The sequence below is a fragment of the Delphinapterus leucas genome, unplaced genomic scaffold (genome assembly GCF_059928025.1).
Source record: "Delphinapterus leucas isolate spDelLeu-1000000601 "Yukka" unplaced genomic scaffold, BTC_Dleu_Yukka2 spDelLeu_asBTCV2_sq61, whole genome shotgun sequence".
NCBI lineage: Eukaryota > Metazoa > Chordata > Mammalia > Artiodactyla > Monodontidae > Delphinapterus > Delphinapterus leucas.
Genome location: NW_028322270.1, coordinates 398,739 through 542,917, shown reverse-complemented (window position 1 = coordinate 542,917; position 144,179 = coordinate 398,739). Strand labels below are relative to the sequence as shown.

The window sequence follows — 144,179 nt, the reverse complement described above, 5'->3', positions numbered from 1 at the left end:
CTATGCTAATAATGGGAACTCTTCAACCAGGCCTACCCTCTCCAACAGCCATACCACACAATTATCATCTTTTAGTTATAGATTTAAAAGATTGTTTTTTCACTATTCCTTTGTTTCCTGAAGATAGAAAACATTTTGCTTTTAGCTTGCCTTCCTTAAATTTTAAGGAAGCCACGAGGAGATTTCAATGGAAAGTATTGCCTCAGGGCATGGCAAATAGTCCTACATTATGCCAAAAGTATGTGGCTCAGGCCTTGACTCCTGTGAGAAAAAGGTTTCCATCGTTATATCTCATACATTATATGGATGATATACTTTTAGCCACTGATAATATTTCTTTATTAGAGACTGCTTTTCAATTTTTACAACAGTCCTTACAATCATTTGGCTTGGTCGTTGCCTCAAAAAAAATTCAAAGACAATCTCCATTTTTATATTTGGGAAAATACATTGATAACACTACTATTAGGCCTCAAAGACTGCAAATTCGAGTTGATAATTTAAAAACATTAAATGGTTTTCAAAAATTAGTTGGAGATATTAATTGGCTAAGGCCTTCCTTAAAACTTACTACTGCTCAATTACAGCCTTTGTTTGATATTCTTAAAGGTGACTCAGATCCTTCTTCTTCACGCTCTATGACTCCAGAAGGATTTCAAGCTTTACAAATAGTCAATCAGTTCTACACAATTAACTAGAATTCATACTCACCTTCCAATTTTCTTAATAATTTGTCCCACTCCTCATGTGCCTACTGCCGTCTTATGGCAAACTGTTGGAATTATTGAATAGATTCATATGAAAACTACACCCTCTAAAGTTATTAACCCTTATTATGAACTTATTAGTAATTTAATAATGCAAGGTAGAACTAGATGCTTACAACCTATAAGTATAGAACCTTCTCAAATTATTATCCCTTATTCAGTTAGTCAACAAAATTGGCTTTTTCAACATAGTAATGAATGGGGTCTTGCTCTTGCAGGATTTTCAGGTACCTTGGAACGCCATTACCCTGCTGATAAATTGATCCAATTCAGCAAACTTAACTCATATCTTTCCTTCTATAATTAGGCAACAGCCTGTTCCTCATGTACCTTTGGTTTTTACGGACGGTTCTTCTTCAGGAGTGGCTACTGTAATCATTGACGACGGAACAAACCTCATTAAAGAAACTTCCTTGACTTCAGCTCAACGTGTTGAACTGTATGCTGTCATTATGGCTTTTAAACATTTGCCTTCTATATCTTTTAATTTGTTTTCTGGTAGTAAATATCTTATTAGCTTATGCTTTCTTCTGGAGACTGCGACCATAGGACATACTAATAACCCTGAATTATCATCCTCTTTTCGTTTGCTTCAACAGCTTATTCGTTCCCACGATGGTCCTGTTGCAGGTCTGTATATCCGTGCTCATTCTAACTTGCCTGGTCCATTGACTAAACTTAATGCGACTGCAGATGTTTTAACTCGATCTAAACGTGATCTTTATCCTGTACATTTTCCTCCCAAGAATAGAGTTGAAGTTACTCCTCCTCCTCAATCTCTTTTCCCTAAAGCAGGACATGTCCCAATTTACTGTACTCCTCCTTTCCGTTCGTCATGCTGTCAAGAATGGCTAATGTACTGCATTCATTATCTTCATACTGTTGATACTCATGGTCCATGTCCTGGACACCCTCATATTACGGTAAGTTATGATCAAACTGCTTCACAAGCAGCACAGCCGTTGCACGCTCTACACCGTCAGTCGACGGCTACATTACACACACAATTCTCCCTTACTCGTGAAGCCGCCCGACAAATTGTTAAGCAATGCCCACAATGCTTACCTCACCTTCCTGTTCCACATTATGTTGTTAATCCTCGTGGATTATTACCTAGACATTTATGGCAAATGGATGTTACTCATATCCCGTCTTTTGGGAAATTACAGTTTGTTCATGTCACTATCAATACTTATTCTGATTTCCTCTGTGCTACAGCACAGACCGGAGGAGCTACTAAACATGTTATCACTCATTTATTACACTGTTTTGCTTTCATGAACCTTCCCAAAATTATTAAAACAGATAATGGGCCCGCTGCTTTTGCAACATTTTGTAATTCATTACAAAATTACCCATATTACAGGCATTCCATATAACCCTCAAGGACAAGGTATTATAGAACGTGCAAATAGATCTTTAGAGCTAACTATTGAAAAAATAAAAAGGGGGGAATTGTCTAGAACAACACCACATAACCTTATAAATCATGCTCTGTTTATTTTAAATGTTCTCACTGTTGACAAATTTGGCTGCTCTGCAGGGGGAAGGTTTGTGGCTGAGCCAAGATTGGCCTCTTAATCTCCGGAGGTCCTCTGGAAAGATCCGTTAACCAGCACTTGGCGTGGTCCTGATCCTGTGTTGATTTGGGGACGTGGTCACGTGTGTGTCTTATCCCAGATCAGCGCCTGGACCTTGCTGGCTTCCTGAGCGCTTAGTCAAGCAAATAGATGGCTCGCCGCAGCTCACCTAGTTCAGAAGATGAAGAAGCTCTGCACCTCTCCGGAAAATTTGACAGTCTTGATTCAGAAGAAGAAGAGGAGACCACTTGCCAGGACGACTCAAAGGAGTGATGTTCCAACTTGGGGACAAATTAAACAACTGGTTTCACGAGCTCAAGAGTCAGTGAAACAACAGAATAATCCTGTTACACCTGTAACTTTATTTTTGGTTATGTTGGCAACCATTTCATGTGTTCCCTCTGTTAATGCAGCAACTTACTAGGCCTATGTACCTGATCCTCCACTATTACAACCCATATCTTGGTCTGAAGCACAGTTTCCTGTATTTTACAATGATAACTGTTTATGGGCCTCTTATTGGGAATATAAAACAAATCAATATGTAAATTATACTAACTGGTTTAGTACCTATCCTGTCTGTCTTAGCCCATTGCATCTGGAAACTGGATGTGTAAAGGCTATTAGTTATGAGCATACAGATGTTTATGAGGGAACGGATCAATCAATGAGTGTGTCAGGCTCTCCAGGCATCCTTCGTTTTACAGGAACCAACATTACTCTTACATGCCCGGCTACCAGCCGACGAGAGGATCTTAAGGATACCATCATTTGGTATAAAATGGGCAAGCTATTAATATTAGAGGTCAAATCTCATACGCCTCACCACTTAGGGATTCCGCTATTACTATAGCCAAGGTTACAGGTGAAGATTCAGGAAATTATTTCTGTATGAAGCGTTTACTTGGAGGACAAGGGATACTTATAGCTGGACATAAGGTTACTATGCTTAACAGAAAATCAAAAAATCAATTGCCTCCTTTTATGACTGTTAACTTTCCTGGATCCAGTTTTGAACGTTGCAATGCATCTTGGAATAATAACCAAATATGGTGTACTATAGATTATACCAAGGTGTCAATTCTTATCTCTTCTTTTCCCATCATAGATAGGTTTATCACATTTCAAAAGAACAGGGATATATGGAAACTAGCTCTAACTTATTCCAGTACACCTGTTATAACTTGTGTTGCTCCTCCATATACACGTTTGTGTGGTTCTATTAACATTGGTAATTCTTCCAAAGGAGAATATAATATTAGCTGTGTTAATTGTATTTTTAGCAGTTGTATGTTCCCTTCTGCAGGAACGCAATCTGTGCTTATACTAAAGCAACCCATGTATGTTATGGTGCCTGTACATCTGAGAGAACCTTGGTGTGAAGATACTGGAGTACAGGCATGGGTGGAACTCTCTAAAGCCTTGCAGAGAAGGAGACGCTTTCTTGGGTGGCTAATAGTAAGTTTACTTGCCTCGGCTGCTCTGTCTGCTACCGTGGCTACTGCCGGTCTTGCTCTTTCACAGAGTATTCATCATGCTCACTTTGCTAATCAGTTATCTCAACATACCAGTCTTGCTTTATCTTTACAAAGTCACATAGATTTACAGATTAATAACGAGTTAGATGAATTTAAAAACGCAATTTTGGGGATTGGAGATCAGATGGCAGCATTAAAATTGAGGATGCGTTTAGCTTGTCATGCAAAGTATACATGGATGTGTGTTACTCCTTAAAAGTTCAGTGACTGTATTTGGGAATGGGAAAAAGTAAAAATGCATCTGCTGAGTGTTTGGTCAGATAATAATATTAGTCTTGATCTTAAGAAATTAAATGCTGAAATTCAGGATATACAAAGTACACATCTTGATGATGTTTCGCCAGAAGATGTAATTCAAACTTTACTGGATCATTTAAAGTGGTTAAACCCTCAGTCTTGGATTACTGGAAGGTTGTCAGGATTTATTACCCTGGCCATAATCTGCCTATTATTGATAGTAATCTTCTCATGTCTGTTTCGTATCCTCATGCAACAGTATACTACTCTCGGCACTAAACTTCATGGCATTATTTTGCAGCAAAAGTTAAAAAATAAAAAAGGGGGACCTGTGGGAAGCAGTCAGCCTTGAGAGCAGGTAAGGACATGCCAGGCATGCCGCCGCTGCTCGAAGGGACTGTCCCACTTGTTCCCCTCCTTCTTCCATTCCATGGGAGATAAATCACCAGGGCCCAGAGATCAGAAAGAATGTAAAATGAGACAAGCAAAGCTGTCTCCCCCCTGCACATGCAGGTTATTTTTGATGCTTCTGGGTTTATGGATTTTCTCCCAGGGAAGTTAACCTTGAGCCGAGACAGTCTGTAGATAATGTAAACCACCATCTGGCAGCCTTCCTTTTTCTAGTCTAGATAATCTGCAACTGTAGCATAATAAAATTTGCCTTGCAACCATCAGTTGTCTCGGTCCTTCTGACCCCATTCGTCGGTGCTACTTCAGTTCCTTATGCCTTCCCTTCTGAACCTGGGCGGTGAAATCCTCTCTCTCTGGCTGGTCCGCGGCACACATGAATATATGTTTTTGTCTTGCTGTACTGCACCTGTGCTGTCTAGTAACAGATATTTTGTCTGCTAGTAGCGTTCTGGATTATGTCTCTCCACAGCGCTGAGGCAGTGCACCTATTCTGTAGTTGCAGCTGATGCCCAATGTATCCTAGCTGACAAATTATTGATTAATAAGAACTTGAATTTCTGAAAGATTGGTACTGTTAACCAAAATCTGAGCAAGGAGTCTCAAATGTAATTCTTAGCCAGAATTACATGTTGATGAACCATTTAACAGTGTAAATCAAGGAACATCAGTGTAAGGATTTCTTTTAATTGATTTCTTACCTGCTTGAAATATCAGTTAAAGTTTGCCAGCTTGGTTGCAGATGAACGGACGTTTGAAGTTCACCAAACTACTTAATGTGGGATAGGATAATAGACTTCCAGCGCCCTCAAGGCTGTGACCTTGCAGCCATTTTACATAGCACATCCTCCTCCTATAGGGATGAACCTTTCCCTGGCCCGAAAAGTAGCAGCTCTGTTGAAGCTTTGCTTATTGTAACAGGCTTTTGTTTCCAGGTTACATGTCTGTGGAAGACTTAATTCTGAATAGAGATATAGATATTACTGGAAACTAAATGTATTTTCTATTATACTCTGCTTTATCAAAAAAGTAAAATATTTAAATTGTGCTACAGAAATTCAGAAGTTGTCTTGCAATCTTTAAACAATAAATGAATGAGTTGCCCTTAAAAAAAAAAAAGAATTAAGCAGTTAGGCTTTGTGGACCATATACAGTTTCTGTAACTTCTCCTACCCTTTTTTCTTCGACAACCTTTCTAAACGTGAGACATTATTAGCTCACAGTCCCACAGATCCAGGCTGAGAGCCTGATTTGATTTGTGGCCATTATTTGCCGATTCCTGCTCTGCGTCCTTACTGAGGAGGGGGACCATGTTTGAGGAATCACTTCTTTGAATCAACTATTGGTCTTCTGGGGCTTGTCCTTACTCTCCTACAGTCTCTAATCAACATGGCGTCCAGAGAAATCTTGTTAAAACATAAGTGAGATCATGTCACTTAAGTCTCTTCAATGGCTCCTTCACAGGAAAAGCAAAGTCCTCAAAGTGCGTCCACAGCCCTAGAAATGTGGGCCCCTGTTTCCTGTCTGACTGTTTCCTCCTCCTCTCCACTTTGCTCCCTCTGTTTTCCACACACTGACATCCTTTCTGCTCCTTGGATACTCCAAGCCCACTCTTGCCTCATTGCCTTTCCATCTGACTGTTCCCTCTGCTTGTACTATTCACTTCCCAGATATGCACCTTGCTCCCTCTCACAACCTTAAGTTCCCTCTTATATTTTATCTTCCCCAGAAAGCCCTCATCGATCACTTAGTTTCAGATCGCAGCCTCCTCCTACCAGCTAACAATCTCCATCTCCCTTCCCTGCTTGCTGTTTTTCTCCAACACTTACCTGATATACTATTCTATCCATTTATTTAGTTTTTATTTACATATTTATACTTTTTTTTTTTGCGGTATGCAGGCCTCTCACGGTTGTGACCTCTCCCATTGTGGAGCACACCCGGACGCAGAGGCTCAGCGGCCATGGCTCACGGGGCTAGCCGCTCCGCGGCATGTGGGATCTACCCGGACCGGGGCACGAACCCGTGTCCCCTGCATTGGCAGGGGGACTTTCAACCACTGCACTACCAGGGAAGCCCTATACTTATGATTTTATATTTGCTTATTTACTTTTGTCTCCCCCCTCAGCTCAAGAGAGACTATATTCATCTGTGTTAATCACTGCTGTGTTTCCTGAACATGTCTATAAATCATACTGAAGAATGGTGCCTGAACTTTGGTAAGGGATCAATCAATTTCCTTGGCTGGATGAAGAAATGTGTTCATAAATTAATGAACAGATCTTCGGGGCTTCTGACTTGAGGACTAATGGGAAGAGGATGGCAAATGGTTGGGACAGGGTACAGCAAGAAGTAGTATTTGGAGTACTCTGATAGCTATCCTAACAGATAAGATTGTGTTCATTTAAGTAGTTTTAATGAGAGAGCTGGGAACTAGGGACGCACAGCATTAAGGTTTTTATAATGCATTCTGTAGAGTTCTTTTTAAGTCTGTACAAATATCATTGAAAATATATGCATACATATACACCGCTGTTACTTTATTTAGTGCTTTACAAGAGTCCCTCAAGGAAGGGGTAGTAGCAACTCTCAGTATCCTTCCTTTATGATGAGCTTAATTTATTCAAAGTTACATCATAATTTATTTGTAACTGTGAAACTAGACTTAGTTATTGAATAGACGCTCCCTAGAAACGTATGACATTAATAAAACCAACAAAACTTTGTTCAGTTTCCAATGATAGACACACTACAGACTCAATTATGGGCCATCCAGTTTAATGAAGAGAAGAAGTGATTGAACAAATACAGAGCAAACAGAATATGAAGTTTTATCCTCCATTAATATTAGTAACGGATACTGTGGGCTCCAGTGCCTTCAAGATAGCTTGAGACCATCATCTCTGTGTCATGGGCAGGGGGATGTTCAGCCAGGATGTCTTTCACTGTCACTGAGAAAAATTTCCATAATATATAATGATACCTACTGAAACTGATATGGGGTATTTGGGTAATAAGGAATCAATTAGCATATTTTTCCGGAAGCCCTGACTACAAAATGAAGACAGTAGATTTGGACACTTTCAGCCATGAAGAAGTTGTTTGGATATTCATCTTTATGCCTAATGAAATAAGCTTATTTCATCTCTGCAGCTTCCCATATACCATTTTCCCACCTCTGTTTTATGTTTGGAAAGACTTTTAGAAATTGAAAGTCAAGTTAAAAAGTGAGTGACAACTTAAATGATATATGGAATATTTTGCTGACTTACAAGAGCATGCAGAATTAAATATGACCCAGTTCAAATGTTTATTTTAATGTGTATGTTGAGGTGGAGTTTTCAAGGTGCCAGAAAACGAGAATTCACCTTCCAGTGTGTGCTACCAGTTCTGTTCATTGCACAGAACCATCTTCATAAAACATACTGTTTTCTATGTACCTGGTATATATCTCAATTAGTTTGAAGAATTTCTCAGATACCTCTTAATATGTAGTGCTCCAATTCCAATCTCGCCATGTCCTGTACCAGTGACACAGCACACAGGAGTTTTATTTCTCTTTATTTCTCTGGGTTGTTCAGAACCCAATGAAAGAACGATGGAATGGGATCAAAGAGATCAGGGTTCTTGTCCCAGATTTACCATAAAATAATTGTGTCCTCTTGGGAAAATTATAGTCATTCTAGGTCCCTTTTCTTTACTTTGACAGAGCTGCACTAGATGACCCCAAATAATATAGCACTCTTTCAGTAGTAGCTTAGATGTCATTGGTATTCTGAAACAAATGAAGACAATGACACATGGAGCTGTGCAACATCTCTGTAACTCTGTTGTCTTAGAGTTGCCTCCATTCTACAGATGATAAGATGACTGTGCATAGAAGTAGATGTTTGGAACCAGCGGTTCCAAAGTAAGTGGAGGTCAACCACAAATTTCCTTCCTTCCTGAAGCTCACTTAGCCAAAACATAGGCTTCTGAATAGTAAGCTGTAAAGCATATTATCAGTACATTTAAAAAGAAGCTATTCTTCTAGGATTTCCAGTTAATAGCAGGAGGTTTTGAAATTCTTAAAAGATCATCTAATTTTGTGAGATTTACAGCTCTATTTTCCTGTCAAGCAAGTTGTATTAGTGCCAGACAGTCATCTGAGCTTCTGGATGCTTCTCTGAACCTCTTGACGTTTTCTTCTTGCTATCTGAAATTCATGCCAGATAAGCCTTTTTCTGGAGCGTATGTACAGACTTGTGTATTTTTATATAGGAAAGCGATGCAGTGAGTCAAGTCGGGGGTTAAGCCCTCATTCTCAGAGTGGTACTGAGCTCCTGGTGAAATATAATTATCATTTCCTCAGAATCGAAAAGCAGTTATCTCAGGTGTATAATCCCATTAACGATTTATACATTTACGTATGATACATGTATTCATTGTACCTACGAGGTGTGTTCTCTTTGGGAAGTACAAAGCTCTTAGAGACATAGGTTGTTCATTTTTTTGTTTTCCCACAAATACTGTGACCCTTTGAGCAGGAAGGTCTATATTTTACTAACATCTAGAACCAGCAGTTAACACAGTGTCTAAGATGTAGTCAATAAATATGAATTAGATAAATGAACACATTTTTATGTAAGGGCCAGGACATGGACAAATAGAAATTTTTCATCTTCAGTCACAAAGCAACAACAGACATAATAATGATACAGACAACAAGTGCTACGGTCATTCAAAGAAGGCATAGAATAGATAGAAGGATCTCCTCTGTGGCACAGGGAACTATACTCAATATTTTGTAATAACATCTGTATGGGGCACCTGCTCCACACCAGGCCCTATGACAGGTGCTTACATACTTTCCCTCTCCCCCATCCTATGGGGAAAGTACCTCTGCTATAGATTTAATATTTGCCTCCCCCATTAATAACTTTTTTAAACCTTATTCACATTGCATCAAAGGGATGCTTTGATGCAATGCTGAGGTCTTCTCAGCAAAGCTCATGGGAATTTGGTATATGAGGATCCATAATAGCGATCCATTTCATCGGTGTCAATCTTTCTGGATAGTTTGGGTGGAAAGGACAATTCCTGAAGGTGCGATACCTTCACCGCATGTACTAGCATTGGGTCTTGCTTGTGTGTGTGTCACCGACTTCAGTCTTGCTGTAGCAATAATAGCTAAGATACTGTACAGCTGAGAGGCTATTTAAGTATTTATAGATATATACATAAGATAAAAGCACCTAACTTTTTTCTACCTATTGCTTACTTTCCACAGCAGTGTACACACCACACTTTAGGAAACAGTGATGTTGTCCAATTTGTCTTCTCATTTGAAGATGAGAAATGAAGGTCTGGAGACCTTTCATTGCTCAAGGTCATTCGAGTGTTTAAGGGCGGGGTGCTGGGGTTCCTGACTTCCAGGGAACCTAACTTTTCTCTGAAATTATACTGCCCCTTAATCTCTTAGCAGTACATAAAACAAATATTGGTGACCTCGTGACATGCCAGCCCTTGGGTGAAATGGATATCTGTGACTGGTTCTCAAACTTTGAAGAAATGGGAGTCTAGAAAAATAAACCCAAAACAGTCATGCAAAGACTCATTGGGCTGGAAGGGGAGCCCGTGGTCGTCTAGCTCAGTGCTGGGCTGAACCCTGGATCGTCCAAGGAGGGTCTTGGAGGCCTCTCTGCAGGCCAAGTAGTCAAGGCATAAGGGGGAATCAGGCAGGTTTGCTTCTGTTTCTTCATGTTATTTTCATGTAAGATAGCACTGAAAACTTCAGAAGTAACACTGGAAATGTGCTGTGCTTGTCCATTTTCATCTTATAGGTAATGACATGAAGGCTCAAAGGGGGATCATGTTTTTCTAGCTGATAACAGACAACATTCCTCATCCAGCATTCCTATAGCTTAAAAAAGCAATAGAGGCAAGTGGGTCCATGAACGTGGGTTTTGTGGTCACGCAGATTTGAACTTGCACCCCAGCAGGGCTTGAATGGAGTTTTTCTCTCCAAATTAGGCAAATTGCTTCTCCAAGGCTCATGGGGTGGTCAGTGTTGTTATAGGGGAGTGAGGTAAAAGCATTTTCTTCACCATATCCTGCCCCAGACATGTTATCTGAAAGGAAGGAAGGAAAAATGGGAGGGATATATGGAGAAAGAGGGAGGAAACTAAGGTGGCAGAGAACATTCCTAAAAGTCCTCCATGTTACTTCTGCTGTGCTTCCACATGCTCCTTGGGACCTCGCTTGCCAACAGAAATGTTGATTAAGCACTCTGGTTCTTATGTACTTTCTGCATTGGGAACACTTATAGTTAGGTTTCAGGGCTCTGAACTCCCCAAACTGGGGAACTTGTCATTAAAAGGTCCTTTTAAATAGCACAAGTGCCCCAAAGTTTAATGGCATTAGATTTTGGCAATGATTTCTTGAATATGACACTGAAGGCACAGGCAACAAAAGGAAAATAGAGAAATTGGACTTCATGAAAATTTTTAAAACTCTGCGCATCAAGACCCTATCAACAGAGGAAAAGGGCAATCACAGAATGAGAGGAGATGTTTGGAAATCATATATCTGATAAGGGATTAATATCTAGAGTGTACAGAGAACTCCTAAAACTCAGCCACAAAGCAAACAACCTGGCTAAAAAATGGGCAAAGGACTTGATTAGACATTTCTGCTAAGAAGATACATAAATGGCCCATAAACACCTCAAAAGATGCTCAGCATCACTGATCATTAGGAAAATGCAAGTCAAGACTACAGTGAGACACCACCTTACACACTTTAGGGTGGCTACTATGAAAACAAAAAATAAGGGTTGATGAGGATGTAGGAAATTGGAACCCTGTGCACTACTGGTGAGAATGTAAAATGGTACAGCCATTGTGCAAAATATCATGGTGGTTCCTCAAAATTAAAAGTAGGATTACCATATGGTCCAATTCCACTTCTGGGTGTATACCCAACATAACTGAAAGCAGGTTTTGCAAGATACTTTGTATACCTCTGTTCATAGCAGCATTGTTCACAATAACTAAACTATGGAAGCAACCCAACTGCCCACTGACAGATGAATAGATAAGCAAAACGGGGTGTATACACAACAGAATATTATTCAGCCTTAAAGAGGAAGTTCTGACACAGGCTACAACATGGATGAATCTTGAGGACATGATGCTAACCTACCAGTCACAGAAAGACAAATGCTCTCGATTCCACTTGTATGAGGCACCTAGAGTGGTCAAATTCATACAGACAGAAAGTCGAATGGTGGGTGCCAGGGGCTGGGGGTAGCGGTTGCTGGAGGGCAGAGAGTTCCAGTTTTTCCAGAAGAAAAGAGTTCTGGAGTTTGGCTGCCGCACAACGTGAATCTCCTGAACGTGTCTAAACTCTACACTCATAAGTGATACGATGATACAATTTTATGTGCATTTCACTACAATTGAAAACCAAACATGGACTTTCCTGGTGGCGCAATGGTTAAGAATCCACCTGCCAATGCAGGAGACACGGGTTCGAGCTCTGGTCCGGGAAGATCCCACATGCCGCGGAACAACTAAGCCCGTGCACCACAACTACTGAGCCTGCACTCTAGAGCCTGCGAGCCACAGCTACTGAAGCCCATGTGCCACAACTACTGAACTGCATGCACCTAGAGCCCGTGCTCCGCAACAAGAGAAGCCACCACTGTGAGAAGCCCACACACCGCAACAAGGAGTAGCCCCCGCTCGTCGCAACTAGAGAAAGCCCGCGCACAGCAACGAAGACCCAACGCAGCCAAAAATAAATAATTAATTTTAAAATTAATTTTAAAAACTATTAAAAAAAATAAAACACCAAACACAAGTGGCCCTCGGTGACACAGTAGATATTTTTGTCATTCACAGTTTAGAGCTGCCTCATTGTGAGGGTGTTAGTCTTCAGTCAACTAGCTGAGAACTGGTATGGAGGGGATGGGAACTTCCATGAAAGAGCTTCTGAAGCTAAGTAGCCTGGTCCATTTCCTAACTTCTTCAACGAATATCTGAGTGCTTGCTGGAGCCAGTCACTGTACTTGGCCCTCGAGATAGACAGCTGTGAAAACATTATACAGAGAGCCTTGCAATCTGGGAGTGAGAGGTGGGGTAGGGAAGGATCCGCAAATGAAAGCATGGAAGTTTTTAGCATGTTACCAGATGATGCAGGTTACGGGAACAATAAAGCATCAAAGGGAAAGAGGGCTACCCTAATTAGAAGGGGACATGTGGACAGACCAGAGAGAGCAGCCCCTGTAGATACGGAGAGAAAGAACCTTCTAGGCAGAGAGAATAGTAAGTGCAGGAGGCTATGGGGAGGGAGCTGCTAGGAACAGCCAGGGACAGCATGCCAGTGTGTCTGGAAGGGCTTGAGGGAAGGGGAGGGACGGTGTGTGTGTGTGTGCGCGCGTGCGTGCATGTGTGTGTGTGTGTGTGTAGAGAGACAGAGACAGAGAGCGGGGATGGGGAGGGGGAGAGAGGGAGAAGACTGCTTTTATTCGAATCCAGATGGGAGCCTCTGAAGGGTTTTGAGCTCCGAGCAACACGATCTGACTTGGGACTTACCAGGATCACCGTGACCACTGTACCTAGAACGGATTGAATGGGAGGGGGCAAAGCAGAAAAACGCATTTGAAAGGGGTGCACAGAAGGGGGGAGCAGGGCTGGTGGGACCTGAGGGGAGAGGTTTTCTGTCTCTTGCAGGGTGCCGGCTAGGGTTTAGTCTGGGAGTGGTCGCCCCGCTCCCCATCTGCAGCACTCTGCCCTCCTCACCTCCTGTAAACGGAGGCCAAGTGCATCCTTGAGGCTCTCCCAGAGAGTTGATGGCCTGCCTGGGACAGTCCTGAGTCACAGCCCCTTGGCTGTCACCAGCTCCGGGGATGCTCCTGTCCTGAGCATTAACCTCCCTCAGGGGGAGTCCTCATTCTCCAGGGAGGAAATGGATATCTCACTGCTGCGGGCTCTTAACTCCTGTAAAGCTGCAGGACAAATGACTTCGCTGAACATGCTTCATGCAGGGAAGAATGGGTAATCTCAGAGAAGGGAATAAAACTTCTCAAAACTCCGAACCAGGGGATTGCAGAGAAGCTCGCTGTCTTCCCTCTTGGGTGCGTGTGTGTGAATCCGGGAAGGAGAGGGCGGGCACCGACTTGGGTCTCTGTTCGCCCCCGCGGACCATTCTTCCAGGGCAAGTTTTTCTTAGCGTCACTCGATTTCCTGAAGTGGGAGAATGAATACCCAGTGTAGAAAAGGGGGAAGAAAAGCGTGTTAGTTAGCATGAAATATGGTCATCTGATGACTTGTCCATTATGTATTTGAGGAAGTGGAGATTCTGAAGACCTTCACCTACTCAAGGAGAGGAAATTGCCTCTGTCTACACCAGGACCTCTTACTTTTGCCACTGGTGACATTTTGTGTCCGATAATTCTTTGCTGTGGGCTGTCCTGGGCATTGTGGGATGCTCCTACAGTATCCCTGGCCTCTGCCCAGCGGACGCCAGCAGTCCTTCCCCAGCTGTGACAGCAGAAATGCCTCCTGAACTTGTCAATTGTCCGGGGGACGGGGAGCTGGGGGCAGGGGGGCAAGTTGCTCTGGGTTGAGAGCCCCTGACCCAGGCTCAGCAAGCACATGGGTGAAGTCAGGACTGTGTATGTCATGTCCTCTCTGGCTAACAATAATCGATGGAGTTAAAACTAATAGTGGCTTCTGCTTGGTCACTGGGACAGCAGAGCATTCACTGTTCTGCCTTGAGAGAACAATTTTCCTGTGTTTTAACTAATAAGGCCCTTGTGATGGCTGGATTCTGGGCACTCCAACTAATAAGCGTGCCTATAAGGCAAAGAAACCAAAACCAACGTCCTCCCTGATTGCCAGGGAGGGGGCATGTTGTCTTTCCCCTCCCTCTCCTGGATCCATGCAGTAATTAGCCAAAGTAAAATGAATATTAGCTCATGCTTACTTGCCGTTACAGTGTACTCGCCAGCACTGATGCAGTAGTGCTAAAGCAATGTATTTTAATAAATTTTTTAAAATTTATTTTTATTTTTGGCTACCTTAGGTCTTTGTTGCTGTGCGTGGGCTTTCTCTAGTTGTGGTGAGCAGGGGTTACTCTTCGTTGCGGTTCACGGGCTTCTCACTGGGTGACTTCTCTTGTTGCAGAGCACGGGCTTTAGGCGCGTGGGCTTCAGTAGTTGTGGCACGCAGGCTCCGTAGTTGTGGCACACGGGCTTAGTTGCTCCACGGCATGTGGGATCTTCCCGGACCAGGGCTCGAACCCGTGTTCCCTGCACTGGCAGGCAGATTCTTAACCACTGCACCACCAGGGGAGTCCCTAAAGCAATTATTTTTTTAACTTTATGGCTTTAAATAATCCTTGGCTCTGAAATTCCCTGTACCCCTCAGCTACGTAACCACAAGCCCCTCTGCCCTAAATCCTTTTCTTACACTTTGTAGCTTTTTAAGCAACGCCCCTCTTTAGGACGACATAATTCCTTCTCTGTAGAAAACATGAAAGACCTGAACAAATCAAGATTTCTCCATGGAGAATTCAGCTAGTCCTGTGCTTAGCTCCGAACAAGGAAATCCATCTCTACACCAAGCACGCCATTACCCGGACTAATGCCTGACTTGAATAACAAGCAAATTATTGTGCTTTTAATTGTACCCTGCTCGGTCACAAAGCACGTGTGAGAGAGGAATGTGCCCAGCTTCTTCAGGAGAAACAGGTCAGGCCTCTAATCCTCCTTTTCTGTCACCTTCCCCTTCCCCTTTCCAATCCTTTCTCTTCTCAGCAGAGCAGAGGCAAAAAAAAGAGACAGCTAAATTATGTTTAAAATGGAAGAGTCTAAAAGAAGAAAAACGGTGGTCAGTACTGACTTGGGAGAGGATGCATTATCTATCCACAGCCTCTGCAGTGTGGGCCATTTGAGGACAATCAGTGTTCTAACCGGCTTGCTGGAGGGCGATATCTGCGAGCCTAAACCAGGCTTTCTCAGCCTCAGCATGACTGCTGGGTGGGGTTGGATGCTTCTTTGCTGTGGGCCTGTCCTGTGATGGAAGGACTTTTAGCCTCCCCTAAGCTGTGACCATCCAAAGTGTCCCAAGACACTTTCAAATGTCTCCTGGGTGCAAAATTGCCCCTGGTTGAGAACCACGGCCCCAAGCCCTTCCATATTGGGATGTACTTGCTCTCTCTCCCATTCTCTCCCCCCCATACACAAAACCCAAGAAAATCATGGTTCCTGTGTTAAAACTGGGGAGATCAACGTGCTCTTCATGTAGGTAGAATGAGCGGAAAGGAAAAAAACACTGACTTGTGTGTAGTCAGGGGACAGAGTGGGAACCCCCTCAACGCCAAGACTGAAAAGAGTCTTAGGATGTGGGTGTGTTTCTGGCTCCCTCTGGGAAGTGGCAATGCCCCTGGTTGAACAAGCCAACTTTCGAACACCTCTACCCTGTGCACTTTGGAATCGGGCTTGCTGTGGGCGAGATGAGGAGTGATGGCGAGGCTGCAGAGATGAAGGCGCCTCTGAAGGTGCTGACTGTCTCCTCCCACACTACTTGGGACAGGGGAGAACTATCCAGCTTCACAGAGATACCCATTGCTCAGACAATGACGATCCTGTCTTGGACCTAAACATCGGGATGAAAGAGGGCTACTGACAAGACAGACGTTGTGCAAGCATGGGGTTGCACTTTCATTCCAGACATTGAGGCAAACATTTCACTCCTGGTGATATAAGACCTCCCCTATTTTTAGGAACTTACAAGAAGCGTTATTGCTTGTTCTTACCGGCCAGAAGGAAAGGCGGGAGAACGAGCACACTGCAGTGAGCCCCCATCTCCACTAGATGGCGGTGTACACCTTACTCAGAAGCCAGGCGGGCGGCGCTCCGGGCAGCTCGTTGGCCTAAGCAAGACAAGGGCCGCTCTTCTTTTGGGAGACAGGCGTCTCCTGTCATTGTCGGCACAAACAGCCCCAAACAATTGCACTGACCACACAGCTCTAAGCCACGTTCCAGGGCACTGCCGTCTGTTCAGGAGTGAATGCTGGGAAAATGAACCACGCTGCTAATTTGCTTGATTGGGGGGAAAATAAGATCTCAAGTGACGGTGGGTGTAATTTATTTTTCCAACAAGAATAGGGGCAAAGCCATTTCATCCCCCCCCCCCCCCCCGCCAAGTGCTACCATAAATGAAAGCAATCACCTAGTTAGTCCTGAATTACTAACTGGCAGGGTAAAGATCTGCTGGAAGTCAAGCTGAAGTGGGGTGTCTGGAGAAAGGGATGTGATTTCTGCAGGGGAGGAGGGGAGGGGTAGGGCGGGGTGGGAGGGGCGGGAGGAGAGGGGAAGGCCTGAAGCCCATTGTGAGGTCCTGCGCCCCTGTGGTCTGGGAGCCGTGCTGGCCCTGACCCTGGGAGAAAAAGAGGCTCAGTGATGTCTTCAGGCCGTTTATTTTGTGCAGGAGAATGACTTTATAAAGTGAAGGAAAAAGAACCTGTTGGAGAAAACCTATCCGAGAGTTTCTCTGAAAATGCTACAGATGGAGATGAACTGGCTTGGGAAGGAGAGCACAGCCCTGTGGCGCCTGGCCACCCCGCTGCTGGTGGACCCCCCAGGAAGGTTCTGTCACGGAAACGACAGGCAGATCTGAAACCAAGTTGGGCTTTACGTCATTAAGAAATCCCCCAAAGGAATGGAATAAAGGCCTCCTTTCACACTTTGGGTTTTGCATGTGTCCTGAGGAAGCGCCTCTTCCCCAGCTGAGACAGCGCGCTGTCCCCGCGACCCAGTGAGCGGCCCTCGTCCTGCGGGGAAAGCAAAACAGCAGCGGGGTGGGTGCGCGCCCAGAGCTGCCCCTCTCCCAATTGATTTGTTCAGGGATGACTTCTTGCGTTCTAGTTAGATGTGACTTTAATCGAAGTGCTTTCCTAAGGAGATTTATCACAACTGTGAACCGTCAGTTTGCACAGCTGCTGCTCTTTTAGGGAAACGCACAGGCTCGGGAGACGGAGGGGCCGGCGCGGGCTCCCCTCTTTCCCACGGACCGGCCCGCGTGCCCCTCGCCCACCAGAAATATGTGCGCCGCGTCCTCAGAGGCCGCCGCTTCTGTGCTCGGGCTCCTCTGCTGTTTCTGGCTGCTGAACAGCCATCTCCTCTCTCCTGGGAGGGACAGCTGGTTTCCTTTTGGGGCGCTCTCCTTCTCCCCGTCTCAGCTCCTGCAGCGGAGACGAGGCTGCCTCTCTCTCCCTGCACGCTGTGGGCTGGGTGTGCAACCCGGCTCGGGCCACAGTCCCCCACCGTCCCCGCCGACCCCGCTCGGCACCCACCACAGCCGGCAAAGCCCACACGGGGCGCCCAGTTAAAGGTGAACCGCAGATGAAAACCACGACTTCTTAGGGTGTCTTCAACATTGCATGCAACATACTTCTACTAAAAAAATTACTGTTTATCTGAAGTTCAGCTTTAACGAGGCGGGCATCCTGTATTTTGTCTGACAGCCTTCTTGGTTCTAAAGAAAATGTTTGTCCAGAGCAGGTCAAATTGCAATCAGCCTAGGACTTTTAACTGGAGCTTTGGGGAAAAAATACTTAAAAGGTATCTGTTGGGACTGCTAGGCTGGTAGGATTCATGCTTGCAACTGCTGGGAGCCAGCTTTGCTATCATGTGGGGAGAGCTGCTTGAACTAGAAGCCAACACCACAGAGAGCAGACCTGTTTCATTTGAACAGGTGGATCCAGCTGTTCTTGAAGCTGGCCCGGTGGGTGGTAGAGGTCAGGGTGCTGATGGCCAGGAGGGATAATAATTTCCTACCCCTCAAATCTGGGAAGTGAAAACAGCAGGGCTGAATGTGCCCACGGGGCATGGCTTCTGTTCAACTGGAAGAGTGGTGAATGGCTATTGGGTGACAAAAACAGTCGGTCTACTATATTCTTACTTTGTTTGCTAATTGTTTTGCTGCATGTAAACTCTTTGTTGCATTAGCTCTTGTTCATGACATCACGTCTGGAGACAGGGTCTGATAGACTTACATGTGGAATTGGAGACTTAAATTTCAAATCTGCCTCTGCCTGGTTGAGTGGTTTTAGGGTCCTCGTAACCTCTACAAAGTTGAGTTTCTGGGTCTGAAACCTAAGGACAGAGGTTATCGTAATCCATTTGGGCTGCTATAACAAAATACCAGAGCCTGGGTAGCTTATGAACAACAGAAATTTATTTCTCATAGTTCTGGAGGTTGGAAGTCTAAGGTCAGGGTGCGAGCAAATTCACAGTCCGGTGAGTATGCTCTACCTGGGTCACAGCTGGCGTGTTTTCTCTGTAACCTCCCATGGCAGAAAAGTCGAGGGACCTCTGTGGGGTCTCTTTTATGAGGGCACTAATTTTGTTCATGAGGGCTCTACCCTCATGACCTTATCACCTCCCAAATGCCACACCTCCTGATACCATCACTTTGGGGGTTAGGATTTCAACATATGAATTTTGGGGAAGGCAAATGTTAAATCTATAGCAGAGTACTTTCCCCATAGGATGGGGGAGAGGGAAAGTATGTAAGCACCTGTCATAGGGCCTGGTGTGGAGCAGGTGCCCCATACAGATGTTATTACAAAATATTGAGTATAGTTCCCTGTGCCACAGAGGAGATCCTTCTATCTATTCTATGCCTTCTTTGAATGACCGTAGCACTTGTTGTCTGTATCATTATTATGTCTGTTGTTGCTTTGTGACTGAAAATGAAAAATTTCTATTTGTCCATGTCCTGGCCCTTACATAAAAATGTGTTCATTTATCTAATTCATATTTATTGACTACATCTTAGACACCGTGTTAACTGCTGGTTCTAGATGTTAGTAAAATATAGACCTTCCTGCTCAAAGGGTCACAGTATTTGTGGGAAAACAAAAAAATGAACAACCTATGTCTCTAAGAGCTTTGTACTTCCCAAAGAGAACACACCTCGTAGGTACAATGAATACATGTATCATACGTAAATGTATAAATAGTTAATGGGATTATACACCTGAGATAACTGCTTTTCGATTCTGAGGAAATGATAATTATATTTCACCAGGAGCTCAGTACCACTCTGAGAATGAGGGCTTAACCCCCGACTTGACTCACTGCATCGCTTTCCTATATAAAAATACACAAGTCTGTACATACGCTCCAGAAAAAGGCTTATCTGGCATGAATTTCAGATAGCAAGAATAGCAAGAAGAAAACGTCAAGAGGTTCAGAGAAGCATCCAGAAGCTCAGATGACTGTCTGGCACTAATACAACTTGCTTGACAGGAAAATAGAGCTGTAAATCTCACAAAATTAGATGATCTTTTAAGAATTTCAAAACCTCCTGCTATTAATTGGAAATCCTAGAAGAATAGCTTCTTTTTAAATGTACTGATAATATGCTTTACAGCTTACTATTCAGAAGCCTATGTTTTGGCTAAGTGAGCTTCAGGAAGGAAGGAAATTTGTGGTTGACCTCCACTTACTTTGGAACCGCTGGTTCCAAACATCTACTTCTATGCACAGTCATCTTATCATCTGTAAAATGGAGGCAACTCTAAGACAACAGAGTTACAGAGATGTTGCACAGCTCCATGTGTCATTGTCTTCATTTGTTTCAGAATACCAATGACATCTAAGCTACTACTGAAAGAGTGCTATATTATTTGGGGTCATCTAGTGCAGCTCTGTCAAAGTAAAGAAAAGGGACCTAGAATGACTATAATTTTCCCAAGAGGACACAATTATTTTATGGTAAATCTGGGACAAGAACCCTGATCTCTTTGATCCCATTCCATCGTTCTTTCATTGGGTTCTGAACAACCCAGAGAAATAAAGAGAAATAAAACTCCTGTGTGCTGTGTCACTGGTACAGGACATGGCGAGATTGGAATTGGAGCACTACATATTAAGAGGTATCTGAGAAATTCTTCAAACTAATTGAGATATATACCAGGTACATAGCAAACCGTATGTTTTATGAAGATGATTCTGTGCAATGAACAGAACTGGTAACACACACTGGAAGGTGAATTCTCATTTTCTGGCACCTTGAAAACTCCACCTCAACAGACACGTTAAAATAAACATTTGAACTGGGTCATATTTAATTCTGCATGCTCTTGTAAGTCAGCAAAATATTCCATATATCATTTAAGTTGTCACTCACTTTTTAACTTGACTTTCAATTTCTAAAAGTCTTTCCAAACATAAAACAGAGGTAGGAAAATGGTATATGGGAAGCTGCAGAGATGAAATAAGCTTATTTCATTAGGCATAAAGATGAATATCCAAACAACTTCTTCATGGCTGAAAGTGTCCAAATCTACTATCTTCGTTTTGTAGTCAAGGCTTCCGGAAAAATATGCTAATGGATTCCTAATTACCCAAATGCCCCATATCAGTTTCAGTAGGTATCATTATATATTATGGAAATTTTTCTCAGTGACAGTGAAAGACATCCTGGCTGAACATCCCCCTGCCCATGACACAGAGATGATGGTCTCAAGCTATCTTGAAGGCGTTGCAGCCCACACTATCCGTTACTAATATTAATGGAGGATAAAACTTCATATTCTGTTTGCTCTGTATTTGTTCAATCACTTCTTCCCTTCATTAAACTGGATGGCCCATAATTGAGTCTGTAGTGTGTCTATCATTGGAAACTGAACAAAGTTTTGTTGGTTTTATTAATGTCATATGTTTCTAGGGAGGGTCTATTCAATAACTAAGTCTAGTTTCACAGTTACAAATAAATTATGATGTAACTTTGAATAAATTAAGCTCATCATAAAGGAAGGATACTGAGAGTTGCTACTATCCCTTCCTTGAGGGGCTCTTGTAAAGCACTAAGTAAAGTAACAGAGGTGTATATGTATGCATATATTTTCAATGATATTTGTACAGACTTAAAAAGAACTCTACAGAATGCATTATAAAAACCTTAATGCTGTGTGTCCCTAGTTCCCAGCTCTCTCATTAAAACTACTTAAATGAACACAATCTTATCTGTTAGGATAGCTATCAGAGTACTCCACATACTACTTCTTGCAGTACCCTGTCCCAACCACTTGCCATCCTCTTCCCATTAGTCCTCAAGTCAGAAGCCCCGAAGATCTGTTCATTAATTTATGAACACATTTCTTCATCCAGCCAAGAAAATTGATGGATCCCTTACCAAATTTCAGGCACCATTCTTCAGTATGATTTATAGGCATGTTCAGGAAACACAGCAGTGATTAACACAGATGAATATAGTCTCTCTTGAGCTGAGGGGGGAGACAAAAGTAAATAAGCAAATATAAAATCATAAGTATAGTGCTTCCGTGGTGGCGCAGTGGTTGAAAGTCCCCCTGCCAATGCAGGGGACACGGGTTTGTGCCCCAGTCCGGGAAGATGCCACATGCCGCGGAGCGGCTGGGCCCGTGAGCCATGGCCGCTGAGCCTGCGCGTCCGGAGCCTGTGCTCCGCGTCGGGAGAGGCCACAACAGTGAGAGGCCCGCGTACCGCCAAGAAAAAGAAAGCTATGAAAACAAAACCTATGGATGGAGACCTACATGAAAGATGGAAGCGTATAATAATGGCCAGAGTACATTACTGTGGCAGAAGCAGCAGCCCTTAAGGAGGACAACTTTATAAATTACAAATTGGATTTAAATAGACAGGGAATTGAAAGTGGAGACATTATTTTCTGCAGAAGATGATGGACGGGGAGAACAAAGAAAATAAAACTGAGATTGTTAACAAAATACAATACTAAGCATATAAGTTAGGACTGAGTCCTTAACTTTCAGTTTTATTAATGAGTGGCTGAGTACAGATTACTGACTACACAGAACCAAGCCTGGGAACACATTTTATATTTATGATCTTTGTGCCTAAAACTAGATTCTCCTGCAATTTAATATGACACTAGGACAATGACTGGCCAAGTTTTAGATTAATCACTCTTACACAAAGATTTTTCATTCATATAATCTCAAACAAATACTGCGTCACCGATTAAGTTCCAGATCCTATGCACTCTGGCTGAAGATATAAATATCTTGCAAGCCCAGCGTCACTTTCCTCTTTCTCTGGTAATAAATCACACTTTCTATTATGACAATGGCCCCAGTTATCGGCCCAGGAATAAACACTTGACTCAGGAAGAGCCAATTAAAGCCTTCCTTTAGAGTTGATCGAGAGCTTTAAGGTTAGAGTATTTCAATCTTATGAAATTTTTGTAAAACAAAATTATTTCAAAATCTACTAATTATTCTTTAAGTTCTAGAAACTGCATTCTGTGACTAAGAGGACAATTTATTTGCCGTCGTTTCTGCTCTGCCCACTTTATGTTTCTGTTATTGTGAGATAAAGGCAGTGGGGAATGGCAAACCATTTCTGATTCATTCAACACATGAGTGCTTCTTAGGTACAAAACACCATTCTGAACATTGTCCGAGGTAAAAAGATAAATAATACCTAGCCGCTTACCCTCAAGGATCTTCCAGCTTAGCAAGGGAAATAAAATAGGCACACAGATGACTGCAACAAAAAGAAGATAACGATTGCTGCCAGATGTTTGGGGAGAATGAGTAGAGCAAAGAGAGAACACAGAATAAGGCAACATTCAACAGTCAGCCAAGAACTATTTGTTGAGCAATTGCAAGCTGTGACCTGGAAATGGAAGAGGAGAACATAGATCTTCACGTGGGCAGGTGAAAAATCAAGTGTTATTACTTGTAACACAGCTCTTCAAATATATTTTTTGGCACCAAGTGCCTACTAAACAGCCTTAAATTAAAAACTAAATAAGGATACAGTCTCTATCAAATATAGCCTGAGGTACTGATGCCTAAATACTAGGATCACAGTATTTGTGTTCCCAAGGATGCCTTTCTATTGCTTTGCTTCTTTCCCCCTTTCCAAATTAGCTAATGCTGCCTTAACAGGATATCTATTTCACTTGTTCCAGCCTTTTTGATCCAATGTATTGAATAGCAGAATAGGTGAGTTACAAGAGGATATTTTGACTTCAAACAACAGAAATAAAATACTATATAATTGAAAAAAAAGAGGCAATCTTTCAGGCACATGTGGATCCAGGAGTTCACATGTTTTAACCAGGTCCCTTTCTCTCTTCCCCACCCCTTCTTCTCTCTGCCTTTTCTCCTCTCTGGTATCTCTCATTATGGGATTCAAATATTTCCCTGTTTATGTGGGAGCTTCTGGCACAGCTGCGGGCTTATACGCTCGCAGCTCCAGGGCTGGCTGGAAGGGGCGGGCGCATCACAGCATAAGGTTGCACGAGGTGTGCACTTATATAGCAGGGCATCACATCTATGAGTGATGGATGATCACATTGTATACAGGGGTAGCTTCGCATAGCTTTTACATCACTTTTCTTGAAGATGGCAGTAAAATGGTATGTGTTTACAAAATCAAATAGTGTAACATTGTCCAAAGATATACATAAAGCATTTAGAGGAAGGAGGCTCCTTTTTCTTTTAACTCCGGCACGGATTGTCTATTGGACAGTGGTAAGCCTATGTCATCAACCTCGTTACTCCAGCAGAAGTCCAGGGATTAGCCCTGCCTAGCTCTTGTTAGCCTCTATTCCCTTCCTTGAACACTGTAGCCAGAAGGTTTTTTTCCTCCTCAAACCTTAAGTATTGAAACCTGGAGGAGGGGCATGTCTGAAAAGAAAATGATGGACTGGACTCTCCCTAGAAGGAAGATAAATGGGTGGTCAACAAGAAAAAAAAAAAAATCCTCTGTACCAGGAAATGTTTGAAGTGTTGTTTGGGTATCAAAAAACGGGTGCCCTACACATAAAGCAACAAAGGATATTGGTCTAAAAAGAACACCATGGCCAAAGGTGCATGGCCTATTTCAACAGAGGATTTGAAAGTTAAAAGTTAACCTGTAAAACATTCAATTCAATTTCATCATTTTACAGATGGGCAAAGTAAAACTCAGGCACAGGAACAGAAGTGCCAAGGTCATACAGGTGGTTGGTGGAAGAGACAACCAACTTTCCAACTTCTGACGTTTTAGGTGTGTGTGTGTGTTGTTTTGTTTATGTGCAAGGACATTTTTCTTTAGTACACTAACATTACAACAGAAAGTATAGTCTTGTTTTGGTTTTCTCTGCGCCCTCAATTCTGTATAAGACAGTTTCGCTGCACTCCAACAGAAAGGCTCAGCAAGAGTAGAGACCACCATAAGCAGTACACGTGGGCACCAAGGGCAGATACATTGCCCTTCCTTGTGTAGGAACTAGGGCCACTTGTTGCTTTAATGGGCCAAGTTTGGGCTGGACCTGCAGGAGGGGACACCTTTGAAAAACAGCTTCCTAACTGCACTACAACCTGCTCTGGCATCCTGATTCCACTCCCCAGCCCCCCCCAAATCTTCAGCCAGAAAAAAAAAAAAAGAATGGATCACTGGATCGATGGGGAGATTTCTGTCTGCTCCTCCTACTGTCACCTCTTTCTTGCTATTTCCTGCCCGAAGAAACCTGACATCAGCCCAAAAGCACCTCTGGAAATGGGTAGGAGGGAGCCTTACACCTGTCAGCGCCAGAGAAGAAAGTGCGCTCTGCAGAGTTCTCAGTTGTTCCATCTCTTGCGATGAAAGGAAGAAAAGGAGCGAATCCGCCACAGATTTACTGGAGACCAGGGTTACTTCATACGGCTCCGGCCACAGTAACCCCTGAAGACCAAAGATGCATTTCCATTCCCAGCATTTCTTGTTGGCGTCTTTCCCTACAGGCTAGCCCTGTGCCTGGCCCCGGAGAAGTCTCTGCGTAAAGGTTCTTTAGGTCATAGATCAGGCTCCTGTGTGTATGTGTGTTTTTCTTAGGAAAAACTGGCACAGACGAATTAGCAGTAGAGACTGGGGTCTCCCTACTACCCTTCATGCTTGGCGGCATCACCTTCGACTACCTCGCATTCTCCCGGCGCTGACAGCCCCGGCTCCGGACCTCAGGGTTGGAAGCAGTCAGCCCCAGCTAGAACCGCCCTGTCCGGGGCTGATGCCACCCTGTGCCTAGAATGTCCGTGTGGGTGCAGGCGGGCGAGCGAGCGGCTTCTACAGTGAGACCGAAGCAGGAGCTCAGCCTTCGACTGCGACCTGCAATCCCCAGATTCCCTGGGGACCTCGAAACTCCCAATCGGAGTTACTACCCCCCCCCACAGCCGCCCACCCTTTCCCTCCCCCTTTCCCTCAGCACGCAGCCCCTCCCTGCGTGATGATGCAAAACCGTGGGAAGGGTGGGCGCTGGGAAGGGTGGGGAGAGCCTGAGAGCGAGCGAGGGTGGGAGGGAGTGGGCCGAGGAGGAGAGGGAGCCGAACGCGCGTTTAAAGCGATAGCCATCCTCGCTCTCTCCCCAGTGCTGGGCTGTTGGAGAGCTCGAGCTGCAAGCCACCGAGCGCGAGCTTGAGCGCGGCGCGCTGGCCGGGGAACCCAAGAGCGCACGGCGCCCCAAGCTGGCAGGCGCCGCGGGGCCCCCCACCCTCGCCGGCTGCCCTTCCCCGGGTGCCCCTACCCTCCTCGCCCGCAGGAGACCCTGGGCTTCCCCGGAGGAGCTCACCCCAAGGGGCCAGGACTCCGGCGAGCCCGCCACCGTCCCCTCGAGTGCCGCCGCCACCACCGCAGCCGCGGGAGCAGCATGGTCCAGCTGGGGAAGCTGCTCCGCGCCCTGACTTTGATGAACTTTCCCTCCTGCGCGCTGGAGGTGCTTCTGTGCGCGCTGGCGGCGGCGGCGCGCGGCCAGGAGATGTACGCCCCGCACTCCATTCGGATCGAGGGGGACGTCACCCTCGGGGGGCTGTTCACGGTGCACGCGAAGGGTCCCAGCGGAGTGCCCTGTGGCGACATCAAGAGGGAGAACGGGATCCACAGGCTGGAAGCGATGCTCTACGCCCTGGACCAGATCAACAGGGATCCCAACCTGCTGCCCAACGTGACGCTGGGAGCGCGGATCCTGGACACTTGTTCCAGGGACACTTATGCGCTCGAACAGTCGCTCACTTTCGTCCAGGCGCTCATCCAGAAGGACACCTCCGAAGTGCGCTGCACCAACGGCGAGCCTCCGGTTTTCGTCAAGTCCGAGAAAGTAGTTGGAGTGATTGGGGCTTCGGGGAGTTCGGTCTCCATCATGGTAGCCAACATCCTGAGGCTTTTCCAGGTAGGGGGGCGCTCCCTCCGGGGCAGAGCGCGCCGTAGCTCCCCGCGCTCTTTTTCCTGAAGGCTGGCTTGGACTCCAGGGGTGCGGGGTCTGGTCAGCCTTCGCTCATTTCCACCCTGGAGATCCTGCCGAATCCCTCCCACCTCACCCGAGGAGGTACTTTCCCTGTTTGATTCATTTCCCTTCCACCTCTCCCCTGTCCGCGCTCCACTCCATCCGGCTTGACTTTCTGGATTTATGGCCCCATTGACAAGAAACAGTCTCCGAAAAACAAGGGGATGATTTAAATGGGTTTGCATTAGAGTGAAATATGGTTCCAAAACAGGCTTGTAAAAGTGCCGGACTCCTATGAGAGCCACTTAGGCGCAAGGAATATGAAAGATGAGAAGACGCCTAGAAACTAGGCATTTCTCAACTCCCCAGCTTCCCTGCCCCAAGCCGCCCGACAAGCTGCAGCTCCCTTGGAAAATTTCGAGAAGAGCTTAGGGAGGCAGTTCTTAAACCGAAGGCTAGTTCTTCACCTACATTTGGACGTGAATTGCCCATTTCGCTCGGGTTGGATTTCCCGACCTGTAACCTGTCTCTGCGAGGGCATGGGGCGGAAGGCGTGGGGACTGTCCTCAAGCGGGGAGAAGCCACCCGCAGACGTGCCCCCAGGTGATTTGCTCTGGGCAGTTGTTTGCACCGTCTAAACTGCCTTTGCGATCCGGCCACTGGCAGGAGCCGGGCGATCAGCTTTCTACTCCTGCCAGCTCAGAGCCCGGAGGTGAGCTCATGCTAACTGCGAAACACAGTCGCTTTTTCTGCACCCACCCTGTGCCCATCCTTTCCCACGACCTCCCTAACGCAGCCCCCAACCCCAGTCCTGGGTTTTGAGGGCGATTCTCAGAGCCAGACAAGAAGGCGCCTGGAAGGAGGCAGTAGGGTGCGCTGAGCAAGGCCGGGCGGTCCTCTAGCTCCGGGTGCAGGCGGGCAACGGCGGAAGATGCGAGGTCGGCGGATCGAGCCAGCTGAGCCGTGGGCGGTGCTGCAGTGCTCTCTCACCGCCTGCTCCCGCAGCCTCGGCCCCACGGCTCCTGTGCCGCCCTGGGTATAGATGGATGGCTTCTGTATGAAGAAATTGAGTTTCAGGGTATGCGTGACTATGGGTTCTCTTGTTTCTCTGTCTTTCTTCCTGTGTGTCTCTCTCCTTGTGTCTCTTTCTCCCTGCTTTTTTTTTTTTTTTTTTGGTCTCTCTGTTTTTATGTTCTCCCTTTCAATTTCTGCCTCTCTTTTCCTTCTCTACCCCTATCTCCAAGTTTTTTGTTCATCTCTGTCTTGAAGTGATCCTTTCCTAATGCACAGCTCTCTCCCTGCCTGGTAGGACCCAAGCTCAGTTAGTCCCTTCTCCAGGTGTTCTGGCTGACCCTTATGCTCCCCGTAGCTAAAAAGTTGGCTCCCTCTCAAGTGCCTTTCCTGAAGCATGTTGGGTTTCTGGAGGGGACTCCTTGTGAGATTCAAGCTGTCACTACATCAGCACCCAGGGGTATGAAGTTTGTGTTTGTGCCAGAAGGAGGGGTGTCTGTCTAAAGCTGCAGCCTGGTATGGCCCCTCTGAGCCTCTGAGCATCCCTAGCACCTGTTGAGTATGTCACCTCTAGATGTTTGCAAGGCCAAAAGTGCTTCTGGGCAGCCTTCACTTTGAGGTACTGCTTTCAGGAAGAGCCTGGGCTGTTGTAAGCAAAACCCAGAAGCACTTCCTTTACCTCTGAGCTTAACCTAGAGAACCTGAGGAGGCAGCGCTGCAGGGAGGATGAGGCCAGAAGTCACCTGAGAACCACAGGCGCAACTCACCGTGTTTTTACTGGAGCTCTGGGGGTTGAAGGCACATTTGCTGTTTGACATTTTAAAAATTATTTTGGTGCCTTCACTTGGAGCTTGGGAGCTTGCAGATGGGCCTGCCTGTCGAAAAAAGAGTGAAATCTTAAAGTCAAGAGAGAGCTTGCAGACTAGGCTGAAGGATTGTGTTTGCTGAAAAAGATTCCAGGGGGAGCTGATTCCTTCTCTGGTGTGTGGATCTGAGGCACTTGCAAGAAAAGAGAACGCTTGCCTTATGCTTAGTTCCCCCGTTCCCTGGGCTGGGAAGGAAAGGAACTGAATGCCAGCATTAGCAGTGTGGGTTGGGACCAAAACCATTCAGAGAAAACTCTGTCATTTTCCTCTAATTTGCAAATTGCAGCTATTCATGTTGGATTGAACAGCTGAGGGAAAAGAGCCCCCAGTTTTCACCTGCATTTATTGAGAAGAGGCTGGTAGTAGGAGGGATGCACCAACTTGTAGCTTGTGCTGCAAGCTGGATATAAGCTTTGGTGTGAGCATCCTGGTTAACCACTGCCCATGTTCAAATATACAGAGATAGATTCCAACAATCTCTTCCCGCAGCCTTATTTTTGCGTGTGATCTTAGAAGCTCCTGGCATGTAAGTCCAGTCCCCAGTTTCCCAGCCTCTGTAAACCTGCAAAATGAATAGAGAGAATAGTGGAACACAGACCCATTGTTCAAAGACACAGTCACTTTAGGGAAAGAGGAAAAGAACGGGTAGGTGAATCTTCTCTGGGATTGCAGGGTTCAGCTCAATGAAGACTGTCCTGTATAAAAGAAACTTCTCTAAATGGTTGAATTCTTAGCTCTCCAGAGATCTGAGTTTTCTTTTCCCCAGTCCCTGTGGGTTGCTGTGGGGAATGTGCCAAACCTATCATTTGAGATAAAAAGTTATGGTGAGGTAAGCTTCTAGGCTGGGGGAAGGAAGACTTAGTGACTGAAATGGGGGATGCTAAGCACTGGGGGGCAGGAAGGAAGAAGGGGCTAGTAATGGATGTAACAAATGCTGCAGCTGCCGGCAAAGCCTGGATTGAAGTTCCTTCCTGAAAATGAGGACCCGGGCAAGAACGACCACTCAGATGTAAACAGTGTCTCTGACTGGGAATTCTCATCTGCCTGCCGGTGGGCCAGAGCTGAGCAAGTCCTTTCTCTCCTCTGTATGCACACTGAATTGGTTAGTAAGTGACGTGTCAGAGGACAGGAATCATATTCAGTGGATCTTTCAAATCCAGGAGTTTGAGGCTAATGAAATTAGTGTGTGGCCAGGGCTCTGCCAACTAGAATTAAGTCACTGCAGCCACACTGCAATGCATTTTCAGCCTGAAGGGAGCATCAGGGAGGAATTTCGGGAGATTTGTTTCTGAGCCTGTACAAAATAATACTCATAATGCTAAGAAAGATTAAATGTAAATTAATATTGACTACGAGTAACATATTTAAAAAATAATCGCCGAGTGGGGGATGGCTTAAAGTGGAGAGATTATATAATATGGTGTCCAAAGAATAAATCTCCCCTGACCACTGTTTCATGGGCTATAAGTAAGATATATTACAATGGAAAGTAATGGGAACGTTTTTAGTCAAGGCTTCGCTGCTATTGACTTGAGAGCAAATACTCTGAGAGTATAAATTACTCTTGCTATGTGCTGACTCTGAATGAACAATATTTCATGTGCAGTGACATGGTCTAAGCTATAGACTTGGAATTGAATGGCATCTGTTTCAATTGTTTTGTTCTCTCAAGAGCAACTAGATAGAAAAAAGTGGTCAATTTGACCCTTGTGGGAGCGTGTTGCAAATCTAAACCTGTGTCCCTCATACCATAAATGAAATACATTTGTAAATTTGTAAGTGTTTTCTTTCTGTTCATTGATGCTTGAGTATAATCTCAAACTTTGGGAGCAACATTTTATACATAAGTAGTTGGTTTTCTTCCTTTCTTCTTTCTCTTTCTCCTCTCTCTCTCTCTCTCTCTCTCTGTTTCTATCTCTCTCTCTTTCTCCATCTTATGTAATTGGATAGAACTGGGCACCTAGGATGATGTGGTGTTACTATAGTGGGATTTTTTTTTTTAAAAAAAAAACAACTCTAACTTACCCTTTTAAAAATTTCATAAATACAGGTGTCAGTGCCATTTGGAATAGTCTCTATAACAATTTCTGTCTCCACATTTACTGTGTTTCAGCAAATTTACCTAATAGATGGTGAGTGAGCAATTTTTAAAGGGGCATTTTTTAGAAGAGCGGAGAGGGAAGGAATAGAGACAGGCACATACTGTATTTGAAGTTACCTCCACGTGTATTTTATGTATGTATACCCATACAATTAAGAAGTCTTTGGATGTTTTATCTTCAAGAATAATTCAGATAATGGATTACTTGAATATCATAAACATTTAGGGTTTAACAGATTTGTTACATATAGACGTTGTATCACGGATTTAAAAGACCATAGCCAGCGGGCAGCGGCGGGCGGAGCGACCGAGGGGCGGCGCGGGCTGGGCGGCGGGTGCGGGGGTCCGTGCTTCCTCGCGGTGGAGGGCTGGGGTTCGCCGAAGACGCCGGGTTGCGCCGCGTTGCCAGGTTACCGAGCGCGTGCCCCGCGCCCGCTCTTCCGCCCGGGCCGCCCTCGGCGCCGCCTTAGCCGCGGTGCGGGCTGCGCGGGGCGCCGGTTCCGCGGAAGCCTGGGTCGGGCGCTGCGTGCGGGACTCTCGTCGCTCGTGGACGGGGCGCGAGCGCGCGGGGGACGTAGGGCGCCGACCTGGGCCTCCCCGGCGCTCCGGCTCCGCTCAGGGCGCCCGCTCAGGGGCCTCCGGCGCGAGGCCCCCTTTGTGGTCAAGATGGCGGCGCCCAGGCGGGCGGCGCCGAGGTGAGCTGGAGTCGGGCCCGGAGAGGGGCGAGTCTGCCACGCCCAGGACTTGGACCCGGGGCAGGTCTCCCGTCTCCCGCGGAGCGGCAGGTGAGTGGGCGCGGCCGCGCGTAGGTCCCTCTCGTGGGGTGGTCAGCTCTCCGTGCGTCCGCAGACTTCTGTCGTCTGATAGTCAGATCTGGGGTGGCCCAGGTTGGAGGCGAGGGTGCTTGATTGGGGAAACCTGAGGGGTTTAAGGACTCTATTGGGATCGTTTCAGACCCCAGCAAGAAGCTGAGCAAGTTTCCTCTTGACTCTCTTCCCGGCTAAGTTTTCTCCCTTCTCTGAAGGCGCCAGCTTTTCTGAATCACCTTGTTACCCGGGGGGATACAGTTGGTGGTTCTGACCGTGGAACGTAGGACCTGGCGCGGGGAAGCCTGAGCTGGTTCTAGTTACTTTGTTTGCAAAGCACTTGTCTTGTCTTTGGAATCTTTGTGTATGTAACCAACGTTGGGAAGAGCCAGCGTTTTCTCCTCCAAAACACTGTGAGGGGTAACTTTTTATACGTAAGAAACAAGATGGCGTTCACATCCGTCTCTTTTCCAACCACTGAGTTTTGGTTGTGTTTCCTTTCTTTAAGTTTGTCTCGTTCTGAAGTGATAACAAACAAACAAACAAAAAGACCATAGCCAATTACACAAAGTATACTCTAGTCTCAGTCCTGCCATTAATTAGCTTAAGTCATTTAATTTTTCTAGGCCTCATTTTTCTCGTGTGATGTTTTTTCTTTGAAAAAGTATAGTTTCTAGAAGTCTCTAATCTCTGTGTCATAGTTCAGCTTGGAGAAAACCTGTTCTTATCCAAACTCCATGACATTGTATTTCCAGCTCCAACTTTGGACTTTGAGTGAGTTGGGGGCAACTTTTTCAGGATATTTTCACACAGCTTTTTTAGTTAATACCAGTCTAGCTGACTTGTCATACTCAGACTTTCTTCCATATTCTTTTACCAGTGTGTTCCTTAGTCATATATATAAAGACTGTTGTGGGCAAAATGACCTCCTGGGTCAGCTTACTGCATGGTCATCGACACAGGGCAGGGAGTAAGATTCTGTGGATTTTACAGAAGCAGATACAGGTTTCATTATCCATGTCCTCTCCCCTTTCATCTTACAAAAACAGCAGGCTTTTCTTGGAGAACTGCCAGATAATGCCATCCTGCCTCCTCACGGGCCCCGGGGATGACCCACTACTCCAGTAAAGCAGGTGATTGGCTCATGGGTAGGCATCTGACCTCGGCTGAGTCTATCAGACTCCTCCCCAGGACTTTTCTCTCAGAGAAAAATGGAAGAATTGTCTTTTCTCTCTGGAATTTCTAAGCTGGGGAGATATGACTCTGGGACTCCCAGTGACCATCCAGCACAAGAAGAGACTTTCTGTAAAATAAAGTCTTGCAGAGGTAAGCAGGGCTGAGCGATGGAGAGAGAGCTGGAACCCTGCTGATACTCTGGAACTTGCAGATCCAACTGTATCTGAATATGGCTGCATCCCTGAATTTCTAGTACTTGTTTGTTGAGGTGGTTGTTGTTGTTTGGTTTTTGTTTTTAAATTTCCTTTGACTATTTTGAATTTGTTTTCAGTAATGTGCATTTGAAAGCATCATAGCTAAAAGAGCTAATTTCCTACATTAATGTCAGGTTTGCTGAGTGGCATTCCTTAAGTGAAAAATAATATCCGCTATTTTCTTTAAATAAAATCCTTCTAGCTCAGGTTTGAGATATTCAAAACTCTGCCTCCTACCCCCCTCTTTTCCAACATTTACTATATCACCTTGAAGCATTTGTGACCACATCTTTCCCATCTAGACGCAGTTGAGAGAGAGAGCAAAGACTTCTGATATAAACTGCAACCTATACGCCTCCTACCTGGAAGCTTTAGAACATACTTGATTCTTGTCATTAAAGCAAATCTTTTGTTGTTGTCTCCAGGGCACAGAAGCATTTTCATGGCATAATGGAGTACAAAGTACATTAAGCCTAACTCTACTTCTCACCCTCTTTTACTTTAAATAGGCAGAAAAGAACAATCTCAAACACATTTTCCCAACAAATAAAATACATATACGATTATGTTTAGAAGACGTTTATGCAACACATAGTTAGACTGATTAATTAATGGACCTTTCGCCAACTGGCACAGTAAATATATATGTTCAATGTGCTTAATTAAAAAGAAGACAATAACATATTTTTACAGGTTAATTATCTGAGAAGAGTATTGTGCCAGCACACTTGATGCTACAGTATTTCATGTTTGACAGGTAATCTTCTTTCAATTATATTTACTGCTAAATGTTTCTTGGATCAAGCTATTAAATTATAAGGTCAAAAGTAAAATGATACGAAATTACAATGATAAAGGGACACATATCCCACTTTATGAGAATAGAAGTTCTAATTTCTTTTCAATACTACTAGTAGTGACCACAGTACTAATTTGAGCCCTTACTATGAGCCACTGTGCCCATATGCATTTAGTTCTTACAGTAGTTCTGCAAAGGGCATATAATAATCCACACTGCAAAGCTGAAGAATGTGATTCTCATAGCTGAAAGTCACATAGCTGGTGAGTGGCAAAGTCTAGATTCAAACTTAGAGTCGTCTGACAATGCCCAGGTTGTTGACCACTATGTACACTGCTCAATTGTTGCACCAATAAAGAAGTGCTTGAAATAATTATAGATTTGCCTACCCTGAAACTGCAGTGATTTAAAGACATCAAAGTTGCCAGTTGCTTAACCACATCTACTTACAGTAAGAAATTACATTTTATTTCATTTCTAAAACAAGATTAATTCTGCAGGCCCATAGAAACTTGAGCACACAAATCCTACCTCCAAATGAAAGATGCTTGTTTTCCACTATTCAACAGATGGCCCTGTACAGAGGCAATAAATATATAGTAGAATTTTCATTCAAATAAATGAGAAGAGAGGTTTCTTCTTGTCCTGATTCAGTGCCCATCATTATGGATTATGATGGCTCTTCCCAAACTTTACTTCATTCACTCCACTCTTTCTACAAAACTCCAGTAATGGAATCCATCATTCAGATATATGTGCAAAGCGAAAGGACTGTATTAATACAGTTGCTGAAAGTCAAGTTGATAGAGCACAGGAAATACATCCTAATAAATGCAACATTAATGTTTGTGTGGGCCTTGGAGTTAGCGGTAGAAAAATTTTCAGTTTAATGGAATATTTTGCCTCTTGCTATGGAAGTGTGGCTTAATAGTCTTGTAATTGGTCATTTACAGAATCCTCCATCTCTGGGTTTCATGCTTTCTTTACTCTGCAGCTGTTGATTCCTTCTCTTGTTCTGGATGGAAGATAGCAGCGAAGCCACTTCAGAGGGCTCAGCCTGCCTTTTTGTGTTATTGTTTAGATGAAGATATTTCCATTTATTAAAGCACACTATTTAAACATTTTTATCATGTTTCAAAGTTGACTGTGTTCTGAAGGTATGAGCGCAGGCAGACATAATGGGGGATGTTTTCCAGGAGAGAACATACCCTTATCAAAGGAATTATCAGAATTTTCATGTATGGATTGAGAATCAAATTCTGGAGTTAGACCTGAATTTAAATTCATACTCACAACTTATTACCAGTCTCATCTTGATCAAACGGTTACCACACTTCTCATCAATTTCCTTATCTTTGAAAGCGGAATAAGAGAAGTATGCCTGGTGGAGTTACACATAAAGCTCATCTGATAGAATATTCATAAGGATTTTGCACAAAATATACATGGATATATTTTAGCACCGAGTTTAGCATGCGATTCGTCTTCAATACATTTAAGAGCTATTATTTTATTATTATTATGCTATCGTTAAATATCACTATTACTTAAATGTCATTATTGCTAAAATTGCTGTAAAACTACCGCAATAACCCATGATGAATTCCCCTCTTCTGTTTCCTTTGTTTAAATGGAAAATATATATATAAATCTAGACAGAGAACACTTTAGTGATCCTATTCAGTGGAGTGAGAATTTCCATGGCACTGATTAAAACAAATCCTGAATTGCATGGACTTAAGATAGCAGAGAGGGGCTTCCCTGGTGGCGCAGTGGTTGAGAGTTTGTGACCCGATCCGGGAAGATCCCACATGCTGCGGAGCGGCTGGGCCTGTGAGCCATGGCTGCTGAGCCTGCGCGTCCGGAGCCTGTGCTCCGCAACGGGAGAGGCTGCAACAGTGAGAGGCCCGCGTACCGCAAAGAAGAAAAAAAAAAAGATAGCAGAGAGGCTAAGAGATTTGAAGTTAGACATCCCCAGGTGTGAATTCTACTGTGACCCTCTTCTAGCTCTAGAACCTTGAGGAAGTTACTTAAACTTTCTGAGCTTCACTACTAGTTTCCTCATCTGTATCTTTTTCAGGACTATTTATCAAGCATCTTCCTGTTCTCTATGCTTGGACGTATCAATGAATAAATCAGACAAGAGCCTTTGCCTGCGTGCTCCTTCTTGCATGCTTTCTCCCTCCTTACACTCTCGTGTGGAAACGGATGTTATAAATAAATTCTGTGCTTTGTCACAAGTTGACGGGCGCTACGGGGTAAGGAAAAGGATGTGAAGCTCACTGAAGAGGCTTGGGTTGGGAGTGCTGGAGGAGTGTACAGGTAGGTTCCGGTTTTAAATAGGGTAGTCAGGGTGGATTTTATAAGTTGACATTTGAGCAAAGACTTGAAGTGAGGGAGTTGTCAGAATGTATGATGGGGAGACCACTCCCTGGGAGCAAGAATAACCAGTCCCCAAACTCTAAGGCAGAAATATGCCGGGCAGCTTGGAGGAATATCAAGGAGGCCACCCTGGCTGACTTAGTCAGTGGGGAGGAAGAGACAGCAGGAGGGCTGGAGGTCGGATATGTGATGGGTTGGATTGGGTAAGTCCTGGGAGGCCATCACATGCATTGTGTCTTTTACTCTAAATGTAGGCAGCCAGGGGCAGGATTTTAGCCGAGGTGTGGCATGAACTGTCTCTTGTTTGAAAAGCATAACTCTATCTGTGGCCTTGAGGATGTGGGGAGAGAGTGGAGTCAGGGAGAATCTCGGGAGGCAACTACAGGATCCTCGAGGTCTATGCTGGTGGCCTGCACCAGGCTGCTAGCGGCTGGTAATTCTCAGAAGTGGCACATTGGGAAGGTTGTGACAGCATTTCGTGGTAGATTGAATGCAAGAATGGAAAGGAAGAGGGAGTCAAGGGTGAATTCGAGATTTAGGGCCTGGGAAACTGGAAAGGTGTGGTTACTGTCACCCAAGATGGAAAAAGTTTGGGGTAGAGCATGTTTGGGGGATTAAAGACCAGTTTTGGAGGTATAAGATTTGAGATGTTTTCGTGACGTCCAAGTAGAGATGCTGAGTACACAGTTGGATACACAAGTCTGCAGTTCTGAAGAAAGGTCTGAACTAGAGATACACTTTAATACAATGGAGATATTAAGAATAATGACATGGAAGCGCTATTTTAAAGATAAAATGAAGTCATGCAATTAGCACTCTGTCTTCTCAAAACATTGAATAACTGTTAGCTAAAATAATTACCTGAAATGAAAAAATACCTATAGTTTGTTTTGTTGTTTGCAGTAAAAGTGAATAAAATGTCACAATTATTTTAATAGTATTTGTGACACAGTAGTTTTAGTTAAGACACCATGACTACAAACATTTACAATAAACCTTTCCGTCTCCTACTTTTCACTCTGATAGGGTACTTGGAACCATATTTTGTAAGGTTTAAGTTAGTTGCCATAGGGTACCTCTTTAATTAGAAGTAATTCTGAACTGTCTAGTTCCATGCAGTTTTATATACATATATGTATAATTATTATTTTATGATTTATCAAACTCAGTTGAAAATTTGCATCACTGATATACATTAGAATTTAAGCATTTACCCAGGTATTCAAGGGAAAAAATGTACTTGTCTTGTAATTTCCATAGGGGAAATTACACATCTTCCCTTCACTTTGCAATTGAATTTGCAATTGAATGCAGGGGAAATACTATCTTACTGGTCTTTGAGTTCCCCTTAGCTATCTGCAAGTCCTTAAACAGCCTTTGTGGCTTAACCAAAATTCTCTTCCATCTTCATTCCGCTAACAGATATTGGTCTAAGCATGTACTTATACTAAAAAATGCATGACCACGTTGTCTCTACACATCTATAATTTTATGTTAACACTATCATTATGTAAGCTATACTTGAATTGTAATTATAACAGATTTTATGTCAACACACATCCATTTCTAGTGTTCATCTGGTGTTCAAGGGGAGAGCAGCATGTCGTAAATTTTATCAAAATATAACATCTGAAGAATAGAACAGAGGGTAATTGTGTAATTCTGTATTCACTCTAATTAAGTTCAGTGGAGTTGGCATAATAGAATTAAGATGAAAAAAAAAAAAGACATTGAGGTACCATGGCTCCCTCTCCTAACACACCCTTTTTATATCCGAGAGCAGAGACTCAGCACCTTTCTGTACAGAAATGGAGACAGGAAGAGGCCAGAGGATGAATGACAGGCACGAATGAGGTGGAACTTTGAAGAGCAACATGGAAATGAAATAATTCTTTTGTATTTGGTAGGTGGGGAAAATGTACCAGCGTGTATGCCTACTGGGACCACGTTTTCCAGAACAGTTAAGCCCAGTGTCAACTATGCTGTCCCACCTTCCTCGTAAGTAGGAACATACTGTTACTTGAATCTTTGCTTCCTGTTTCTTGATACCTGGTTGAGAAGATTATCACAAGAACTGCATCTTGTTAGCAAATACACTGTTTTGAAATGATTGACACTCACTGAAGAGTGGCAGCTCCAAGCTTGCTCTCTCTTGATCTTGGAGTATTTAAGTCTGGAGTGCAGGAGTGGGTTATGGGGAAAGACCATTGGAATTCTTATGTCTTCAGCATAATGGTTATAGCATAATGGTTAGGAGTGTAGGTGCTGGTTCCAATCTCTGCTTTCCACTTGCTAACCATATGAGCTTGGGCAATTTACCTGATTACCTGAACCTCAATACTCCTGCCTATAAAATGATGTTAATAATATTTCATCCCCATAGACTTGTTTTCAATGTTAAAATGAAGTCACTTACACCAAGCACTTAATACAATGCCTAGAGCATAGTAAAGTCTATTATTATTACTATTACTACTACTACTATTATTATTATTACTATCACGATGCCAGGTGCTATTTTTCCTATGCCTTATTCCATTATCTTCTGCCCTGTTCCCCCATTTCTGTCTTGTTGCTGTACAAGGGTAGGTTTGTCACAGAGCATTTTCTTTCCCTAGTGTCTGACTCTTAGTCATCAAGGTGACTGGTCCATGACCCCGGCATTCATTGCTGCTCGTTGAAGCAACCCATTTTGAGAAGGGGAGTTGGATATTGATGCCAAGTTGGGTCAAGGAGAGAGAATTTTCTCTCTTCTGCACTCAGAGAGCTAAGTGAAATATTCAGGCCTCAGAAGGAGAATCAGGCAAAGGGCAACATGCTTAATTTCATACCTTAGTGATTAAGAACAAGTCAGACAGGCTGGATTTGAACTCATTTCCGTCATGTACTGACAACGGGATCTTAGGTGCTTTTGTAACCCGTCTGAGGCTCAGTCAACATCTGAAAGAGACGAATAACATTATCAGAACCTAGTGTATAGCCTCGTTGTAATAAGTGAGTAAATCCTTTTAAAACGTTCAGCACGTTGTTTGGCATATAAACACTTAATAAAATTTAGCTTCTTTGACTACTACCGCTGCTAATATTATTAAGTAGCTGAGCAGATCCGAGGCCCATTTTTTTCTTAGATTGCACATAATCATTTGGACAACCAGCTCACATTGATCAACCGTTGCTTATATATAAACCCCCATGAACCCAAAGGTGCTTTAACTCTCTCCCAGTCAGAGCCTGTTCTGGGGGCAGAAGCAACACCGGCACTACCCCCGTCATCTTTGCCTTTATTGTCACTACACTCGCCTGCCGTACTGAGCACTTTCTGTTTGCCAGGCACCAAATTTAGCCCTGCGTATGCACTATATCATGTAGTTCTCACACTCCACTCAGGTGGGAGACATTATCATCATCCCCAGTTTTCAGGTAAAGACGCTGAGGTGTTGGAAAGGCAAGAAACTTGACCCACAGCAAGAGATGGAGCCGGAGTATTCAAACCCTTCTCTCTGACCTCAAGAACCCTTAAATATTAGCATACTACTACATCCTGGTAAGAAAATCTGCTTCCAGCCACTCTGGTGAGAGTAGAAATGATTCTCAGTCCCCACATTCCTCTATTGCCCATGCCACCCTAGCCTCAGGACTAGGGGGGAAAGGAAGTGATCTCTTCAAAGAGCAGCCAAAGGGAACCTACTCCCTTCTGCCTTTTCGTAATCAACTAACCAATATTTTATTTCCTTCTTAAGAGTCCCCACATGTTCCTTTTGGTACTTAGCTTGGCCTTTTAGAATTCTGACATTCTGTACGTGACTCATCCACTGTATTTCATGTTAATTTATTGAGGTCAAGTATAGGGTCTTACTCATCCTGAAGTCCAGTTATCCCCTGTCACATCTAACTCTGTTCTCTTCTTCTTGTAGGACATCTGCAGGTATTTATTTGAATTTTGTTGCATTGTTCTCATCAATAGTACATTAAAAGTTATACAGAAAGTGCTTTCTTGTAAGGAAAACCATCTAAATAGATTTCTAGCTCTTTACTTTTTATAGCACTATTGTAGAGATTATAGATCTCCAGGTAATATTTTTTAGATTGAGTTCTTCATATCATCTTATTTTTACATATAATGATAAATCTGAATTTTCTCTATCAAACCTCCGAGACTTCACTGGCTTGTAACTTAGCTTGTTGATTATGTGTTGTTGACTTTTCCATTTACAATGATATTTGATCCTGGTAAGGATGGGGCTGGGTGGGAAGGTACATCTTAGGGCCATAAATTGGTTTTGTAGAGAACTAACATAAAGATCTAAAGCCTCATCATATTTCTGCAGAACTCATGAATCATTTTATTATAATTCCATTCATTCAGGGAGTATAAAACCATTTTCCAATTGTTATTCCTAATTTGTTCATCTTCTCTTCCTTAGTCTTAGTGAGAAGAGAGCAGGCTGAATGGAAGAAAGTCATTATGACCACTGGGGCCCCTAGGGTAGGCATCAGTCCCAGAGTTTTGTTTTCATCTCTCCGCTATTAATATTGGCTAATGTCTTGAGTGCTTACTTGGTGCAAATTACTTAGCCGACCATGGCAAATGGATTGTGTCATTTCATCCCCTGATAGTCATACAATTAATGTATGTATTATTATGATATCCCATAATGCATACATGGAACAGAGCCTCAGAAGTAGTTATTTGCTCACCAAAATATGGTAGATGTGGAATTTGGACTCAGGTCTGATAGACTCCTAAATCACTCCTAGTGATTTTTACCACTAAATTAAAGTTGTATACCTCTGGAGAGTAGATAGTTTCTAAAATTTCCTCAGCTCTAACGTTTTATAATTAAATTTTTGTCTGATGGCAAGCTTAACAGTTAAGATGGGTAGGAAGGAATGCCAGCCTGTTGAATGGAATTTCCCTGAAATAAGCCTGTTTTATGACACCAGTTCACTCATTCATTCACTCAGCATGTATTGAATGTTTGCTCTGTGCAAAGGCATTTTAGGCATCACAGTGGAGTGAGCGCCCCTTCCATAGACTCTCCTGCAGCACTCAGAGAAGTCTTGGACTGGTTTGCCTGTTATGGAATGGGGCTTGGTGATAGAAGCCTGGTTTGTCCTCCACTGATATAACTAAGACATACTCATATGAGTTTATAGGCATCTTGAAGCCGTGGGATAGTAACACACATGAATCTTACCATTTTTGCCTGGGATTAATGATATAAAGGCTTTGGATTTGGGTATGGAAAATGGGTGCAATTATGGGCGTGTTGGTTCTACACATATATGGACATCACGTGTCATCAGCCTGCAGCTACCTGCCATTCCTCACTACTTCTTTTCACAAACCAAACAAGTACCTTCTTATCTCTCCTGTGGATAAGCTCTTGACAGTGGCACTAGGGCCTCCCTCAATAAGTACATCATTGGCTAAACCAGTGCTTTCTCAGATATGCTCATTGAACAGCCCTTAAGGTGGACTGACATTCCACTGCCTAGAATAGAATATGGTGTTCTTTAGAAATCGGGGGGAAAAAATAGGCCACCAGATGTACTTTCTTTACTTTAAATTGTTTATATATATATATATATATATATATATATATATATATATGAACAATTGTTATATATGTGTATGTATACTTGTTCATATATATGAATGATTTAAAATTGAAGAGAGATATATATATACACACACATATATATATGTATATTTAAATTTTGGCTTCTGTTAGCAAGTAGTAAATTAAATGATTAGCAGATCCATACTGCAGGGAAATAACCAATCAGATTTCATTCAATAGCTTGCTTTTTTGTAGATTTATGGTTGTGATTTTATATCTGCAGGTATGTTTGCTGAAGAAAATATTTCTACCACTTTACGCAAAATTAAATTCATTTAATACCAATGCGGCATGTCCCAAATGTCTTAATACAGTTTTAATCTTTAATCGCATCAGAAGTATGGAATTAGAAACATACCCCAAAATCATTTGAAGATATAATTACTTTCATTTCCCTTATACTTCTGAGACTTTTGAAAAATAAGTATTTAGTTGTACTTATCTGTTTCTGTCTCTCTAAGGATAGCAAACACTGAAACACAATTATTTTTAAAAGTCAATATTAAAAGTATATTGTCCAAGATGATCAAAACTAAGGAAGTGGCAAAGAAATTCAAAAATTTAACCTTTCAAAGGGTGCTTTTTTTGTGAATGTGTAGTACTTGTTCTTCTGAAGGAATTAATCTTTTTAAAAATTTAATTAACTTATTTTTTATTGAAGTATACTTGGTTTACAGCATTGTGTTAATTACTGCTGTCCAGCAAAGTGACTCTGTTATACATATGTATATACATTCTTTTTCATATTCTTTTCCATTATGGTTTATCACAGGATATTGAATATAGTTCCCTGTGCTATATAGTAGGACCTTGTTGTTTAGCCAATCTATATATACCAGTTTGCGTCTGCTAATCCCAAACTCCCAGTTCATCCCTCTCCCACCTGCTTCCCCCTTGGCAGCCACCAGTCTATTCTCTATGTCTCTGATTCTGTTTCTGTTTCATAGATAGGTTCATTTGTGTCATATTTTAGATTCCACATATAAGTGGTATCATGGCATTTGTCTTTCTCTTTCTGACTTACTTTGCTTAGTATGATAATCTCTAGTTGCATCCATGTTGCTGCTGCAAACGGCGTTATTTCATTCTTTTTTTTATGGCTGAGTAGTATTTCATTGTATATATGTACCACATCGTCTTTATCCATTCATCTGTTGATGGACATTTAGGTTGTTTCCATGTCTTGGCTATTGTGAATATTGCTGCTGTGAAGATCAGGGTGAATGTGTCTTTTTGAATTATAGTTTGGTCTGGATATACGCCCAGGAGTGGGATTGCTGGATCATGTGGTAGGTCTATTTTTAGTTTTCTGAGGAACCTCCATACTGTTTTCCACAGTGGCTGCACCAACTTACATTCCCACCAACAGTGTTGTAGGAGGGTTCCCTTTTCTCCACACCCTCTCCAGCATATGTTATTTGTAGACTTTTTAATGATGGCCATTCTGAGTGGTGTGAGGTGGTACCTCATGGTAGTTTTGATTTGCATTTCTTTAATAATTGGCAGTGTTGAGCATCTTTTCATGTGCCTATTGGCCATCTGTATTTCTTCTTTGGAGAAATGTCTCTTTAAGTCTTCTGCCTATTTTTTTGATTGGGTTGTTTGCTTCTGTTGTCATCAAGTTGTATGAGCTGTTTGTGTATTTTGGAAATTAAGCCCTTGCTGGTCGCATCATTTGCAAATATTTTCTCCCATTCTGTAGGTAGTCTTTTCATTTTGTTTATGGTTTCCTTTGCTGTGCAAAAGCTTGTAAGTTTGATTCTGTCCCCTTTGTTTATTTTCATTTTTATTTCTATTGTCTTGGGAGACTGACCTAAGAAAACATCGGTATGATTTATGTCAGAGAATATTTTGCCTGTGTTCTCTTCTAGAAGTTTTATGGTGTCATGTCTTATGTTTAAGTCTTTAAGACATTTTGAGTTTATTTTCGTGTGTAGATAGGTTCATTTGTGAAAGGATGTGTTCTAACTTCACTGGTTTATATAAGGCTGTCCAACTTTACCAACACCACTTGCGGAAGAGACTGTCTCTTTCCCATTATATATTCTTGCCTCCTTTGTCAAAGATTAATTGTCAAAGATTAAGTGAGGTGTGTGGGTTTATTTCTGGGCTCTGTATTCTGTTCCATTGATCCATATGTCTGTTTTTGTGCCAATACCACGCTGTTTTGATTACTGTGACTTTGGAGTACTGTCTGAGTCTGGGGTGGCTATGCCTCCAACGTTGTTCTTTTTCTTCAGGATTGCTTTGGCAATTCTGGGTCTTTTATGGTTCTGTATGAATTTTAGGATTATTTGTTCTAATTGTGTGAAAAATGTCATGGGTAATTTGATAGGGATCGCGTTAAATCTGTAGATTGCTTTGGGTAGTATGAGCATTTTAACAATATTAGTTCCTCCAACCCAAGAACATGAGATGTCTTTCCATTTCTTTGAATCATCTTCACTTTCCTTTATTAATGTCTTACAGTTCTCAGCGTATAAGTCTTTTGCCTTCTTGGTGAGGTTTATTCCTAAGTATTTATTTTGGGGGTTGTGATTTTAAAAGGCATTGTTTTTTTACGTTCCCTTTCCGATATTTCATTGTTGCCATAAAGAAATGCCACCAATTTCTGTATGTTAATCTTGTATTCTGCTACCTTGCTGAATTCGTTTATCAGTTGTAGTAGTTTTCATGTAGAGTCTTTAGGGTTCTCTATATATAGAATCATATCATCTGCATCTAATGACAATTTTACCTCTTCCTGAAGGAATTAATCTTGACGTTCTACTAAGACTTTTGGGATACCTGTTTTAATGAGCCATTACTTCCTGCCTGAGATTGCACTATGCACCAGAGATTCTAGAATTAGCATAATAAAACTAATAATGCAAACAACAGCAACAAATCTTCACAAACCTTCCTTGCAAGGAAGTAAAGTCCACTGGAAAAACAGACAAGTGAAACACACATTCAAAATGGCAGTGATTCTCAAACATTTATGTGCTGAAAAATCATGACAAGCATGATAACCAGGGCAATTACTAGACCCCTTCTCCAGCTGGTCAGGTGTAAGGTCCTGTAACTCAATTTTTGGTGAATGCCTCCAGGAGAGTCTGAGACAGATGTTCTCAGTTGTCGTCAACCTTTAGTGTGCATCAGATTTGCCTGAGAATATTGTTAAAACACAGATTGCTGGGCTCCAGTGCCAGAGTTCTAACCAGTTCCCAGGTGTGGCTGATATTGCTGGCCCAGGGACCACATTTTGAGAACCACCTTTCAAAACGCTGCAGTATGCGGTTGTGTGTGTTGTGAATGAGACGGCCCAGAGAACCAAAGGAGGGCAAAGGGACTCTGCCCTAAATTAGTCAAAGGTAACAATAGCAGCTAGAATTGATTGACCCAAGAAAAAATTATAAGAACTTTACCTGCATTTGCTCATTTAATCCTTTCAGTAAGGTACGTAGGTGCTACTTAGTGTTCCTCTTTTACAGGGGTGTCCAGAGAAGGTAACTACTTTGCCCACGTCCTAAACTGGTAAGTAACAGATTAAGAATTCAAGTCTAGGAAGTCTGATTCCAGAGCCCACACCTCTACCCTTTCTGCATGTAGAGAGGAGTAAAGGGTTGTCAGGGAAGCCTTCCTGGGGGCCCTGGCCTCTGAGTGTAGATAAAAGGATGAGTGGACATAAAGATCATTATTTGTGTGTGGTGGGGGTAGGGGAGGAAGTATGAGGGCTTCCAGAAGAGCCCGCCCTCCCCATACATCTGCTATAAGCAAGTCTGATGATCAGGAGTCCGGAACATGAGTATGACTGTGGGTTACTGAGAAGGGTTCTACAACCCTGAGGTTAGAGTTCTGGATCAGTTAGTAGGTAACAGAAAGTGAATGAGTGATTTACCTTACTTTCCACGGGTAGCAGGAAGTTTGGAGATAGTCCCTCTAGCGTTAGTCCAGCTGCTGAAGGGCAGCACCAGGGGACTGGGTTGCTTCGCTCTTCCAGCTTCCACATCTCTAGCACGTCCACATAGCTTCAAAGTGACCCCAGAATCTCCAGTAGTGTTCCAACAATTTGGGCAGGAAGAAAGAAAAGGAAAAAAAAAAAAAGAAATTAAGTAAGAAAAAAAAGGCAGTGTCTAACTCAGAGAGCAAATTTTTTACCACAGATGGTCAGCAGACTTGCACTTAGATCTCATCAGCTCGGATTTTAAACTGGCCACCTTAGCCTTAAGGATAATGGGGTCTCCTAAACCAGGGCTCTGATAGTAAGGAATAAGGAGAGAGTGGTACTGATTAGCAGTGCCTGCTGTCCCAAACAAATATTATCCCCAAACTATTTTTTTTTATCCTATATTTTACTTTAAAGAATGGAGGGGAAACATTATGTATCTGTAAATAGCCTTTTAGAAAGGGTACAATTATATAGTTATACAACCCCCTGGAGGGCTCCTTTCTTCTAAAATCTCTTTAAAAACTGTTCAAGGTTAAGGACATTTTTATCTTAATTTAGTAACTTGCAGTCGATTATCTTGGAATGACATCCTCTCTCTGCAGATGTTCTGTCAGGCTTTAGAAAATTCTAGAAGTGGACAGAGAAGTGTTATGGTACATGTATTTGCAGTATGCACGTCTTTGAAATGAAATCCATTTAGGGACCAAAAGGCATTTCATGTCTTTGCTATACATTTTCACATATTTGCCTTTCCAGAATTCCTTTGAGCAAATCTGTTAGATGTAACGCATCCGTTTCTCCCATCTGAATTCTTTATTACTAAACGTTCTTCAGTATGCTCTCACTCCCCTCTGTCAAAGGCGTTTCTCTGGGTCCTCACCCTTCTCATCTCATATGTGAATGCGTATCTTAAACTGAAGCAACAGTCTGCTATGACTTCTCCATAACTTGAAGAACCCGTCTTTGTGGGAAAAAAAGTAGACTTACTAACTTAAAAGGTAAAATGCGCGCAATGTTTCTGAGAATTAAAAACTAAGATAAAAACATAAGCAATGGAAAAAACTTAAAGTGGATCCTTTTCAAAGACTTTATTTTACAGAGAAGGCAACTGAGGTGTAAAGAAAAAATGCGTTAGTTAAACACTAAATGATAAACCTTAAACCTCAGTGGAGCAACACATGGACAGTTCATTTCTCACTCACTCAGGAGTGTAGTATGGACTTTGGTGGTCTGAGGGTCAGTTTTCTGCTCAGTTATTCAGGGACCCACCACCTTCATCAAGTGGCTCTACGTTTGTCCTAAAAAGGAAAGGAGAGAGGAAGCTGCAAGCTACAATTATCAACTCGTTATCCTTCAGACATAAACTCTTCAGGTCACCTCTGGTCACATTCTTTGGGACAGAACCATACCCAGATGCAAGCGGAGATGGAGAATGTTGTTCCTATCTTGGTCCTAGTGATGCCTCTACAGGCTGGAGGAGCTAATTAAAGTGTAGTCAACAGCTCGTTGTTTCTGCCACAATGAGTGATTAGCCTAAGACTGTGGATTAATTATGTGTGTGTGTCACATATACATATAATACACACAAACATATATGTGTGTGTATATATACATTTTTTAGCATGAGTTGACACATGGGGCTTCTGCCGTATCAAAAGAGTACAAACTGCCTCTTGTTGCTTTTCCTTAATTGAAGTTGACTACTACTATCTATTTCCCTTCATTTTGCTACCTCCCACCCCCCGCCTTTCAGTATTATATGAAAATTCTGAAAGAAATAATTTCAAAGTTTCCAGTGCTTTTCAACGTAATAGAATACTCAGACCTTAACAATTTTCCTGTGTGAAACTTTTGCCAGACTAAAATAGTTAACTTATGAAAAGTAAATTTAGATTGATACAAAAGAGAAAATAAGCTGATTTTTTTTTTTTTTTTACACAAATACCCCGAGCCAGGGTGGAAAATAAATGGAAAACTGGAGGAATTTAGATCCTTTTGTTGTAAATTTAAATATTTTTAATTGTAAAAATAATACAGGCTCATTGCAGAAACTCCAAAATTGAAAGGATTTAAAGAAAAAAGGAAAAATAACTCAAAATCCCATTTCTGATAAATCATCTCTGTAACATTTTTGAGGGTATCTTTGGAAACTCTTTTGTGACGGGGTGCATATAAATACAATGCAAGTATAAAATACCTTTAATTATTATATCAAACTACAAAGCAGTTCTATAGCATTTTCATTTAGTAATATAAGTATGATTACTCATCACCTAATAAAAATCTGCAGCATCATTTTTAATGGTTGAACAGCATTCTATTATTTATTTAACCAGTCCCTGCTGTTCAACATTTAGATTATTCCTGTTTTGCTTTGCTAAACAATGAGACAAGCATCCTTGTTCATATGTCTTTGAGCATTTGTTTATTTCCTTAGAATGGACTTCTAGAACTTGAATGGCTGGTTGTCAGTTCTGGTACATACTGACATATTGTCTTCCAGAAAGGTTACCGTGCTTTTTATTTCTACCAAGAATTTAACATCCAGTGTGGTTTCTTACACACACTCATCAGTACCAGTATTATCAATATCAATACCAGTATTATCAAGTTTTTTAAAACTTTGTCATTCTAGTCAGTAAAATATGACACCTGAATTATTTTATTTGTATTTCTTTGATTAATAATAGCAAGGTTGAACATATTTTCATATCTTTATTGGCTGTTAATACTTTTTAGTTTGTGACTTTATGACATCCATTTTTCATCGATGTATAACAACCTTTTATATATCAATGTGTTTATTTTGTTGTTTGTTGTAAATGCAATTTTTTTCTCTTCATTTATTAATTTTTATTTTGTGTGTGTTGAACTTCTTTAATACTGTCAAGTCTATTCAAAAACCCTTTAATGAACACAACAAATGTGGAAAATCAGTCATTCTCCTGCATTTTGTAATCAGTTTATTTCCTCTTGGGCAGTATGGAAATGTAAGTTCTTATTTCATCTTAAGGTTGGAAAGAATCTGTTCCCTCGGAAAAGGATTATAGTCTCCATGATGCAGTAATGGGAGATTTTATAGGGTAGGCAGGGTCGACAGAAGAAAAAACCCTAAATCACACTCCATTGGTGGTTGCCTTATTTATAAAAATGGCATTTGAGGTTGTGTGACTGCCATCAGGTAAGCAAAATTAATTTTTAGCGTGAAGTACTCCTATCAGCAAGAAGAGCCTAGGATAGGCTAGCAGTAAGAAGTGAGGGGTTATGGGATTGGGGCATAGCCTCTGTTTCCTCCAATGCAGCTGGAAATTTAAACTCTGGGGCTCCTGCTTGATCCAATCAGCCCAGCTAGTATGTGTTGCCAGGTAGGGTGAATAGACTCAGAAGTACAAGAGCTCATCCTTGGTCCCCTCTGGAAATGAGCAGAGAATACTGTGTCAAGCAGAGGTGATCAGTCCATGGTCTGGAGACTTGGATCTCCTCACATAGTCCTTAAAGTCAGGGTGAGACAAAAGGCCAATACAAATTATATTGATGACAGTATCAATGAGGTGACATTGAGTCCTTTGACCCAACGTGTGTCTGCAGTGTGCCATCCATTAGTAAATGGGCAAAGCCAATCTATCTGATACAATGAATGAATCTGACACTCATATTTTGAAAAACTGAAACTGTATCCATTTGTCAAGAACAGTGGCTACTTGTTCTGCTTTATTCCCCCTGGTAGAACTAGGTAACATTGCAGGCAGTAAGACGTTCCGGCATTTCACCCTGGAGTAGCCCCAAAACTGAAGAAGCTGTCTTATCAGTAGTTAGCTCCTTGTCACCAAGAATATTAAAGTAGATTTGTATGATTAGCAAATTAAAGAGACTGTAGTGCCTACCACTACTGTATTCACTAAGGCACCCAAGTTATTCTAAAGAAATCCTAATAATACATTAGGACCGTTTTGAATATTTTTATTTGATTAGCCGTAATCTTCTAGTTATAACATCCATCACCATTTTGACCACTGAAACTTGGCCTTCTTTTCTTACAGCCTAGCCCTGTGGTCTTGGGCTAATCACTAACCTGCTTAGATACAATTTTCTTCTCTATGAAATAGAAACAATATTATATGCTTTGAAGGACTGCAGGAAGATGAGCTGTAATGTTTATCAAGTGCCTAGTAAGTAGCCTGGCCCATAATAAATACTTGGCTAATTGTAGATGTTAGTTTCATTTTTAGTTTTATTTCCAAACATTGCTCTTTACTTTTGGAACTCTAAAATTTGTTTTGAGAGTGGAGGACTTGTTGTTTGGATTCCTCCAACACTCTCTGTATACTCTGTACTTCTATCCCTAGATCATTTATATTAATGGAATAAATGATCTTTGGTCTGGTGATTCCAAGGTGACGAGGAGCTAAATGGAGGTTCAGTATACACCTGGAAGTATGGATTTTCATGCCCAGTGCAAATGTGGGAAAGGCATTATTCCCACATTATAAAGGGGGTAAAGACCTCCAACTTGAGGAGACTCTGGGTTGAGAGATGAGAGATTTACAGGCACTGTGTTTATCCTACAGGGTACCACAGGGGCTTTTCTGTTCTGTAGCAAGAATTTGCACCTTATACCCTTGTAGTTAGAAGTAAAGCATACCACATAACTAATATCTAGTAAGCATTAGAGTTAGAATAAATACCATTTATTTAACGTTTCCTTTGTGTTAAGCATTTTACAGTTACAACATATGGATGGATACTATATTGTAATGGTTAAGAGTGTAGTTTTTTGAGCTGGATAATCCTGGATTGGAGTCTCATCTTTATTACCTCTTTTTTTTTCTGTTTTATTGAGGTATAATTGACAAAATTGTAAGATAGTCAAAGAGTATATCATGATGATTTGATATACATATCTGTTGTAAAAGGATCCTTCCCATCACGTTAATTAATACATCTAACAGCTCATGACACCTTTTTCCTTTTTTTCTTTTTTTGGTGAGAACACTTAAGTTGTATTCTCTCAGAAAATGTTAGTTATACAATACAGTATTATTGACTGTAGTAACTATGTTATACAGTAGATCCTCAGACCTTATTCATCCTGCAGCTGAAAGTTTGTACCCTTTTACCAGTCTTCCCCTCTTTTCCCCACCCACACCCCAGCCCCTGGCAACCAGTTTTCTACTCTGTTTCTATGAGTGTGGCTTTTTTTCTTTTTAGATTCCATATATAAATGATATCATTCGTATTTATCCTGTCTGGCTTATTTCGTCAGCATAATGCACTCCTGTTTCATCTATATGGTCACAAATGAAAGGATCTCCTTCATTTTTTTAAGGCTGAATAATATTCCATTACCTCTTAAGTGAGTGACTTTTGGTACATTGTTTACACTTCCTAAGCCTCAGGGTTTCTTTTCTTCTGTAAAAAAAAAAAATATATATATATATATATATATATATACATACTAACAAGTTATTTTTTGATACGTGGAATGTTTGTTGAATCAACAAATAATTAGTTGAGATCATAAATGTGACACTTAGCACTGTATTAACATTTATTAATACTCTCCCTGTTAATTTCTACAATAAATTGTATAATAAGTAACAATAATAATAGTACTACTAGTAGTTTTAGAAAATGCATAGGATGTGCCAGGCATCATATACTGTACTACCCTCCTTCATGTGTACCACAAGTTACATGTGGATATCATCTTCCACGTTGTTTCCTTTAAAGAAAATTGAAGCTCAGCAAGATTGAGTAGCTTGCTCCAGATGTGAACTCAGGTCTGAATCACTCCACATATAGGTTCTTAATGACTCCATGTCTTTAATTCCACATCTGCATTTGTTTGTTGTTGTTGTTTTTAACTTTCCAAGCATCTGATCTGAAATTCCTTTCTCTTTGGGGAATTTTCCACTTTGTGGGTCTTGGTGAGAAACAGAGCCTTCCTCTCGTTATACAAGCTGAACATGTCAGATACACTGTTTACTCACATGCTCAGTCTCCCTTACAGATGGAAAACAGTCGGGCGACCTCAGGTTGGCCAACTGCACCCCTCTCTTGGATTTTGAATTACAAATAAATGATGTAAAGAAGCAAGGCCAGCAGTGCTGGGTCAACCTCCTGTTTCCTGTTCCTGCTTGGTAGCAAGGCCAGCTAGGACTTATAACATCACTTTGGCCTGATCCTATAATTGCAATAGCATAGCCTTGGCTTTCGGTTGTTTAGTCTGCTTCTAGTTACTGAGACCTAACCATAAACTTCCAAAAGTTTCCTTTTCTGCTCAAATTAGCCGTATCTGGTTCCTGATGATTACAAATAAGACCTTTCCTGATATACAGTGGTGACCTACTTATCCAGGCAGATGTAACATCGTCCTGGCAGGGACAGAGGGCAGGCAAGTTCCTTGAACAGCTGAACAAGAAGAAAAAGACCTAAGAAGGAAGAATTGAAGCCAGTTCTGCTTGTGTTATAATTCTACCCGCAGCTGCCTCTGTTTCACAGACCACATGCTAAGGACCATGTCCCTTCCCCTGTAACAGACGAGCAAAGTAGACCCAGGCCTTCCAACCCAGAGACCAGCTGAGCTGTACCGTGGACAATCTAGGATGTGAAAGACTTCACTCAATGTCTTTGTCACTTGACACATTGTTCCTCTCTTTGGGAAGTAGCTTCTTTGTGTGACAAGAATATGCTAAACCAACACTTAAGTGGACAGAGGTGAACGATGCCAAAATTAGCTACAGAAAAAAAGGCGTAAAGACTTGTATTTTCTGTTATTTGAAGGTGTTAAGACCCCACATAGAATATGAGTCCTTTAAAGGAAAGTTGTGAATGGCCCAGGGAATGTTGAATTTCCATGTGGCCATATGTTCTTGATCGGTCACGATGATGATGATGGTAGCATCAGTAGCATTTATCAGTGTTTCCTGGGTGAGAGGCACTTTATCCTAATGACCTTTTAACCCCATGATGACCCTGTGAAGTAGGAAATACTGTTTCAGCATCTTCAGGGTTTTTCTTTTTTTTTTTTTTTTTTATCAGGAATTTACCCTAGATCACAGTTGGGTGGTAGAACGACCAGAACTGGACACTAGCCTTTCCTGAATTCCCAGAGTGTGATCTTAGCAGTTATATTGCCTGATGCAGAGCCATGTAAATGTTGCCAAAGCAATGAAACGTGTACCTATTTCTAACAGATTCTAACTCAGAAGCTCTGGGGTTAAGTGCAGAGCAGTTGAGTGTGATTGTCTTTACAGACAGTAGATAACTTAAGAGAAGTTGTTTAAAAGTATATTTGCATATTGCACTACACTGTCATATCTGTGATTGGTTAGCTATTGAGTAACTAACACAAATCCCAATCCCATCTCTAATCTCATTCATCTCTTGTATGATATTTGACCTAATTGAGGCAGTTTTTTTTTTGCTCTTTCCCACAAACACACATCGAACATCCAAAACATGCTTACCATTTGTGAGCATATTCTCTTAGTTATTTAGGAGTTGAGTAAGAGTGAGAGAGAAGGGCTTCCCTCGTGGCGCAGTGGTTCAGTGCTCTGCCTGCCGATGCAGGGGACGCGGGTTCGTGCCCCGGTCCGGGAAGATCCCACATGCTGTGGAGCGGCTGGGCCCGTGAGCCATGGCCACTGAGCTTGCGCGTCCGGAGCCTGTGCTCCGCAACGGGAGAGGCCACAACAGTGAGGCCCGCGTACCGCAAAAAAAAAAAAAAAAAAAATGAAATACGGTCATCATTTATTTAATATCCTTTATGTTGTTAATCCCTCTTAGCATTTACTGCCATTCACTCATTTGTATTATTTGGAGTATAGCAGTTTATTCACACAGCATTTTTACATATGGCTTATCATTTGTATTCTATTTTAATAACACTAATAATTGTAGACTATTGACAAACTCATCAGACCCTACATATTCATTTCAAAATCATGAAAATAAGGTGGAAAATGAGGTGTAAAGTGGAAAATCTATGTGTATGTTTTCATTGGTGGAATGAGGAGCTACCTGAATATCACTCCTTCAGCTTTTTCTTCAAATGGTGCACTTTTTCCTCCATGCATAGCAGTCTCTTCCATTAGGTAAACAGTAGTCTTGAGGGCAAACCTCAGAAGTAGAAACAGGAGAACTTTTCAGTTATGGTAAAATCAAACATATTTTTCTTCAGTAGTGAAAAAAAAATCCTTCACGAGAAGTTCAACCACCGTGAGTTCCATGGTGAAAAACTTTCCACTTATAGATGCAACTTCCCCCAGAATTCTGAGAAATGTCGGTAGTAGAGAGGGGTGTTGCATACACCTGTTTCATTTCCCTCTGACTTTTCCTCCTCCTTTCTCTATTGACATTAAAATCTATAGTGAAAGCACATAGTAAGCAGTCTAGGACAATTGATATGACATTTGATCTAAATCTCCAAAGTCTATTTTAGATGGGGATGCTATGAGAGTCACAGGAGGGGAAAAAATCTAGAATTATTCTTATGTGATCAAATGTACTAAAATAACAAAAGCAAATCTTATTTCTAGCTAATAAAATAGCATTCCTTATATGATGTCATATTATGGCAGAAAAGAAATATATGCGTCTATTTTCTTCTATATTAAAACTGCTAAGGAGTGGGGACCAATGAACTAAATCAATTGTTTTGGGTTCAAGTTGTAGTTTTTAGTAGCCATCCTTCTTAGCAAGTTTTCAGAAGCAAATGTAGTTCGTTTACTATCACCACTAAATGTGCAATTGTGTAGATTTGTGGAAAAAAGTATTATCAAATATATATACTTCAAAATGATTTGTGTAAATTTTTCTATTCATATTATTATTCTCCTTAAGTAAATCAAAATCTACTATATACTGTGTTTTTCTTCTATAGCTTAAAAGGGGAATGTATGTTGAAACTTATTCAAATATTTATTAGGTGTCTACTAAGTGCCAGGCACTCTACTAGGCAGTAGAGATGTTGTATTAGAGGTGGAAAATGTCCTTGACCTCCAGAACTGATACTCTTGTAAGAGAAATACTGGGTCAAACTAAGTCAACAGTTTCTTTGCTACAGAGCTTTTTACGAGTCTTGTGAATTATGAGTCTCTGATAAGGAGATGCAGTGGACAACAGATCCCAAATTTATTTGAAATCTTTTCCTTCATGGACTGTCTCATAGGATTTATGATCCACTGAACACACCTTGAGAGACACTAGTATTCTGCAGTGGTTAGTTAATTGTTTTCTATTAAACAACTATATACTGAATCCATGATATTGAGTAATAATATCCATGATATTATTATCTGGATTTTTTGGAGGATACAATGATGTACATGGCCACTGTGATGATAAGGGGGTCCAGTTTAGTTAAGAAGAGAAACCACAGGAGTTATAACTTAATGTAACAAAGAAATACACACACATATATATATTTATATGTAAATTACTATTTATATAGTATACAGTGTCTTCTGAAGAAGATAGAGTTGTTTGTAACTTGGGATCTCACAGGAGGTTTCACAGAGAAGGTAGACCCTGAGCTGGGCAGAATTTCAGTAAGTTAATTTGGTTCTGACCGTACAATAAGATCAGGTATTTGCACTGGTCAATCTGACCTTGATGGAACAGCATTCCATTTGCAGGGAATAGTGTGATCAAACATGCAGTGGTGGAGATTGCCAGATTGTAATATTCCAGTACCTGGAAAGTGTTGGAACGTCTGCTTTCTCCACGGTCTAGAAAAGTGAATCTCGAGTGAAATGCAAGTATAATGGAGGCCAGTGCTCTTTGCGTTGTACACTGCTTTGATTCTACAACATGCAACAATGTAGTGATCTGTTTCAGATTGTCATTATTCGAGAGGGTTCTTAGTAACAGGAGTGGAAAAGGAAGACCTCTCTTCCTGTGTTTCTGCCCTATGCTCTTAAGCCAGAAAATGTACCAACATCACTGACCTGACCTTGTCTCAGGTATCTATCAGGATCTACTAGAATCATTCTAGTGAAAGGTAACTAGATGTCCAAAGGACTTAAAAGATACACTATAACCTTTGTATACTTTATATACCTGGTGAAACAAAAATGTCACCTGAGTGGTCCCCTTCCCTAGAAATACCAGTATGTTTTTCCAGTGCATGGCAGAACTTTGCAGGTAAAACTGGGATAAAGGTGAAGAACAGTCTTAAAATTCTAGTCCTTGAACAGCACCTAACACAAAACAGGTTTTCAATAATCTTAGCAACAGTATTCACAAATAATGACCATCAGCGTAACTGCTCTTTTGTGCCAAAATACATTACCATATTACTTTTTTTCCTTCAGCTTTACAACTTGGGTTCTATTATTGTTTTCATTTTACAGGTTAGGAAAGTGAGGCTCAGAGATGCTAAGTCACTTGGGCAAGGTCACAGAGCTTGTAGGAGATAAACCTGCACGCTTACTGTTGGATCCTACAAACCAGACCATAATTTAAGTCCTTCAAAATATACCTCAGAACATTTGAGTAAATTAATGAATAAATCCTCCTAGTCAGACTGACCAGATCATTATATTAGGTTCAGCTATAAGTGGAGGAAAGTCGTAGTCATAGTTGGACAGTTAATACAGTAATTTACTTGCTTTGAATTTTCTAAATGATGTTTAGCTGGTAGTTTCATGATGATAACCATCGAATAAAAACAGGCATATTTTGGTGTTTGGAATAAGATCTCATATTGAGTAAAATACATATTGATTTCTAGACCTATATGATGTGAGTAACAGATGACATTGAGATGTCATCTAGAAGTACTCCTGTGCAGTTCATCATGTCAACCCAGCTAATAATTTTAGAATGTTCAGAGTGAATAATATATGCAGCCATAAAGCATATTTCTAATCAATGCAAATAATATTTTTCCTATGCTAAACCCAGAGTTAAGTTATAACACGCATCATAAGATTAATGGGCCATTTTTTCTTCATCACTTTGCTAAATGACTTAGTCTGGAAACCATTCAGAAGGTTGCGAATTGGAGCTGAGCAGTAGTAGTGAGACTGTGCCTCTGATGATGAAACTAATTCCACCCCGACCCCTACCGCTCCCTTCTTGGGAAAGAAGGCAACACTTCTCCTAGAAAAAGTCACAGGTTCGTAAGCTGGCTTGTATAATACGTTTGGAGGAATAGTGTGTCTTTTAAGCAGAGCCTATCTCGGCATATAAAATAATTTTTACCTACCATTTAATGAAATTAACACTCGCTTTGAGGCTAGGTCTTTTGCCATTTGACTCCTGGATCACGTCTATGGATATATTTTTTTCTTGAGACGAAGTGTGAACCCAATATAGTATCCGTCATTCAGTCTATCTAGCTGATGTACGTCATCTGAAGCACAAGCTCCCTGAGGCCAGGCACTTTATCTGCTCTATCAGTGTAGCCCTGATGCCTAGTGTCTAGCTTTTGGAGATTCTTAATAAACATTTGTACTGAATAAGGTATGTATATGGTGAGCAAAAGTTGGCTTCCCATTCTACAGTCAAGAGTATCCCACTCATGTTCTGTGAACACTGGATAGCAGAATCTTACTATGTTATTTTTCTGTTCCCTTTGCAAGTTTCCTGAAAGGGCATTCCTGTCCTTAGAATGTCCATCTCCTCCCATCTTCCTGGAGAATAACTCTTCTTTCTTAAATACTTAGCCCCATTATTGACTCTTTAAGATTGAATGTATTACCTCCTTACAAACAGGAAAATGCAGTGCTTTTTTTTTTTTTTTTCGACAGTTTATCACCAGAAAATTATTCTAACACCTGAAATTCTGGACCTAAAATGCCTGGACTAGTGGTTCTCAAAGTCTGGTACCCAGACCAGCACATCAGCTGCACGTAGGAATTTTTAGAAGTGAAAGTCTTGGGCCCTGCTCCAGACCTACAGACTGGGACACTCTGGGGGTGGGGCCCACTACCTGTTTCAGCAAGCTCTCTTGGTGATGCTGATGCATACTCAAGTTTGAGACCCACTGCTTAGACCTAGAGCTTAAGGTTTAGGCTTTGGACAGATCTGAGTCCTAAACACTACTGAGACACTGGAGTGACCATGAGCAAGTTACTTCTGGGAACCTCTTAGCATCTGTGTGCCTTGCTTAGCTAATAGTGATTTTAATTAATTAGAATAATGCACACGGTGTACTCAAGAGAGTAACCAAAGCATACTTTATGTTCCATAAATTCTAGCTGTTTACCATTATCATCAATCAGAGCTTACTGACACATCCTGAAGACATTCTTCTAATAAGTGTAATAATGTGGTTTGTAAAATTAACAGCTTAGAAGAGCATATTACGAAGTTCATCAGACAGGGTCTCAGCAGGAAATCAGGGGTACATCAATAAGGATAAATTGAGCCCAATGTAGAGAATCAAGAGATAGTGTAGTGCCCCTGGGTTCAGTAAAAGTGTGGCTACTTTATAGGAGATGAAAGAGAAAGGAAGCCTTGCTGGAGAGAGAGTCCTCTCCAAAGATGCTGTGATGCCCCACAGAGAAGCACTATACGTTAGTTGGGGGATGCAGCCAACTCCCAGCAATTTGGCAAGAATTAATACCCTAACTTCACTCCCCTCCTTCATTCCCTACAATCTTCTATTGGTACTCTTCATTGGTGAGCCAAACAGAAGCCAGAGCAAGGACACTTACTAAGATAGGCCATGCAAGCCATCCATATAGAATTGGGTGGAGAAAGGATGTGGAAGGGCAGATAGGACATATTTCCCGCAGGTGGTGAGCGAGCTGTAAAGTCACTCGCCCTTCTAACATCTTTGCCATTGCAGGAGCACGGAGGAGCGAGTGGTTAGTTCTGACTTGGCAGATCCAGGAGACTGCAGGACAGAACTGGTATATGAGTTGGGCTTTAAAGGTAGATTTGAATTTTAATGGAGAGTATGGAGTAAGAAATGGTGAAGAACCAAGGGAAAGGGAGATTCATTGCAAATGGAGAAAAGAAAAGTGGCATAAAGACAAGAAAAGTCAAGACTTATGGAAGAGATAGCAAATACTCTGCGTGTGACTGGAGCAGAGAATGGGTAGACGAAGGCTGGAAGTTAAGATGAAGTCATCCTTGAATAACATTAAAGTTTCCTCCTTTAACCTCAATTTCCACCTTCTACTCCCTTCACTAACATTGGAAAATTAAAAGTGAATTTGACTGGGTTGGTGGCAATGGCAGTATGAAGCAAAGAGAGGAGAATAAGAGTAAAAAATTTCGTAGTACCTTGGTGAAGCTGGGTAAATGATGGGTGGTGGTGTCACGTCAAAGCATGGGCAAGTGATTGTGACAAATATAGGCTTATTTCTTGACTATATGACTTCAGTTAAGGTACTTAAGCCCTCTAGGCTGCAGTCTCCCAACCTGTAAAATGGGGATAAAACCTCGCTTCCTCCAAGGTTTCTGTGAGGATCTAATGAGAAATGGAAGTAAAGAGTTGAGTCCAGCAATCAGTTTTTAATACATATAAACTAATGTGAGGATAAGGGTAAGAATACTTGCTATCATTTATTGAATACTTATTATGTGTCCAATATTGTGCTAGTCTATTTACATATCTTTTCTCACTTAGCTTTCTTTTCTCTTATCTGCCTTTCTATAGGCAAGAGATAACTGATGGCTCAGTTATGAGGAAACGCAGTTGTGAGGAAAATGTCAGAGGGAAAATGTACCAGAAAGTTAATTCCTAATGGATCTGTCAGCCTTAAACAGAGCATGTCTGTGCTAAAATGTGTAAAATATCTGTGCTAAAACTACTCAATTGGACAAGTTTTGATAAAGTATTAACTTAACGAATAGGCATAAACAGCTTGGAGCTTTTTGGGGGGTATGTGGTAATATTAGTATTGGTGTGATGACTTTTGAAAGTTCTATGGCGTATAGAAGTCAAAAAGAAGACCCAGAAAGGGGGAAAACTCTCTCTGAAAGTTATTGGGGAAGTCTGGCTAGTAAGACTCCAAAAGGGAGAATCAGTAAGAGGCCAGGTTATTCATAGGCCTTCTAAGAATGTGTCCATGAGAAATATTTACAATGATTGGATGCCGGAATAAAGGAGAACACTGGCTCCATAAATGGTAACTTATTTTCCACAAACAGGCTAATGATAAAAATAATGAAAATCTGATGGATTTTTGAGAGTTTCATTGACCAAACTGAGACAAAAGTACATAACAGCTAGATGCTCATAGTTTTAATCAGTTCACTTTGGAGTCAAGCAAAGATAGCACCTGAAATGGTAAGGGACGTTTATGCAAGGTCACAAAGATTTTTGGTGGTGCATTTGGGATATAAACCCATTTCCGTAAGAATTCTTTCGGAAGTCAAATGTTTGCTTGTCAAAAGTAGCATGAACTTACTTCCAGGAAAAGTTCCTAAGAAAAAATAATTTGAGTAATGAAGAACACTGATGTAACAGATAATTTAAGAACCCAGAAACAGAGGTAAAGAGTAAAGCAATTATGGGTTAAGAGTCTGCATAGGCAGAAGGAGCGGAGAGGCTGCTGCTCAATGGCGGAAAAGCGGCCGGTGTTCTGACCGCTTCGTCCCCCTAGCAGTTGCGGGGGAGTTTCCTGCCGGCGCGGCTGGAGTCTCTGTTTCTCAGGGTTCGGTGGCTGGAAGATGCTCCAGAGAGACGAGGCTGCGGCGGAGGAGGTGGCGGCGGCCGAATCGGCAACGGCGCTAGGGTGGAGAGAAGGCGGCGTGCGGGGCCCAACGGTGTAAACAGCCCCGGAGGCGGCGGAGGCGGTGGCCAAGCCCCCGAGGGGGAAGCGGCGCCTCCTGTGGAAGCCTGGGCTGAGTGCAGCAGAGAGGTTCTGCGGCGGGCGCGAGCGGACGCCCTAGACCTCGCCTCCCTCCCTCGCCCCAGGTAAGGCCGCTGGGCGCCCCGCCGCAGGGGGAATGGCTCGCGGGCACCGCCGAGGCCCCGGACCGTTTTCGGGGTGCCGCCGAGCTGCGGCCGGGACCTCTCCCCGCTTAATCCTCGCCTCTTTCCCTCGGCCGCGGAGCCCAGAGGAGCAGGACGCCGGGCCTGGCTCCTGGCTAGGTCCCTTCCCCAGCCGCCGCCTCCGCGCTCGGCCGAGGCTGGGAGAGGCTCGGGGCAGGGAATTTTAGTTTGCTCCAAAGCCTGGAAGTAAACTGCTTGTCCCTGTTCTCTGCGAGCATCTCTTTCACCTGAAAGCACTGGGGCTACTCCAGGCCGTAACTCGTCCCTTCCTGGTGCATGCCTGTTTGAAAACACTACCTTTTCCCATTTGTTTCCTCATTAGCTTCTGCCTTCCTCTGCGCTCCATTTCACTTCTTCGTTAAATCTTCTTTCTCGCTCTTCTGTCTACGCGTCTCACCACCTCCTTCCTCCTTAGCGACTTTATTTAAATCGTTTCTCTTTTTCTTCTCAGGAGACTCCGGTCTTCTCTTCCCTGTCTTCCCCAGCAGTCCTTTTCGGATGTCATTCTTTTTACTAGTGAAGTTCTTAAATGAAACTGCTATCGTCAGTGTCCCAAATCTACCAGAGGCCCATTAAGAATAGACTCACCAGCTTTAAGTGGCAGATCAGTTTCTGATTTCACCGAGCCTAACATCCTTTTTAAAAAATTGTATTATTAAATGTAGAGTGTGGAAATAGCCCTGAAGCTATTTTTAAAATGAAGGGCTCAATGAGTGTTGGAAATAGTTATTTCATTTTTTCAAGTTGCATGACCTCTAATGTCAGATTGAGCAGATCTAGAACATTTTTGCCCATCTTGTCTGGCAGAATGCTTCTGAAGCGTTTTGATAGCGGCTCACATTCATCACTATTCAAGTTGGCTTAAAAGCAGTTTGAAAACTTTAGAAAAAAGACATTATGAGAACAACTAGGAAGGTGTTTTGATGAAGTCGCTGTTAAATACCTTTTAAAATAGGCTTCACATGTTTAATGTATCAAAATAAAGTTGGCGGGGGTCTTGTAAAAAGGATTATTTAGGAATTTGAGTAGTCTTAAGAGTTATGTAGCTATTTTGGGAAAAACATTCTTTTTCTGTTAACAAACGTTTACAACTCCTGTGATGTGAGAATTACCGAGGTTTACTGTGGGATTAACACAGGAACTCATTTCATTTGAGCTACTATATGGATGTAGAAGTGGTAAATTGCTCAGGTTAGAGTAAATCAGTATGTAGAAGAAAAAAACAAGAGTCTGCATAAATTCCCCTGGAAGGGGGATATGGTCAGACATGGCAATTTGAAAACAGTGAGTCACCAAAAGTAAAAGTAAATTACAAGCTGTTTTGGGGGTCTTCAAGAGAGATTTTATAGATTGACCAACAACAGCAGCAAGGATAAAATATAACGCTGTCATGTAGACTGCAGCCTGAAAAGAAAGCATTGCAGAAAAGCCACATCATCCTGAATTTATATTTCCGTGCATTTGAACAGATTGGAGAGCAGTAAAGTTGTTTTAAGAGCGAGTGATTTAAGTCAGCCAGCTTGTGAATAATACAAGATATTTTTGCATTTACATTAACTTATGTCCATAAATAACGAACTTTAACAATGAACAAAATCCATAATCCTGATAATGCTAAGAAAACTGGAAAGATACCTTTACCTTGAAAAGACAGCATAAAGAAGACAGCATAGAAATTTAGGGAGATTGCAGTTTTGGAAAAATTATATTAACATTTATTAGCTGCTACAGCTTTGAAATGTGATGATTTAAAGAAAGAAGTAGACTGTTGATTTCTAAAAGGTAATGTGTTGGCTGAAAGAGAAGAGAATCTTGTTGAGACCTAAAGTGTTCTTTTAAGGATATATTTCAATGTCATTTCAAAAAATAAACACATTTCCCATAACAAAACAGTGAGGTTAATGGAATAATGCAGGTGAAAGCTTTTTGGCCCAAAGGAGTTCCGTCCTTTGGAACAAAGTTTTATTGTTGAACACACCATGACCCAGGCCTGTGAGTGCCAGCACAGTGGCTGTTTTTACAAGATCTGGTACAATATTCACAGTAGTTCTGGCCTTAGCACTAGGCAAGGATCATTCTTTTTGTATCTTCCCGATTGCTTCCTCTACACAAATGGGATAATCCCTCCTCTTCTAAACTGGAAAGTAGTTTCTTCCCTCAATAAAACTAGTTTCTTCTCCAGGTTGAGCTTTTCCAACTCTTAGAGGTCTAAAATGAATGATATGAAACATACTATATTTGCATCTATTTTTATTTAAGAGTTCTCTAAGGAGATTTATCTAATTAAATAGGAATTTCCTAAGAGATGCCAAAATAAACAATCAACAAGTTTTCTTTAGAGATAATATATATTATATAACAAGATCCACCTAAGAGTTAAAATATAAGTAGGTATACAATTTAACTATTTGAAGATAATTTTTCTTCTTACCACTGAAGCAATAAGCAGGTAGTAGTACAATTTGGGGAAAACAATATTTCTGGCTTTTGTTTTATTTTAATTTGTGATATTCATGAGATCTTTTGTGAATCTTTTGGGTATATAGTAAAATTCATGGGTTTTTAACTTTGTATTGACTCGTATTTTTGTAGGTTTAAAATTTTTCTTCTGGCTTTAATTTATACTATCTCCTTTTACTTTTTCATTTAGAAATAATGTATTTTTCTCAGGATTGCAATCTCAGTGCAGTCCTCTACTTTTCTGTCTCTTAGACGTCTACATTTTTGTCTAGTTAGTACATTTCTAGTGTTTTATACAATTGATAAGAACTCTTTAATCTTATGAATTCTTTATATTTTCTCTTTGGAGACAAGACTTATAGGGATTTCCTTGGGCTTAAACTAGAAAGAAAAACGAATTTGCATATGAAATGTTGAAGGCTTTGTTACAAAGTGGGTTAACATTATATGTATGTTTGAAATAAACTACTTCAACCAGAGCACCTAGCTGTTAGCCTCCAGATTAATATCTATCATAAAATATGTGCATGCTTCCAACACATGGCATTGCCTCCTATTACTGCATGTCCAGGAGAAATTGTCTTGTCTTGTAGCAAAGGGCATTAGCTCTTTGCACTTTTTTTTTTTTTTTTTTAATGACAGCTATCCAAAAATCAAGCTGAACCCTTGTATATGAGGACAGAAAAGGACAATTTTTAGACAGGTCTAATATCCAGTTGTACCTTTCAGTCACTTAGAGAGAAGGCTTAGACCCCTGAAGCCCAAAGTCACAGGTTTTTTAGGATTATGGTGGTATATACCTCCAGTTTATAGAAAAAAAATGCGTTGTAGAAAGTCCAAGTTAAATTAGGACTAAAATCCAAGTTAAATCTAGAACTAAAGTTTTACTGCCCCAAATACTTGTAAACTCTAGGTTACTGCTCTGTTGTCCATTTCATCAGTTGCAAAATATTCAAGTTAGTCTTTCAGTGCTAACAAGAACATAAAAATGCATTATGTCTAAAAGCAGAACATGAATGCCAAGCCAGATCTGCGCATTACCTGAGAGTTTGGAGGGCCACCCAAGCGGCATCTACTTGTTTGCTACTGACCTTCAGTTAGACTTGCTCAAGAATTGTTACCATGTAATAACATACACCTTATGTACTCTTGAGTTTATTGAAAACACACAGCAAATGTGCACACACACACACACATACACACCAGCACACCAGCACGCACCTACTCTAGAGCCTAGAATTTTAAGAGTCAGAACTTTTTACTTGCTTCTGGATTAAGATGGACCCTGTATTTCCTCAGCATGCTAATTAGAAACTCTATAAACAATTCAAAACCAGCTTCTTAAAATTCTGTTTTAAAAAAATTGATGTTAAATATTATCCTCAGAGAGTTCTACTGTGACTTTTCAAATTGTTTTTTTCTCCCTTCATGGGATAAACAGTTAGGGTTTCTTTTTGTTTGTTTTTTTATCTCTCATTGTAAAAAATTCTATCTTAAAAGCTGATTTATTATTTCTTCCTTAGCATGGATGACATGGGAACAAAGCTGATATTTCATCAGTCTTGTTTTTATTTAAGTTGAAAGGTTATATATTTCTACTATCTACTGCAATAATGCCAAATATTTTTATAGTGCTTGTAAATCTTATGACATTATTTTTTTAGTTTGTATTTAAGGCATTTACTCAAAAGGGACCATATGCCTCAGTTCATGTTACTCTATCATCAGTGTGTACGGTCACTCTATTTTCTAATACTTTTAAGATTGGTTTTGGCCCCGACGTTCCTCTGCCAGATTTATTTCCTTTATTTTCCCCTATATAGCACCATTTGGGCCATTTAATATGTAATTTCCCAACTCACCTTTCATAGTTATTTTAAACGTGTATATATTTGAAATATCGAATTGTTTTGTATTTTCTGATTTTTGCAAAAGTAGTATCGACTAAAAATCACATCCTGTTCTTTTATTTTTTCTACACAAAATTATTGTTTTAAAATTTGTGTTGCTCCATAGAAATTATTGCTTCTGGCCACTGTCTAATATTCCACCATATGTTAATACCATGTTTTGCTTATCCATTACCCTGGTGATACATACTTAGGCTATTTTCAACACTTTATGTCCACCATAAGGCATTAATACACTCTTTCCACATGTCCCCTTGAGTAACAGTGCAGCTGTGGAATGGCTGAGGTGGAAGTCATATATATGCCTTATTTCACAGATTCCTCCCCAGAATAGCTGTACCATTTCCCCCTCACCAGCAATACTTGGAATTTCTCTCTTGCCATATCCTTTGTCACCACATGCTGTTAATCTGCATTTTAAAAAATTAATTAATTAATTTATTTTTGGCTGCATTGGGTCTTCGTTGCTACACTCAGGCTCTCTCTAGTTGCAGCGAGAGGGGTCTACTCTTCGTTGCGGTGCGCAGGCTTCTCATTGCAGTGGCTTCTCTTGTTGCGGAGCACAGGCTCTAGGCGCGCGGGCTCAGTAGTTGTGGCTCCCAGGCTCTAGAGCGCAGGCTCAGTAGTTGTGATGCACAGGCGTAGTTGCTCCACAGCATAATTTGCATTTTAACTTCTGGAAATTTGGCATGTGTGGGTTCATATGAAGTAAGGTGTTTTAATTCTGCATTGCTCTGATTCTAGAAAAGTTAGGTCTTCATATACTTTCTTGCTATTCATGTTTTCCATTCTATGAATTGCCTATCATGACCTTCGCTCATTTTTCTATTGAGTATTCTGTGTCTTTAGAGATGTAGAAGTTTTTGTATTCAGATGTTGAGTCCTTTATTGGGTTTTGGGTAATGTATATGTCTTCTACCCATCAACTGTTTTTCAGTCTGACTTTGGTATCCTTTATTGTACATAAAATTCTAATTTTTTATTAAAGTATAATTGATTTACAATACTATGTTAATTTCAGGTGTACAACGTGGTGATTCAATATTTTTATAGATTATGCTCCATTGAAAGTTACTATAAAATATTGGCTATATTCCCCATGCCCTACAATATATCCTTGTATCTCATTTATTTTATACATAAGTTGTCTGCACTTCCTAATTCCCAGTCTGTATCTTGCCCCTCTCGCTTCCCTCTCCCCACTGGTAACCACTAGATTGTTTTCTATATCTGTGAATCTGTTTCTGTTTTGTTGTATCCATTCATTTGTCTTATTTTTTAGATTCTACTTATAAGTGATATCATTACAGTATTTGTCTTTGTCTGACTTATTTCACTAAGCATAATACCCTCCAGGTCCATCTATGTTGTTGCAAATGGCACAATTTAATCATTTTTTATGGCTGAGCAGTGTTCCATTGTGTATATATGGCGCGTATTCTTTATTCATTCATCTGTTGATGGACACTTAGGTTGCTTCCATATCTTGGCTATTGTAAACAATGCTGTTATAAACACTGGATGTGGGTGCATGCATCTTTTCAAATCAGTGTTTCTGTTTTCTTCAGATATATACCCAGGAGTGGAATTACTGGATTATATGGTTGTTCTGTTTTGGTTTTGTTTTTATTAACATCTTTATTGGAGTATAGTTGCTTTACAATGGTGTGTTAGTTTCTGCTTTATAACAAAGTGAGTCAGCTATACATATACATATGTCCCCATATCTTCTTCCTCTTGTGTCTCCCTCCCACCCTCCCTGTCCCACCCCTCTAGTGGCTACATCAGTTAACATTCCCACCAACAGTGTACCAGGGTTCCCTTTTCTCCACATCCTCGCCAAGGCTTGTTAGTTTTGTTCTTTTTTATGATAGCCATTCTGACATGTGTGAGGTGATCTCTCATTGTGGTTTTGATTTGCATTTCCCTGATGGCTAGTGATGTTGAGCATCTTTTCGTGTGCCTGTTGGCCATCTGTATGTTTTCTTTGGAAAAATGTCTATTCAGCTCTTCTGCCCATTTTTTTAAATCAGAATTTTTTGCTTCATACAATGTATGTTTCTTTATTTTTCAAAGATCTATTTCATCTCTTACCCTGAAATCACAAATATATTCCCTTGCAATTTCTTTTATTCTCTCTAGATTTTATTTTTCACATTTAGATATTAAAACTATTGTATTTTAGTTTTGTACATTAGGTGGAATTATATAACATAATGGTTAATAGAATGATTTCTGTGGGGTTTAAGTTCCAGCTCCACCATGTACTTCTTAGGCTAGTCATTTTATCTCTCATACCTCAGTTTTTCCACCTGTAAAATGAGGATAATAGTTTATGCCTTGTGGATTTTTTTGTGAAGATTAGGTGAGCTATATAGGACTGGGTACAACATAAGTGATATCACTAGGTTAAGATCCAGTCTCATATCTCTTTTGAAAATGAGACTGTTTCCCCAAAAGCTGTAATTCAACTTCCTCCATTGGACTATGATTCCATCTCTTTCATGTGCCAACTTCCTCTCTGTATATAGCTCTATTTCTAGGCCACCTGTTTGATTTGTTTTCTTGTTTGCTGTTTCTTCCAAGGGCATCACAGTTCTTATCTATCATGACTTCCCAACATATCTTAATGTGTAGGGCACATTCTCCATTTTGAGCTTATTTTTCAAAACTACCTTAGCTGTATGGAGAACTTTATTCTTCCAGATACATTTTATTTTATTTTATTTTAATGTTTTTATAGGAGATAGAGCAACCTGCTCTTTTTTTTTTTTTTTTGGCTGCGTTGGGTCTTCATTGCTGCGTGTGAGCTTTGTCTAGTTGCAGCGAGGGGTGGGGCAGGAGGCTACTCTTTGTTGTGGTGCACAGGCTTCTCATTGCAGTGGCTTCCCTTGTTGCGGAGCACAGGCTCCAGGCTCGTGGGCTTCAGTAGTTGTGGCTCGTGGGCTCTAGAGTGCAGGCTCAGCAGTTGTGGTGCACCAGCTCAGTTGCTCCGTGGCATGTGGGATCTTCGTGGACCAGGGATTGAACCCATGTTCCCTCCATTGGCAGGCAGATTCTCAACCACTGCACCACCAGGGAAGTCCCCCAGATACATTTTAGAATCACTTTTTTATGCTGTCCCTCAAAAAAAAAGAGCTTGGCCTTTTATTACAGTTGCATTTAATTTTATAGATTAATATAAGGACATTTATATTATTATAGTAAGTCATCTCATCCATACCTGTGATATATATTTCTTTTACTCATGTGTCCTCTAATAAAGTTTTCATTATGAAGATTTTCTGCATAATTTATTAGGTGAAACCCCATACTCTCTATAGGTTTTGTTACTATGGTAAATTCATCTTGTATTGTATCTAGATACTGATGCTATGGAGGAACACAGTTGATTTTGGTGCATTAATTTTTTTCCAGCCCCTATGTTGAGCTCTTTTCTTAGATTTAATAGCTTATTGATTTTCCTGTGTTTCCAATGAAATACATAATCAAAACAATCTATAAATATGACATTTTTATCTATATTCTTCTAAACCTTCTCTCTCTATTCCTCTCAATACACAGCTCCGAAAAGGTCGGTTCCAATAGACCAGTAATGTTAGAAATCTTTATCTCAATTCTCTCCTTAAAGGAAATGCTAATTTTTAAAAAAAATTAGTAGTATAATAATTTTTGTTAGTGTATACATGTGCCATGTATTTTTGGTATATAGCCTTTATCAAGGAAAGATAGTTATTATTTGGATCTAGTTTTATAAAATCTACCCTACCCAATAGATTTTGAACCTCATGGGATGCTTTTTATCTCTTCTATCTAAAAAGAATGATGATACGATTTTCTCCTTTTATTTAACTAATACAGTGAATCACATGATATGACTGGCTGATACTGAACCAACCTTGCATTCTCAAGGATAAACCCACTTGACCAAATCGTATTATAGTATAGGTTAGCTTTTGCTGTATTACAAACCACCTCAAAACTTAGTGGCTTAGGGAGATCAGCTTGGTGCTTTGTGACCACCTAGAGGGGTGGGATAGGGAGGGTGGGAGGGAGGGAGACACAAGAGGGAAGAGATATGGGAACATATGTATATGTATAACTGATTCACTTTGTTATAAAGCAGAAACTAACACACCATTGTAAAGAAATTATACTCCAATAAAGATATAGAAAACAAAACAACAACAACAAAAAACTTAGTGGCTTAAAATAGCAATTACTTGGCAATTTGGGACTGGGTTCATCTGGGTAGTGTTTTACTTTCGGTTTTTTCTGGGCTCCTTCATGCAGTTTTAGTCAACTGATGGATCAGCTGAGTGAGAGCTGGTCTGAGACAGCCTCGCTCACAGGTTTGGTGGTTGGCATGGGCAGTGGGAGCACCTGGTCCACTTGTCTTCAGAACCTAGTGGGCTAGTCCTCGGCAGCTGAGCCATCAAGCTCTTTTGCTATTGTCTCATCATGTGGGTTGAGTATGCCAAAGCCCAGTCCTGCTGAAGTGGTGACTCAGGAATGAGGGTGTCAGAAGGGGATTGTACCATAATTTTTGAAACATCCTATCACAATGTTTTTAATATACCTTAAAACTCTGTGGAATAATATTGTATTTAGGTTTTTGACTTATATTTTTAATAAGGAAAATTTGATTGTAATGTGTTTTTATATTGCCCCTGTTTGGTATAATATTCTTCTTGCCCCTCTAGCCCCATTATTCTAGCTTGGGGTACTTAAAATGTATTGAAGGGGATAGAAATGAGTATTGCATCTTAAATAAAATAGTCTTGGACAAGTGGTTCCCACTTATCACCGAGGTTGTTCAACAGGCTGCACTCTCACAGTGGACTATTGAACCCTTATGCACACCAAGCATTACATCTCACTTATACCTTACTAGCATTCTTGTGCTGGTTCCTTGATTTTAATTTAAAAAGTAATAAGTCCTTGAAAAAATACAAAGTAAGAAGCAAAAACCCTCCATCACCCTAGTCTCTTTCCCTCACAGGGGAAGCAACTATAAAGTTAAGATGTCAATTAAAAAATATTTACAAGATGAAAATGATTCTTAAAAGTCCTTGGGGGCATTTAATCATTGAAGGGTATGCTGAAGAAGGTAAGTAACAGTTTGACCTCCAATCCAGAGACTATTGGCAATAAGTGTAAACAGTGCTCTAACAACATGGCCTAATAGAACTATAGAACTAAAGAAAAAGCTAGGATTAGGATTATTGGGCCCAAATTCACATTGTTCCTAATGAAGAACCTTAAAATCATGAAATATTGACTGATCTCTAATTCTAATTCTAAGTCATTCCAGAATGCTATTTTCTATGTCGAGGAGTGGAGTTTGAGAGAGAAATAAGAAGGAATAAAGTCCAGTTTGGTTTTAAAGAATCATGGAGAAATGAAGATTATTTCTTTCATAATTTCCCTGTAGATAGAGCTCTTCTATGACTGACTTGTTTCACTAAAGCAGGGAAATACAGGGTGTTATCCAGATAATCATATCAGTTTACTTCCAGTCAGTCCTCTTCTGGGCAAACACATCTTTAACTTCATTTGTATTATATAGTATTTTAAATTATGAATTGTTTTGTCTTCTCAGGTCAGTTTCTTTTAGCCACGTGGGTTTGCTCTCTGTTTATTCCCTCCTCCTTCCCTCTCTTCCTTCTCTCCTGTACTCCCTTTTTTATTAGTGAATTGGAAAGACGATTTCCTTATATATGCTAAACTATGCAATTGCAAAACCCAAAAATATAACTAACGTTTTATGAAGAAGACAATAACGAAAAAAAATTATAGTGGAAAAATCTTAGGAAACTGGAAGGAATTTGGGGGTCTTTCTGTCTCGAAGTAGATTTGGAATGTGAATTTCAGGTTCTCTTTTTTAATGCAGGGTTGCTAGTTGAGCCTTTATTTTGTTTTCAGAAAAACAATCAGCTTACATATTTTTTTTAACAAGGTTTTCTTCACCTTTGGAAATTAGTAATGATTAAAAAGAATATTATATAGTTAAGTGATGTCTAATTTTTTTCCTCATGGGTTCACCGTAGTTCAGGTTATAGCCCTGATCTGTTTAATCCTCCAACAATCCTGAGAGGGAGCAAAGGGGCAGATGTTCTTTCCTCATTTCACAGATGAGAAAACTGAGATTCAAAGATTCAAAGTGAGGTTAAGTGCTTCTGCCAAGGTCATTCTGTGAGGTGAAGCCGGAGCCAGGAATAGCACCTCATCCTCTTGTTTTCTCTCATGTGATTCTCCATCCGCTGACCCACTCTCACTATAAAAACACACTGTACCAGGCCTCACACAATCCCTGAAACGTCCTTTTTGTAGGACACTATGGTAGTGACAAGATTGAACAGATATAAAGAATGCTGTAAAAAAGGACCTGTCTTTTTTGTTGACTCCATCCCATAAACTTCCACAGCCACACTGCATGAGAAACATGAGGCATCCATTAAGATCATGTTCCCATTAGTTCCCAAAATCTAGCTAGAACTAGGTTTTGCAGAAATTGAAGACACATCTTGTGGCCTGACTGCTGAAAATGAGTGTCTCAGGAGTCAGAGAGGCATTGCTGCTCAACGAAGTCAAGAATGCCCTTTGCTAATTGTTTCTCCTCCATTTCTGAGGGAATTTAAATTCATGATCGGCACCATATATTATACTTCAATACTATTCACCATCCATCTTGTACGTATTTGCAGGAAAGAATGTTGCCCAAGTCATTATATCCCGCCATGATTCACAGTCGTATGACCTTAGGTGGCAGCTCAGCAGGAGCTTACCGGTGCCTTAAATCATCCCTGTTGTGGACATACAAGAGCGTGACCTCCGACTTCCCAAGCTGTCTCTTCATGAAATGAAAATGGAACTGAGAGTTTAGGGGAACGTTTTGAAAGTGTCTGGCTCTTGTAGTCATCTAATGAGGTCCCTCATTTCTAGCTGCTAAGCATGCCCTTTAATTGGTGGTCACTCGAAAATCAATGATAATATAACTGTCCAACTCTTTGGAGCTATTTTTCTCTCTGCTTTCTATCTTGCAAGTGCACGATAAAAGAAACCACCCATTCAGCCATTATCTTGTGTCACTTACTATTCAGAGATCAGTCTTCCTTTATGTGCTCTTTCAGGAAAGACCTGGGTTGTATTTTTCACTTGCCTTTCAGGCAGAGAGTAGAGTCCTTGGCACAGATTAAGTCCTCAAAAATGTTAGATGCGTGGATGGGTGGGCAGTGGATTGCAGCACATGAGCGACTACAGTAACATTGTGATTTTTTACTGTACATGACAAGGAAATGACCTCAGTTGGGGAAATAAATGCCTAGCACATATGCCACCACTTTCCCCTTCCATCTTCATTACAGTCCTTACTAATCTATTATGACATTTTTTCCCATTGGGTCTAGACATGACCTCAGGATGCTTGTAGAATATAAACAGTCCTGTGCAATGTAAACCTTGTATAATGTAAACAATGCTTTACTGTTTGATTTGAGTTGGGACACGAGAAGAATCCTATTTTCCGTCCATAACATAGACGTTGGGAATAATAGCTAATGCTTATGTAAACATATAGATTCATAGGATAGAAAAAATAATTTTTAAGAAATGACCTAGTACAGACTCGGGGGAAAATATATGTTAACTTGATTATAGAAATTTGGTTCAGCCACTCAGCTTCAACCTTCAAAAATCATGTCACTTTTTATTTTAAACCAACATATGAATCCAAGGTATAGCAAAATAAACCATAAACCTTGCAGAACAGGGCCCTTCTAGATACGATCTCGTTAGGACCTGATTCTCCATGGTTGTATCTACACAGAGGGGTAATGCCAGGTCCCCTACTGGGAAGTTGAATTGGAGGAAGAGATAGACATAGAGGTACTATGGATAATTCTAGACTGACATGGTCATCGAGCAGTCCTATGAAAAATAATTTCTGGTGAGTATAGAGTAAATCAGCAATGAGAAATGGAGAGGATTGGAATTAAGTAGACTCATCACTAGTCCGTGGTTATTACCAGTGTAGCAGTTTAGCAATGAATTACTCAAGGTAATTGGTGCTAGGTAGTCTAACAAACACTCCTGAAAGCCAAGTGTCTTAACTTAATAAATGTTTATTTCTCTTGTCAGAGACCAGTGTGAATTAGGTGGTTCATTCTTAGCAGATTGCTTTCAAGTAGTGAATCAGGAACCCGTGCCCCCTCCACCTTGAGGTGTTGTCTTAAATGCATGACTACCTAAACTACAGCAGAAGGGAACATGGGCAATCATGCATAATATCTCCTGGCCGGGCCTGAAAGGGGTAGACCCATACCCTTTCAACAAGAATGCAAAAACTTGACCTCTGCCTGGCTCCAAGGGAGGTTAGAAAAGGTCATTGTTCTGTGTGTCCATGAAGAGGAGAATGAAATGCATCTCACTGTCTCATCCATAGCTGAAGGCAGGTAATCTGTGAGAGAGAGCAATGTTTGCAGATGGTGATACATGAAGATTGAGGAAGATGGATTTCTCAATCACTGAGGAGTACTGTTCCATCTAACTGAGTTCGGAATGGTAATAAAGTCATCCACTGAAAACTTACCAATCTAGTTTGTGTGCAAGATATTATGAATTATAGTCTGACCGTTAATTTAGCAGACCCACAAATATTTACATCTACCAAGCACCGTGCTGGCAACTGCAGCTTACCAGTACTTCTTTCCTGGGCCCTGGATAATTTCCAGTAGTTGGTATCAGGATCTAAGCTATCCACTTGATGTGGACACTAGTCCCCTTGTAGCCCTCTCACAGGAGCCTTTAACCATTCGTGGCCAAAAACAAAGGAAATGGGCAAGAGTTACTGCTCTGCTTATCAGAAAGTGTCTCCTAAAGTCTTGTCTCCTAAATCATTTTTCTGGCCCCTTTATAGTAATTCTTTCTTTATTCACATTTCTTGGCCTACTGAACGCTATAGTCAAATCCTCCCTCAATTTTCTTTTTTCTGAAGTATATAAAACTACATTTTCTTCAGCCTTTTTTTAAAAAAATGATAATTATCTTGTTTATTGGTATTTGGAAAATCTAATGAGATCACATATTTAAAAATCACATACTATCAAAAGATAAATAGTAGTAGTAATTCCTTCTGGAATATTTTTGCCCCTCATCCAACCAATGTTAGGTCCCTTACTCCCTTTCTTAGCAACTTTTATTAATTTCTTATGTGTCTATCAGAAGTTTTTTGTGGCAAAGGTACATGTGTATGTTTCAGAGGTTACTGTTGTCATGAATTCACAGAAGCCAGAGCCTGGAAAGCATTAAGTGGTCCTGAGCACCCCATTTCCAATGAGAGAGCGTAGCAGTGCTCAAACGGCTGGGTGTCCTATAATTCAACTCAATTCTGGCACTATCTACCTGTAGATAGCATCAGATCTCACATGTTAAGGGCTCAGTCCAGCAGGAATGCACACACACACTTCAGGTGCCAGTCACCAAGTATATGTTGTCACCTGTGCTTCTGACCCTTGTACCACAGATCAGAGGTTCCAACGAACCCCTTCTTAGCTTTAATTAATTTGCTCAAGTGACTCATAGTACTCACAGAAATATCCTATTAAGTAGATTAACCGGTGTATTATAAAATGATAAAACTCAGCAACAGCCAGATAGAAAACATGTATAGGATGAGGTATGGGGAGAAAGCATGGAGCCCACTCTCCCCAAATCTCCATGTGCTCACCAACTGGGAAGCTCCCTGAACCCTGTCCTTGGGGGTTTATGGAGGCTTCAGTACACAGGTGTGACTGAATAACTCATTGGCCATGGGCGATTGAGCTCAATCTTGAGTGGCTCTTCCCTGCCCTGAGGGCAAGGGGGTGGGACTGAAAGTTCCAACCTCTAATCACAATGTTGGCTCCACAGGCTGCCTGCTCCCATCCTTAAGTGCTTTCCAAAGATCGCCTTGTTAACATAACAAAAGACACCATTATCACCTCATCACTTAGGAAATCCCAAGGGTTTTAGAAACTGTGGCAGAAACTGGGACAGAGACCAAAACTATAATTCTTATTACTCCTAAATCACAGTTATCTAGGTAAATGTTTGTATCACCCCAAACAGGCAGTAGTCACCAGGGAAAATAAGTTAATTGCCAGTCTTTTCTATTAATTTTTAAAAATCAGATTTAAGAAGAGAATTTTTTTAATGGCCAGTGAAAATGTCTCTTTAGCTCTTGCCTTTTTCTAGTTATTATTTATTTTTTCAATTTTTAGTTTAGTTTTGAAAAGTGTCTTTAAGTTATTTTAAGGTTAGAACCGAACCTTCCAGGGTTAAAAAACTATTGCGTCTCTTGAAAGAGATTATTTTAGACTTAGTGAAATGGATTTGATGCTAGAGAACATGTGACATCATACATTTGACCTTTTTGAAATGATTTACATTATATCAGCTACATTTTAAGTCCAGCAACTGTAACCAAAAAAAAAAGAAAAAAAAACCCTACTAATTAAGGCAACTTTGCAGATTGATGGCATTAGATTATCAATTAAGATCTCAGTTTTAAACCAGATTTTTCCTCTAAATAGTGATCCAAAGAACACTAGTTTTACGGTCATTCTAATTAGTCAGACAGCCTTCTGATTGTTTAGTGCCTTCACTTGAAGTTTGTTAAATATTTTGAATATCACCTATGCTCCCATGGGACATTAGTGAATGTGAAGTCAACAAAAAAGAAAAAAAGTAAGAAAAAGGATTTTGTAGTAAAATAAACTTGAGAAATCCTGGGTTCAGTAAATTTAAACATGTTTCGTGACTGGAGGACTTTTGAGATGTGGAATGAGCTATAATGTGCTCTGTGAATTTCACTGTTAAGTAGAGTTTTGTCTGAAGTGTTTTTAAACTTTATTTGGCTCTACAACCCTTTGTCAGTGGAACATTTTAAAGGACTCTGTTTCTAGCAACTTTGGAAAATGCTGTTCTGGTCTCAGTTGAGCCCTTGAAATCTTAGCATTTGGAAGGAGATCCACACACTAGCTCATCCAATTTCTGGTACAGAAATCTACCATGTATCCATGCTATAGGCTCACTCAGCTGTGGATGAGTATTTTGATAACAAAATGCTCGCTACCCATAAATCAGCTGATTCTATAGTCGGAATGCTGGTCTGTTAGGAGGTTTTAACTTTTTAAGTGCCTTTTACTATTAGAAAATTTTAAGTTTTAAAATTTTGTCTATTGGACCTAGATCTGATCTCTGGATTAAGGTAAGTCCTACTCAAGTAAAAGAATCCTTATTTTTCAAGGATGATTTGTACATGAAAAAAAAAAATCCATATACTTAAAATCATCTGTAAATAGTGACTGAAGAGTAATTGAAAATACATTTGAAAATAATTTTCATTTGAAATTTATGTCAAACTATGTTATTATATAAACGAATCCAGTATATTTTCTCTTATAGCCAGTAAAATTTAGGTTAAATTTTAATTAAGCACAAGTGCTACAATTAAAAAAAAGAATTACATTCTGTTTCGAGTGATTATTTCAGCAAAACTGGTTTATGGGACAGTAAACTGTCCTTCACTGCATGTTCAATGTTAGCAGCTCAAACAGGCTAATTCTGGTAAAAATTCAACAGTTTTCCAAGGCCTTCTCTTAATTATTTGATACTCAATTGTTTTTTCTTTTACTTCTATTGTATCTCTTTTTTAAATTGTTAACTACACATCCTCATTTATCAACGGCTTTGTATGTTTAACCCAGCAGATCTCTGGTATTATTTACAATGGCTTCATGATATTATAGCTTTAAAATTCAGAATTTCACTTTAAAGTTGATTTGAATTTTATTTCTATTAAACGGTATTATGTTTATGTTATGAATCCATCAGTGAGTAATTTTCTGAAACAGGATGAGCAGTTTGCTGACTTAGAAGGGCTGGAATCTATAGACACCTTAAAATTAGGATGTAGATAACGAATAGTTGGATGACAAGAAACCCTGTTATATGAATACAGGAATAATAATGAGTGTTCCAAATCTTATCTTTTCTGTTCTTACTTTTCTCCAAAGGTTAGTTCTAGAGTCCTTAATTCTCCATTCAGTATTAAATGATTGACTATTTGCAGCCATCCCACCATTCTCCCCACTTCTAGGTCTGAGTTTGATAAACCTTTTGGTTTCATCCTTTATTTGTGAAGTAGTGTTCCTAGTCAAGCCAGAAGGCTGTTCCATTAAAGGTTTAGCATTTTAGTGATTTTAGTAGTAAGGGTAAGGATAAGTGGTCTTCAGCCCGTCACAGTCTTCCACCCAGCCTTTCTTCATATGAATTTCCTGCAGTAGAAAAATTAGACAGCCAGGCTGAATGATTGAGTCCCTGACTATGACTAGCAATGAACTACTCAGCCCTGGCTTCCTGGGCATGCCATCCTTCAAAAACAGCCTGCCAGATGGAATCTCAATCCCCTAGCTTGGCATTCAAGATACTCATACTCTAATCCACCAAAATCCACTTCCAGTAGTTCTCCCCACTTCTTTCATACAGCAAATATCCATTCACCCAACTGCATTCACTTATCTGGAGTGCAAGTTCTTTTCCTTATATTCCAATATATCCCTATTTCATCTGCCTAGGAAGTCTTTCAACTTCTTCACAATCTTCAATCCTACATGGTCTTTACTTTCCTACCTTTACAACTTGACCTTAAGAAAATTTTTGCTTTCCAAGATCTATAAGTCAATCAATCAATAAACCATTAATAAGTTCATAGGCTGCTTCAATACAGTTCTCCTCAATACAAATATAGTTGTCAATCCTTAATAATAACAGCTTATATTTGATCACATAGAAATGTATTTTAACTCACATATTTGTTATCTAAAATGATAGTATAGCACTCTTCATTTCGTTGGTTATTTTCTCACATATTTTAATGTCAGTATCACCTCTTTGAAGACTTAAAGTATATGTTGTCCATTTTTTCAGTATTTTAGTATCCTGCCCTGTTTTACACTTAGTGGGTGTTCAATAAATGACTTCGACACTTCACAGAATGGAGAAAATTTTCCCAAATCCTACAAGCGTTGACCCTCTCTGACTTTGCACATCACTTGTTAATGGCAGCTGGGTAGTTGTGTTTGATAGAAATTCAAGAAAAAATTTCTACATGTTTCAAGACCAAAGCCACAGTCATATGAGGACCTTAGCATCATGAATATATTTTTAAATATATACAATGGAGAATTGCACTTTTATGATTTTGTGATGAATCACATGTAAAACAGTCATTCACATTTTATTTATTATTTTTAAATATCTTTATTGGAGTATAATTGCTTTACAATGGTGTGTTAGTTTCTGCTTTATAACAAAGTGAATCAGCTGTACATATACATATATCCCCACATCTCCTCCCTCTTGCATCTCCCTCCCACCCTCCCTATCCCACCCCTCTAGGTGGTCACAAAGCACTGAGCTGATCTCCCTGTGCTATGTGGCTACTTCCCACTAGCTGTCTATTTTACATTTGGTAGTGTATATATGTCCATGCCACTCTCTCTTTGTCCCAGCTTACCCTTCCCCCTTCCTATGTCCTCAAGTCCATTCTCTATGTCTGCGTCTTTATTCCTGTCCTGCCCCTAGGTTCTTCAGAACCATTTTTTCTTTCTTTCTTTCTTTTTTTTTTTAGATTCCATATATATGTGTTAGCATACAGTATTTGTTTTTCTCTTTCTGACTTACTTCACTTTGTATGACAGACTCTAGGTCAATCCACCTCACTATGAATAACTCAATTTCATTTCTCTTTACAGCTGAGTAATATTCCATTGTATATATGTGCCACATCTTCATTATCCATTCATCTGTCGCTGGACACTTAGGATGCTTCCATGTCCTGGCTATTGTAAATAGAGCTTCAAAGAACATTCTGGTACATGTCTCTCTTTGAATGATGATTTTCTCAGGGTATATGCCCAGCAGTGGGATTGCTGGGTCGTATGGTAGTTCTATTTTTAGTTTTTTAAGGACCCGACATACGGTTCTCCATAGTGACTGTATCAATTTACATTCCCACCAACAGTACAAGAGTGTTCCCTTTTCTCCACACCCTCTCCAGCATTTATTGTTTGTAGATTTTTTTGATGATGGCCATTCTGACCTGTGTGAGGTGATACCTCATTGCACTTTTGATTTGCATTTCTCTAATGATTAGTGATGTTGAACATCCTTTCATGGGTTTGTTGTCAATCTGTATATTTTCTTTGGAGAAATGTCTGTTTAGGGCTTCTGTCCATTTTGGGATTGGCTTGTTTGTTTTTTTGATGTTGAGCTGCATGAGCTGCTTGTATATTTTGAGATTAATCCTTTGTCAGTTTCTTCATTTGCAAATATTTTCTCCCATTCTCAGGATTGTCTTTTCATCTTGTTTATGGTTTCCTTTGCTGTGCAAAAGCTTTTAAGTTTCATTAGGTCCCATTTGTTTATTTTTGTTTTTATTTCCATTTCTCTAGGAGGTGGGTCAAAAAGGATCTTGCTGTGATTTATGTCATAGAGTATTCTGCCTATGTTTTCCTCTAAGAGTTTTATAGCGTCTGGTCTTACATTTAGGTCTTTAATCCATTTTGAGTTTATTTTTGTGTATGGTGTTAGGGAGTGTTCTAATTTCGTTCTTTTAAATGTAGCTGTCCAGTTTTCCCAGCACCATTATTGAAGAGGCTGTCTTTTCTCCATTGTATATTCTTGCCTCCTTTATGAAAAATAAGGTGACCATATGTGCGTGGGTTTCTCTCTGGGCTTTCTATCCTGTTCCATTGATGTATATTTCTGTCTTTGTGCCAGTACCATACTGTCTTGGTTACTGTACCTTTGTAATATAGTCTGAGGCCTGGGAGCGTAATTCCTCTAGCTCTGTTTTTCTTTCTCAAGATTGCTTTTGGTATTCAGGGTCTTTTGTGTTTCCATACAATTTGTGAAATTTTTTGTTCTAATTCTGTGAAAAATGCCGTTGGTAGTTGGATAGGTATTTCATTGAATCTGTAGATTGCTGTGGGTAGTATTGTCATTTTCACAATGTTGATTCTTCCAATCCAAGAACATGGTATATCTCTCCGTCTGTTTGTATCATGTTTAATTTCTTTCCTCAGTGTCTTACCGTTTTCTGCATAAAGGTCTTTTGTCTCCTTAGGTAGGTTTATTCCTAGGTATTTTATTCTTTTTGTTGCAGTGGTAAATGGGAGTGTTTCCTTAATTTGTGTTTCAGATTTTTCATTATTAGTGTATAGGAATGCAAGAGATTTCTGTTCATTTATTTTGTATCCTGCTATATAACCAAATTCATTTATTAGCTCTAGTTAGTGTTCTGGTAGCATCTTTAGCATTCTCTATGTATAGTGTCATGTCATCTGCAAACAGTGACAGCTTTACTTCTTCTTTTCCAATTCGGATTCCTTTTATTTCTTTTTCTTCTCTGATTTCTGTGGCTAGAACTTCCAAAACTACGTTGAATAATAGTGGTGAGAGTGAACAACCTTGTCTTGTTCCTCATCTTAGAGGAAATGGTTTCAGTTTTTCACCATTGAAAACGGTGTTGGCTGTGGGTTTGTCATATATGGCCTTTATTATGTTGAGGCAAGTTCCCTCTATGCCTACTTTCTGGAGGGTTTTTATCGTAAATGGGTGTTGAATTTTGTGGAAAGCTTTTCCTGCATCTATTGAGATGATCATATGGTTTTTCTCCTTCTGTTTGTTAATATGGTTTATCACATTGATTGATTTGCATATATTGAAGAATGCTTTCACTCCTGGGATAAACCCCACTTGATCATGGTGTAGGATCCTTTTAACGTGCTGTTGGATTCTGTTTGCTAGTATTTTGTTGAGGATTTTTGCATCTATGTTCATCAGTGATATTGGTCTGTAGTTTTCTTTCTTTGTGACATCTTTGTCTGGTTTTGGTATCAGGGTGATGGTGGCCTCGTAGAATGAGTTTGGGAATGTTTCTCCCTCTGCTACATTTTGGAAGAGTTTGAGAAGGGTAGGTGTTAGCTCTTCTCTAAATGTTTGCTAGAACTCGCCTGTGAAACCATCTGGTCCTGGGCTTTTGTTTGTTGGAAGATTTTTAATCACAGTCTCTATTTCAGTGTTTCTGATTGGTGTCTTTATATTTTCTATTTCTTCCTGGTTCAGTCTCAGAAGGTTGTGCATTTCTAAGAATTTGTGTGTTTCTTCCAGGTTGTCCATTTTATTGGCATAGAGTTGCTTGTAGTGATCTCTCATGATCCATTGTATTTCTGCAGTGTCTGTTGTTACTTCTCCTTTTTCATTTCTAATTCTATTGATTTGAGTCTTCTTCCTTTTTTCCTTAATGAGTCTGGCTAATGGTTTATCTATTTTGTTTATCTTCTCAAAGAACCAGCTTTTAGTTTTATTGATTTTTGCTCTCATTTCCTTCATTTGTTTTTCATTTATTTCTGATATGATTTTTATGATTTCTTTCCTTCTGCTAACTTTGGGGTTTTTTTTTGTTCTTCTTTCCCTATTTGCTTTAAGTGTAAGGTTAGATTGTTTATTTGAGTTGTTTCTTCCTTGAGGTAGGCTTGTATTGCTATAAACTGCCCTCTTACAACTGCTTTTGCAGCATCCCGTAGGTTTTGTGTCATCGTGTTTTCATTGTCATTCATTTCTAGGTATTTTTTGATTTCTTCAGTGATCTCTTGGTAATTTAGTAACATATTGTTTAGCCTCCATGTTTTTGTATTTTGTACAGTTTTTTTCCTGTAATTGATATCTAGTCTTGTAGCATTATGGTCAGAATAGGTACTTGATACGATTTTAATTTTCTTACATTTACCAGGGCTTGACTTGTGACAAGTCAATATATGATCTATCCTGGAGAATGTTCCATGAGCACTTGAGAAGAAAGTGTATTCTGTTCTTTATGGATGGAATGTTCTGTAAATATCAATTAAGTCCATCTTGTTTAATGTGTCGTTTAAAGCTTGTGTTTCCTTATTTATTTTCATTTTGGATGATCTGTCCTTTGGTGAAAGTGGGGTGTTAAAGTCCCCTCCTATGATTGTGTTACTGTTGATTTCCCCTTCTATGGCTGTTAGCATTTGCCTTATGTATTGAGGTGCTCCTATTTTAGGTGCGTAAATATTTACAATTGTTATATCTTCCTCTTGGATCGATCCCTTGATCATTATGTAGTGTCCTTCTTTGTCTCTTGTAATAGTCTTTATTTTAAAGTCTATTTTGTCTGATATGAGAATTGCTATTCCAGCTTTCTTTTGATATCCATTTGCATGGAATATCTTTTTCCATCCCCTCACTTTCAGTCCGTATGTGTCCCTAGTATGTGTCTGAAGTGGTTCCTTTGTAGACAGTATATATAGGGGTCTTGTTTTTGTGTCCATTCAGCCAGTCTATGTCCTTTGGTTGGAGCATTTAATTCATTTACATTAAGGTAGTTATTGATATGTATGTTCCTATTCCCATTTTCTTAATTCTTTTGGGTTTGTTATTGGAGGTTTTTTCCTTCTCTTGTGTTTCCTATCTAGAGAATTTCCTTTAGCATTTGTAGTAAAGCTGGTTTTGTGGTGCTGAATTCTCTTAGCCTTGGCTTGTCTGTAAAGGTTTTAATTTCTCCGTGAAATCTGAATGAGATCCTTGCTGGGTAGAATTATCTTGGTTGTAGGTTTTTCCCTTTCATCACTTTGAATATGTCTTGCCACTCCCTTCTGGCTTGCAGAGTTTCTGCTGAAAGGTCAGTTGTTAACCTTATGGGGATTCCCTTGTATGTTATTTGTTGCTTTCCCTTGCTGCTTTTAATATTTTTTCTTTGTATTTAATTTTTGATAGTTTGATTAATATGTGTCTTGGCATGTTTCTCCTTGGATATTTCCTGTATGGCACTGTCTGCGCTTCCTGGACTTGATTGCCTATTTCCTTTCCCATATAAGGGAAGTTTCCAACTGTATTCTCCTCAAATATTTTCTCAGTCCCTTTCTTTTTCTCTTCTTCTTCTGTGACCCCTATAATTCGAATGTTGGTGTGTTTAATGTTGTCCCAGAGGTCTCTGAGACTGTCCTCAATTCTTTTCATTCTTTTTTCTTTATTCTGCTCTGCAGTGGTTATTTCTACTATTTTATCTTCCAGGTCACTTTTCTGTTCTTCTGCCTCAGTTATTCTGCTATTGATTCCTTACAGAGAATTTTTAATTTCATTTATTGTGTTCTTCATCATTGTTTGTTTGCTCCTTGGTTCTTCTAGGTCCTTGTTAAACGTTTATTGTATTTTCTCCATTCTATTTCCTAGCTTTTGGCTCATGTTTACTATGATTACTCTGAGTTCTTTTTCAGGTGGACTGCCTGTTTCCTCCTCATTTGTTTCGTCTGATGGGTTTTTTCCTTGTTCCTTCATCTGCTGTGTATTTCTCTGTATTCTCATTTTGCTTAACTTACTGTGTTTGGGGTCTCCTTTTTGCAGGCTGCAGGTTTGTAGTTCCTGCTGTTTTTGGTGTCTGCCCCCAATGGCTAAGGGAGGTTCAGTGGGTTGTGTAGGCTTCCTGGTGGATGGGAGTGGTGCCTGTGTTCTGGTGGATGAGGCTGCATCTTGTCTTTCAGGTGGGCAGGACCACATCCTGTGGTGTGTTTTGGGGTGTCTGTGACCTTATTATGATTTTAGGCAGCCTGTGTGCTAATGGGTGGAGTTATGTTCCTCTCTTGCTAGTTGTTTGGCATAGGGTTTCCAGCACTGTAGCTTGCTGGTCGTTGAGTGGAGCTGGGTGTTAGCGTTTAGATGGAGATCTCTGGGAGAGCTTTCGCCTTTTGATATCACGTGGTGCCAGGGGGGGGGGGTCTCTCGTGGACCAATGTCCCTGAACTTGGCATTCCTGCCTCAGAGGCACAGGCCTGACACCCTTCAGAGCACCAAGACCCTGTCAGCCACACAGCTCAGAACAAAAGGGAGAAAAAAGAAAGAAAGAAAGTAAAAAATAAATAAAATAAAGTTATTAAAATAAAAAAATTAAAAAGTAATTTAAAAAAAGAAAGAAAGAAAGAAGAGAGCAACCAAACCAAAAAAGAAATCCACCAACGATAACAAGCCCTATAAACTATACTAAAAAGCAAAGAAAACAAAAGACGTACAGACAGAACCATAGGACAAATGGTATAAGCAAAGCTATACAGACAAAATCACAGAAAATCCACCGCCTCAATTTTGGGATGATTCATTGTCTATTCAGGTATTCCACTGATGGGATAGATTTTCCTTTTTCTTCTTTGTTCGCACAGCTCCTGGGGCTCAGCTTTGGATTTGGCCCCGCCTCTGTGTGTAGGTCACCTGAGGGCGTCTTTTCTTCACCCAGACAGTACAGGGTTAAAGGAGCAGCTGCTTCGGGGGCTCTGGCTCACTCAGGCCGGGGGGAGGGTGGGGTATGGAGTGCGGGGCGAGCCTGCCGCAGCAGAGGCCAGCGTGATGTTGCACCAGCCTGAGGCGCACCGTGCGTTCTCCCGCGGAAGTTGTCCCTGGAATTCGGGACCCTGGCAATGGCGGGCTGCAAAAGCTCCCGGGAGGGGAAGTGTGGACAGTGGCTTGTGCTTTCACACAGGATTCTTGGTGGCTGCACAGCAGCCTTAGCATCTTATGCCTGTTTCTGGGGTCCGCGCTGATAGCCACGGCTCGCGCCCATCTCTGGAGCTCGTTTCGCCAGTGCTTTATTAATCCCCTCTCCTTGTGCACCCCGAAACAGTGGTGTCTTGCCTCTTAGGCAGATCCAGACATTTTCCTGGACTCCCTCCCAGCTAGCTGTGGCACACTAGCCCCCTTCAGGCTGTGTTCACGCAGCCAACCCCAGTCCTCTACCTGGGATCTCACCTCTGAAGCCCGAGCCTCAGCTCCCAGCCCCCACCTGCCCTGGCAGGTGAGCAGAGAAGCCTCTGAGGCTGGTGAGTGCTGGTCAGCACCGATCCGTGCGGGATGCTCTCCGCTTTGCCTTTCGCACCCCTGTTGTTGTGCTCTCCTCCGTGTCTCCAAAGCTTCCCCCCACCCACTGCTCCCCGTCTCTACCAGTGAAGGGGCTTCATAGTGTGTGGAAACTTTTCCTCCTTCACAGCTCCCTCCCAAAGGTGCAGGTCCCATCCCTATTCTTTTGTCTCTGTTTTTTCTTTTTTCTTTTGCCCTACCCAAGTATGTGAGGAGTTTCTTGCCTTTTGGGAAGTCTGAGGTCTTCTGCCAGTGTTCAGTAGGTGTTCTGTAGTTGTTCCACATGTAGATGTATTTCTGATGTATTTGTGGAGAGGAAGGTGATCTCCACGTCTTACTCCTCTGCCATCTTGAAGGTTCATTCATATTTTAAATACTCTTCAGAGCACAATTTTTAAACTTCTATTTCTCTAAACATAATGATTTAATAATTAAGAGGTGTCAAAATATTACAGTTGGTTTTTCTTGTCATTCTGTTTGTTTGTTTGATCCCATATTGTATCTTGGAGATTTTGGGGCGACTTATATTCTGTAGCAGTATACAGTATATATGCACAATGTTTTAAAAATCTGATGTATAAATATTGAGTTTTACTGTCACCTAGATGGCAGATATGCAAAAAATAAATTCATTAAAATATTTCTAATGTCCTGGTTTTAAAATAGGGAGCACTTTCTCGATGTTCATCTCCTCACATAGTCATAAAGTTTCCTACTTTAACAAAAGTCACTTGGTTCTCTGCACGCCAATGAACTTGAATGTTAAATTTACAAGTTCATGCTAATGTGTTCTCTGCTAAATTTGGGAATTTTCTTTCTGTGTATCCATTGATATTTCACTATTTACCATGGTGGTGTAAATGCTTGGGTTAGCTTGACCTAAAGGCATCCAAATTCATGGAAATGAATGTGGAAATGGGACGATATAATTAAATATCACAATTAATGGGCTTGATGCTCCTATTTCATTCTTCACACAAACATATTAAAAGTAGATTTATTTTTTATTACGTAAGACTTGGTTCTATATATAGTTCAGCCAGAAGTAAAATTATTCCTAAATCACCCTGTCTCTCAACCTAATGCATCAGCTTCAGCCTGTACACATAATGACAGTCAGACCTTGATTGGCTTTTTTCTCTTCCAACTGGTGGTGTAGACAGCAAACAGGAACCCTGTCTGAGAAGAGTTTGTGTATAGACCCAGAGAAAAATTTTAACGTGGCACTGTTGTTTATGTTATGATCGACCAAATTTATTGATCCAGTCATTTATTTATTTGTTCTTACAAAGTCCTGTATTCATCCATCCAGCACATTTCCTGAATACTTACCATGCACCAAATACTGAAACTACAGTAATAAGCAAAACAGACATAGCCCACGTAGTCCCGGATTTCATAATTTGGAAAGCACAGCTGGACTAGAGTTACCCTTAGGAAAAATACGTTCAGATATAATTAGATAATCACACAAATGTGTGAAGTGAATAATAAACATATGATGCTGTAAAAGCAACGAGACCCAGTATTTTCAGGAGGTCAAAGAAAGGCTTTTTTGTGTCAGTGCCATTTGAACTGAGATGGGAAGGACGCATTAACAAAACAGTGGTGGTGATGGGGAAAGTAATCACTAGCTATCTGACCTCAGACAGGTTACTTAACCAGTTTATGCATCAGTTTTCTCATCTATCAAATGGCAAGGTTAATAGTACCTACTTTATAGGGTCTGGTGAGGATTTGGTAAGAGTTTAGGACTATGTTCACTACATGGGCTCTATGTAAATATTACATATTGTTGTTACATGGCATTTTTACCCATAGTTTGCTAAGTTAGAAACGTACTGAAGAAAATAAAAATAATTAAATAATACTGAATGTTGATTTCAGATTTATTCAAAGTAAGATGCAAGTGATAAATAAAACTTCCCATACAAAATGTCACAATTCAGGTAGGGAGACAACATGGAAAATGTTGAAAGCGATGAAAATGATGATGTGAACTGCTTACAATATAGGCATTATGAAATGACACCTAGGAAAACTGGAAATCAATGAAGTGTTAATTGCTATTTTTTCTGGAAAGGGAAGATGGATGCTTGCAATAAACTTAAATGAAAGATTTTTAAAAATGGTGCCCTGGGAACAGAGAGGCACAAAAGCATGCTCATAATTTTGTGGCTTGGGCTGAAGCATTTCTCAAATGTCCTTGAAGGTTTCCAAAGACAGCCTTTCCTCAGGAAAGTATTTCTCCTGTGAGTAAATAATGTTCTTGCCTAGAAATGAAATGCATTAATATATTACATTGCAAGTGAACTGTTAGCAAGACTGGCAGCAGAAGTTCAGAAACAAATGTCGCATTGCAATCTAGAGTTTGAGGTTCTGTATCTGAACTTCCATAACTTCTAAAGGGATGCCCTTTGTATGAAATCAAAGTAGTCCAGAGAAGAATTTTGACTTCTCTTTACTTAACTATTAGAAGGATTTATTTGGAATTATTATTGTGTCATGCATGTTCTGCCTTAAATTTTCTGTGGTTGAGTTGCACAATTGATAAGCTAAGGTTTCTTTCCACCATAAAAAGGCTCCTTTTAAGGAGTCCTATAATAATGACATTTAAAATACTTGCTTGCTTTTGAAGAAAGCTTCACGCTTGGGCTTCCCTGGTGGTGCAGTGGTTGAGAGTCCGCCTGCCGATGCAGGGGACACAGGGTCGTGCCCCGGTCCGGGAAGATCCCACATGCCGTGGAGCGGCTGGGCCCGTGAGCCATGGCTGCTGAGCCTGCGCATCCGGAGCCTGTGCTCCGCAACAGGAGAGGCCACAACAGTGAGAGGCCCAAGTACCGGAAAAAAAAAAGAAAGAAAGAAAGCTTCATGCTTTCCAAAGTGCTTTATAAACGCATTTCTATGAGGCAGGTGGAACATGTCGTGTCAACAGTATTTTACAGAAAAGAAAATGGAGGCTGTAAAGGAAAGCTGCTTGGTCAAGGTCATTCAGTGCGTTAGGCGAGTTTTCATCACAGGAGTACGCACAGTTGAGCAGGGAATCCAGCAGGGAAAGCTTAAGGCTTTAGTCTATCTTTACACACGTATTTTTGCATAAATGAAAAATCTACCCAAAATGAAGTGCATTAGGTACCTAGTACTGCCTTCTTGTTCCTTAGAGTCTAGTGAGGGATATAGACTGAGCATATTCTATCCCAATGAAGATAACTTAGATTATTCTGAGGATGATCACTTGGGCTTCAGAATCTGAATTCCAGCTTGACCCCTAACATGAAGGAAGTTACTTAATCTTTCAGAGCCTGTTTCTCCATCCCTTAAATGGCAATTTGAATGCTCTCTTATATGTTTATTAACTCATTCACTTAACAAAGCACCTGCTAGATCTCAAGTACTCTGCTAAGAATGGTGAAGCTTTTCTAGGAAGCCAGAAGGCATCCTCCAGTGGATAGCGGAGGTCAAGAGAGGTTAGAGTTAACACTTGAATTTGACAGTGGGAGAAGATGAAAGGTTCACACGGCAAGGAAAAGAGAAAAAGACTATTATACAGGTTAAAGAGCTAGACCTGGAGATATTTGGAGTGACAAAATTTCTGAATTTTGATGTACCATACTTCCTGCCTCAGTTTCCACATCTTGGAAATGGGAATAATGATTAAACATGTTTCACAGTATTCATTTGGTAGAGATTAAATGAGGATTAAAAAAGCATGGAAAGTGGCATAGGACAAATTTGATAAATTATTATGTATGAAAGTGTGTATAAATAAAATCAATTGCCATGACCCCTCTTCGTACCAAGTGATCACAGCACGCTTTAATTTTCTAGCTGAGCCTGGATATGGATTCGTAACTTTATTCAAACAGTGTATCAGGCACCACTTAACCTTTGGATTGGCTGGAAATTTTTGCTCCTCTGCTCTAATACAATTTAATTTTAATTTTGGTTTTTAAGGTACATGGGTATAAATAAGAAGAGTATTAAAGAAATGTATTTCAGATTTTAAATTCAAAAATGTAGAAAAACTTTCTTTTACTATTTTTCATTTTACCTTTGGGTGCACTGATCTTCTGCACCCAGGCAAAAGGGATTCTGAAGAAAACACTTTAGAATTTTGATTTCATATATAAGATAGTGGGAGCCTCTGCCTGCTTGATTTACATTTGTGCTCACCTTCCACTTTATGTGGGAGGGGGCATACGAGTAAAGGAAATTTTTATATGATTTCAAGTTATTTAATTCCTGATATTATATTTAGCCATGATAGAGTGTTATGATTTGCCTACAACATCCATCCTTCCTTTTCTTGTACCTTACCTTGTTCAGAGAGGACTTGTGCCTGTTCTGCTTTGAATTTCTCAACCAGTTCAGCTGCTAAAATCACAGGTGAAGCTTAGTTTCTGCTGATTTAATCCACCCAATCGAGATAGAGTTTCTCATTTTATTCAGCAAATATTTACTATGCCTTAAGAAAAGATTTTAAAAAAATGCATGGTCTTATTTGCTAATGCTGCTGGGAATTAATTAATTAAGTTTTAGGTTCACAGTAAAATTGAGCACAAGGTACAGAGATTTCCCACACATTCCTCTGGTGGGAATGTAATAAATTGGTACAGCCACTGTGGAAAACAGTACGGAGGTCCCTCAAAAGCTAAAAATAGAATTCCCATATGATCCAGCAATCCCACTCCTGGGCATATATCCAGACAAAACTATAATTCAAAAAGATACATGCACCCCAATGTTCGCAGCATCATAGAGGCGTTATTTACGATTGCCAAGACGTGGAAACAACCTGAGTGTCCATCAACAGATCAATGGATAAAGAAGATTTTTTATATACATATTATATATATATTATATATATATATAATATATATATAATTAAAACTTATATATTTGCATACATATATATATAAATACTACTCAGCCATAAAAAAGAATGAAATTAATTTTGCCATTTGCAGCAACATGGATGGACTTGGAGGGCATTATTCTAAGAGAAACAAGTCAGACAGAGAAAGACAAATACTGTATGATATCGCTTATATGTGGAATCTAAGAAATAAAACAAACTTGTGAATATAACAAAAGAAGCAGACTCACAGATACAGAGAACAAACTAGTAATTGCCAGTGGGGGAGGGGGGAAAGGCAATTTAAGAGTTGGAATTGGGAAGTGGGAAGTACAAACTATTTGGTGTAAAGTAGGCTCCAGGATGTATTATACAACAGGGGGAATATAGCCAATATTTTGTAATAAATGGAAAGTAGTCTTTAAAATTGTATAGAAATATTTTCTTTTTTAAAAAAGATACTTCTTAGCTGATAGAAGCTTTAGAAGTCTACAGAGGCAGATAATTTTTAAATTGCAGCATATAACTTCTGGAGCCTGGCTGACGTTCTCATAGGAAGCCGCATGAAAATTACTTTCAAAGGCATTCATCACCTTAGCTTACAGGAGTCTGTTCCTTCAGTGTGTATTAGTCCATGGTGCATCCTTACTTTGACTTATCTGTGAGGTTCACTTCTCGCCCCCAGGAACAAAGCCTGCAGAGGGGCAACTTGTTTGGCTTGGGAGCCTGCCCGGTATGAAAAGTTTGCAGGCAAAATCAGAAAGAACAGCTGCAGGAGGAGAGATGAGGGTTGCCGACAGCTAATGAATGATTCAGAAAGCAATTTGCATGAGAGCCTTCTGCTTAGCAGGAGGCAGCATGTGCTGGGCAATGGTTTACCATCCACTGCCAAGCTGGTTTCTACACCCTGAGTCCTCATTCCATCAAAACACGTGTCCTGAGGGAACGCCCAGCCACCAGCTTCCACTTACCTGAGTTAGCATGACCTGCCATCTAGAATTTCAGAGAGCTTTTCATTTATTAACTCACATGAATCTACTTTATCCTGAGGCTCTGGATACTAGTCCCATGCAAACTGACTTAATAACAAACATTTAAGTGCAAATCCAAGGTCATCTAGATAATATTCTTTGACAGCTTATCGCATGTGAGGCACTGCACTGTGCACTTTTTATACCATATCGGACTTCATAACAGACCTCTGAAGTGGGTGGTTAAGTTTCCTGCCAAGGGATCCATACACAAGAACGATAATCAGAAAAGACCAAAGTATTATTTATTACTAGTGAGCTAGCCGCTGTTACTTCATTTTGGAATTCTAATTGAGGCTTTCCTTCTCTCTTTCTCTTGCCCCCAAATCACAGATGACTAGGTCATGGGACAAGCTTAAGCTAACATGCCTTATTCTGTGAATCATAAGCTGAGCTACTGGGACAGAACCATGTGACACGTTTGTCACTTTCAAATGTAATAATTCTACCCATTGCTCCATAGATGTTCTGGTTACTGACCAATAACATTAACAGTTCCTCTTCCAAGAATAGGATGGAGGGGAAAGGCACTGGATCTCCTATGCCTCCCAAACATGTGAAGGCCAAAGCATGGTGGGAGGAGAAGTGTATCTCTTTGTAATATGTTTTATTCCCTGTTTTATAGATGTGCATATGGAAGATTAGAAAGGCTGAGTAACTTGTCCATGTCATGTAGCCCATGCTTTTAACTTTTTTATTATACCACTTATCCTTCTCACCTATCAATTTGCCTTTTATACTGATGTCCTGAGAAACAGACCACTGTATGGTATAGAAATGAACAACCATAAATAAGCTGGAAATGCATTTCTATTTACATTAACTAAGATAGTCACTTGTTTCTTTTAAGTGAGGTCCTCCACCTTTTTAGGGACCTGAGTAAACTAACGATGTGCTTCCATTGATTAAACAAGAATTCTCCAATATTCCATAGAAGAATCATACATTTCTTTAAGCCCTGTGTATGCTTCTAGGGTTTAGATTCTAAATCAAATAGGTTTCTGTTTTTCATTTAAAACAACGAACACAGGATTTCACTTGTAAATGTATTAAGTTTTTTTTTTCTGTCTAGCAACAAGCAGTGACTATTGTTGGGTTGGTGGACATAGTAGAGATGGCCATTCAGAAAATCACAAATTTTAGGAACTCTAGCATTCATGTAGCTCAGAACTGTAAGAAGAGACCAGAGGAAGATCAGCATGCTTTAAAGTATATTACAAATCAATATTGAAATAGAGCTTAACACATAATTCATCTGGAAAGAAGCTCAGAACATGATTGCCAGTTATTTAATATTCTGGTCAAAGACAATGGAAGCACTATTAAAGTATGGCATTTTGACTGCCACTGGAAAGGTCAGGTTTCAAACAGCAGTGCACTAGTTGTGCTCAAAATGCCTAAAGAATGATGAATAATTAAGTGAAGAGGAAATGGGAGCACCTGCATTCTAATCTTGTTTTGGCCACTGATGGGAATCATGTGGACTTTAAGCCCATCACACAGTCATGTACCACCTTGGTTTTCTCCCCTGTAAAATGAGGGAGTGACTATAGTTCTTTAATAATCCTTGATGGTCTTTAGCGCTATGATTCTAGAAGCATCTTGATTTAATACAGTTTGAGGATTTATGTTTAAACTCTAGCAAGCAGAAAAATGTTCTTTTATTTCTAAAATGGACTTGACATTGCGTTAACAGAGCAAATGAAATCTTTTGAAGATTGTTCAAAGAATCACCAACTTAAAATTCATCTCCATTGTTGGTTTTTATTGTCTGTTTAACTCTTACTAGATCTATAATAGTTTTATTTATTTTCCTTTGCACCTGGACTGGCAGCCTGTGTGGTTGGAGAAACACATCACCACTTATTTTAGATACTTTGTTATCAGAGCCAACTCTGTAATCTTTGCTCTGCCCGTGAATTATTTATTTAATTTGATGTGTTTTTTCCTGGATTCATAGAATTTCCTTTTGTCATGATTCTTCTTTCCATTTATGGGACTGTAAATACAGCTGACTAAACCTCTCTAGTGGCCGAATACATATCAGGTCTTTTGTGTGAAGGATGCTAGCTAATCTTCCCGTTCATAGGCTGACTACATTTTTATTCATTTGCTTTTTTTCTACTCACCCCTGACAGTAGTATCTGTGGAATAAATAAAATAATGATACCTACTACTTATTTAACTCGGATCAGAAAACTTGACCTTTTCCTAATTTTTTACATTTGCTAGCTTTGTGGCAATATGCACCCCTATTTTTCTCTGAATCTCAGTTCACCCTCTACATGGGAATAATTATGCCTACCATACAACGTGGTGATCATAAAAGAAATTCTACCCATCTCCTACCATATTGGGGAAAAAAATTTGGATTGACTTTGACCAGACTTGGAGGCACATGTTTGCAGTGGCCTGTTTGAAAATCCTGACTACATGGGGTACAGTGGGATACTCTGAAGGCACCTTACAGAGGTAGATAAATATCTCTCCCAGGGCATCAACGCTAAAAGTGAGAAGCATCTTGATTTCTCATCAAGAAAGAAATGTTCTATGATGTTAATGGTTCTTAACTTTTGGTGATTCATTGAAATCTCCTGGGGAGCTTTTGATAATCTTAAAGCCCAGCCTGTAATTTATACCAATTAAGTATGAATTTCTGGGGGTTGGACTGAGGCATTGGTATATTTTAAGGTTTGCAGAATGTAATGGTTAATTTTAAGTATCAACTCTCAACTATATCCTGAGATACACAGATATTTTGCTAAACATTATTTCTGGGTGGGTCTGTGAGGGTGTTCCCAGATGAGATTAGCATTTGAATTGGTAGATGGAGTAAAGCAGATTTCCCTCTCCAGTGTAGGTGGACCTCATCCAATCTCTTGAGGGCCCCAAAAGAATAAAAAGTCAGAGGAAAGGAGAATTTGCTCTCTCTGCCTGAGTGTTTGATCTGATCCCCTGCCCTCTGACTGTGGCTTACGTCAGTTCTGAAAACTACACCCCTGGATTTCCTAGTTTCCAGCTTATATTTAATATACAATATATTTAATATGTTTAATATCAATTACATATGTTAAAGCAATTACATATATTACGTTATATTTATTATATATCTCCTATTGGTTCTGTTTCTCTGGAGTACCCTGACTAATATGGTGCTTCCAATACACTGTAAATATTGAGAACTACTATATATGTTAAAATACTATGGCTAAGGTATTACAAAAGTGGATGCCCTGACGGTGCAGTTCTGCTTCTTAAATGGGCAACTCAATGAGGATAAGTAGCAATGTAAATTATTTTTTTCATTTTAAATGGTGGCCAGTCATATATATATAAACACTTTGGGAGGCTATAAGACACTAATTAAAAGAACTTATAGGATATAAGCAGTAAAACCACATCGACTCGCCACTCAGTAGAAGGAATTCTAGGCCCAAGATACAGAAACCTCCATACCTGAATCATTGGAAAAGATGTAGAAAAGACTCTAAAACGATTGAAATGTTCAGAGATCCCTTGTGACCCTTTTGGAGGTCATGATATCAGGACTCACTGTCCCCTGAGTCTTGTTTTGTAATACAGAGAGGGACCCACAGTTACATAGTAAATTGACACCTGAGACTTGTTTTTTTTTCAGCTAGAAGTGGAAAGGAGAAATATCTTTCACTGAAGCAGAGAGTAGAGGTATAAGTGGGGAAGACAAGGTAAAGAAAGAGAAAAGAAAAGAATCCATTTAGAGAAGACTTGCTCTTGGGGCAAGCCCTGGACATATAGTCATTTATATATCCTATTTCAGGATACATTGCATGCTTTACTGTAAGTAAGCATTTAATGATTTGTCTTCCACATACTTTGCTTCATTAAAGAGATTCACTTCTGCTGGCATTTTGTTTCATGGGATCCCAGGCCCTTAGCATAGTCCCTTAGTAAAGTATTTGTGGAATGAATCAGTCAATATGTCCTCAAACTCAGTACGCTTCTCAAATCAGTTACCTGCTTTATACCATAACTGAGATTATATTATCATAGTGTTAGGACTCAAAGGGAAATACCTCGATTTTAGAAGCTGACGTCATCTGTTTTATCACCTCATCCAATGTAAGAATTCATGCTATAAAAGTACTGGTAATCTGGCCTCTGTTTGAGCACTCCTCGTATCTTGAATGCTCTACTTGGTGAGTTAAGTCATCCAGCATACGAACAGCTATAATTTCTACAAAGTACTTCCTTATAGTTGCCTTCCTGAAGCATGTCACCCATTGGTCTTAGCTTGACCTGATGGAACTACAGAGAAAAATATTTGAGTTTCAAATACCCATGTTTGCACTTCACATCTTTGTAGTCCATTATCACACAACTGAAGTCTACTTTTCTTCAGGAAAACATCTAATGTTTTTTCCTAAAAATCCTGTGAAAGTATGTCTAGGCCCTTCCCCATCTTGTTTATTGATGTTTGTACTTGCTTTTGTTTTCTAAAATACTCCCAAAAAGGCAATGCTCAGAACTGGATCTAGTGCTTCTGACATGGTCCTTTTGAGACAGAATGAGACAACATATGCAAAAAAGGAAATCTATATTTCTATTAAGTATAATTATCTAATTCTTATAAAATCTGCATGTGTTTGTTTCAAAAATAAAAATACAGAATAGTATAAATATACAATATTTTATATAATAGAATATAGATATAGAGTAGTATGGAAAAAAACCCCTGAAGTCATTCAAAATAACCCATTACCCAAAGAAAAGTACTTTCAGATCCATTCATCTCTGCTTTTTATCTCCCTATATTGTGTGTATGTTCATTTGTGTGAACATCACACAAACATACTAATATATACACATAGTTTAACCTAAATAAAAACATAATGTTTTAAACCCGTTTTAAAATTTAATGTAAGCGTTGGACATTATTACATAGTTATAAATTTAATTCTGCATCAAAGTTTGCAAACTCTTGGCTGACTAGTTAAATTCAGCCCGTAGACATTTTATTTCCCACCCCCCAGTCCCACCCCCGGGCCTGCACAACATCTGAAAAGCCTAGGCGTGTTGCAGCTTCTCCTGAAAAGTGGACAGTCTGGTGATACTTGGTGTGCAGCCTTACCTGGATGTGGGGGAAGTTGAAGCGCAGGTACATCTGATGCCCTGGGAGGTGTTCTCCAACGAGAGCTTCATCGTCAGCGTTTCCTATTTGATGCAAACACAGCCTGCAAGAACAGCCCCTCCTGGGTGAATTTGTGTTGCCGGAACATGATCGTTTTAATAGCTGTAGCTCTAGGCAGTGGTTGTACCACCATTCATTTCATAAATCCCCTTTCGGTAGACCTTAATGTTGGTTCCTTGTTTCTCCTATTATAAATAGTGTTGCAGCAAATATCTTTTTCACCCAGTTGCTTGATAGTCTTATGATGAGCTCCCAGACTAGATGTGGAATTGTGTGGCCAAAGTAGACTTCGAGGTCTCAGAACTTGTTTTAGTCTTTTAAACATCATGAGAACCACAAAAACAGCCTTTAATTTTCACTTGCACTCTGTTAAGCAAACACGTGACCACTCTATATGTAAAAACAATTTTAAAAAATAGAGTTGTTCAAAAATACATAGTAATTAAATTAATATTTTATGGTAGAAAAATTATAAAATACAGAAAAATGTAAAGGAAAAATATAAATACACTTGCAGAACTCTGATATAAATATTATCTTTTCCATTTTTGCATTTTCCCACTTATATATGCATATATATTTATATAAAAATATATTTACATGTATTTTATACATACATTATTTAATAAGGATAAGATATACTGTTTATATAATTTTTATTTCTAGTACCTTTTCACCTGATGTTATCATGACAATTTCCCACATGATCTAATATTCCTCATTTAGAAAATTTAAAAATTATTTAATATTTCAACATATGATATCACTTATTTAAACAATGCCCTATTGTTGGAAACAAATTATTTCCAAGTTTTTCTTTTTTACAAATAGTATTCCAATTAATGCCATGGTACCTAGATTTCTGTGAAATCCTTAGAATAAATTTCTACACGTGTACTCACTAGGTCAAATATCCAACTCGTGCAGACAATTTTTAAAAAATCTATATTCAGACCTTTACATTCACAACTATATTAAGTATATTGATTTCATTTGTTTTGCTCTTTTGTTTTCACCCTGTTGATAGATAGACAGATAGAGAGAGGGAGGCATTTCTTTTAATTTAATACATCTCTCATTGATCTTGTTGCCTCATGTGTCTGCCTCTTCTAAATATTTTTGCACAGTTTTGGCGTTAACTGGGTGTTTTGCCAAAAAGTCAGTTCAGTGTTCCTCAGATAGTTGTTCAATACTGCCCGCCTCTTCAGGTGCTGAAAAAGGAAATTCTAATGATTTGTTAACACTTGTTAATATAGATAAGATTAAGGCCCCAATTTTCTTACGAAAGCTTACTACTTGGGGCTGGTTTCACAGAAATTTCATAACATTATATGCAGTCAAGTTGCACTGATATTCCATATGAGGAAACAAAATCTGTGAAAGGATTTAAATATGAAAATAATTATGTAAATGATAAGTATTATTTATTATTAAGTATAATTAGTAGTTGTCAAGCAGATCCTTTTCTCCCAAAGAGCCACAAATCTTTCAAAATGAATGCTTGCAATTAATAATATTTAGATAGGGGGAAAATGAGTTTTTCTCAGCTTTTCCATCATAGCCTAGATACTGCCAGGCAAACAACTTGATAGAATCAGTGGAAGCTTAAACAGGTGATAATCTCCTCTTGCTCTGCAATTTATCACTAAATGGCTTTTCTGTGGACTGCAATCATTGAAAGGTAATTGTAGCCTTCTGCTATATTTACCATTAGAAAATTTCTTTTTACGTGGAGCGTGCTGTTCTAATAAGCAGTGGGTTTTTCACAAACTTGTTTATCATTCACAATGATTAGGTTCCCCCTTATTTGAACTGGTGCATAAAATGCCACTTACGGGTTTTTTTTATTTTTTAATTTTATTTTATTATTTTATACAGCAGGTTCTCATTAGTTATCCATTTTATACATATTAGTGTATATACGTCAATCCGAATCTCCCAATTCATCCCACCACCACCCTCCCCTCACCACTTTCCCCCCTTGGTGTCCATACATTTGTTCTCTACATCTGTGTTCTCTACGTCATGTTTTTAAATGATTTTTTCTCTCTGCCTTTCCTGTTAGTGTAACCGGAGGTGGGGTCTAGCTGCTCGCCGCTCAAAAGCAAGTAAAGAGGCAAGGTTGGTGGAAAGGAAAGTTTACTTTGTTTTGGGTGCCGGCGACCAGGGGGTGTGGGAGGGAGGACGCCTGTCCGAAGGCCAACTCCCCGCACCCACCCAATGAGGGGGCAAGAGCTTTTATAGACGGAGGGAGGGGGGCTACACGCAGAAACAGCACAGTCAGCTCTGACCGTCATCTTGAAATTGGTCATCGGTGGTCTGACCAGTGTCATCTTGATTGTTTTAAGTACAGTTAGTCTTCAGTCCCAGGGTCGGTTCGTTCTCATTTCTTTGAGGCCAGTTCTCAGAATTGTGAATTGTGGCAGCTTATGTCATGCCTACAGTCTGGTCATCATGTACTTAACTTCTTCACCTAGTGGGGTTTCACACAGCTCACAGGATATGGCTCAGAATATTATCTATAGCCATTGAGGAGGAACTAAAGGTCCTTAACTTTGCTTACTGATAAATTATTATTGTTTTGTCCTGTTTGACTGCTTTTATTTTTTGCTTCTGCATTTTCTCACTTCTCTGATTAAACTTAATTTTGGGCTAAAGTTTTTCCACAGACAAAAAGCAGGCAGAGGACATGGTTAGGGGAAAGGATCATAGGGTCCTGCTCTGTCTCATTAGGAGTCTCATTTAGGTGCATAGTTAATGTCTGCATCGCTTGGCCTCTGCTAGAAGAGGAGTGAGGTGCACAGGACGCCCACGGCCTGCTCAGAAAGCCTACAAACATTGGAAAGGGATGGCGGTATCTGCCACACTGTCAACCTGTTCTACTCGGTGTGCTACCGCTGTTATAGCACATGCTGAGCTGTCAATAAAAATCAGCCAAAGCATTCTGTGTAGCGTAGGGAGGTGTGGGAAAAGGGGTCATTCCAGTTGCATAAAGATGATGCATCTGGTTGGCAAGAGGACCCATATTCATGTTTAATCATGTATGGAGCCTCTGTCCTCCTTCCTGGTCCCCGTTACTCATCTGTTCAGGTCTCCCTGCCTCCCTGACCGCCTCCCCCATCTTCCCAGCTGCTCATCTCTGTACTTGATTCAGAGTATCTATGAGAGTCGGCCCTGAGCTGCAGGGCCTGATCTCTGCAAAAATGGATTGGTCTGTCGTGAGCCGCACAAAACAAAACGAAAATCAGGAAACGAGTGAAAGCATCTGTGAGCTAAAGTGGAATAATTATACCTCGGTACCCTGTTTATAAAGATATATAGCAGACTTCCTGCCATATTATCACCCAGTAAAAAAGTGTACTTTTTTTTTTTCCTTTTAGTGAAGAGAGAATGCTTTTATGTCAATCTATTCACGCCTAAGACTCACAGTACCTATTGTCTATAACTGTGAGATACAACTCGGGAAGGATATAGATGGAGTATTTGGCTTCAATAAAGTGGGTGGAGCAGGAAATGGGCCCTACACCTGGCCCTGTTTACAACGAGGGACTTGTTAAAATGAGCATCTATACCAGGAAAAATTAATCAGCATATGTAACCATAAGGAAGGTGGAAAGTGCTGATCACATACGTTGCTCAGGTGCTGTCAGAGAGATTCCGGGGCTGATGGAGGCTATACAAGCCCTAGCATCAGATGGGAACAACTCTCTCCCCCACAAGCTAGCCCGCTTTCCCCCTTCCTAAAGGCAGGCCCTTACAAGTGTGGTGTCTGGGGTGGTCCTCTAATTTTCCCTAATCTGTGTGTGGCTGTGGAATGAGACAGAGCTAATGTGCAAAGAAAGGGTAGTGAAAATGACATGAGCTCTGGAGTGAGACAGAACTGCAAGTCCCATCCCTATCTACGTAAGTTGAACAAGTTCCTTAAATTCTCTGAACTGCAGTTGCCTTGTCTGTGAGGTAGAAATCAGGTCAGTCTTTACTGGGTTATTATATGCATTATAAATAATATATATAAAAGGCCTAGCAGGGCACTGACATAAAACAGACACTCAAAGTGGTAACTATTACTATAACTCAGGAAAACTACTCTGCCCAACATAGGCAGTTCTAAAGTGAAACAGTATATAATAAAATCTTATTCAGAAGAACTTATAAGTAGGCAGTGGATTGGGTAGCTATATCTTATGGCTAGGTCTCAGTGCATCAATTCATATCCAAGGAGATTCTCAACATGTAGTAGATGCAACGTATTTCCAATTAATATCATCATAAGAACTAAACCTCTGTATTTCTTTGGTTTCTAAGAAATTTTCAACCTCAATAATATGTTAGAGTACTTCTGGGTTTAGCTCTTACTAAATTATAAATGCTATCATTTTATACCTAAGATGCATGGTTCACTCAGTGCAGATGGGGGAAAACTGAATGTTTTAGACTGGCTAACTCTGGCTTGCTGAAGTTCTGGTACACGGACTACTTGTGGTGAAGTCAGTAAAGCTGATGAGGTTTCATTTCTAAATGTACTAGGACTAGGTCAAGATGCTAGTTTCCAACTGCATATATCCTTTCTGATGATGCTCTTTTTTTTTTTTTTTTGCTTGAGTGTAAAGATATTCTTTTCTCTGTATTTTTGAGAAAATATTAGCTTGGCTGTCCCAAGCTAACATATGACGTTATGTTAGCTAAAAACGATGACGTTATGAAAGAGTGACTTCAGTGACTCAGTGCTTCCCACTTGGTAATTTCTCTCACCCTCAGGAGTAGCCTCAAATGCTAGCTCCCATCAATTACTGGATGCCCCATATTTTCCCAGCATCATTATAATCACTCCTATCAATTCAGCACCTGTAATGAGCCAGGCTGCTTATCCATTTACAACCTTCACTGCTTTATATATATTAGCTCAGTTTGCTACCTCTTGTCCCCCTCAAGCCAATATCAAATGTTTATTAATTAGGTAAAAATGGTATTAACCGCTTACATCAGGAAGGGCAAAAGGGTATCATCTTGAGTGCCCATTTTGAATGAGTGGTAATGGTTGGCAGAAGCACTGAATTAAGAAAAAAATTTAAGCTCTGTCCAGCCTTAGGGGGGAAGAATGCCGTGATTGATTAGCAATGTCTGCCTTGGTTAAAAGAAAAAAGAATAGAAATAGGTTGAGTGACTTGCAGGACGGAAAGGATGGGGATTCTCGGGCTCAATTTCCTTGCTGTTTATAAGCTTCTTAGAGACACAGGTAATGTTTCAACTTTCCATCATGTTGCCACAGTGTTCATTTCCAAATCATTTATTTCTTCACCCCTCCATTTATTCCTGCTGAGTTCTCCTGGACTCAGAAACTTCACACACTCTATTCCCTTATGTTGAGCCTCACATACTTCCAAGTGGTTTCCAAGTGGCTTCCAAGTGGCCTCCAAGGGTGGCCTTGTCCTGTTTATCCCGAGAAATTCCCCCAGGTTAACATGTGTCGCAACGTCTTTCTCTTTTATACTATAGAACTTATATGAATTTGTAATTATTTGTTAGAATGTTTTCTTGTTAATTTACTGTTTCCCTCACTGAACTCTAAATTCCATGAGCCCAAGAACCGCATCTCTCTTTTTGACAAGCCACCTTATTTATACCCAGCACACACATCTGGGAAAGAGTAGACATTTAATAAATATTTGTTGAAACAGCAAATCCACTAAACTTTGGAGATTCAAACTTAATAAAACATGGATCCTGGCTTCCCAGAACTCATATTGTAGTGAAGCAGAAAGTTGATTAAGTAAATGATTATGATGCAATGTGATAAAAGAAACATAGACGTAAGGAAATATCACTGCCTGCCTGGATCAGGGGGCAGGTGTTGGGGACGCATTCTGAAAGTGATGTCAAGATTGAAGAGTAAGGAGTAAAAATGGACCTTTTAAGAAAAATCAAGCGCTGCAACTTGTGCGATTTGAATTTGATATGTTCCACCATTAAATTTTTTTTTTTAAATCAAGCAGGGTATATTAACATGCATCTGTAGTATTGCCCTAAAAGCATTTTAAAAGAAATATGGATGTCTTACCTACAGAGGCACACAATTAGGCTTTTCCCTCAAGGTATTCTTAGTGTTAACCCTTTATATTGCTTTTTACTTGATGTACCCACCAATTGTTCTGATCCAGTGGCCTTGATGAAATTTTTGGTCATTTGCAAAAGTGTCAGTGGGGATTATGTGAGCACGAGTCTTTCAGAATTTTAAGTAGAAAATGGCTCAAGCATCTCCTACAGCTAGGGTACATGTGGTTACAGTAGATTAATTTAGAGAAGTGAAATTGGGTTTGTCTCTTTAGGTTTAAATATATGACTTGGGGATAATAAAGGAAAATCATTACTAGCACAACAAGGGATATTTAAAATAAAAGATGGTTTTAGGTACACCACTAACTTTCTTACAGCGTCAATGATAAATTGTTAGGTATTATATTGATGGTAGCAGGCGGTAACATGTCCCTTTGTAGTTGAAGCTTTTTTTAAAGCTTATTTTTATTTTTTTTTAACATCTTTATTGGAGTATAATTGCTTTACAATGGTGTGTTAGTTTCTGCTTTATAACAAAGTGAATCAGCTATACACATACATATATCCCCATATCTCCTCCCTCTTGCGTCTTCCTCCCTCCCACCCTCCCTATCCCACCCCTCTAAGTGGTCACAAAGCACCGAGCTGATCTCCCTGTGCTATGCAGCTGCTTCCCACTAGCTATCTATTTTACATTTGGTAGTGTATATATGTCCATGCCACTCTCTCACTACGTCCCAGCTTACCCTTCCCCCTCCCCGTGTCCTCAAGTCCATTCTCTACATCTGCGTCTTTATTCCTGTCCTGCCCCTAGGTTCTTCAGAGCCTTTTTTTTTCTTTTTTAGATTCCATATATATGTGTTAGCATACAGTATTTGTTTTTCTCTTTCTGACTGACTTCACTCTGTATGACAGACTCTAGGTCCATCCACCTCACTACAAATAACGCAATTTCATTTCTTTTTATGGCTGAGTAATATTCCATTGCATATATGTGCCACATCTTTATCCGTTCATCCGTCGCTGGACATTTAGGTTGCTAGTTGAAGCTTTTTTTTTTTACAAATAAGCTGGAGGGGTTTTTTTTTTGGCTCGATTATATATTCTTTTATAAGGCAGAGAGGAAGAAAGGGAGGGATAGACTAAGAAAGTATGGAGCAAAACATTTCCTTAAATCACATTTAAAATAAGGTAGAGTGTAGTAAAATACAGGAAGGTAGACTGAAAGGCAACAGTAAATTTTTTTTAAAGAACTTTTATAATTATATTACATCACTTGACAGAGCTGTAGTGCTTTGTGTAGGCCTTTAAAACTTCCCCCAAACATGTTCATTCACCTTGATTCAGTCATGTGCATAGAAGAAGTTCCTTGTTGGGTTGGTAAAGCAGAATCATATCCAGGCTCTAGCTAGATCCAAACACTATTGCAGTTCTGTACAAACCTGTGTGGTATGTACAGATAGAAACAATAATATGTAAACCTGTTCACCTTTGGTACATTGATCATTTCCTAAACTTATTTCACCTGTACCCACCACCCCTCCCCATACACACACACAAAGCACTGATACCCCTGTAAGATATATTAAATGTGTTGATTTGGATAACTAGAATTTGATGGACAGAATTCCTCCAGCAAGAGGGAGTTTTAGGTAGAATGGAAGAGAAACTCATGGAAACGCTTGAATGGCCCTTTCCTTGATTCCACAAAATGAGTAAGACTGATCGAGTCCCTTTAATATGCAGCATCCATATTGCATTTGTTCTTACATTTTATGCTGTAATTAAATACAGAGTAAAAGTTATTGAGTGAATATTAAGTTTTTTGGGTAGCTGAGTTGATAATTGTATTTTATTTTTGTGCATTGGAAATCTATGTACATTTATATTGTAGGAATATGGCAGTGCTCCAAGAAAAATGAGAAATTCACTGGTAATTTCCCACCCAAAGAGAGCCATTGTTAACGTTTTAATATTATATACTCTTTGTGTCAGTTTGTTTTTTAGTCAAAAATGGCATCTTATTGCTTGAATTTGCATTTCACTGATTATGTGATAAAAACTCCTTTTTAGGGCTTCCCTGGTGGCGCAGCGGTTGAGAGTCTGCCTGCCGATGCAGGGGACGCGGATTCGTGCCCCGGTCCGAGAAGATCCCACAGGCCGCAGAGTGGCTGGGCCCGTGAGCCATGGCCGCTGAGCCTGCGCGTCCAGAGCCTGTGCTCCGCAACGGGAGAGGCCACAACAGTGAGAGGCCCGTGTAGCGCCAAAAAAAACAAAAAACAAAAAAAACAACTCCGTTTAAATTTAATTTTTCTTGAGGTAACATTGGTTACCGCCTCTCAGCTCGAAATTCACTCTTTTGTTACTTGCTCTGTGGACAGTGCTATGGGTCCTTTAAATAGTTTTTCTTTGGCCACCTCGTGTGATGTTAGGCTTTCCTAACTGATGGCACCTGAGGAAGGTGTTGCTTCGCGATGCCCCGGTGCTTGCTGGGAGGGCTCTTGGTGGCGTCTTCAGCACCCACTCACTCCTGCAGCTCCGAGGGCGTCCTCAGCCCTGCTCCCGGGGCTCACAACTTCTCCGGTAGTCGGCTTCAGCAGTGCGTAGAGAGAGCAGTGGACGACAGCTTCCATCAGCATCTTCTATCAAGCAGTTCTGGAGTAGCGCCTCAGGTGAGAAATCTCCCCGTGCATAGTTTTACTGGAACCCTAGAATGTGGATTTCCAGCAACTTACAGAGGGCATATTTCCAGAAAGTTCCACCACGAGACACCACAGCAGCTTCTTTACCATCCAGTGAGCCACAGTCATGCTCTTTTCAACCGGGTCTGGACCTCAGTCCTGTGGGCAGGGAGGAGGAGGTCTTCTTTTCAACTGGAGGGTTAGCGGCTCTCCTTATTTCTGCTAACTGTGTGTTTTGGCGTTCTCTTTACTTGTCGCTGGCCATTCCTTCCTTACTCTAATCCTCTTTCATAATTAATAGTTTTTTCATTACACTTTCCATGCTCAAATTACTGTTTGTTTTTCTTCTGGTTGGACCCAGAATAATAACTAAATAATCTAATATTAGTGTGTTACTGTTTTATTTTAAAACCCGTTTTTCACATTTTTTTGTTTCTACATCATTATTTTAATGGTTTCATAGTAGTCCATGTAGTAGTAAATACTTCATGCCTATTGTTATACAGTTTATAATATATGTTTTCATTTTCACAATTGTAGACAATGCTTTAGTGAACATGTTGGTACACATCCTTTGCTCCTATCCATAATGATTTTCATTAATTCTCAGTCATTTGGACATTTTAGTCAGAGGCAAATGATGAACACACCACGTAATGTGCTTTATATATTTCCAGGGGAATACTGAACATATTATTTAGTGCCATAGCAAAACATCAGAAAAAAGTGAGGAAATCATGATTTTTATTGTCTTCTGCCAAACTCTCATAGCAAGAATCTGAAAATTTTCTGGTGAAACACAACTGAAACTAGATTTGAGATTGAGCCATTAAATCCCAGTTATCACCAATCACTTCTGGCTGCTTCTGATTAAACACTTTCTTTGTGTTTACGATTGGGGAATCCACCTCATGAAAAGAATGGCAAATGGGAAAGAAGTAAATGATTCAGAATATCTTGGTCGTTCCTGGGAGAGAGTGCTCTGACAAAGCAAACGGTTTACCTGAATGTCTTAAGCAAACTGAGCTTGGCTGATTTCCTGTGCTTACAGAAAAGAACCGCCGTAGCTTCAGCTGGAAACCCTAAGCCAGTGGCTCAGTGGTTGTTGTTTTGACGTGCCTGCATCACAGGTATAAACAATCTGCGATGTGGAGCTAAACATACCTAAACTGCTGAGGATCTTTCAGGTTAATTTAAACCAACAGGGAATGATCCTGACTGGCGACAATAGAAGATTCTCTCCCAGCAGGAAGTGCATGGGGGCATCCCTTCTAGATCAGACATGCTTCAGAGACTGCTTCTGGAAGCGGTCGTCTTAATTGAATGTTTGTGTCTGAATGTTTGTTGCTCACAGATGTTTCTCACCAATACTGTTGAGCCTTTTGGTGGTTTCTAAAAGAGGCTGTGTTAATCTCAGAACAAGGAGATACAACATATATGACGTGTAATCACACTATAATGATAAAAATAGACACATGCCATCATTGTTGTCATGGGCATTATCAACAACAACACAATCACTGTAACTTATTGGGCACCTGTTATTTAGACAACATGTCTCTTGTCCATGGATTAGTGTAGTTAATCCTCACAAAGCTCTTAAGAAGTAAGTACCAATAATATCCCCATTTTACAGATGAAGACACTGAGGAAGAGAAAAGTTAAGAATTTGCCTATGATCAGTTATCCATCTGTTCAGCCAGTGCACAAATTACACTGCCCAACTCCAAGACCAGGTGAGTACCATGGCCTGAGCACCATGCTTTACTGCTTCCCACATATTTAGGAGCTAAAAGAAATCAAGTAGTGGACCTTAAAGAAAATCTTCCTCTACCTTCGTTCAACTCTTTTCGCTTTCATTGTGGTGGAGCCTGTGAGAGACTTAATGTATCATGTAGAATTATCAAGTTAAATGACTGCATTTTTCCCTTAATTGACCATTTTGAATTGAATTGCTTGGATTTATCAGATTTTTTGTAATGCAGTGTGGTCTGCAATAGCTATTACCAGCCTCTTTCCCACCATCACTACACCTGAAAAATAAAATTCAGACATATGACATGCTATCATGTGCTTATCCAGAATTAATGCACAAAGCTGCAAAAGTAAAAATCTGTGGTTTATGCACAGTTTCTTCCAGGCCAGCTGCTGTGTCTCCCAGTCACCCTAGGGTCTGCAGTTAAGGACCTGCAAGTCTAGAGAAACTGAGAGAGACGTGTTGGCTTGGCCAGTACATCTTGAGCACCTATAAAGTGCAAGGAGCTGGATCACTGTGGTGGACTTGTCGGGGATTTAAAAATAATAAGACAGCCTAGGAGACAGGCTTTGACACCACTGACAAAAATACACTTCAATTACCAGGCAGTGAGAAAAGGAGGGACGTGGGTAGAGGAACATGTCAGCAGGGTGTGTTGTGTGTGGCCCATCTTCAAGCCTCAGTTGAATCCCACTGTTCAAATGTGGGCCACTTGTGGGAAATTCTGTACCATGAGGGTTTTGCTTAATGTTTACAAAGTCTTACAAAAAGATGAATAGGAGACATAGCAGGTGGCAAATCAGAAAGTTGTGTCTTGTAAACAGGGGGAGGTCAATCCAACCTCCAAATCCCAAAATATATCAATATCCCATAATAGAGAATCACTATCAAGGAACTTGCTGTTGGTTTATTAGTGGCAGCATGGCATAAAATCAGGATAATTCAGCGTTTAAAATCCCTACTTTGTTTGAATTCATAACTAGTATAAATACTTCTAAGATTATATACATTTAAATTTTTTCTGCAACAAGTTAGACAGGATCACAAATTCACATGATGCTCAAAAGAACACTCAGAAATATTTAATGAAAACCTTCATTCTAGTGATGAGGAAACTCTAGCTCAAATAAGAAGCAAAAAAACATACTCAAGCAAACAAATCTGTAAAAGAGTTGTAATCAGAAATATCCAGTTGTCCCACCTCCTAATTTTGTGATCCATCTGCTTCACCATCAGTCAAAAAATCTGATTCTTCGAATAAAGAACTTTGGCTTGGCTTTATAGAGTAAGATTAAAAACAAAGAAAAAACCAAACACTTAGGCAAAGGAACAAACAGCCAAAATTAAGTAAATCTGGGATTTTTTTTAAACCAGCGTTGTCTGCATTGTTATTTTGGGCTCAGAGCGATAGCTTGATGCCAAATTTAAATGGAAAGCATTATCTACTCCATATTTATAAATCTTTAGATTCTGCATGTGTCATGAAAAATGTAAGTAAATTTTATAATAGTAAGGTGTGTGGGATTAATTTGTATTCTATGTTGAAAAGCTCCACGGTAGGCAATTAATTCATGAAACACCAGCGATTGCTGCCTTAAGGGCTACATTGCTAGATAAAATTACAGACCTCAAATCTTATTATTACACTGGTATCTATTTTTTGTGTGGTCTAGGGAATATATCATCTTAAATTGAATATTTACCTAATCAGTAGGCTAAGGGTATCTTCTGGGTTCTGCCCCCTTCGACTCTAGAACACATTGTCTAGTTGTGAATATTAATATGCTGCTTATATAGTTAGGTACTACTGCTTACTGTTTTCACTTCATGGCACACTTATTAAATGATACTTGTATGCTATACTAGAATAAACTAGAGGGGATCTAAATGGAGCTTGGTAAAAATTGTATAGCCTTTATATTAAACAATGATAAAGCAAAACAACTAATATAAATAATTTAAAATAACAAGCCATAATAAAGTATAAAGTATTGGGAAAGATCTCATCAGAACTGACTGAATTAAATTCTAAAGGGAGACCTGCAGGCAGAAGGAAGATTATCACAGATGAAAATAAGGACTTTATAAAGAATTATGTATAACAGAAAGGATAAATAAGTGGATAAACCTAAATAAAATCTAACAGCAAAAAAGAGTAATAATAAAATATATCAAAAATTAGAATGCATTAAAACAAAAGGAAGAGGAAAAAGTAGTAAAAGAAATTTAAGATCTCAGCATTGCTTGAGAAGCAGTAAAAGAGCTAATAAGTCATGGTACATGTGTAACTGCTACTTATGTAAAAATAAGAAGCTAATACAAGGGAAAATGGAATTTGAAGAAATCTCAGAGGAAGAAAGAAGAGCAAAAGGAACATAACAAGGTGGGACAAATAGTAAACAAGGAGTAAACGGTCTGTAAGAAAATACATTAACTGTAAATACTGAAATTAAAGGACAAGGATTATTGAAACAAACCAAAAACCTAATTCTATGCCACCTACAAGAGACAAGAGTCAGATTGAAAATGAAAGGATTCAAAAATTATGTCATAACAACAATAAGTAAAATTGAAGAAGATTTGTTAATGTTAACATAGATTTGAAAGCAAAAAGTATCACTGGCGATAAGGCAGGATAATAAAACCCACTGTTACTTTACAAGGAATATATTATAAGTCTAAACTTCAATGCAATATATGAAGGGAAATTCCAAAAATCTAAGTAGAAATAGAAAAATCTAAATTACCTAGATCAGTAACATAGAACCACAACAACAAATCAGCAGATTATAGAAGATCTGAATACCATCATTAAAAACTTTGGCCTAAATTTACATAAAACACTGCACCAACAATGATGGAATATATATATTATGCAGAAATTTTTAGGTGCACATGGCACATTTATAAAATTGACTGTATTCTGGTTATAAAACAAGGCTCTGAATAAGCAAGAAATTTAAACCTATATAACCAATATTTTACCAAATAGTTGGATATTAAAAACATACTTCTGATCATTATGTAGGTCAAAGATAAAGTCGCAATGGGAATTAGAATTTTATTAATTGAATGATAATGAAAATATGCCATAACAAAACCTGTGGGTTGCAAATAAGGCTGTGGTCACAGAGAAGTTTATGTATTCCAATTATACTCTCTAAATGTAAAACGGAAAGGAATAAAGCAACTAGAAGATAACCTATCACCCTGAGCTAGGCAGTTCCTGAACTGTACCTGGTGGGGAAGGCAGGGCAGAACTTCAGGAGTCCAGCTGAGAGCACGGTGAACACCATGTCAGGAGCAGTCTCCAAGAAAGAGAATTTAATGTACAAAGGGATGACTAAAATATATTTAAGAGCTAGCATCCTGACCCCTCTTAAGGATGACTTATGTTGCTGGGGAAAAAATAAGAAGTGCTCGATGTAGAAGGTGAATAGCGTTATAATTCCCAGGAGAATCTTGGTACCAGGACCACACAATGAAGAACTTGGAGTCCCCGTGGCTAATCCAGCAGAGAGAAAAGGAGAAACAGAGATGTGAGAGAAAATAAAGGGAACTCTGGGTGCAATTTGGTGCTGCTGCAGGTCCAAGTCCAGGTATGTGCTCTCTATCTCCATATCTTAAATAAAAGCCACCATGTTCCTCAGTCTTTCAGGTACTTAGAATTTCTCTTTAGAACCTGAAAATGGGGTCAGGTCTCCTGTCTGCATTGCTACAGTACAAAATAGAGGCAGGATGTTTGAAATGGTTCTCCATCTGGCAGAGGAGGCCTTGAAGCTGTGAGCCACTCGCTGCAAACCAGCAGGACGTGAAGGATTCTTGAGCAGATCTGAAGCTACTGGGAGGCCTTTGAGGAGTTAAATCCCATAGTAAATACTGTACCTTCAATGGCCCCTTCTCCCTCTCTGTCCAGCCTTCCTCCACTCCCGTGGGGGCCCAAAGGGGTTAAATGAGCACTCTGATGTAATCAATATAGCAAATTACTGGTATCTTCTATGGATTATTGAGATCATAAATGCCCTATATACAGTATTATGTAGAAAGCAAGAGAGTTGATATAATACTTATATAAAACCGTGAAGGTGGAACTATCGTCCTTGGTCCTTACCATATAAACACACACACATAGACACACACACACTTAATGGAGATTGAAAATTTATTATTTTCCAAACCAATAGATGCACACCTAAATCTCCAATGGTAATGTCTATGATAAGCTTTTTTAGTCAGGGTATCATATGTAGACATAGCAGTTTCAATTCAAAATCAGGCTATCACCTGTTAAATATACAGGAGTCCATGTTTATGTGCCATGATCCATCACTGTTGTGCTAAAGCCATGTAAGCAAATTAAATGGGGATATCTAGGAATCACAGCTACTACATTTTCCATATCTTTGACAGTAATATACATCTCTTCAATAATTCCAGAAATGCAGTATTGCTGTTGATTTCAAGCTTGTTGGAATGGGAGACAAGTTCAGTTCAGTTTCATTTGGCTTTCCTACACAAATTTGAAAAGCAAGACAAGGGGTGTTCTATCACTAACTGTGTTTTTTCCACTTATATATCAGGAACGGGATAAATATCCACAAATTTCATTATGAACCAGTGAGCGCCCTGTGAGTTGGGCTTGGGTCAGAACTCAGTTTATCACCTGACCTCCATATCTCTCATGCTAACAACTTGAGAGGGTATCATTTCTGTTTAATAGATGTTATTGATACCTCAGACCACTTATCTAGATGTTTTTGAAGTGTCTGAATGTTACCCCAGGTCAGTGTCAGATTCAATAATTCAGTTGCTGATTCAAGACTCTTATAAGATACACATATGCATGTGCACGTGCACACACACACACACACACATCCATTCATTCATCTATCTGTCATCTACCTATCTATATCTATAAATATTTTTTGACATAGCATTAAGTGAAAGAAGTGTGAGAACATTTCCCAGTTTGTGGATTTTCAATTTTCCCTTGTGAAGACTGAGTTGCTATATTTATAGAAGCTTGAGAAGCTGGAGTTACTAGGTCTTAATGATTCATACATTTTATCATAGTAAATATCTTTTAATCCCTGATAGTATTTTTGACTTTTTTCTGATATTATTATAACTAAATCCATTTCTTTTTGATCAGTATTCTCCCCTTAGATTCTTTCTGTCACTTATACTGCAGACTTCCTATGTCCTGTTAAATTGGGTATGTGATAAATAAATAATAATAATTGTCTATTTAGCGAAATTAAATCTTACGTTTAATGTATTTATTGTGATTTTAATTAGCCCTTCAAATTCTTGGGTTTCGCATCTGTGGATTCAATCAACTTGGATTGAAATTTCCATTCATTTTACTACTACATTTTATATGAGGGACTTGAGCATCAGCAGATTTTGGTATATGCAGGGGCTCCTGGGACCAGTCCCCCTCAGATACCAAGGGATGACTGTAATCTTCTGCTGTTGGATAAGTATTTTATAAATGTCAATTAGATACAGTTGATAATGGTGGTGGTTCAGTTCAACTGTATGCTCACTGATTTTCTGTAAGCAGAATCTGTCAATTAGTGATAGAGGTCTGTTGAGGTCTCCAACTATAATAATAGAGCTGTTTATTGCATCTTGCCATTCTGTCTGTTTTTGCCTCACTTATTTTGGTACTTTGCTGTTATGCACGTACACATTAAGGATTAAGTCTTCTTAGAAAATTGACCCCCTTATCGTTATGTAATGCCTCTCTCTATCCCTGATAATTTTCCTTGTTTGAAGTCTGCTTTGCCTGACATTAATATAGCTACTTCAGCTTTCCCTTCATTAGTGTTAGTGTGGTATAGTTTTCTTCATCACTTTACTTATAATCTATGTCTTTCTTTTTAAAGTGGGTTTCTTGCAGACAACATATAGTCAGTTGTTTTTTTAATCCCCTCTGTCATTTTCTGTTTTTAATTTTTATAGTTGCATTTAATCCATTCACATTTAAAGTGATTATGTGTATAGTTGGATTAATCTCTCCCCTTTCTGTACTGTTCTCTATTCATTGCACTTCTTATTTTTTATTATTCTACCCCTTTTCTGCCTTATCTGGTTTAATTAGGCATTTTATATGATTCTGTTTTCTCTCATTTCTTAACAAATCAGTTATACTTCTTTTTAAAAAATGATTTTAGTGGTTGCCCTCAGGATGGCAACATGTATTTACAACGTGTATTTACAAGTCCACTTCTAAATAGGTCTATATTATTTTATGAGTGTGTAGGTACCTTAAAATATTTCATATTCATCCCTTCTAACATTGATGTCACTCATTTCACTTATCAATAAGCTATACTCATCCAATATATTGTTGCTGTTGTTAGTTTGAACACTTATATATTAAATCAAGTAAGAAAAAGAAAAATAAAAGGGTTTATTTTACCTTTATGTGTTCCCTCTCTAATGCCCTTCATTCCTTTATGTAGATCTCAGTTTCTAACCTGCATCATTTTCTTTCTCTAAAGTTTAAAAAAATTAAACCTCTTTAAACATTTTTTGAAAGGCAGATCTACTGGTGAAAAATTCCTCATTTTTGTTCATTTGAGAAAGTCTTTAATTTCTCCTTCCTTTTTGAGGAACAATTTTCCTTAATACAGAATTCTAGCTTGGTGATTCCTTTATTTCAACATTTTAAATATTTCTCTCCACTCTCTTTTTGCTTGCATTGTTGATGACAAGAAGTCTGCTATAAATCTTATACTTCTTTCTTCATAGGTAAGGTGGTGTTTTTCTGTGTGTGTGTTTCAAGATTTTTTCTTTGATTTTCTGTAGTTTGAACACAACATGCCAGGTGAAAGTTTTTTTTATTATTTATCCCACTTGGACTCCTCTGAGTCCTTGATCTATGGTTTGGTGTCTGTCATTATTTTTGAAAAATTCTTAGCTATTTTCACCTCACAAATTATATCAGTATTGTGAACTGAAATCCCATGTTTTTTATTACCAATTCATACTCTCCTCTAATAAGCCATTCATCATAGAAGACCTGCCACCTTATACTTCCTCTAGATCCACCTCTGCTGAGACCATTGCATCAAAGTGAGAACTAATCTCGAACTGATTTTTCCAATTTTCTCTTTGCACAGTGCTGAGTAGTGGGAACTTTAATTGTAACTGATCAGTTTTTGTCTTTTATATAGTGTGCAGAATGTTTATTTGCACAAAACATAAATAACGTGTATATGTATGTGCCTGTGTATGTTATATATATGTGTGTGTGTGTGTGTGTATATAAATGTTATGATTCCTTGCTCGGAAGGATGGAATCTAGGGCAACAAGAAAAGGGGGAGTGATACATGGTCTTCCTCTTAACTTTACCTTTTTTTCTCTCCTTTTCTTTTTTTACCTAAGTTATTTATTTAATTCATCTCCTGCTACAAGAAAAGTGATGGAAAATCAGTCTACTGGTCATCATTTGATGCAAATAAAGAACATGGGCTTAAGGTCCTATACATTTTACTGGTCCATGTGCAAGAATAGTCCAAATCTGAGCTGTGGTCCATGATGTAGAACAATGGTCCAGGTTTTCTTTATTCATCTTCATTGCAGGTCAGAAGTGGCTTCAAATGAGGGTTATGGAATAAAGAATGGTTACCGTATCTCTAGGAAAAGGGCTTGAACCTGATGCAGAGATGGGGATAGACAAAAACTTGGGTTCTTATGTTTTCTCTGGTGCAAACAGGAAGGCGTTCAGCAAGCTGACTCCCACCCTGGGGAACATGACAAAGTAAATAGGGGCCTTCCAAGTGTGAGCTAAGCCCTCCTTGCTTGAGGCACCTCTAGACATGGGAAGCCCCAGATGTGGTTGGGACATACCTAGAACCCCAGAAGCCCAGAGTCTAGCCACCACTCCATTTTCGACCTGATTCAAAGCTATCATTGCCTCTTTATTATTCTAGAGATTATAAAGAAATTATTATTCCTGATTAAAAACAGAATTATCAAATTTAAAATCATTGTGATAGCAGTAAGCAGCAAGTTATATTCCTTAGAAAATCAATGCAATGAAATACATACTCGGCATACATACATACTCAATTTTTCTCAGAATTCAGAAGAAAATAATAGAAACTAGGTGTGATGAGAAAAGAGTTAAGTGAAAGAAGGTGGAAAATAAAATCCAATCTACAGAAAATTGTAACTTCATGAAACAGTCACTTTTACAAATTACAAGATTTTTTTTAATCCAGAAAGTGACATAGTTATTTATCAGTTACTAGTTTCAGAGTCCTTTCAACATTTCTGAAGACACAAGTCAAGATGAAGCTGATAATTGCCCAATATTTGATCTGATAAAAACATAATGCTGCAAACGAAGGAGAACTTTCCTCTGGTGAATGGTGGACTGAGGGGGGAAAAATGAAGCACGTTTTCACCTCATGGAACTGAGAATGCATGAAGAAACGTTGATAAAATATTTGATTAACATAACCGCAGATGTTCACAAACTGAGTTTTAAATAGATATTTATGGTTTTCCAAAGCAACCGAAGCAGCAGCCCATCTTCATGGGATCAGCTAGTGAGTATCAAAATTATTTAATACACTCTATCCCCTACTGTCAAAAGTGAATACTCTCAAGTGCTTGGCATTCTGTAGAATAGTGGTTAAGGAGAAACTTGAAATGTGTTTTCTCTTGTCCAGCAAGTTAACATTTTCTGTTAGGTTTCTGTTTTCTCTCGAAGGACCTACTCTTCTCTTGATGGTAAGTTATTCTCTTTAAGGACACGCTGTCCCCCCGCCCATCCCCTCAACTACAGTAGTATGCTTTATTCAGAGATTTCTATAGGGCACAGATATCATGATATGATAATGCAAAATACATACGTACATTTTAGTTAGCAGATGGTTGGTCTCCTTATATAGATTTTAAAATACAAATCAAAATAAAATTCAGATGGAATAAGGACTTAAATATGTAGAGCATAAAATTACTGGAATAATACAGGAGATAACAAACTCTGAGCTACACAATAAAAGCAGACATATAATGATTTGGTTAAACACCAAAAGCTTCAAAAAGTTTAAACAAATCTCAAAATAGAGAAATAACTTCTGCAATGCAAAATAATCAATATAGGGGGAAGAGATTTCATTAAAAAATAAAGGTAAATATTATATTGAATAAATGCCAGGAAGAAGAAATTCAGGAAAGCAAATGTAAAAAATGTGATAAATACAATGAAATGCTCAAACTAACCAGTGTTCAACAAAACAAAATTTTAAATAAAAATAATATGAATGTTTTGTCTATGTTTAATTCATGAAATTTGTTAAATGTAAACTATTCAAATTGATGGAAATATAAACGTTGGACTAATATTCTGTATTGTTTTGGATTTTGCTTTCTATTTGATGGTAAGATTTAGAGACTATTTCATGTCTGTTTATAGATTTATAACTTTTTCAAATACCTTCATAGCACATATTCTGGATTCTTCATAATTTATTTGTCATTCTTATGGGGATTTCAAGTTGTCCTCACTTGGTTGCTATGCCAGCAATTCTATACGAGAAAACCTTATCCATACAATTTGGTTTCGATGTGTTTTCTTAGCACTCATTAATTCTCCTGAAGAAACCTGCTCCTTTTCCCAAACTTTAATTCAGGAAACACAAGGATAGTCACCTAATTTTAGAACTTTGTTTTGTGTTATTGAGGTCTGTATTGTTAATCTTAGGATCTCACAGTTCTTCCTCAGTTTGGTCATGTTTCCTTATGCTAACAAAATCTTCTTTTGAGAGGTAAAAAAATATTTTTTATTCTTACTGAAGATGCACTTAAAATATTTTTCATTAATTTTTACTTTTGTTGTTGGCACCAAATTACTGAGAAAAGGGCAAAAGAAACAACTTTATTCAGCCATATATAATTACAAATCAGTTTGTTGATATTTAGTAATATTGGTTCTTATTATCCATTATCCTAAATTAAAATTTAGTATATTTACAGACGCTCAGAAACACTAGGAAGTTAAAATTACATATTATTTCTTTGCTCTTGAAATTACATTTGATAAGCTTTTGTATTTTTTTAAGGAACAATCTGTGTCTTCAGCACTTTTTGATGTAGCATTACATTAAGAACATTTTCCATGTTATTAAATATTTTTTGAAAGCATGTTAATACCTACAAAACATTCCATCTTATGCAAGTACCACATAATTTATCTGTGTCTTTATTACTTGATATTAAATGTGTTTCTAATTTCTTCTATCCCCAAACATTCTATAATAAGCATTCTTGCACATTAATCCTTGTTAATTGCTTTATTTCTTTAAAATAATTATTATAATGCTATATAAGTAAAGTATGCTGTGGGCACTCAAAACCATAGAGAAAACAGTACATCTAAATGTATTAGTGTTTAAGAATCATAACATATCGAGGGGGATTTTAAGTGAATGAACCTAGTGATTAATTTTAAGAACATAAAACTTGAGACAACCAGATATTATGTGCTCCCTAATGTGAAGAAATAAGTGTAGCACATCAACTATGAAGAGCTCTTACCAATCAAATCTGAATCAAAACTGTAGTTCCCAATCACTAATTTGTTAAAAAAGAAAAACATGAAAATCGGAGAAGTATGTTAAAAATAAAACAGGAATACACACAGAAAAATGCAAAATTTTGTTAACTCTACAAGGCAAATGACCACCCACAAGGAAGAATAAACTTCATGGAAAAAAGAGAGAGGGACAACGTATAGATTTAAAGACAAGAGAATAATCAACCAAGCTATCAATATTCTGAGCCCTGTTGGGATTCTGATTTCAATAAAACAACTTTGGAAATAAATTATGATACATCATGCAGATATATACACTGACTAGATATTTTAATATAAAGGGTTTATTGTTAAATTTGTGGGTGGATAGCTGGAAAAGCTTTTGTCTTATTTTGTATTTTTTTAGTCCTTATGCTGTTTTTTCCCCGATGAAAAATCCTATGTTTAGGATTTTCATCTATACTATTCAGGGGTTAAAGTAACTCTGAAGTAATCCTAAAGTAACCTTAAAGTAATCGTGTTTTGGGCAGAGCCAAAACACGATTGGACGTATGTTGATAATTATTGATCTTCTCTATATTTCCATATTTTTTGAGAATTTAAAATGCCACAAAAGGGAGCAACAGGAAATGAGTTTACTATTTTGGTGGGGAATAGATAATACAGTCTTGTTATATATATATATGGTTTATCCTGAAGAGCTTTGGGAAAGGAAGTGATATGATGGGATTCACAAGTGAGAGTGCACTCTTATGAACATGGACATGAATTCATCCAGGAGCAAGGAGACCATTAATACCTTCCTCAATTTCTATAATTCCAGTGCCCTCTCTGTCACACTCTTATGGGCTATAATTTCTCTACAGAATGATAATAGAATGATAAAGAAAATAAGAATGAATTAAAAATGAGATGTGAAAGCCAAAGGGACTCCTTGGTAGAGGCCAAGAAGCCCTCGTTTTGCAACAGGAGTGCAGAGAAAGCCAAACATGAGGCCTGAGATTTATTAGTCTGTGCGACTAACTTCAAAGGAGGTTAAACTTGGCAGATTTGTTATATACCAAGGGCATTGCCCCCATTGGGAAAATCTGAAGCTTTAACACACAGAATCTAGACATGCGGATGATTGCTCCTGAAGATTTTGATTCCTCTGACACTTCTGAACCTTCTAAGCCTGCAGAAGTGATCCATTCCTTTTTGCTAAGAGCAGTCATCTCAATAATCCTGAAAGGCAGCAGATATACCACTCAAGATCTGCCCTCACTTTCCCTCCTGGCCACTTGGCTTATACCTAGGTTTTAAGTCACAATATCAAGCAACTGAGGATGCACTTGGCTTCATAAACAAAGTAGTGTAATTTAAAGATGCTGTAAATCTATCTGACATGTATCAGTAGCCATCTGGGATGGATGAGTGGCACTGTGTTAGAAGATTCTTTATCAGAGGGACTGGAACATAGAATTGGAAAGGGAAGAATTTATTTACCTGAGAATATTCTTTGGAGATAAAGGATTTAGTGTCCGGGAAAGAACCTCAGGAGATTGTACAAACTAATAAGGTGGCTCCCAGTACATGGCATGGTACACACAGTGGCCAAGCTGAGCAAAATTGAAATGCATGAACTGCAATGTCAGATGATGGATAAAGAAATTAAAAAGTTCAGAGAAGTAGACATGCTAGAATGGATGTAATATGTACAGTCAGAAGATAAGCATGATGGTTATGTTCCTTGGGAAGGCCCAAGGACACAAAATTTATCAAGACCATATGAATGGCCTGGTGAGACAGGAAGCAGCATCATTAAAAAGTTCAGGGGCTTCCCTGGTGGCGCGGTAGTTGAGAGTCCGCCTGCCGATGCAAGGGACGCGGGTTCGTGCCCCGGTCTGGGAGGATCCCACATGCCGCGGAGCAGCTGGGCCCGTGAGCCATGGCCGCTGGGCCTGTGTCCGGAGCCTGTGCTCCACAACAGGAGAGGCCACAACAGTGAGAGGCCCGTGTACAGGAAAAAAAAAAAAAAAAAATTCAGTAATGTCTCTACTCTTCATTTTAGGGCTGGAGATAGAAAATACTGTTACAGAATTTATCTAGCTGAAAACAATGTCCATGAATGGACTTTAAAATAGTAGAGTCTAGGTGGCAGCAGTTAACTGTCAGTAACCAGGTGGTACTTAACCACATATGTTGTGATCACTAGCAAAGTTGGAGTAATAGCCCTGGGAACCAGATACACAGGGACTTACAAGGATGGTTAATAGAATATGACCTCCCTAGGGGCAAAATAGATTGGTGGCTGACAAAGTCACTACTCAGCTTGAACCAGCAGAAGAAATCAAGGTTTGGTGATTGGGCGTCTGAGGATAGCCACCCTAATAAATATGTCATGATTCCTTGCATAGGTTTCAGACTGGGGACCATTGTTCAGAATCAGAGCCCACTAAACAGTGGTTCCAAGTGGAACAATTGCAATACCATAGCATGTATACAAAGCAATGATTTGCTGCATTTTTCCTCAAGAAAATTATGGCCATTTACTCATTTGACTATAAATTGGGAGATGGGGATTACTCATTTTTAGCACTGTTGGTATAGGTTATAGGGTTTCTGTGATATTGAAGTACGAATACTTTGAAACATTATTGTGGCCTTCCTATATGTATGGGGGCATATGGGAGACAGGTAGTAAATCACTTACATAGACCACCTGATGGTCATTTCCCTGGGCCCTGAATGTTTAATTGGTATTAACATACTTGGAAGTTAGTACAACTTCCAGATTGGGTCCTTGGTTGTAGATAACTACCAAAATAGGGAAAGCCACATGGAAGCCTCTGAAACTGTTCCTGTCATGAGAAAGTAAGTAAAAATATATAAATAAAAATTGTATCATATATGTATTATATAGAGTTTAGGAGATTTATATCAGCTTTGAGTTTCTAAGAGATGCCAAGGATGGTGGTCCTTATCACATCCCCAGTTAAGTTACCTAGCAATGATCTTGCAAAAACCAGATGGATCCTGGAAGGTGACTGTAGACCGCTGCAAGCTCAACCCAGTAGTTGCCCTGATTGAAGTTGCCACGATGGATGTGGTAACTTTGTTAGAACAGATAGAGCCTCAGGTTCTGGTATATGGACATTGTTTTGGCATATGCATTCTTTTCTATTTCAGTAAGAAAAGAGGATCAGGGAGAGTTTTTGCTCACTTCACATGTGTAATAAACACTTGCAAATTTTGCTGTTGAGCTGTAATTCCTTTTCCTCTGCTATAATGTAGTCCAAAGGGATCTCGGACTATCTAAACATTGCAGAGCGCAGCACATGAATCCATTGCTTTCAGGATAGCATGTTAATCTCTTCAAATAGTTAGTACTATGAAGGCCTTCATGAGACACTGTTTAGAGGATGGAGTGGTCATGATGGCAGAGAGAGGGGCCAACAGCGTGGATTCTCACTAACTAACTAAGGCTAATCTAGCTACTGCTACTGCCAAATGTCCAACCTGTAAGAAAAAGAGACCAAAACCAAGCTCCAAAATTACATAATTTCTTGAGACTTACTATCTACCTGGTAACAAGTTAACTATTTTGAATAGCTTCCATCCTGAGAATATCACTGGTCTTGTCACTAGAATAAATTATTATTATATATTTCTGCCAGTGTATATGGGTTTCAAAAACATTCCTGTTCTGCTAATTGTTTTTCAAAGAAATGAGTTTTACGGAAGGTGTGATGGTTTATTTTATGCCTCAACTTGACTGGGCCACAGGGTGGCCAGATATTTGGTCAAACATTACTCTGGGTGTATCTGTGAGGATGTTTCTTTTTTTGTTTGTTTTTTTCTTTTTAACATCTTTATTGGAGTATAATTGCTTACAAAGGTGTGTTAGTTTCTCCTTTATAACAAAGTGAATCAGCTATACATATACATTTATCCCCATATCTCCTCCTCCTTGAGTCTCCTTCCCACCCTCCCTATCCCAGCCCTCTAGGTGGACACAAAGCACCGAGCTGATGTCCCTGTGCTATGCAGCTGCTTTCCCCACTAGCTATCTATTTTATATTTGGTGGTGTATATATGTCCATGCCACTCTCACTTCGTCCCAGCTTACCCTTTCCCCCTCCCCATGTCCTCAAGTCCATTATCTACGTTTGTGTCTTTATTCCTGTCCTGCCCCTGAGTTCTTCAGAACCATATATTTTTTTAGATTCCATCTAAATGCGTTAGCATATGGTATTTGTTTTTCTCCTTCTGACTTACTTTACTCTGTATGACAGTCTCTAGGTCCATCCACCTCACTACAAACAACTCAATTTTGTTTCTTTTTATGGCTGAATAATATTCCATTGTATATATGTGCCACATCTTTATCCATTCATCTGTCGATGGACACTTAGGTTGCTTCCATGTCCTGGCTATTGTAAATAGAGATGCAATGAACATTGTGGTACATGACTCTTTCTGAATTATGGTTTTCTCAGGGTATATGCCCAGTAGTGGGATTGCTGGGTCGTATGGTAGTTCCATTTTTACTTTTTTAAGGAAGCTCCATATTGTTCCCCATAGTGGCTGTATCAATGTACATTCCCACCAACAGTGCAAGAGGGTTCCCTTTTCTCCACACCCTCTCCAGCATTTATTGTTTGTAGATTTTTTGATGATGGCCATTCTGACCAGTGTGAAGTGATACCTCATTGTAGTTTTGATTTGCATTTCTCTAATGATTAGTGATGTTGAGCATCCTTTCATATGTTTATTGGAAATCTGTATATTTTCTTTGGAGAAATGTCTCTTTAGGTCTTCTTCCCATTTTGGGGTTGGGTTGTTTGTTTAATTGGTATTGAGCTGCATGAGCTGCTTGTAAATTTTGGAGATTACTCCTTTGTCAGTTGCTTCAATTGCACATATTTTCTCCCATTCTCAGGGTTGTCTTTTCATCTTCTTTATGGTTTCTTTTGCTGTGCAAAATATTTTAAGTTTCATTAGGTCCCATTTGTTTATTTTTCTTTTTATTTCCATTACTCTAGGAGGTGGGTCTAAAAGGATCTTGCTGTGATTTATGTCATAGACTGTTCTCCCTATGTTTACCTCTAAGGGTTTTATAGTGTCTGGCCTTACATTTAGGTCTTTAATCCATTTTGAGTTTATTTTTGTGTATGGTTTAAGGTAGTTTTCTAATTTCATTCTTTTACATGTAGCTGTCCAGTTTTCCCAGCACTACTTATTGAAGAGGCTGTCTTTTCTCCGTTGTATATCCTTGCCTCCTTTATCAGAAATAAGGTGACCATATGTGCGTGGGTCACCTCTGGGCTTTCTATCCTGTTCCATTGATCTTGATTTCTGTTTTTGTGCCAGTACCATACTGTCTTGACTACTGTAACTTTGAGTGCAGTCTGAAGAAGGGAGCCTGATTCCTCCAGCTCCATTTTTCTTTCTCAAGGTTGTTTTGGCTCTTTGGGGTCTTTTGTGTTTCCATATAAATTGTGAAATTTTTTGTTCTAGTTCTGTGAAAAACACCATTGGTAGTTTGATAGGGATTGCATTGAATCTGTAGATTGCTTTGGGTAGTAGAGTCATTTTCGCAATGTTGATTCTTCCAATCTAAGAACATGGTTTATCTCTCCAACAGTTTGTATCATCTTTAATTTCTTTCATCAGTGTCTTATAGTTTTCTGCATACAGCTCTTTTGTTTCCTTAGGTAGGTTTTTTCCTAGGTATTTTATTCTTTTTGTTGCAATGGTAAATGGGAGTGTTTCCTTCATTTCACTTTCAGATTTTATATCATTAGTGTATAGGAATGCAAGAGATTTCTGAGCACTAATTTTGTATCCTGCTACTTTACCAAATTCATTGATTAGCTCTAGTAGTTTTCTGGTAGCATCTTTAGGATTCTCTGTGTATAGCATAATGTCATCTGCAAACAGTGACAGTTTTACTGCTTCTTTTCCAATTTGGATTCCTTTTATTTCTTTTTCTTCTTACATTGCTCTGGTGAAAACTTCCAAAACTATGTTGAATAATAGTGGTGAGAGTGGGCAACCTTGTCTTGTTCCTGATCTTAGTGGAAATGATTTCAGTTTTTCACCATTGAGAACGATGTTGGCTGTGGGTTTTTCATATATGGCCTTTATTATGTTGAGGTAGGTTCCCTCTATGCCTACTTTCTGCAGGGTTTTTATCATAAATGGGTGTTGAATTTTGTCAAAGGCTTTTCTGCATCTATTGAGATGATCCTACGGTTTTTCTCCTTCATTTTGTTAATATGATTTATCACATTGATTGATTTGCGTATATTGCAGAATCCTTGCACCCCACTCGATCATGCTTTATGATCCTTTTAATATGCTGTTGGATTCTGATTGCTAGTATTTTGTTGAGGATTTTTGCATCTAAATTTCTTAGTGGTATTGGCCTGTAGTTTTCTTTTTTTGTGAAATCTTTGGTTTTGGTATCAGGGTGATGGTGGCCTCATAGAATGAGTTTAGGAGTGTTCCTCCTTCTGCTATATTTTGGAAGAGTTTGAGAAAGACAGGTGTTAATTCTTCTCTAAATGTTTGATAGAATTCGCCTCTGAAGCCATCTGGTCTTGGGCTTTTGTTTGTTGGAAGATTTTTAATCACAGTTTCAATTTCAGTATTTGTGATTGGTCTATTTATATTTTCTATTTCTTCCTGGTTCAGTCTCGGAAGGTTGTGCTTTTCTAAGAATTTGTCCATTTCTTCCAGGTTGTCCATTTTATTGGCATAGAGTAGCTTCTAGTGATCTCTCATGATCCTTTATATTTCTGCAGTGTCAGTTGTTACTTCTCCTTTTTCATTTCTAATTCTATATTTTGAATCTTTTCCCTTTTTTTCTTCATGAGTCTGGCTATTGTTTATCAATTTTGTTTATCTTCACAAAGAACAAGGTTTTCATTTTATTGATCTTTGCTATTGTTTCCTTCATTTTTTTTTCATTTATTTCTGATTTGATCTTTATGATTTCTTTCCTTCTGCTAACTTTGGGGGTTTTTTTGTTCTTTCTCTAATTTCTTTAGTTGTAAGGTTAGGTTTCTTATTTGAGATGTTTCTTCTTTCTTGTGGTGGGATTGTATCGCTATATACTTCCCTCTTAGAGCTGCTTTTGCTACATCCCATAGGTTTTGGGTCATCGTGTTTTCATTGTCATTTGTTTCTAGGTATTTTTTGATTTCCTTTTTGATTTCTTCAGTGATCTCTTGGTTATTTAGTTGTGTATTGTTTAGCCTCCATGTGTTTGTATTTTTTATAGATTTTTTTCCTGTGATTGATATCTAGTCTCACAGCATTGTGGTTAGAAAAGATACTTGATATGATTTCAATTTTCTTAAATTTACAAATGCTTGATTTGTGACCCAAGATATCTATCCTGGAGAATGTTCCATGAGCATTTGAGAAGAAAGTGTATTCTGTGGTTTCTGGATGGAATGTCCTATAAATATGAATTAAGTCCATCTTGTTTACTGTATCATTTAAGGCTTGTGTTTCCTTCATTATTTATTTTCATTTTGGATCATCTGTGGGGTGTTAAAGTGCCCTACTATTATTGTGTTACTGTCGATTTTCCCTTTTATGGCTGTTTGCATTTGCCTTATGTATTGAGGTGCTCCTATGTTGGGTGCATAAATATTTACAATTTTTATATCTTCCTGTTAGATTCATCCCTTGCTCATTTGTAGTGTCCTTCGTTCTCTCTTGTAATAGTCTTTATTTTAAAGTCTATTTTGTCTGATATGAGAATTGCTACTCCAGCTTTCTTTTGATTTCCATTTGCATGGAATATCTTTTTCCATCCCCTCACTTTCAGTCTGTATGTGTCCCTCAGTCTGAAGTGGGTCTCTTGTAGACAGCGTATATATGGGTCCTGTTTTTGTATACATTCAGCCAGTCTAAGTCTTTTGGTTGGAGCATCTAAACCATTTACATTTAAGGTAGTTATCGATATGTATGTTCCTATTACCAGTTTCTTAATTGTTTTGGGTTTGTTATTGTAGGTATTTTCCTTCTCTTGTGTTTCTTGCCTAGAGAAGTTCCTTTCACATTTTTTGTAAAGCTGGTTTGTTGTTGCTGGATTCTCTTAGCTTTTGGTTGTCTGTAAAGGTTTTAATTTCTCTATCAAATCTGAATGAGATCCTTGCTGGGTAGAGTAATCTTCATTGTATGTTTTTCCCTTTCATCACTTTAAATGTCATACCACTCCCATCTGGCTTGCAGAGTTTCTGCTGAAAGATCAGCTGTTAACCTTTTGGGGATTCCCTTGTACTTATTTGTTGCTTTTCCCTTCCTGCTTTTAATATATTTTCTTTGTATTTAATTTTTGATAGTTCGATTAATATGTGTCTTGGCGTGTTTCTCTGATAGTATCCTATTGGACTCTCTGTGCTTCCTGGACTTGATTGACTCTCTGTGGAATCAGGAGGTGTTGCTTTCCTGGTATCCTTGTGCGACAGTACCCTAAGGTTTCAGCACTATGAACCAGGGAATCTCACCCCAGTATTCAGCTTCAGTATTCAGTCGCTACTGGGGTTCCACTTGCCCCCTGGTTGATCTCAGTCTCCATTTCAAGTGATATTGTATGACCCAAAGCCCTACTCTGTATCACATTGTTGGTCTTTCTATCCTGGTCAACCCCTACCTTAATCTGGTGTGGTCAGACCCCTATACAAAGATGCTCCTGTCAGGCATGACCTTCCAAAGGATATATCTCCCTGAGAGCAAAGGCAAAGGCCAGACCTCTTTAGGGTAAAGTTAACTTCCCTACAATACAAGTACATTTATCAAAGTCACATTTATGCTATCATTTTAAGGATTTGCAATAGTGATTCCAAAGTTCAGACAACATTGTAAAGTTTCTTGTCCTTTTATTCTGTTGAAATAATGACACCTGCTTACTAGGAATATGAAAAAGCTCCAACCAAGGTGACACTTGGACACAATTTCACTTATATGCCAGCTCTAAGAAGTCACTTGCCTGTTCACTATCCTTAATTTATCACAGAGTTAATGAAATTTTATGCTCTTCTTGTATAATCATTTGTACACCTTCTATGATTAATCTTACACAGTCATTTTTCCACAATAATTTAAACAAAATTTCAGTGTATTTAGCTCATTTTTATTGTATGTGTTCCGTGATATTAGGAAAATGTCACTTAATTTACGAAATTAAATCTAAATATTTTTATTATCCATAAATCTTATATTTATTTAGTATAGGTCTTGCCATCATGGAATGTTTTTCTATTAGAAACTTTGATAAATGTGTTGTAACCATAGGAATGATTTGCAAGACAGCAGGAGTAGTCAATATAGACTAAATTAATGTGTTAGGTTTAGTGTTCACACAGCATGCTTTACTTTAATTGATTACTCTATAGCCGAACTTAAATTACTAGTATCAGTGCTGATAGAAGAAAATGAATATTTAATAAAACACCCTTTGTATCATAGTAGCAGATTAATCTAAGTAAAAAAGCTATCATTTGTAATAAGCTTTTAAGGCTACTTTGATATCTTGAATACATGCAATATTAAAGAGCTTATAAATACAAAGAGCAAGATAAGTTGGGATAATTTAACAAAAAGTCTCTGCAATTAACTGAATTATGATGCATTTGGGTTTAAAAATTAAGTAATACACTTACATTGAGAAGAAGTGGCAATACATTTTTTCTAGCTTTGAAATTGCAACAGATTCATTTATCAATAGAATTATATCAACAAAAATAACATAATGAGTAAACGATTAATTTATGAACTTCATAACTAACTCTTAGAGTCATTGATGTTTACATATAGATAATCTTAAGACAAATAATTCATGGATAAAGTACATTTTATTCCCCCATCATCAATCACCATCATTGTCATCGATACAACAGAGTTTTTGGAATAAAACTCAAATGAATAACAATAAGGAATATCACATTACTAAAATGTAAAAAATTATATAACTAAGAAAAACCTTGTAGGTTAATATTGAGAGTAAAAATAGAATAAAATTACAGATAAGGATAAAAGGCAAATTTTATGCATTCTTAAATATATTCTTTAAATCCCAAACATAATTTTGACTATTAAAGTATTTAAATTCCTCAATCTGGAGATGCGTTACAAAAAATAATCCTGTATACACTATAAAATCAGAAGTATATAATACCTTAGTGGTTTATTATGACTGTTGAACTTCAACTGTGTCTTTAGCTCCATGGATTTTATTCCATTGTATGTTAAAATTGAAAATCAGTGATTGCAAGAAAAAAATTAATTCCCGTTTTTTTCCCCATGTTTCTCCCAAAGTGGCTGAAGTAGGAGATGGAAACATTACCATTGAAAAAGAAGGTACAAGAAGAGCCAGATTTATGGGCATGCACCTAGTGCATCCACTCAGACCCAGACAGAAGGACTACACACTTGGTTTAATGCTCTATTGTTGCCATCTTGAAATTCTGAAGAATTTTTGAATAAGGAGCACTGCATTTTCACTTTTCACTGAGTATGCATAGCCATAAATAAAGTCAAACCTGTTGGTGATGTCAATCTGGAAAACTCCTATCTGGGTCAAGGAGAGACTGACTGGGCATGGCTGCCAGGCATGTGCTTAAATGAATACTTGGAGAGACCATATATAAAATAGATAAACAACAAGGATTTACTGTCTAGCATAGGGAAATATATTCAGTATCATATACTAACCTATAATGGAAAAGAACTGAGAAAAAAGAATATATATTAATTTATTCATACAAATGTATAACCGAATCACTTTGCTGTACACCTGAAACTAACACAATATCGTAAATCAAATATACTTCAATTAAAGAAAAGAATACTTGGAGAGAACATGACTATTCTCTGAAACTTGGAATAAGCCTATGACCCTGGGTTTTATTCCTTTCCAGTACAGCTTGTCTGTTCTGAAGAGATTTTGACTGGCAAATAGTGAAGAGACCCTTCTTTACTTGATAAAAGCAAACAAATAAATACCAACAATAACCAAAAAAAAGGAGGATGGGCAATATCAATATTAAAATGGACAAATTCATGATCCACGAAGAATATATATGAATAGCAAACACTTTTAGAATAATGAGAAGATGATTAATATTGGTCTTATAATGTAAGTGGAAATCTTTGACTCATCTCTCAAAATGATTTTAAGCAAGTCCATAGAAAACTTTAAAAATGATAGCGATTTTGAAGAGTATAAGTACAAGTCTGAATTAATAGGTTTATACTGAAATTTAAAATTAGACTAAATAGACATGCAAAGAGCTCCCAAATATCTGAAAAACGTTCAAAATTTATGTTCTCAAAGCAATAAACTTTAATCAGTTATTAAAAATAGAAAAAAAACACAGTTTCTGGCCTCAGTGCAATAACTTGAGAAATTAATAAGCTTAATAACACAATAACAAGTAGGAAATTATAATATAGAACTCATTTAAATAGCTCTAATTACTCTGAAAGCAAAATTACAATGCCTATTTAGAAATTAAGTACTTACAGAACCAAACATAACAAAGTATATAAAATATACTAAACCTTTACTCAAAGAGAACACGAAAAGCTATAAATCCTTTCATTATTAAGGAGAGTATATATATATATATATATATATATATATATAACATTATTAAATTTCAGTGGATTTATTGGAAAAATGGACATGAAATTAGATGAAGCTAGAAACAGATAACACTCCATGAGAGCTTAATATATGACCAGACTTTTCTATAAATATTGCTGGAATTATCAATCTCAGTCTTGAATGATACTATTATGAGCCTTATTTCACCTATGAAGAAACTCAGGCACAGAGATGTTAAGTAACTTGCCCAAGGTCACACAGATGTGTAAATGGAAGAGCTAGTTTATGAATAAAGTCAGTGTAGAACCATAACCTGGGCTCTTAACCTCTATGCTCCACCCCTTTGTATAATAAAATAGCTCATACTGACATGATTACTACTCACCAAGCCCTACTCTGAGTGTTTTACATATTTTAATGAAAGACAAAATAGGTCAAAAAAATATGAAATCAAAGTGCATTTGACTGTTATGCTGTACCCACATGGACAGAAATTCTGTTCTTTTTATCTTAATTTCACTCTTTGGGGACATAAACTATTGTTCAATAAGTTTTATTTTAAGCTGTGAAGGACATTTGAGCTGTTCTTTCTGACCCTAGCTGTGTTTGTTTGTTTGTGTTTTGGCAGGTGGGAGAGGGAGATACATTAGGAGTAGATATAAATTAAACCCTCATAGAATCAATGAGAGACAGCAATACTGAAATTATAACAAGGCACATGTCCATGGATGCTGGAAAGCAGAAATTAAGGGTAAGGACATGCAGCAGCTTTATACTATTCAAGATGTCACCAGCAGTCCCTCTGCCAAGATCACAGGTGCCATGCTAGAGCTACCAGGGCAATTACTGCTGTCATGATAGTAATGACACAACAAAACAAAACTCTCCCAATTCTTGAGCCAAATGTCCCACTTTGAAAAGCCACATAGAAAGGGTGAATGTGCATTTGGTTAAGCTTGAGTCACATGTCTGACCATAGCCCGCAAAGAAGGATCTGCCCTCTCTACTTCATATGAGGCACTAAGGTGAGAAATATATAATCGGCATGGGAATCCTCCTCTGTCAGCACCACAAACAGGGTAATAGAGAAGTGTCTGGCAAGCAGGCCATCCTGACAGCACACATACAAAACAAACTCACATTCACATGATTGTTTGCTTCTCTTGCTTTTCCATGAGTTTCACAAAAGTAGAAACTATTCCACAGTTTTCATCATCTGTTACCTAAATCATTTCTTTCTTGAATTTATTAGGCATTTAATATAAGCACTTTGACAGAATTGATGAGTATTTAAAAGAATGAATAAATGAATAATCAAAAGTGTGTTTCTTTCTAGAAGTTTAGAATCTACCTCTACCAAACAAACAAGGCACAACAATTAGAGATACCAAAGCATAACAACATATACAATTTAATACATATCTTCTTTACAACCCATAGTTGACCAGAACAATGTATAGTTTGCCTTGACTGTCATCAAAATTAAGAGAAAAATCTATTCACACTGAAAGACAGCAAAACATGTTAATATATTGCTCATGTGTTGTTTACATCATGAACCATTTCCTGCAAAATGAAGAATGACAAATTGCAACTTACATGACCTTTGAAATACACTATCATATATGGCAAGCCTTCCTTCAAGGATTTTAAATAGTAGGATAAATAGGTTGTCAAAAAAAAAAGCGACCTATAAAACTCATCTAGTTGAGTGGCAGGTTTTTGTATGAACACTTTTTTGAATAAGAATGCTGAGTTTCATATATATATACATACAAATATATATATATACAAATATATATATATTTGTATATATATACAAAATTTGTATATATATATATATTTTTTAATGATCATGGGTACTAACTCTAAATCCTTACAGAGAAAAAAACCATGCAGAAAAGATGATCTGTTTTGAAAATGTGAAGTTAGTTCATATCTTGCTTCATGTTGTAAATATATTGAGCTTGAATTTGCACAAGGACTGGATTTGAAAGGAAAAGTTTAAGATTATCATTCCATTTCTTAGAATCAAATCAAGAGAAAAAAATTTTTTCTTTGTACAGTTGGGAGTGGGAGGTGCATGAATGAATTCTTTCTAAATTCCTTTTAAAATAATTTTTCAATAAAATTTATGTAAAATTCACACTCAGGAAAAAAACAGTGAAACTGTGGAAAAATTAAATAAAATGGGAAATATGGAAACCACGATTTCAAAGTTCTTTAGTGACGCTGTATAGAAAGTGTATATAAACAAATAATGTGTAATGCTTTGTACTAGTATATAGCTCTAGGAGTATTTTGATCCAAAAAAGTCCTTGTTTTATAGAAATCCATGAAATTTGAGTTCTGCTTTAAGGAATTTACAGTGAAAACCTTGAAATTGCCTTGAGGATGAATTAAATTAATTCATTATGTCAAAATTTGAGGAAGAGATTTCATAAATGGAACAGGAGAATGCACTTTACTTATTTTACTGGCTCAGAAGAACACACATGAATTTTGAAAATTTGAATGACAAGAAAAATTGTTTCTTTGAGAACTCACTTGACATCCTCTTTCTTTTTGATTACTTTGGAGACCTAATATAAATTCACAGACATATTTTCAACCATAAAATCCATCTTTTGATAGATTTCTTAAAGTGGCTTCCAGTTTATAATGAATAATTTGTGCCTTAAAATGTAATGTGTGAAGAGACGGTTTTTGCCCCATGTAGGGCAGTGGAATTTGTTGTTTGGTAGACTTACGGATGAACGGTGCAGAAGGGATGTTCAGAAAGATCTTGAAAGCTGTTGGTTGTCAAGTAAATGCACACGTGGCCTCAACACCAGAGCATCACGTGCCTTGGTGATCCCTGACCCCTGGAACTGGAGCTGGTGTTTCAACCATTTTACTCTAATTCAATATTAATAAATTTCTTCTTCTGTTAGTTTGATTTTTATGGAGTTGTGATTTTTTTTCATGCAGGACAGATTGATCAAGTAGATATGAGAGAAGGGTGGAGTCAAGATGGTGTACTAGGAGGACACAAAATTTGCGCCTCCTCACAACTAGGGCACCTACCAGGCAATGGTGGGTCCACGGACACCTAAGGGGATGGGAGGAACCCCCAGTGACTGGGTAGGATGTGGGGCATGGGGGGAGTGAGGGAGGAGGAGAAGTGGAGGCGAGTCAGGACTGGCCCCCCTGAGGGGTGGCTGGGGGAAGGGAAGGGATCCCATGCCAGAAGGGGGAAATTGGAGGACCACTGGGAGGGAAGAAGATCAAAAGGGAGCATGGCCAGGTTGCCCCTGCCCACCACCTGGGCCCCTCCAGCCACGCAGGTCCTGAAGGAGTGGGAGGGAGGGAAGGGCGATCAAAAGTAAAGGCCAGACCTCTGGGACTGGCACCCCTGAGGGGCGGCTGGTGGAGGGGAGGAGTTCCTACACCCAGTGAGACCCACTCACAGATAGGGGTCCAGCAGCAATGGGGGGAGACCATGGGGGAGGGGCACGAAGGAAGGGAAAGGAACACGGCTGGTGCTTTCCCTGTACACTTAAGCACCAGGAAGCCTGTTGGGCTCCCAGGCCTAATCCTCTGCATTTGGAGCCTCCCTCCTGCAGTGCAGAGCCCAAGCCCCGCCCCTACACCCCCACCCAGGGCCATACCTCTACACTCAGAGACCCCCTCCAGTGAGCTTGGCCTAAACCCCACCCATACACCCTCACTCAGGGTCCTACCTCCAAACTCCAGAAGCCCACAGTCCAGAGGCCTTCCTTTCCACGTGCTGCCTCTCCCCTTCTGCTCAGGTCCTAAGCAGAGGCCCCACCCCACACTTGAAAGTCACCCCCCACCCACGCACCTAGGCCCCCTCCCACACTTGGACATCGCCCCATGTAGGTCCCGCCCCACACTCAAAAGTCACCCCCCCACCCTAAACACTGCCCCAGCCTAAGTTCTCCCCCCAAACTCCGCCCACATAGCCAAGGCTGTTTTTTATTTTCTTCTATTCCTTTTTGCTCTGTCAGATTGGGGTTATGTTTTACCTTGTTGATTCATTATTGTTGATTCTTTTATATTTTTATTTTTCGTAATCTTTTATTTTTCTAATTTTATTTTATTCTTTATATTTTGTTAGTGATTTTTCCTTTTGGCTTGTTCCCCCCCCCCAATTTTTTTTTCTTTTTTCTGTTGTGTATTTATTTTACCTTGTTGCAGTTGTTTCAATTATAGTTTTATTTATCCTAATAGATTTTTTATCTTTCTAATTTTATTTTGTTTTTTATTCTTTGATATTGTACTGCTCCTTATTTTCTTTCTTTCTTCCTTTTTTTTTTTTTTTTTTTTTTTTTTTTACTGTGCCATGAAGCTTGCAGGATCTTGGTTCCCCAGCTGGATGTCAGGCCCAAGCTCCAGCGATGGGAGCTCTGAGTCAAAACCGCTGGACTAACAGAGAACCTCAGAGCCCAGGGAATATCAATCGGAGTGAGGCCTCCCGGAAGTCCTCATCTCAGCACCAAGACCCAGCTCTATCCAAGTGCCTACAAACTCCAGTGCTGGGCGACTCATGACAAACAACCTGTAAGACAGGAATACAAAAGCACACCCCCCCCCCAAAAAAAAAGAAACAACAAAAAAATATGTTGTTGAAGGAGCAAGGTAAAAACCTACAAGACCAAATAAATGAAGATGAAATAGGCAACCTACCTGAAAAGAATTCAGAGTAATGATAGTAAAGGTGATCCAAAATCCAGGAAACAGAAGGGAGAAAATACAAGAAACATAAGGAGGACCTAGAAGAACTACAGAGCAAACAAACACTGATGATCAACACAGTTACTGAAATTACAAATACTCTAGAAGGAATCAATAACAGAATAACTGAGGCAGAAGATGGAAAAGTGAGCTGGAAGATAAAATGGTGGAAATAACTGCCACAGAGCAGAATAAAGAAAAAAGAATGAAAAGAATTGAGGACAGTCTCAGAGACCTCTGGGACAACATTAAACAGACCGAATTATATGGGTCCCAGAAGAAGAAGAGAGAAAAGGAAAGGGTCTGAGAAAAACTTTGAAGAGATTATAGTCGAAACTTCCCTAACATGGGAAAGGAAATAGTCAATTAAATCGAGGAAGCAGAGAGTACCATACAGGATAAACCCAAAGAGAAACACACCAAGACATATATTAATCAAACTATCAAAACTTAAATACAAAGAAAAAATTATTAAAAGCAGCAAGGGAAAAGCAACAAATTTTCAGCAGAAACAAATTTTTCAACAGAAACAACAAATTTTTCAGCAGAAACTCTGCAAACCAGAAGGAAGTGGCAGGACATATTTAAAGTGATGAAAGGGAAAAACCTACAACCAAGATTACTCTACGCAGCAAGGATCTCATTCAGATTCTATGGAGAAATAAAAATCTTTACAGATAAGCAAAAGTTAATAGAATTCAGCAACACCAAACCAGCTTTACAACAAATGCTAAAGGAACTTCTCTAGGCAGGAGACACTAGAAAAAGTAAAGACCCACAAAAACAAAAACAAAACAATTAAGAAAAGGGTAATAGGAACATACATATTGACAATTACCTTAAATAAATGGATTACATGCTCCAACCTAAAGACCTATACTGGCTGAAGGGATACAAAAACAAGGCCTGTACATATGCTATCTACAAGAGACCCACCTCAGACCTAGGGAAACATACAGACTGAAAGTGAGGGGATGGAAAAAGATATTCCATGCAAATGGAATTCAAAAGAAAGCTGGAGTAGCAATTCTCATATCACACAAAATAGACTTTAAAATAAAGACTATTACAAGAGACAAAGAAGGACACTGCATAGTGATCAAGGGATCAATCCAATACATAAAGCACATGCTAACAGCCATAAAACGGGAAACTGACAGTAACACAAAAATAGTTGGGGACTTTAACACCCCACTTTCACCAATGAACAGGTCATCCAGAATGAAAATAAATAAGGAAACACAAGCTTTAAAGGACACATTAGACAAGATAGACTTAGTTGATATTTATAGGACATTCCATCCCAAAACAACAGAACACACTTTCTTCTCAAGTGCTCATGGAACATTCTCCAGAATAGACCATATCATGAGTGACAACTCAAGTGTTGCTAAATTTAAGAGAATTGAAATCATATCAAGTATTTTTTCCTACCACAACCCTGTAAGACAATATATCAATTACAGTAGAAAAACTGTAAAAAATACAAGCACATGGAGGCTAAACAATACGCTACTAAATAACCAAGGGATCACTGAAGATATCAAAGAGGAAATCAAAAACTACCTAAAAACAAATGACAATGAAAACACAATGACCCAAAACGTATGGGATGCAGCAAGAGCAGTTCTAAGAGGAAAGTTTATAGCAATAGAGTCCTACCTCAGGAAACAAGAAAAATCTCAAACAACCTAACCTTACACGTAAAGCAATTAGAGAAAGAAGAACACACACACACAAAGTCCCAAAGTTAGCAGAAAGAAAGAAATCATACAGATCAGATCAGAAATAAATGAAAAAGAAATGAAGGAAACAATAGCAAAGATCAATAAAAGTAAAAGCTTGTTGTTTGAGAAGATAAACAAATTGATAAACCATTAGCCAGACTCATCAAGAAAAAAGGAAGAGGACCCAAATCAATAGAATTAGAAATGAAAAAGAAGTAGTAACAAATGACACTGCAGAAATACAAAGGATCATGAGAGATTACTACAAGCAACGATATACCGATAAAATGGACAACCTGGAAGAAGTGGACAAATTCTTAAAAAAAGCACAACCTTCTGAGACTGAACCAGGAATAGAAAATATAAACAGACAAATCACAAGCACTGAAATTGAAACTGTGATTTAAAATCTTCCAACAAACAAAATCTCAGTACCAGATGGCTGCAGAGGTGAATTCTACCAAACAATTAGAGAAGAGTTAACACCTGTCCTTCTCAAACTCTTCCAAAATAAGCAGAGGGAATAACACTCCCAAACTGATTCTATGAGGCCACCATCACCCTGATACCAAAACCAGACAAAGATGTTACAAAAAAAGAAAACTACAGGCCAATATCACTGATGAACATAGATGCAAAAATCTTCAACAAAATACTAGCAAACAGAATCCAACAGCACATTAAAAGTATCATACACCATGATCACGTGGGATTTATCCCAGGAATTCAAGGATTCTTCAATATACGCAAATCAATCAATGTGATAGACCATGTTACCAAATTGAATAATAACCATATGATCATCTCAGTAGATGCAGACAAAGGTTTTGACAAAATTCAACACCTATTTATGATAAAAACTCTCCATAAAGTGGGCATAGAGGGAACCTACCTCAAAATAATAAAGGCCAAATATGAAAAACCCACAGCCAACATCATTCTCAATGGTGAAAAACTGAAACCATTTCCACTAAGATCAGGAACAAGACAAGGTTGCCCACTCTCACCACTATTATTCAACATAGTTTTAGAAGTTTTAGCCACAGCAATCAGAGAAAAAAAAAGAAATAAAAGGAATCCAAATTGGAAAAGAAGAAGTAAAGCTGTCACTATTTGCAGATGACATGATACTATGCATAGAGAATCCTAAAGATGCTACCAGAAAACTACTAGAGCTAATCAATGAATTTGGTAGAGTAGTAGGATACAAAATAAATGCACAGAAATCTCTTGCATTCCTATACACTAATGATGAAAAATCGAGAGATAAATTAAGGAAACACTCTCATTTACCACTGCAACAAAAAGAATAAAATACCTAGGAATAAAGCTACCTAAGGAGACAAAGGACCTGTATGCAGAAAACTATAAGACACTGATGAAAGAAAGATGATACAAACAGATGGAGAGATATACCATGTTCTTGGATTGGAAGAATCAACATTGTGAAAATGACTATACTATCCAAAGCAATCTACAGATTCAATGCAATCCCTATGAAACTACCAATGGCATTCTTCACAGAACTAGAACAAAAAATTCACAATTTGTATGGAAACACAAAAGACCCCGAATAGCAAAAGCAATCTTGAGAAAGATAAATGGAGCTGGAGGAATCAGGCTTCCTGACTTCAGACTATACTACAAAGCTGCAGTAATCAAGACAGTATGGTACTGGCACAAAAACAGAAATATAGATCAATGGAACAAGATAGAAAGCCCTGAGACAAACCCACGCACCTATGGTCACCTTATCTTTGATAAAGGAGGCAAGAATATGCAATGGAGAAAAGAGAACCTCTTCAATAAGTGGTGCTGGGAAAACTGGACAGCTACATGTAAAAGAACGAAATTAGAACACTCCCAAACACCATACACAAAAATAAACTCTAAATGGATTAAAGACATAAATGTAAGGCCAGGCACTATAAAACTCTTAAAGGAAAACAGGAAGAACACTCTATGACATAAATCACAGCAAGATCCTTTTTGACCCACCTCCTAGAGAAATGGAAATAAAAACTAAACAAATGGGACCTAATGAAACTTCAAAGCTTTTGAACAGCAAAGGAAACCATAAACAAGATGAAAAGACAACCCTCAGAATGGGAGAAAATATATGCCAATGAAGCAACTGACAAAGGAGTAATCTCCAAAATTTACAAGCAGCTCATGCAGCTCAATACCAATTAAAAAAACAACCCAACCCCAAAATGGGCAGAAGACCTAAAGAGACATTTCTCCAAAGAAGTTATACAGGTTGCCAACAAACACATGAAAGGATGCTCAACATCACTAATCATCAGAGAAATGCAAGTCAAAACTGCAGTGAGGTATCACCCCACCCTGGTCAGAATGGCCATTGTCAAAATATCTACAAACAAATAAATGCTGGAGAGGGTGTGGAGAAAAGGGAACCCTCTTGCACTGTTGGTGGGAATGTGAATTGATATAGCCACTATGGAGAACACTGTGGAGGTTCCTTAAAAAGCTAAAAATAGAACTATCATATGACCCAGCAATCCCACTACTGGGCATATACCCTGAGAAAACCATAATTCAAAAAGAGTCATGTACCACAATGTTCATTGCAGCACTATTTACAATAGCCAGGACATGGAAGCAACCTAAGTGTCCATAGACAGATGAATGGATAAAAAAGATGTGGCACATATTTACAATGGAATATTACTCAGCCATAAAAAGAAACAAAATTGAGTTATTTGTAGTGAGGTGGATGGACCTAGAGTCTGTCATACAGAGCGAAGTAAGTCAGAAAGAGAAAAGCAAGGACCATATGCTAACACATATATATGGAATCTAAAAAAAAAAAAGCTGATGAACCTAGGGGCAGGCCAGGAATCAAGACACAGATGTAGAGTATGGTCTTGAGGACATGGTGTGGGGGAAGGGTAAACTGGGACGGAGTGAGAGAGTAGCACTGACATATATACACTACCAAATGTAAAATAGATAGCTAGTGTGAAGCAGCTGAATGGCACAGGCAGATCAGCTCGGTGCTTTGCGACCACCTAGAGAAGTGGAATAAGGAGGTTGGGAGGGAGACGCAAGAGGGGATATATGTATGTATATAGCTGATTCACTTTGTTATACAGCAGAAACTAACACAACACTGTAAACAATTATACTCTAGTAAAGATGTTAAAAAAGACAAACATTAAAAAAAAGTAGATTCAAAAACTGCCTTTAAGGTAGGGATTAACATATACAAACTACTAGATATAAAATGGATAATCAACAAGGACCTACTGTATTGCACAGGGAACTCAATATTCTCTAATAAGCTATATGGGAAAAGAATATGAAAAATAGTAGATATGTGTATATGTATAACTGAATCACTTTGCTGTATACCTGAAACTAAACTGACACAATATTGTAAATCAACTATACTCCAAAAAAAAAAAGAAAAAACTACCTTTATGCCTAACTGTTGCAATGATTTGTATAATTAGTTCAGTAAGATAATTTTTTTTCTTCCTCTTTAGAAGCTTAGTCATTAGATCCAAAGTCACATTTTTTTCACTCTCTTCTTCTCAAATGAGGAAGGTTTCATTTACAGTTTTTTCATGTTACCCTGTGTCTCACATTTGACCTAAATATTACCCTTACATTTTACCAGTTGGATTCTTTCAATCTGTCTTCTTCTGTAAATAATGCTGATTTTTCAGTCATGGTTCAGTCAGGAGATAAACCATGCGGTACGTGGAATGGGTGCAGTTTATCAAAAGAATTCATACCTAGTAACAGGTGAATGGAGTAAAGAATGCAGTAATACCTAATAGAGAAAGCAGCCACTCTTAGGGGTGATATCAGTGCAAAAGTTCCTCCCTCACTCCCACCCCAAAAACACCACCCCCCACCCCAAACTGAGGCTCAGAACCCCCTGGTGGCGCATGGCTGTAGCCCAGCAGATAGTGGAGAAGTTCACTGAAGTTCCACAGGAGGATGCCAGCAAGCAGAGAACTGCCTCCTATATGTAGAGGAAACTCATGGGGAGCTACATTTGGGGTAGGTGGAGTGGGCCCTGAACTCGCAGGGAAGTGGCTGGAACACCTATTGGGATGTTGCTTAACTGAGGTCCACGGTACTTGCTGGGAAACTGCCTGCAGGATGCACTAAGGCTCACTCCAACTTTATTATTTAAAATTTTATTTCTGATTACAAATGCAATATGAGGTCAATATTGGAAAAATGTGGAATCAGAATAGGATAAAATAGGGAAAACCACAGCTCTCAAAAGCATTTAAAAGTAACTTTTACAGAGTATATATATCCTACACGTAGATTGTATAGATTGTACAAAAATTGTATTTTAGAGGATGGTAACACGATATGTGTTTATATTCAATAATGTAAGTCATTCCATTTTTTTCTATTTAATAAGGTAGTCTTGGCTATGTTCACCTACTTGATTTTTAATATAAATATTATATTCTACTTGTCAGTTTTCACACATACCAACACAAACACAACTGGATTTTGAAATGTCTGGCACTTTTTGGTCATTTAACATTAAAGGAAATACTTTTGATGGACTTTGTTTTTTTACACACTCCTTATATATTACTTTAGTAGCATTAGAATAATATACTTTGTGAAATAAAAAATTACTAATTCCTAGTTTTGAAATTCTGTTTCCAGGTTTTCATTTTGTAGAACTATGATGAACAGTTCTATGCATAAAGGTGATCTGAACTGTTTTTAAGATTCTTCAATATAGTGTCTATAAAGTTGAACTGAGAGGCAAAAGTCATGCATTATCAAAGCTCATAGAAAATTGCTGTCTTGTGTATCATTTAAAAATATTTTCCATTTTAACCATCAGTATGTGTGAGTATACCACAGACTATCTCTAAGAGAGTATGCCTTAGCATTAAGTTTTCTTTTTTGTTGTTTCAAAACACCATGTAAGTATAATCTTTCAGACTTTGAGTAGAAAAGATATTGCAGGTGTGTGTGTGTGTGTGTGTGTGTGTGTGTGTGTGTGTGTGTGTGTTTTCTGTGCTTGTGAGAGCAAGAGAGACAGAGACGGAGACAAAGACAGAGATACTAAGGATTGTAAAGGCGGCACAACTCTATCTCATTTTCAGATTTTAGCTATATAAAGAATCAAAGTACTAATTACATTCTGAAAAATCAAAATTATGCCCTAAATGATACAAATTATAATTCATAAACTTAATATAATTCATTATTTTTATTGTTCTCAATTCACTCAGATAATGCACATATAATTATAGGGCTACTATGCAAGGTTCTTTTCAGAACAGCAAGGGCTAGATGATTTCATAGCAACTAATTGTAATGCAATAATTCGGGAAGTTTTCTGAAAGCACAAATTTGAGTATGTTAAAATAGTTTCAAATTTTATTTTCCTTGGACGAAAGCTTCTTTTACAGTGTGAATGTATTTTAATGATAAATCTACACTTAAAAATCATATTAAAGGGAAACTATTTTTACTGATACATGCCAGGGGGTAAATAATGCTAAATGCATACCTTTTAAGAAAAGAATAAAATGGACTATGATATGTCTTTGTTTAAGCACAAAGTTCTCCAATTGTCCTTTGGATGAAAGTTGAATCACATTTTCTTTACTATAGAATCAAATCTGAGCATTTCAAGAGGTAAACAGTGATTCTTTGATGCCTTACTTCAAGGCATTCAGAGGAAATTAATCAAATTAATCCATCCTTCTTTCCACTGGTAACAAAAATTATTCACTGCTTTGGACTCAGGGCATTTCACAAGACCCTAATGAGTATTGGGAAGGAAAAAAAAAAGTATTAAATGGTGGCATTAAGGAGGAGACTGTAAAGCACTGAATATTCTTTTTTTTAATGCCAGATTGGAAATGTAATTGAGTGAAGCAGGCCCCGGGTGGTTGGAAGCATTGCAAAGTGCGTGGTCCACCTAAAGGTGGCAGCTGCTATCCAGCAACCATGGATCATTGCCACATTGGAATTCAGAACCAGGTTTGGCAGATATTCCAGTTTTTGTGGAAAAGAAAGAAATTCATATTTTAATGTGAGCTCTCTAAATTTTTGAGTGTTGATGTTAACAAAAAAAAGTCCTTGTGAGCTGAATCAAATAAGTCAGGAAGTTCCTCCTTGTTAAATGAAAAAGCATTATGTACTTGACCTTGGTCTTGCCCCTCCCCAATTTTAATCAAAGTCCTTAAAAGCATTTAGAAAATATTTAAGTGACAATTATTTCTTATGTCCATTTTTCCTTGAGGAGCATCAAGAGAAAAATGTATTTCCTTCCAAAAGCCATTGGTTGAAGACCAAGCAACTCTAATCGTTTGGCTAATATGATTGTTTATATATTTCCCAATAATCAAATAATTGTTCTCAGTTGATAAAGGGGAAGAGTATTTAAAAGATTATTTTTAAATTACAGCAATACAGGTATTTTTTGAAACAAAGGGATATTGCTTTCAATACATTTTTTGCCTAAAATGGATGGTCTCTTTCCATATCTCTTCCAAATCTCTGAACGAATTCTCACATTTTTTCAAAATTGTTGCTGTAAGCATGGTTAAGTTATATCACCTCTATAGCCAGACTCTCATATTCTGAATCCAGTTCTGATGTTGCTAGCTACTTCACCTTGTGTGTCTTACCCAAATTTCTTGAGTCCCAGGTTCCTCATCTAGAAAATAATGGTCATTTTGGGATCAACTTCAGAGGCTTACTATGAGGATTTTGTAAGGAAATCTTTAAAGCTATCAGTGATAGAAAGTGTTCCATACATCTTAGTTATCATTATGTCCTTTGAAGTCATTCTTTTTTCCTGGTTTACATGGAAATACTGCTGCAGATGTCAGAAGACGCATTTTTCTCCCCCCTGAAACATTGCACATTTGTAGCAACCATCTTCATAGAGGAAAACAGAATTCTTATTCACTGCTGCACATATTTAATGTATTTTTGAGATCACTCTACCCCGTTTCTGGTCTTTATAAAGTTATCATAAAATTATAAGTGTCTTTGACATAATTATCTAGTTACTAGACACAAAAGTATCAATACAGGGGAACTCAGAGAGACTGAGTGATTTGCCTGGGATAAATAAATAAATAAAGTGGCAGAACTGGGACTAAAATTGTGTTTCTTTGTTTTGCTTTCATTATATATCTCTATCTAAATATATTTAAGTTGAAATTATAAATATTAAAAAAATTTGAATGCCTTAATTCATAGACTTTCTCCATTAAATTGGAAAGAGAAAACCATTATTTTTATAGGGAAATTTTGTCAATTAAGCTGCAGTATGCCAAACATCTGTGTACCTGTCAACCAATTCTACATGATTGACATAGTTTGCATTCATATACAGATATTCCTGCTTTTTGAGATCTAGTTTTACACATTGACATTTTAATATAAATGATCAATAGAAAATCATATTCCATGGGCATCATGAATGAGTCAACAAATTTATTTGGCTTACTCTAAATAAATATTTCTTAAATGTCACATTTGCACAGCATTAAAAGTTTTAAGCAAATACTCGTGAAGCATGCCCCTGTGACACTGATGATTGAATATATTGTCTCTTTCTAATGAAGAAAACAGTGTAGTTGCCAACTTTATATGAACTAAGGGAACTTCTCTGACCACATGAGATGTCATTTCAAAATAGATTTCCTTTGGAAGGATGATATTATGCTAAAATAATATGAGATTTATTTTTATTGCCCACTAAAGAACTAAGGAAAATACAGTGCCATGGAAATTGTTATTTTAATGCTGTATTCAAAAGAATAAAAGTTAAATATAGAACTTTGAATTGCTTTTCTTCTCTCCTCACTGGTACTATATGTTCGTATTCTGGAGATTGGGAAATTCAACTTCACACAACACATCCAGCTAATGAGATTGCAGAAACATTGTGCTCTCCATCATTTCCTTATCAGTGACAGTCCATTAAAAGCTGTAACCCAATGAAGTGAATTTCAGTTTTAAAGTTTTGCATTCTGAAAACGGTCTTCCCAAGACCATTAATAGATAAGATGGATGCCACATTTGTTGACAGTTCAAGATACTTTTACCCTACTAGAACTGTTTTGAAACCAACAGACCTATTATCTTCTTTTACAAAGAAATTTTATAGTGCTATTTTAGTGAATTGCAAAACTCTGAAGGAAATTTTACTTTTATTTACCTGTGTTTTTGTTTCCTTACACAATGCAGTAAAATATGTACAATGTGTGTTTGTAGTCTACATTTGAATTGCATCCTTTCAGAAAAATTGAATAGGTCTACTAAAAACAATTTTCCTTTCGAGTGTGGCATGCTTTGTCCTTCTGAGAACAGAAAGATGATGATTTATTCCTGGATTCTTAATAGTTTTGGTTGCAATAAGTTAGTCATGATCACAATTGAATGTCAGGATTGTAAAATAATCAAAACAGCCTTTCCAAACTTAGTGTGGAGAAACTGAACAAATGCAAGCACAAAGATATGACTTCACCTCCTGACAAAGGAGGAGGAGGAGATTCCTGCCCAGACTGATGTCCCAAAGAAACAACCATGATTGTGAGGCATGGCATCCAGGGGGAGTTAAAGTCTTACTATTTTAGGTAATTTTTAAAATTGAACATGTGTACAAGTTTCCTTCCATGAATGTAGTTAGAACATGTCAAAAAAGAACGGAATTCAACTCTCTGAATTCAGTCTCAGACGTTTCAGAAAATAGTAGGGATAGTCACCTGAAGCAATTAGGCTTTTGAGAAGAATGGCATATGGGCCACTGCTCTAGCTGTCCCTGAATGGGGACTGGAGACAAGGGCACAAATCTAGGTTTCTGGAGCTGCCCAATCAATAACTAGTGCCTTTGAAATATAAAATTCAGGAAACAATCAATGCATACTTAGGATTATTTGGTGATACAAAAAGTGCAGAAATAAATATGCCTGGAGATGGAGATACAGCTACTGATCTACAGTGCACAGAAAACTGG

General features: G+C 39.1%; 1 protein-coding gene across 1 annotated transcript; it reads left to right on the top strand.

Moving 5' to 3' along the window:
* The first annotated feature begins 29,579 nt into the window (after positions 1-29,579).
* LOC149743879 (uncharacterized) lies at positions 29,580-131,661 on the top strand. The gene is made up of 9 exons (XM_089906087.1): positions 29,580-29,657; positions 31,024-31,534; positions 45,264-45,306; positions 60,336-60,599; positions 104,199-104,797; positions 106,443-106,542; positions 110,018-110,161; positions 113,959-115,127; positions 127,433-131,661. The coding sequence occupies exons 1-5, from the start codon at positions 29,580-29,582 to the stop codon at positions 104,320-104,322; spliced, it is 1,020 nt and encodes a 339-aa protein (XP_089762213.1). The 3' UTR covers positions 104,323-104,797; positions 106,443-106,542; positions 110,018-110,161; positions 113,959-115,127; positions 127,433-131,661.
* The last annotated feature ends 12,518 nt before the right edge of the window (positions 131,662-144,179 follow it).

Excerpts from the sequence above, each read along its gene's own strand:
- LOC149743879 (XM_089906087.1), top strand. The coding sequence starts at position 29,580 with ATGCTGCAGCTGCCGGCAAAGCCTGGATTGAAGTTCCTTCCTGAAAAT. Across the intron at positions 29,658-31,023 it reads GCAAGAACGACCACTCAGAT|ACCATAGCCAGCGGGCAGCG; the intron begins GTAAACAGTGTC and ends CGGATTTAAAAG. Across the intron at positions 60,600-104,198 it reads GCCTCCCTCCCTCGCCCCAG|GGCTTCCCTGGTGGCGCAGC; the intron begins GTAAGGCCGCTG and ends ACTCCTTTTTAG.